This window comes from Crinia signifera, chromosome 11 (genome assembly GCF_055691185.1).
Source record: "Crinia signifera chromosome 11, ASM5569118v1, whole genome shotgun sequence".
Taxonomy (NCBI): domain Eukaryota; kingdom Metazoa; phylum Chordata; class Amphibia; order Anura; family Myobatrachidae; genus Crinia; species Crinia signifera.
Genome location: NC_139227.1, coordinates 52,084,405 through 52,205,257, shown reverse-complemented (window position 1 = coordinate 52,205,257; position 120,853 = coordinate 52,084,405). Strand labels below are relative to the sequence as shown.

The 120,853-nt window shown below is 48.3% G+C and overlaps 1 protein-coding gene across 2 annotated transcripts; it reads right to left on the bottom strand.

Annotated features, from left to right (window-relative positions):
- Nucleotides 1–9,381: 9,381 nt before the first annotated feature.
- TANGO6 (transport and golgi organization 6 homolog) lies at nucleotides 9,382–103,541 on the bottom strand. 2 transcript variants are annotated; one of them, XR_014465580.1, is made up of 19 exons: nucleotides 103,401–103,541; nucleotides 93,724–94,379; nucleotides 93,429–93,545; nucleotides 77,098–77,248; nucleotides 76,418–76,554; nucleotides 45,846–46,011; nucleotides 44,976–45,049; nucleotides 43,871–43,983; nucleotides 43,467–43,643; nucleotides 43,151–43,280; nucleotides 42,346–42,534; nucleotides 42,125–42,256; nucleotides 34,154–34,516; nucleotides 34,021–34,078; nucleotides 31,641–31,793; nucleotides 28,815–28,966; nucleotides 27,836–27,949; nucleotides 10,827–11,941; nucleotides 9,382–10,774 (listed from the first exon to the last, which is right to left on the bottom strand). XR_014465580.1 is itself a non-coding variant. In XM_083164788.1 (18 exons), the coding sequence occupies exons 1-18, from the start codon at nucleotides 103,462–103,464 to the stop codon at nucleotides 11,765–11,767; spliced, it is 3,123 nt and encodes a 1,040-aa protein (XP_083020914.1). In that variant the 5' UTR covers nucleotides 103,465–103,541; the 3' UTR covers nucleotides 9,382–11,764. The 2 variants fall into 2 exon arrangements, 1 of the variants encoding a protein (XP_083020914.1); XM_083164788.1 differs by having other exon boundaries at nucleotides 9,382–11,941.
- Between the last annotated feature and the right edge of the window lie 17,312 nt (nucleotides 103,542–120,853).

Genomic DNA, 120,853 nt, shown 5'->3' with positions numbered 1-120,853 from the left:
GCTGTCATGGCAGGAATGTGGCAGCAGGTGGGACATATGGGGGGGGGGGGGGGGCAGTTTAACATGAACTGTTTTGTCCTTAACAAAATGTTGAGATGCAGTAACGAAAATGGTCAAAAGGTTGACATGAAAAATGGAGATTTTCACTTTTTTTTATAAATGTTTTGACTTTTTCATACTTTACCAGCTTTGGTAAAGTGCGCCAAGCGTAGCGCCAGCGGAGTAATGCACCAGTCCCGAAGCAAGCGAAGGTCTACGCTACACTGAGTAGGGATCCATGCCAACGGATATCAATATTGGCACAAAAAACATAAAAAATACATGTTTTTCATGACAATGTTTTGACCATGTCGACTTTTTGTCAATGTCATCCAATTGCCGTTGATCTATTGACTATCTAACTAGACACGGTAACGTCCAATGCACATCCCCAAGTGTGGTGTTCCAGACCATGAGGGGAGGCTGGAATCTGCCCGATGACAGCTGTCTCAGACCACTAAAGACCGACACCTGAAACAACATGGCTAAGGTCGACAGGGTCAGAAAGTTGACACATGCATTAGGTCGACAATGGGAAGGGCAACAGTCAAAATTTCGACATGAGTTTTAAAAAAAATGTAGCCGACTTGTGCTGACAGGCGGTATTCATCCTAGGGCGTGGAGGATATAATATTGTGCTCAACGCAGCGAGCCATGCGAGGAAACGCGGTGCAACGATATAGTGTCCATGTCAACTTGCCGAAATTTGGGACAAAAAAACATGAAAAACTCATGTCAAACTTCTGTCAATTTTCCCATTGTCGACCTAATGCTTGTGTTGACTCTGTTGACCTTAGCCATGTCAACCTATTTAATGCCCTGTCGACCTTTAGTGGTCCATCTGATGTATGTCGAGCTTCATACAGTCGACCCATACCCATCAGAGACCTCTCAGAGGGGACGCCATGCCCCAGACAGGACACCCCCTCCCCCCAGATGGGACACCATACACCTGGGTGGGACATAGGGTTACCACCTAGTCCCTTTAATTCCGGACACATATTAATTACACAGGTTCTGTGGCTGGCTGACTTCAAGACTCCATTTCACCTGGTTTTAAACTTCCACAGAACCTGTGTAAATAGTATGTGTCCGGAATTAAAGGGGAAAGGTGGTAACCCTAGTGGGACACCACACCCCCTCCCCCCAGACGGGACGCCATACCCCCGGGACAGGACACCCCCTTCCCCTAGGACAGAATGGCACAGTTTGATGAATAAAGACCATCCGGTCCGTCGTCTCAGGGTCCGATCCGGTTTCCGACAGTAAGTGCCGGGGGCACTGAGGAGTTTTCTGCCCACATATAGTTTCCATATTGTCTACATTATGGGGCTGAATCTGAGGTGGACGCTGCAGATATATGTGCGCTGCGCAAGGGCTGTACACAGAAACTAGTGTTAGCACATGTGCCGGACTGGGCAGGCATTACCGTGGGAGGATAAAGGGGCCACACATGCGGAGTAGGCTCCCTGATAGGTGACTGCTGACACATACATGCTCACAGAGTGCTGGCCATGCCTCCACAGCAGCAAAACAGTGGTGTGGCTTCATGATTGCAGGCATTCCCGTGAGGAAGCAGCCCTTTTTCAGATCGTGCACATGGCGGGCGATGTGGGAGTCCCGAATCTGCACACCAGAAAGCTGGGAGGTATGCTGCCCAGATGCCAGGCTCCAGCATTGCTAGGGATCCAAGGTGGCACCATGGGAGGTGTGGGGATGGTCCTGAGACTAATTGTGATATCCGCCATTCCCATACAGTTCTGCCAATGCACCGCGCCCTCTGGTATTACAGACATAAATCTAAGGGCGACACCTATGAGCCTGAGGGGACGGCAAAAGATAAATGATTTACGATCCCTATGGCTGCCCACAGCGGGTGCATCTGCTGCTAATATACAGCGTCGCCTGTCTCTGCGCAAATCTCTCAAAGCTCCAGCCACTGAATGAGAGCAATAAGGAGTCACACACTCAATGCCACCGGGCACAATATCAGCACCTAAAATCCAGAGCCAGGGAGTAACAGAAGGGCGGAAGGGCCAAGCCCAAATCATGACAAAAGCCCCCTGTACCATCATCTCTACTCCGCCAGCCCCCTACCATCGTCTCTACTCCGCCATCCCCCCGTACAGTCATCCTTACATTCCGTCATCTCTACTCCACCAGCCCCCTTTACCATCGTCTCTACTCCGACAGCCCCCCATACAGTCATCACTCCATTCCATCATCTCTACTCTGCCAGCCCCCCATACCATCATCTGTACTCCGCCAGCCCCCTACCATCGTCTCTACTCCGCCAGCCCCCCGTACAGTCATCCTTTCGTTCCGTCATCTCTACTCCGCCAGCCCCCTGTACTATCATCCCTCCATTCCATCATCTCTACTCCGCCAGGCCCCCATACCATCATCTCTACTCCGCCAGACCCCTGTGCAGTCATCCCTCTGTACCATCATCTCTACTCCGCCAGCCCCCCGTAACATCATCTCTACTCCAACAGCCCCCGTACCATTATTTATTTATTTATTTCATTAAGTTTCTTATATAGCGCACACATATTCCACAGCGCTGTACAGACAATATTTGCAGTGTCACATTAGTCCCTGCCCCAGTGGAGCTTACTAACATGTGGCAGTGAATATAGATTGTAAGTAAGTTTGATTTATATAGCACACTTTCTCCAACAGGACTCAAGGCACTTTACAGACATAGATAATGCACATAATACAGAGGATATACATAGTACAGTCACAGACAAAAACAAAAAAAAAACCTTGAGCATTATGCAGGATTGGTGCAGCATTTTGGATAACAACTTCCATGGGTTGTGTACTCCACCCTGACAAGGTACCAGGTGTGGCAGCCATAGGTGCCGATTCTGTGGGTGCTCAAGGGCCCGAGCACCCATGGAAATTGATGAGCACCCACGGGCCCGAGTCCCTCTGCTGGGCCACCATATTAACTTGCTAATTTGCGGCTGCAGCACCCACATTGCCGGACCCGCCACCTGGGAAACAGTATGCCGGGAAGAGTGTATTCTGTCTGCGGAGTACCTGCACTGTGGCGGCATTTATGTATGTGGAACTCTGTTGCCATAATTTGAATATTGGAGACAACTGTGCTCCATAATATAAATTGGTATTATTTTGTGGCCAAACCCCCTTCCCCATGAAGCCACTCCTCTATATTTTTGGCATGAGCACCCACCAGCAAAAACATAAAATCGGCACCTATGGTGGCAGCCCTTTAGGCGCTCTGCATAGGATTACCCTGGGTGGAATAGTTTACCCCTAAAAGAAATTACCCAAAATGGGTGATTTAAGTGGATACTCAGGTCAATATATTTTTCATCCCAACTACAATTGCACCAGATGAGGCAGCCATGGTGGGCGCACTACGAAGGTTACACTGTAGGAGGCGAGCTATACAAGGACCCAATGCAGATATTGGAAAGCAAATACTTGTGTAGTAGTATGATAATCCCTGCACAAAAACATCCACGTGACCCACACCCTGCCCGCAGGGAAACCATCTAAGGCAACCAGCTTGGCGCACTGCATAGGTCAGCGCTGGCAGGCTGTGCAATCTGCGGAGGTACACAATACAGGAAAAGCACATGGTGGGGTAGATGTGTGCTGCAGGGAGGGGGGGGGGAGATAGAGAGAAGACATGAACACACCAGCCAACAGGGAAATATTAGGAATCATTTTCATAGAGTCATCAATGTCCTGGTCTCATGAGAGCAGTACAGGTGGTTATGAGAAAGTGGGGAGCACATAAAAGTATGGGGGAAGTGTTGCTGCATAGGCTGGGTCTGGTGCTTTCCCTCACAGCTCCATGCTCACCATGAGGGGTAGGCCTGGGGGGCAGTCCTGGTGTTCTCAGCCACAGGGGTGGTGGGCCTGGTCCAGGTTTTCTGATGGCAAAGGTGATTTGAGGCCACATGATGTTCCCGAGTTTTGTGGTATTAATGCCATCTTTCAGAAGTAATGTTGGTGTGTTGCATAGTTGCCTACCCTCCTGCATTCCGCAGGAGACTCCCTGAAATAGCAGCAATCTCCCTCTTTCCCTCATTAGTCTACCAATCGCCCTCATTTCACCTAGCCCACATTACACTGATACATTTTTTTGGGAAAAAAAACAATGAGACACAGATACATTTACTCTGAATTATAAGCACCATTTCCCAGCACTTTAGCAAGTATAATATCTCTTAAGATGCCCACACACTAGAAAGATCTGCGATCATAAGATGTGCGCATAAATTAGCCTTCAAATCTTTTGTCCGATCTGGACAAAAGATTTCAGGCAAGCGCACATCTTTACCAAAGATTTTTCTTAAGATCCCGTGTGCATTCCTATGGATCTTTTGTTAAATATTCTGATCTTTTGTGCAGCACGTAAGATAAGAAGATTTAGCAAAAGATCCACGGGAGCGAGCATCGTCCGATTATCGGTAAATATCGGCCCAAAAATCGTTCTAGTGTGTGGGCACCTTAACTAACTGCTTTGGGGCTCATCTACATTTGGATCTAAAGGTGCCCATACACTAGTAAGATTTATCTTCAGATCTGGCTGGTTGGACAAAAACATGGTTATGGATGCGTGACAGTTTGTCAGTTTTCCAGCATTTCCAAGCAAATGATCAACTGTCATTTGCTCTCATCCATAACCATTTTTTTGTTCCAACCAGCCAGATCTGAAGATAAATCTGCGTGTGTATGGCCACCTTAAGTCATTTAAAAAAATTCCTTTCAGATGTAGAAGTACACACCCACACTTCTAGGTGCCACATTCACAATCTCTTTTCACAATCTCTCCATATATGGAACTAGACACAACCCTTTGGGTGGAGCATGATATGCCCCTCAGTGGGGCACTGTGCAAATTTCGGTACTTGTTTCCTAGCACGGCCACAATCTTATGGATCGTGTACCTTTAAGTTAAGGTACACGATCCACACGATGGACCCGATTTCCTTTGAAATCAGGTCCATTTTGCCGGCTAAGACACAATATCGGGGGCATTGCGTCGGTCGGGACCATTAACATTGGTCCCGACGCGACCGACGCAATGCCCCCGATTTTTCCATAGGCTTCAATGTTAAAAAATATTTTAACATTGAAATCGTGCCGGGAAAGTTAAAATATCGGGGGCATCGCGTCGGTCGTGACCATTAACATTGGTCCCGACGCGATGCCCCCGATTTTTCCATAGGCTTCAATGTTAAAATATTTTTTAACATTGAAATCGTGAGAAAATGTGAAAAATGTGAAATGGGCCAATATGACCCATTTCACATTATAGATGTCCCCGTCGTCACCCCACGATAGACGCCAACCCGAAGCGTGGCGAGCGCAGCGAGACCGCGAGGGGCGGCGGTGCGCGTCCTCCAACCTTTTCATTCCCCTACTATCCACTAGGGCGTGGAGTGAGAATAGAATAGTGTGGCGAGCGCAGCGAGCCACCGAGCCCGAAGCGTGGCGAGCCCCGCGAGGGGCCGCGGATACCTTCACAGGTAAACGCGTCCCTTCGCGGGCTTCACAGGTATCCGCGTCCGCTCGCCACGCTTCGGGCTCGGTGGCTCGCTGCGCTCGCCACACTATTCTATTCTCACTCCACGCCCTAGTGGATAGTAGGGGAATGAAAAGGTCGGAGGACGCGCACCGCTGCGCTCGCCACGCTTCGGGTTGGCGTCTATCGTGGGGTTTACGTCATTAAATTTGGGGGTCTAGGGAATATTTTACATTGAATCCAATGTAAAATCGGGTCCCAGGGACCCGATTTACATTTCATTCAATCAAAAAATCGGGTCGAAAATCGGGTCGGTCGCGTCGATCGCATGCGATGCGATGGACCCGATTTTTCCGACCCGACCACCCCGATGTAAATCGGTGTGGCCGTGCTAGGAAACAAGTACCCAAATTTCTACTACCAACTATAATCTCCATGAAACTCTTTTTCAAAAGTAGGCAAGTATGGTGTGTTGTTTGCCTTCTGGTTTCCTTCGGTTTAACGCTGGTATAACATGGCTATTAATTTAAAACTGACCCTTTATAACTAGACCCTTCAGACACTAGGGGGTAGATTTATTAAGCTTGGTAAAGTGATAAAGTGTCTGGTTTTTATCACCAGCCAATCAGCTCCTACCTGTCATTTTTCAAAGCCTGTAACTTCACAGGTAGGAGATGATTGGCCGGTGATAAAAAAACAGACACTTTATCACTTCACAGAGCTTAATAAATCTGCCCCTAGATCCCTAACATCCTAAAGGACTGACTTCCCAAACTATCATGTCCACGCACACACACATTCTTGGGTTAATTTTGTTGGAAGCCAATTGACCTACCAGTATTTTTTGGATTATGGGAGGATCCAGGAGTACCCGAAGTAAACCCACGTAAGCACGGGGAGTATATACAAACTCTGCACAGTTAATGGAACCCATGCGCTCCACGCTCCAGGGGGGGCTGATCTGGTTATCGCTGCTGCGCTCCTTTCTTCCAGCTCTCCTCAGAGGGAGCTTTGCCGCTGCTTCTTCTGCTGCACAGTACCGCCCCTCCAGTGGCCAGCCATGCGGAAGCCCATTGTGAATCTGGTGGAATGGGACATGTTGGTGCGTTGGACATGGAAAGCCCAGGAGCAGAGCACTATGTACCTGGTGGAAGGGGACATTTTGGAGGGTGTGTACGTGGAAAGCCCAGGAGCGGAGTAATGTGTACCTGATGGAAGGGGACATGTTGGAGGGTGTGTACGTGGAAAGCCCAGGAGCGGAGTGATGTGTACCTGGTGGAAGGGGACATGTTGGAGAGTGTGTACGTGGGAAGCCAAGGAGTGGAGCATTGTGTACATGGTGGAAGGGGACATGTTGGAGAGTGTGTATGTGGAAAGCCCAGGAGCGGAGAGTTGTGTGGTGGAAGGAGACATGTTGGAGGGTGTGTACGTGGGAAGCCAAGGAGTGGATCATTGTGTGGTGGAAGGGGACATGTTGAGCACCTATAAGTAGAACTATAAGAATGAGACACCCACACTTTCTATTATCACCTGTGTATTATCTAGTTATAATGTAATAGAAAGAACATAATCACACAGGTAATACACAATCCCAGCTGCAGCCATTAGCATGGTGTATTATCCGTCATAAGACACAGTACTGGGAGCACCTCACAGATTACTACCAGAACAGAAGTAGATATAAATATGCCCTCATCCCGTTATACGGCAAAGGACTACATAAAACTGGCAACACTGCAGCGCAATAATACGGACACATAGTTACACACACCAGCGTATACTCTGTACCACACATACAGCAATCTGACACATCTCAGCCCTGGCAGCGTTGACGTGGCAGCAAATGACCACTGCCTGCAATCACACACCCAAGTGCCCATCAGATGCCCGGGCAAAGCCTCTGGTGTGTGTGCATTAAACAATGGAAAATGTTTCCAGCAGCTCCGTGGTAACAGCTCAACAATACCCACACAGATCAGGGTCCTCAGGCCAGACCTGCTGTGCATGCAGAGTGGGCAGGAGCTGGCACAGGGCAGAGCCCAACACTGGCAGGGTATGACCCCCCTCAGACACCTAGATGATGCTTCTCTATGTAACATCATCCTGTAGCCTCCTCCCAGCATAGAATCCAGTATAAACGTGGCTCTCCAGGTGGAGGGTGTACAGGCATGCTGGGTCTTGTAGTCCAACTGGAGGGCCACAGGTTGGCATTCAGTCGAGTGTCTCTGTGCACTACAAGTGACAGAAGAATGTTGTGACCACTTTTCGCACCCTGGGGACATTGAAACTATTATCCGCACATTGCACTGCCCAATACACAATAATACAGCAGGTAATCTGCGGGAGAGAGGTTTGTGAGTCTTACCTTGTGCGCGGAGCGTCCCCGGCTCCCTCTCCTCTCACCACTTTCCTACCATGTTATAAATAAAATTCTTCCTTTAAAAAAAAAAAAAAAAAAAGCACAAAAATCTCCTTGTTTGGAGCCTGAAACTGGATCCAGGAGAGGAGAGCGGAACAGGCGGCTCATTCTCTCATCATCCTGCAGCCGAAAACAGAAAACACCCTCATCCATAAACATCACCAGAACATACACTTAGAGGGTGGCACGACACAGCAGAGTGACATTACTGGGGCTGCAGGAGACACTGGTGCCCAACCAGGACATACAACTAGAGTGTGGCATGGCACAGCAGTGTTACATTACTGGGACTGCAGGAGTAATTGGTGCCCACCAGGACATACTTCTAGAGGGTGGCATGGCACAGCAGAGTTACATTACTGGGCTGGAGTCACTTGTGCCCACCAGGATATACAATTAGAGGGTGGCATGGCACAGCAGTGTTACATTACCGGGACTGCAGGAGTCATTGGTGCCCACCAGGACATACTTCTAGAGGGTGGCATGGCACAGCAGTTACATTACTGGGCTGGAGTCACTGGTGCCCACCAGGATATACAATTAGAGGGTGGCATGGCACAGCAGAGTTACATTACTGGGCTGGAGTCACTGGTGCCCACCAGGATGTACATCTACAGAGTGGCATGGCACAGCAGAGTGACATTACTGGGACAGCAGAAGACACTAGTGCCCACACCTACAGTATGGCATAGCACAGCAGTTACATTACTGGGACAGCAGAAGACACTGACGCCCACCAGGACGTACACCTAGAGAGTGGCATGGCACAGCAGAGTGACATTACTGGGGTTGCAGGAGTCACTAGTGAATCTACTAATCCCAGCATGCCCTGCCGCAAGGTTACTACTGTTTTACTGAGTTACGTTACTGGGCTGGAGTCACTGGTGCCCACCAGGATATACAATTAGAGGGTGGCATGGAACAGCAGAGTGACATTACTGGGGTTGCAGGAATCACTGGTGCCCACCAGAACGTACACCTAGAGGGTGACATGGCACAGCAGAGTTACATTACTGGGGCTGCAGGAGTCACTGGTGCCTACCATGCTATACACCTAGAGGGTGGCATGGCACAGCAGAGTTACATTACCGGGGCTGCAGGATTCACTGGTGCCCACCAGGATATACAACTAGAGGGTAGCATGGCACAGCCGTTCCATTGGTGCCCACCAGGATATAGAACTAAAGGGTGGCATGGCACAGCAGAGTTACATTACTATTCACATAGGGAATTTTTTTTAATATCTTTTATTTTTATTTTTTTATGGTAGTTAATAGAGTGTGATAGACCACTAAATTGTAAAGAGATGGGAGAAGGTATTAATCTGTACCCAAGCCCGGAGGATAGATCACAATAGTAAGATAGGCAAAGGGAGGGAGGGGGAGAGGGGGGAAGACAGGGAAAGAAAATCATATTAATTTAGTTATTTGTCTTTATTTATTCACTGTTTATTCATTAGCCCTTTCTATTTGTAATAATCGGGAATATAGCCCAGAACCAGGACTCGAGACCACATATATAATATTTCTTCGTCCAGCCCCTATAAATCTAAGACAATTGCTTGGATGGAAAAAGAAAGGGGAAGAAGGAAAAAAAAAAAAAAAAAAAAAAAGATACTGGAAAATTTGAGAGAGAAGTGTCGATCGAACCGAATCCGAACAGACTATGTAAGTAAGGAGTAATAAATATTCAGGAAAATATGAACTAATAATTAGAAAACTTCTCCACTCCGGGAGTTTAATACCTTGCCTCATGCCTAGCGGAAAAGATAATTAAGAGCAACAAGACCAGTTGCGTAATATGGGCCAAATGTATGTAAGTCTGTATGTTTTATGTGGGGGTGGGGGGATGATATCTTTTTGGTATATGTCTTTGTATAAGTCACAAAAATTGGGAAAAAATTAACAGCAATGTGTCATAAGTGTATGTTGAATTTTCTACTTGAATAAATAAAACTCAAATTAAAAAAAAGAGTTCCATTACTGGGGCTGCAGGAGTCACTGGTGCCCACCAGAACATACACCTAGAGGGTAGCATGGCACAGCAGAGTTACATCACTGGGGCTGTAGGAGTCACTGGTGCCCACCAGGACATACACCTAGAGGGTGACATGGCACAGCAGAGTTACATTACTGGGGCTGCAGGATTCATTGGTGCCCACCAGGATATACAACTAGAGGGTAGCATGGCACAGCAGTTACATTACTGGGGCTGCAGGAGTCCCTGGTGCCCACCAGGACATACACCTAGAGGGTGGCATGGCACAGCAGAATGACATTACTGAGACAGCAGAAGACACTGGCGCCCACCAGGACGCACACCTAGAGGGTGACATGGCACAGCAGAGTGACATTACTGGGGTTGCAGGAGTCACTGGTGCCCACCAGGATGTACACCTACAAAGTGGCATGGCACAGCAGAGTGACATCATTGGGACAGCAGAAGACACTGACGCCCACCAGGACGTACACCTAGAGAGTGGCATGGCACAGCAGAGTGACATTACTGGGGTTGGAGGAGTCACTAGTGGATCTACTAATCCCAGCATGCCCTGCCGCAAGGTTACTACTGTTTTATACACAAGTGCCAAAACATTGCCAAGCTATCATATTATTATACAGAAGTGCTGGGGGACTGGTCCAGTCTGGCCCACACCTCCTGCCCGTTATGGACTAAAACAGCTTTTAGCAACTTGCGCTTTCTGTGAACCAATAAGTATCCTATGGCACCATAATGAGAGAGTCTGCAGGTCAGCTGTCCCCACCAGTATCTGGTAATTGATAATGGGGCTCTGGTGATTTTTCTACCTACAAGGTTTCTGTGTTGTCTCCAGAGAGCGGAGAACAAATGAGCGCCTACCTACTCATAAGTGCAGAACAAAGGGGTACTGCAGGGCAGTAATCCAGTGGCCAGAGGAACCGGACACCACAAACTTTGGTTTGAGTTATTGGTGTTCCCCCTGCTCCTCTGAGTAAAAGACTTTGTATACACAAATAGTATAACTTTTACTAGAAATTACTGTGTTTAAAACGCAATAGATATTGAAGTAACATTATAAAATATTGTAAGACAATACAGATGTTGTAAATTTATTATTGCTGCTGTTGAGGGCACAGAGATCTCTAAGACAAGACACAAGCCTGTGGAGATGTCTACGTGACCTACTCTCTATGACACAACCCTACAGAGATGTCTAAAGACATCTCTGTAGGATTGTGTCATAGAGAGGAGGCCACTTAGACATCTCCGCAGGCTTGTGTCATGGAGAGAAGTGTCCTTCTCTCCATGACACAAGCCTGCTGAAATGTCCGAGTGTCCTTCTCACCTTGACACAAGCAGATAGAGTCAAAATCCCGGTGGTCGAAATACCGATGCCGGAATCCCGACCGCCGCAATGTGGGCAATTTCTCCCTCTATGGGTGTCCATGACACCCATAGGAGGGAGAATAAAATACTGTGCCGAGGGTAGCGAGGCACCGGGCCCGCAAGGGGGAGCGATCCATGGCCCCCCTTGTCGGGATTCCGGCGTCTGTATTTTGACCGCCGGATTTCGTACTGATTCCGACACAAGCGTGCATCGATGTCGAAGTGTCCTTTGCATGACACAAGCCTACAGAAATGTCCAAGTGTCCTTTGCATGACACAAGCCTGCAGAGATGTCCAAGTGTCCTTTGCATGACACAAGCCTGCAGAGATGTCCAAGTGTCCTTTGCATGACACAAGCCTGCAGAGATGTCCAAGTGTCCTTTCCATGACACAAGCCTGCGGAGAAGCTTCCAGCACAGGTGACCAATATCTTAAGGCAAAACAACAATCTTCTTCTCCAACTTCTGTGGGGGGAAGAGAAGAGCCCTCATGATGGTGTCCAGTTCCTCCAGTCCAATCTGCGCATGTAATACAGACACAGAGTCTGACTCGCACTGAACCACATATCTCAGCAAGCGGTACAAGTCTCGAAGCACATCCCGTAATACCTGGGGGAACACAGAGGAGAAGAGGGTCAGAGGAATGGAGAAACATACATAGTGGTATCACAGCAGATTCAAGAATTCGGCTTCCAGCACAGCACATAGTAAAGGTGTTTTCGTGGTAATATTTATTTAATTGCATAAATATATTTTATTCCACTAGGGGGGAGAGAGGGGGCTGAAGAAGGAAGCAGGGGCAGGCTGTAGGGTGGTATAAAGGGGTGTGTGTAGGAGATGGTTGGGCGAGTGCGGGGTCTGGCAGGAGGAGATATGAATACTAAGGATTTTCCCTTTGCAGTATATGGGCTGTGGGAAGGGTGGAATAGCTGGAACAGTCAAGGCAGCAACACGGGGTTAGAAGAACAGGTGACTGATACATGGGGATCCAGGGAGAATAACTACTCTAGCCCCTGGTCTGTCCTAAGACTCGGATTGTGGTGGACCAAGTCCCCAGTAGGAAAGCATAGGGGTGAGCCAGGCTAATGATAATACAGAAGGGACCGGGGTTCTTGATGGGATCACACCATGGATGGATGATAGATTGTTATATGCAGAGCTTGCATTGCACAAGGCACTGGAGAAGGAGCGCAGGTGCTGGAGGCTCGTGGACATGGCTGGAAGAACTTGGAAGAGTTGGATGGGAAATCTTGGGGTGGTACAAGAAGTGATAGAAGGAAGCAGGTATTGAACGAGGTTCAGGGTTGGGAAAGAGGACATCTGTAGACATAGAAACATAGAATTTGACGGCAGATAAGAACCACTTGGCCCATCTAGTCTGCCCCTTTTTAAAACATGTTACCTCAAACCATATTTGATCCTTATTTTTTTGTAAGGATATCAATATGCCTATCCCAAGCATGTTTAAATTGTACTACTGTATTTGCCTCTACCACCTCTGATGGGAGGCTATTCCACTTATCTACTACTCTTTCTGTGAAGTAATTCTTCCTCAAATTTCCCCTGAATCTTCATCCCTCTAGTTTCAGTGCATGTCCTCGTGTTCTGCTGCTCCTCTTCCTGTGAAGAATGTCTCCCACCTGTACCTTGTTAAAACCCTTGATATATTTGAAAGTTTCTATCATGTCCCCCCTTTCCCTTCTCTGCTCTAAAGTATACATATTAAGATCTTTTAGTCTTTCCTGGTACTTTTTGTGATGTAGGCCATGCACCATTTTAGTTGCCCTTCTTTGTACAGTCTCTAATGTATTTATATCCTTCTGGAGATATGGCCTCCAGAACTGAACACAATACTCTAGATGAGGTCGTACCAATGACCTATACAGTGGCATTATTACTTCTTTCTTTCTACTGCCGATACCTCTCCCTATGCAACCAAGCATCTGACTTGCCTTCTTCATTGCTTTGTTACATTGCCAACCTGCCTTTAAGTCCCCTGAAATAGTGACACCTAGATCCCTCTCTTCCTCAGTAGTTTCCATTATAGTGCCATTTATACTATATTTAGTCTTTGGATTTTTGCAACCCAAGTGCATGATTTTGCATTTTTTGGCATTAAACTGTAGTTGCCATGATCTTGACCATTCCTCTAATCTACCTAGATCATCAATCATTTGTTTTACCCCTCCTGGTGTGTCTACCCTGTTGCATACCTTTGTGTCATCTGCAAACAGGCACATTTTACCCTCAATTCCATTTGCAATATCACCAATAAAGATATTAAAAAGCACTGGTCCAAGTACAGATCCCTGGGGTACTCCACTTGTAACCTTTCCCTTCTTTGACTGTACTCCGTTTACTACAACTCTCTGTTTTCTGTCCTGCAACCATGCTCTTATCCATTCAACTATCTTAGAATCCAATCCCAAGAAGGAGTAGGACGAGGACAGGATTTGATTTGTGGGTGGAGAGAGGTGACAGATGATACAGGATGGAGAAACACAAGAGGCGATAGATAAAGGATGGAGAAACGAGAGACGTGTGATGAAACGGAGCAGATGGCGCAGGTAGAGGAGATGATGAAAGCTGCCCCTGCCACAGACACGTGGTCCAGGAAACTGACCATTGGGATCAGCAGGTCCAGTGGCCAAACAGAGATGGCAGCAACAGTGGCCTATGACCTACCATCTCACCCCATCAAGGAAGTTACACTGCTGTCAGCTACATAAATCTCAGAGCATACACATGTTGTCCCATCCAGGAAGATTATATGCATTGCCATGGAAACCATCTGAGAGTAAAAGCTTTGGCCTAGCTGTGACTACAGCCTGTTCAGCTACCATGACAACTGATCTAACTACGTATACTGGGACACACGTAAAGAACTGGGATCTCCAAATTCTCGCTAACAGCCGCACATCGGCCTTCCGGAATAATAAAGATTTTCTTCAACCTGTTGATCTAAACATGTTAATCTCTCGTATGCTGGAGAATGCCAATAGCATACATGAATAAGCGGTACTTGTGTATTATCTGGGAGCCCGATTTTTTCATCGGGCCGATAAAATCGCATCAATCGCATCGCATGCGATGGACACGATTTTTCCATAGGAATCAATGTTAAATGGTCCCAAATGGTCCTTGAGACCATTAGGGTCAATGTGAAATTCCCCCCAGGCCCCCCATTGTTTGTATGCCCCCTCATTGTTAACGCCACCCCACCATCAACGCCAACCCAAAGCGTGGTGAGCGCAGCGAGCCCGCGAGGGGCGGCGGTACATGTCCTCTGACCTTTTCATACCCCCGCTATCCACGTCGGTGTGGAGTTGACTTTATATAGTGTGGCGAGCACAGCGAGCCACCTAGCCCTGCGAGGGGACGCGCATTACTTCAGTGGTATTACGCGTCCCCTTGCGGGGCTCACCACACTATATAAAATCAACTCCATGCCGATGTGGATAGTGGGGGTATGAAAAGGTCGGAGGACGCGTACCACCGCCCCTCGCCACGCTTCGGGTTGGCGTTAACAATGAGGGGGCATACAAACAATGGGGGGGCCTTTCACATGGACCCTAATGGTCTCAAGGACCATTTGGGACCATTAAACATTGATTCCTATGGAAAATCACGTCAATCGCATCGCATGCGATGGATGAGATTTTCTTGCGGGAAATCGCGTTGATCGCATTGCATTGCATGCCTTAAGTTAAGGCATGCAATTAACAAAATCGGGCGCCCAGATAATACACATGTACCAAATAAGCCAATGACTCTGGGCCTCATTGCTTTCTTATGGAAAAGTCAAACCTAAAAACCTAGATGGAAAAATAAATAGTAGTGACACTAAAGGGCAGGGAGTCAGGCCCAAACATGGAGGCCGGTCCGGGTGGGTATAAGGTAAATGAGGAACTACATTAGCCTAAGGGTAGTACACGGACCAGGGCCTCCCTTACAATGCCGAGTGCTACTGACACCTCCATCTCCATTTACACCACACACGAGCAGTCTTTGTGAATGAGCAAGGACGCTGGGCAGATGTAGAAGCCATATATGGTAATAGGGCTAAGCACTGCATGGGTTGCATTGCAGAGGGATACGGCCTAGACCCAATTGCATAAGGGCCGAGCACTGAATTTTGCCCATCTTGGATATAGACTGTATGCGTACAATCCTGTAGGTAAGCACACGCGTGAGGCCGTCCTGCAGTAACATTTTGCTACTTTTATTTATTTTAAATCGTGTCCGGGAAAATGCAGGCGTGCCCAGTTGTTTTAGGGGAAAGTTATGTGACGTCAGCTCCGGCCTGATCATCCTGCTTCTATCGCAGCCACTGAGTTATGCTGGCCATACATCAGAAAGATCGATCTTAAGATCGATTGCGCTCATGATTGTGTCCAAATTCCCTTCAATCCCCCAGCAGTCCTTGGTGGTTTTTGGAAACACAATGTGCACACAATCTGCATACAATCCATCTTACAATCAATTGAGATTGTATGATTGGGTACAATATCTTTCTGATGTATGGCCACCTTAAGTCCCGGGCTACGAACAGACTGCACACACTGGGGAATCATTCCATGGTGAGCGGCTGTTATCTGGGAGTGTCAGGGAATATGCAGGCGTGGCCAGGTGTGTGAGGGGAAGTCATGTGATGTCAGCTCCACCCCCGATCAGCCTGATTCTTTCGCAGCCGCTGAGTATGTCCTGGGCTACGCAGAGGCTGCACACACAGGGACATCATTTTATGCGGAGCGGCTTGCGTATCGATTTGCAGCTAATCACTGATGCAGCTAATTTTTTCAGGCTTGCACAGGGTGGGATTTTACTGTGGCTGGGTGGTGATTACCTGATTGCTGGGATCTGCAATTTAGCAGCTGTGCAATCAGGTCTCAATAAACCCATAGAGTCAACAAAGGTCGTCTGCCTGCAGCTACACTGATGTGACTTATAATAACAAAAATATATATTATAATCACATTTTATATGCATAAAAATGATACTATTAAAGCATGAGCAGGCAAAGTGATGTCCTTCTACGCATGCCACATGCACAGTACACCTGGCACATGCACAGTACACCCATGTGTGCTCTATAGGGTTAACTCTATGCGTCTACTTGTGAATTGTCTTTTATTGACCTCTAGAGGAGTCAGGGATCCCTTTATAGATTGTGTCGAGTGTCACAGAAACTGCAGACGAGAGCAAAAGAAAAAAAAATCAATGCAGGTTACAGATACTGATGGGGGAGCGTCACAGGGCTGATATCTGACAGGGTTATATGTATGCACAAAAAAGCATGGCTTCATAGACAGGGGCATGGGTGGGAGCCAGGGAACAGACATTACTAAACTAAAGTAGTTTAACAAGGACTCAAGGGACAAACAATTATACAGAAAACGACAAAAGCCCCGAAGCTACGTCTACTGCTCTCCAGCGACCTTGGTGGCCATGACAGCAGTTACCTGCAGTACAAGCAGACAAACTCCTGATGTGGGCAGGCTATTGGACCCCCGGGGTGATGGAGGATGGCGTATCGCAGCATGGACAGAGGATTGAATAGTACATGTGACAGCAAGGCCACATGAATACTGTGTACTACCACCGTCACCACGTGGCCCTACGCCACATGTGGAACAGATAACACAAGCCATGAGTTGGCATATGGATTTCATAGCTCTCTATTCTAGGTCGTGCTGGCACTTGTAGTCTGCGACAGCTGGTCGGTCGCAGGTTAACGTGGTAAGCAATTACCATGGTACTGAAATAATAAATGTATGAGGTATTGAAATAATGAATGTATGAAATGATAAATATAGTGTAATATTTGTGTCGGTCTGAGGTGACACAGGATTGCCGGTATAAGGACGGCACCATCAGCCCCTGGAACGACACCTTGTGAGAACCAGTTCCTCTCCTATTAGAAGACATTTGTGCAGTGATCCTATAAATAGCAGCTGGGGAGCGTCTTCTTCCCCTCATCATCAGGAAGGAGAAGAGCTGCAGAAATTGGCAACATATCACATCGGGTAATTAAGAAATGGAGTTTGTGCATGCGAGGAGCTTAAAATACTCACAGAGCGCCATTAACCCTGACAGGACCGTACAAGGGCTCATCTCTAACAGTGCCTGTACGTGTGAGGGAATAATGCCAGGGAGATAGCAGCTGTAACACCATGAGTATACATACATTACATATACAGTATACACAGTATATAGACACAGGCTGCTTATATAACAGAGCGCCATGACACTGACAGGACTGTACAAGGGCTTATCTTTAACAGTGCCTGTACGTGTGAGGGAATAATGCCGGGGAGATAGTAGCTGTAAGAACATGAGTATACACACATACATACAGTATATATGCACACACAGGCTGTTTATACTACACAGAGCACCATTAACCCAGACAGCACTGTACAAGGGCTCATATCCAACAGTGCCTGTACGTGTGAGGGGGATAATGCCGGGGAAATAGTTGACAGGAATGTATGAGGGCTCATCTCTAACAGTGCCTGTACGTGTGAGGGGATAATACCAGGGAGATAATAGCTGTAACACCATACGCAGGGCTATTTTTCAGCAGGCTCCAGCAGGAACTGAGGCCCCTATTCTAGTTCACTCTGACAAAATATTTCTTAGATGGACAAAACCATGTGCACTGCAGGTGAGGCAGGTGTAAAACCCCATCCAAATCGTATTATCTCTGCACAAGTAACACCTGCCTCACCTGCAGTGCACATGGTTTTGTCCATCTAAGAAATATTTTGTCAGAAAGAGTGAACTAGAAATAAGTGCCTCAGTTCCTGCTGGAGCCTGCTGAAAAATAGCCCTGAGTATACATACATACAGTATATATACACACACAGGCTGTTTATACTACACCGAGCAGCATTAACCCAGACAGCACTGTACAAGGGCTCATATCCAACAGTGCCTGTACATGTCAAGGGATAATGCCAGTGAGAGAATAGCTGTAACACCATGAGTATACATACATACATACATACACACACACACTGACACACTGTTTATACTACACATAGCACCATTAACCCAGATAGCACTGTACAAGGGCTCATATCCAACAGTGCCTTTACATGTCAGGGGATAATGCCAGGGAGAGAATAGCTGTAACACCATGAGTATACATACATTACATATACATTATATACACATTATATATATATATATATATATATATATATATATATATATATATATACACACACACAGGCTGCTTATACTACACAGAGCCCCATTACCCTGACAGGACAATACGAGGGCTCATCTCCAACAGTGCCTGTACATGTGAGGGGATAATACCAGGGAGATGGTAGCTGTAACACCATAAGTATACATACATCATTCACAGTGTATATACAAACAGGCTGCTAATACTACACAGAGCACCATTACCCTGACAGGACTGTACGAGGGCTCATCTCTAACAGTGCCTGTACATGTAAAGGGATAATGCTGTGGAGATAAATGGATTTTTGTAAGAACTTACCGTTCAAATCCCTTTCTCTGATATGGTCCTGATGACACAGCTCAACATTGGGATGTAGGAGGGTCCGTAGGAGCCAGGCACCTATCCTAAAGCTTTGAGAGGGTAGGCTCCTCCCTCTGCATCCCAGACTCCTCAGTTCAATATTGCAAAGCCACTGGAATACATTAACTCAGTACAAACGCCTGCACATATTATATGCACAAATTCATAACTTTTCAACCATATATAACATGAAACATCATGAACACTGGCATACTTACTGAGCGTAAGGGAGGGATCGCTGTGTCACCAGGACCATATCAGAGAAAGGGATTAGAACGGTAAGTTCTTACAAAAATCCCCTTTTCTCTTTCAATGATCCTGGTGACACAGCTCAAAATTGGGACGTTCAAGAGCCGGTCCTTTGGGAGGGTACGCTCAGGTCTGCATCTCTCATCACTGCTCACCCGAATGATGCGTCCTACGACGTAAACTCATGGAACCTGTAGAATTTGGCAAAAGTGTGAACAGATGACCAAGTGGCGACCCTGCAAACCTGCTCAGCTGTAGCACCATGCCGAACCGCCCAAGAGGTGGGTACCTACCTGGTGGTATGCGCGTTGATCCTGGCCGGAACCAACCTTAGTATATGCAAAGGCAATGACAGAACGCAACCACCTAGCAATCGTCTGCTTAGAAGCAGGCCAACCAATCTTGTGCACATCATACAAGACTAGCAAGGTCTTGCGGACACCCTTCACCCTGTGCACATAAATGCGCAAGTCGCGCAAAACATCCAAATTCCGCAATTTGTCCCTTTTTCATGAACCCTCTGGGGGTTGAAACACAGGTAGAACTATCTCCTGGTTCAAATGAAAAGCAGAAACTACTTTTGGCAAAAATTGAGGAACTGTTCGAAGAACAGCCCTGTCATCATGAAAAATAAGGAAGGGAGACTTGCAGGACAATGCTCCCAACTCCGAAACCCTCTTTGCAGAGGCAACGGCCAATAAAAACACTAACTTCCATGTAAGGAACTTAAGGTCAGCCAACCTTAAAGGCTCAAAGGGCGCCTTTTGGAGACACTCCAGTACCAGTGATAAGTCCCAGGGAGCCCCTGGTTGCTTAAAGGGAGGCTTCAATCTGGAAACCCCTTGCAGGAAAGTCTGCACCTCCGGTAGAATCACTATCCTCTTCTGGAAATAGATTGACAGAGCCGAGATCTGTACCTTGAGTGACTGAAGGCTTAGACCAGAGGAGAAACCACCCTGCAAGAACTCAAGTAACTTTGAAAGTCGAAATCGAGATGTATGCGATTTCTGCCTCTCACACCATCTAATATAAGTCTTCCAAACCCTATAATAGTTAGCCGAAGACACCAACTTCCTGGCCTTTACCATGGTATTCACCACAGCCTCCGAGAAACCCTTGCTTTTTAAGATGGCGGTCACAATAGCCAAGCCGTCAAATTTAGCCGAGGTAAATCCAGGTGAAAGAACGGCCCTTGGCTTAACATATCTGACCTGTGAGGTAGACGCCACAAGTCCACAGACAGTCTATGAACACTCGAGTACCAGGACCTCCTTGGCCAAGCTGGGGCTATTAGAATCACCGGAATTCCTTGGGACTGGATTCTTTTCAGAACCCTCGCCAGCATTGGAAACGGTGGGAAAACCAAGTAGATTCCCCTCCCAGGGGATAGTCATTGCATCCACCGCATCGGCCAAAAGATCTCTTGTCCTGGCATAAAACCTGGGTACTTGATGATTGAACCTGGATGCCATAAAATCCACATCCGGAGTTCCCCACCTCACTGTAATCTGGTGGAATATCTGTGGGTTCAGACTCCATTCCCCTTCGAGCAGCTCCTCCGTGCTCAGGAAATCTGCCTCAACATTTTTCACTCCGGGGATGAATATTGCCGATAATGCTGGAATCTTCTGCTCCGCCCACAAGAAGATCCAGGAAACTTCCCACATGGCCAGTCTGCTGCGTGTGTCCCCCTGATGATTCAGGTACGCCACAGCCGTGGCTTTGTCCGACTGAATCCGCAAGGGGAGACCCTGCAATCTTTCTCCTGCCAGGGATATCACCATCCACACAGCCCGCAGTTCCAGGATGTTGATCGGTAAGGCTGACTCCTCCGTAGTCCACAAGCCCTGAAGCCGTAGGTCCAGAACTACTGCCCCCCAGCCCCTGAAACTGGCACCTGTAGTGACTACCAGACAGTCCCAGGACTGTAGAGACCGACCCCACTGAAGGGAATCCACCTCCATTCACCATTCCAGGGACCGGGTTTCTGGAGACAGGTCTATGCGCTCTGACTTCATGGTCTGAGTGTTCCCCGACCAGGACGTCAGAATGTTCCACTGAAATACCCGAGAGTAGAACCTGGCAAACTGTAGCGTCTCGAAAGTCGCCACCATTTTCCCCAGCAACTTGAGACACCTCCATACTGATGGACTCAGAGAACCCAGGATCTCCTAAACCAAGAGAGACATGTCCTTGGCTTTTTGTCTCTGGCAGAAATACCCGATGTAAATGGGTATCCAGGACCACCCCCAGGAACTGGATTCTCTGTGACGGCACAATCTGAGACTTTTGTAAATTTAAAAGTCAACCGTGAACCTGGAAAAACCTGATGGCTTCCTCCAAGTGTTTCTGCAGGGTCTCCGCCGACTCTGCTTTGAACAGCAGGTCATCCAGATAAGGAATCACAATGATACCCCTCAGTCGGAGGGCAGCCGCCATCACCGACATGATTTGGGTGAATACCCTTGGGGCTGTGGCCAGTCCAAAGGGCAACGCCTAGAATTGAAAATGCTGGTTTCCTATAGCAAACCTCAGAAGGACCTGATGTTCCGGGTGGATAGGAACATGAAGATAGGCGTCCTGGATATGCATGGACGCCAAAAATTCTCCCTGTTCCAGGCTTAGAAGCACAGGCCGCAGAGATTCCATCTTGAAATGGTCTACCCACAGATGGAGGTTCAAAGACTTAGATTTAAGATCGGTCTGAATGAACCGTCTGGTTTGGGCACCAAAAACAGTGGAATAAAAGCCTTTCTTCCACTCCACTCGAGGGACCGGAATCACCACTCCTTTTTCTAAAAGGGATTGAGTCGCCCCCAAAAGAGCGGAACGGAGCCGAGACTCCTTTGGCAGTGGTGTGGGCAGAAATCTTCTCGGAGGAAGACCTTTGAATGGAATCCTGTATCCCTGGGATACAATACCCAACACCCAAGGATCCCAGTCCAACAACGCCCAAGCGTCCCTGAACCATCGCAGACGTCCCCCCACCTTGACCACAGCTGGGAGACTCCCCAGGCAGTCATGCTGAGGGCTTCTCCTCACCCTTGGTGCTCGGCTTCTTGTGGAAAGAACCAAAATTTGACTTTGGGGCCTTACCCTTAGAGGACTGGAACTTTCCCCTGAACGATTGTCCTCGAAAGGATGCACCCCCTCTGGGGGAGGGCTGAAAGGAAGGCCGGAAAGCTGAAAACCTAGAGCAGGCATTCCCAACCACGGTCCTCAAGGCACATCAACAGTGCAGGTTTTAGTGATATCCAGGCTTCAGCACAGATGGTGTAATCAGAATCCCTCTTATACTAATTAAGTCACCTGTGCTCAAGCCTGGATATCTACAAAACCTGCACTGTTGGTGTGCCTTGAGGACCGTGGTTGGGAATGCCTGACCTAGAGGCTTGTTTAGCTGCAGGAGCCGGCAGGAAAGTACTTTTGCCTCCCGTGGCCTGCTTAATAATCTCTTCAAGCTCAGAACCAAACAACAACTTTCCTTTGAAAGCCAATGCCTCTAAGGCCTTTTTTGATTCATTATCCGCCTCCCAGGCCTGAAGCCAAAGGACTCTCCTGGCATTGGCGGACACCGTGGATACTCTGGAAGCTATCTTAAGCGCTTCCTCCTCAGCCTCAAGTACATACTCTGCAGCTGCTTTCAACTTCTCAGCTAGCAGTAATACACCTGGGTCAGCATGCAAAATAGTACACAAGTCGCTGGCCCAAACAATCATGGCCTTAGAGACCCAGGCTGATGCTATAAGGGGCCATAAAGTGAAACCCACCCCTTCAAATATTGCCTTGAGGTTACCCTCAAGCTTCTTGTCTACGGGGTCCTTAAAGGCTGCACCCCCCCTGGACAGGTAGCACAGTGGCTTTAGAAAGCCATGCCACAGAAGCATCCACCACCGGTACTTTCTCCCAGAGGCCTGCATGAGCCTCAGGCATTGGATATAGACTCAAATACCTCTTAGGCATCTGAAGCCTTTTATCGGGCATTTTCCAAACCCCTTCCAAAAGATCCTGTAAACCTTCACCAGCAGGGAAGGTAACAGTTTCCTTACGCTGCCATTTAAACACCCCTTTTGCAGGAGTCTTGTCCTCAACCGACAAATGTAAAGCCTGTTTAACTGCAGCAAACAAATCCTCTACCCCTGGGGCCGAGGTATCCTCAGACTCATCACCCTAATCCCAGGGGATGTCTGTGCACTCTCCCTCCTCTCCAGCAAGCAAAGGCACCGAATAAGACCTTTTAGGGGTCCCCACAGTATCACTATCAAATCTGTCCAGCAAATCATTAAATCTGCTGATCCCTTTTGCAGTATCCTGCATGACCTGTAAAAAACAGGATCTGCTTGGGTCAAAGGCAAGGAGCCAGAGGACTGCTGAGAGCATGACATAGGTCTAGGACAGTGTTTTTCAACCACTGTGCCGTGGCACACTAGTGTGCCTTGAGCTGTTCTCAAGTGTGCCCCCAGATCTAGAGATGCTCAAACCAGTTTACAGCCACCACCAGTTCAACTGTTATTTACTGGTCTCTTCTTTTCATGTAAAGGGTCAGTATATATTATTTTTGTTACCTGTGGGGACCAGTTTGATGGGTTTTATATGGGGGCCAATAGGTTTTTTTTCCTGTGGGGGCCAATGTATTTCGCCCTGTGGGGATCTCATGGTGTGCCTTGGCAATTTTTAAATCTTATTTAGTGTGCCGCAAGGTAAAAAGGTTGAAAATCTCTGGTCTAGGAGAAGATACCAACACATCACTCTGCCTGTCCAACAATTGCACTAAGGCATTAACAGACCTGCCCAGGGCACTGGCCCACGCAGGCTCCGATTGCTCTACCCTCTGGGGTTCACTGCCCATGGGTCTCACACCAGCGCAAGTAATACACAAACCCCCCTTGGCCATCTGTTCAGGGGCAAATTTTAGTGTACAAACACTACATGCGCACAATGCATTAAGGGATCCCTCCCCCATAGCCACAGACTGCTGCTCAGACATGATGTAAAAATCACAGTCACAGTGCAAAATGTACAGGCGTTATATACCAAGCCAATGCACAACAGTCACTTATCCGTCTGAAGCTTCTCCAAGGAGTGGGGAGATCGATGCCCAGGAAGTCCAAAACACTCTGTCAGGATCTGTAAGCCAGTTCAGCTCCGCTGCAAGCGTCCTCTGAAAGGCGCCAAATAGAGTGAGGGAAGAGACCAAGTCCCTGCTGCTGCGGGGTCCGTGACTTCTGGCGCCAACCACCCCTAGACAGCCACTCCCATTGTACGATTTCCAAGTTCCAGTGTCTCCCCCTCTGCTGGGGACCACTTGGAACGTGCCTGTAACACGCTGCTGTCCTCTCTCATAGGAGCTCAGCGTGTAAGCTCCGCATAAAATGGCCACCGCCATCACGGAGCGCCTGTCCCCCATGACCCCCACCTAGCGTGAAGCCGGCTTCAGTGCGCTCCGGAGCCAAGGCAGCTTCTGAATAGAAGCTGTAAGCGCCGCACAGGGAGACCAGACAGTGTCTCCCCTGTGCACAGTGAGCTGACAGGACACGCTTCTGTCAGCTCAATGAGAATCCTCACACTGTGCCTACCTAGCTAAGTGTAAAAGTTAATAAAATAAAAAACACCTAACTAACTCTAATCCTTCGGCTGCCCCTGCAGCCCTTTAGAATAGCACCCACTCCAGTGGGCACCTAACACGAACTGAAGAGTCTGGGATGGAGAGGGAGGAGCCTACCCTCTAAAAGCTTTAGGATAGGTGCCTGGCTCCTACGGACCCTCCTACATCCCAATGTTTAGCTGTGTCACCAGGACCATTGAAAGAGAAAGTAGCTGTAAGACCATGAGTATACATACAGTATACACATTATATATATATATATATATATATATATATATATATATATATATATATATATATATATATATATATATATATATATAGTATATACATACAGGCTGCGTATACTACACAGAGCACCATTACGCTGACAGGACTGTAAGAGGGCTCATCTCCAACAGTGCCTGTACGTGTGAGGGGATAATACCAGGGAGATAATAGCTGTAACACCATGAGTATACATACATACATACAGTATACCAGGGGTCCTCAAACTATTTTGCTCTGGGACCCCATCAGACAATAAAAATAATTACATAACTACGTGTAGTCAGCAGACAGAACATTAATGGCAGCATTGTGGAGGCATAAAATTATGGGAGGAGTCTAAAATAACAGACAATTCAACAGATTTTTCAGACTCCTTGAATCACTGACTGAGATCAGAAAGTCATCAGCCTAATGGTCAGCAACATGGAGTCACGACCCCATGCTGAATAGGTCAGGACCCATTTTGAGGTCAGGACCCACAGTTTGAGAACCACTGCAGTATACACATTATATATACATACAGTATAGACACACACAGGCTGCTTATACTACACAGAGCACCATTACCATGACAGGACTGTACGAGGGCTCATCTCCAACAGTGCCTGTACGTGTGAGGGGATAATGCTGGGGACATAGTTGCTGTAACACCATGAGTATACACACATACAGTATACAGTATATATATACACACACACACACACACACACACACACACACACACAGGCTGCTTATACTACACAGAGCACCATTACCCTGACAGGACTACACAAGGGCTCTCATCTCCAACAGTGCCTGTACATGTGAAGGTATAATGCCGGGGAGATAGTAGCTGTAACACCATGAGTATACATACATTATATACACCTAGTGGCCAAATTATTATGACCACTTGACATTTATACGCAGATTGGCTATAACTTCACGTCGTTTCCGCTAGAGGGCAAGATAGCTATAAAAAGGGAATGCAACACAAGTGAAGCATCAATTGCACTGTGTTGCTTGCAAAGAAATGGGCAAAAAACATGATTTAACTGAGTTTGGACGTGGGACGATTGTAGGCGCTCGAACCATCGGAACCAGTATCAGCAAATCGACTGCACTTGTGAAGTGTTCGAGAGCAGCTGTTATTAATGTTTACAGAGAGTGGACTACCAAGCAGAAAGCCGGGTCTCAACATCAGGCTTGTGGTCGTCACAGGCTACTGAATGCTCAATCTGAAAGGAGACTTGCCAGAGTTGTCCAGTCCAACAGAAGAGCATCAGTACATCAAATTGCGGGGAATCTTAATCAAGGAGCCACCGTGAAGGTCTCTGAATGAACTGTCTGCCGCACATTACACCGTATAGGCTATGGAAGCAGACAACCTGTTCGAAAGCCTCTACTGTCAAGGAGCACAAGGATTGGACAGTAGATTTCTGGAAAAGGGTCATGTGGTCCAATGAATCGCGTTTTCAATTACACCATGCAGATGGCAAGGTGTAATGACCACGTCTTGCTAATTATGTGGCACACACGGAAGATTGCAAAATCTGTACCTTCAGGCTTGGCAACAACACATTACTGGGCCGTCATACAACCACATGCACAGAAATGAGGTAATCGGCCAATCAGAATCACCATCTAATCAGATCTAATAGGGCTCTTATTCACACAGGGTCTCCAATATGTTACGTGCCTGCCCATATCAGTGATCCCTGAATAACCCCTATAGAATTGCACTGCTTCATTTTGTTTATGGTCACACCTAACAGATTTACTTTAAAAGGAATCATCTTGTCTTCACGGCGCTCAGGAACAGAAATGTGTTGCCGTGACTGGTAAGGGGTAAGATTAACCAGCAGAGGAGGCTTTGTATCTATAATCTGTGTAACGGAACAGGTGAGAGTAATACTTGGGCTAGCGGCATCTCCAGAGTGCAGTGCGGGAGGGCAGGATATATTATAATGCTTTAATACAATCAGATAATAACAAAATAAAAAATAAACGAGCAGAGTCTAATGGAGAATATGACGTAGTATTGTCTATCAGCAATTAGACAAAGTATTCTGCTTTCACCAAATGACTTCCCATCCAGCAATTAGTGAAACCTCGCAGTGTAATCCGCTACTTCTCCAGATGTAAGTCTTCTATACTCCAATGTACGTAGAAGGTTCCCAGCGATCACCCGGAGATGGACGCAGTATGTATGGTTATGGACGCAGCTGCTGTACGCAAATATGCTAATGTATGCAGGAGGCATCCAGTGTAGATAGCCGCCCCCGACATTTCTAGTGACCTGCTGTGCCAATCGAGGACGCAGTAGCGGATCACGTGGGGTGGGTTACTCAGGATGGCCACCTGCTCACAGAGACCCTGACTTTCATTATGACTACAGAACAGATGCGACACTCCCCCCACCCTCTGCCCAGAATGCGCAGTTCCACCAGCATCAGGTTAGCATGTACACAATCGGGGGTTAGGCAGTATCTGGATAAGATGTTAGAGAGTAACCAAGATGGAATCAGCATTCATCCATCCAGCGCATGTTACTGCGATGTCACCGCGGATAGATTTGGTGTAACCAGGATCTAACGGTAATATAGATCAGATATGCAGCACGGATCCACAGCTGCGGCACAGCCGCCACTAATAGTGTGATCCGTGGATCTGTTTCTGCATAATCCACTGACCAAAACTGGAGAAACACAGGCTTCCCAGACCGGCTAAGGGACAGCCCGGACCCAGCTTTGTACATAGCCGGTGACTGCATATACCCCCTCGGAACAAGGACAACCCTACAGAAAATGATTACCAGGACAGTGGTTATATCAGGCATATTTACCTCTGTGGCTCGCTCGTTCAGCCCTCTCAGTAGCAGGACCACCACGTGGATGGCCGCTCTCCGCACCTGGGCCTCCGGATCAGTACGGATCACAGCGGATAGACAGGAGCTCACCTGAAGGGGAAAGGTTACAGATATAAGATGCAGATAGCTGCTTCATCAGGGTATGGTCACGTGAAACGCGTCAATCATCCCCCCAGTAAGTCACAGGTTGCTAACGTGAAGACATGCTGGAAATCTACCTCTCAGGGAAGACATATGTATCAGCAATGCTATTCACCCTTTCTAGTATGGGCAGCACGGATGGTGTAATGGTTAGCATTACTGCCTCACAGCGCTGAGGTCATGGGTTTGATTCCCACTATGGCTCTTACTGTGTGGAGTTTGTATATTCTCCCTGTTTGCGTGGGTTTACTCCGGGCACTCCGGTTTCCTCCCACAATCCAAAAATATACAGTTAGGTTAATTGGCTTCCAACAAAATTAACCCTAGAATGTCTGTGTGTGCGTGTACATGTGGTAGGGAATATAGATTGTAAGCTCCACTGGAGCAGGGACTGATGTGAATGTTCAACTGTTCTCTGTAAAACGCAGAATATGTATGCGCTATATAAGAAATTGTCAATAAATAAATAAATAAATAAATAAATAATAGTATCAGTGTGGTATGGAAAACTTTTCCCCCAACCTGCGCATTTCGCCAACTTCCCAGTGGTTCCCAACCCTGGTCCTCAAGTACCCCCAACAGTGCTTGTTTTGCAGGTCTCCACACAGAATCACTAGTGCTATAATTAGCTCCACCTGACGATCTTTTCAAATGTGCTTGAATAATGAGTGCACCTGCCGGGTGACCTGGAAAACATGCACTGTTGGGGGTACTTGAGGACCAGGGTTGGGAACCACTGCTTTAGAACACTGAGATTCCACCGAGAACACCCTTATTGTGGTAAGTTGTACCTGAGACGACATCTGTGACCTACCTCATGGATGAGAGGTCCCAACGAGAACTGCAGCTGCTGGCAGAGCTCACCAAGGTTGGAAAGGCTGCTGGCTCTCAGCGAACTGTCCGGGTCACGGGAACCCCTCAGGAAGACATTGACCAGAGCATCCTTGTGCCGGAGAACCAGGTCCCCTGCAGGCGGAGGAATGGAACAAACAGGTGTTTTATAATCCACAGTACTGTCATTAACCTGCCGTTAGAGAGTACCTTATTATGGGGCCCATTTAGCACTCAATATCTGCGGCTAAATCCCCGTTTTGGGGGGTTAGCCGCAAATATTAAGTACCCCCCGAATGTATCAGGAGGGATCTCTGATCCCTGCTGCGTTCACTCCTGTACCGCCGCCGGATGCATCCCCCATAGGTTCTGATATGGCAATAGCCCACTGTAGCCTATGGGCTACAGATCGCACTGCCGCCAGGTCAGCGCCGACTACACATGTGCAGACCCCCCTGGCGTCCAGCTCAGCACATCGCAGGGATGGGCTCTTTTCAAAGCCCTGCCCCATGCGTGTCCAGGATGATACATCCGGCCGTTAGGATCACATTTTACAATGCGATCCTGGGCGGTAATATTCTGCCAAGATAGCCTTGTAGATGCTATCCATGATAAATGGGCCCCTATTAAAGAAAACCGATACGTATTCCTTACGTGTGCAACAGAACCACTACTGTTATATGTGCATCATCGAGGTCCAGGGACTAAGCACTTCCATACACAAAGTCAGACAATGCTCCTGGTTCATTATAATAGCTTCTAAAATAATCGGTGCTGCAATAAGGAACATACGAACGAAGTATGTGAGGGACATGTCACTGACACATATAGCCTAGATAACAAACGTGTAGAATGCTCCGACACTACAGCTACAGATGTGGATTACACATTCTAACAAGGACCCCTATTACAGAATATTACCATACCACGACAAAATCTAATGCAGCGTGCCATCACTTTATACATCCTGCAGAACAGATAGATGCAGGAATGTCACCACAAGTACTGTAACTATATCTAGGGATGTATGCAGCCAATGCCTGATAAGCATCTCCCAGGGTGCATCTAGTGCACATCAGTATGTATCTGCATTGTCCACTGTTTACTTGATGCCTGCCTGGCTGCCAGTGGCGCCGCTGATAGCTGCCTAGGCGCTGTGCAGCTCTGCGGGCACATGTTCCCTGTGTGATAACTGTACTGTCTCTGCTATATTGGTACTTGCCTGGCTGTTGCAACTACCAGTGGCGCCGCTGATGGCTGCCTAGGCGCTGTGCAGCTCGGCGGGCATGTGTCCCCCGCATGTAATGTCTTAATGCGCTCAATGTAATGTGTGTGATGCCTTAATGAAATGTATGTAATGCCTGTGCTCTTAATGCAATGTATGCAATGTCCCCCCCTCCTCTCTGCTTGATGCTGCACTGTAATCCACAAAAAATTCCTAGTGTGCGCAAGCATACATGGCCAATAAAGTTGATTCTGATTCTAATCTCAGAGAAATAAACAAAGCCAACGCATTAAAACCAATAATTGTACCTATATGTAAGCAGCCAACAGTGTTCTCACATAGGCCGCGTGACTCCCGCACCAGCTCAGACACAGAGACATAATTTATATATACACGCATAGTGTTCATTCTAGCACCCGCCAACTTTGAAAACCCATGCAGTTCCTCTTCCCTGCCTGGGGTGTCGCTCTCGGCTGTAGTGCTTCTAGCACAGTGTGGTCTGTATATCAGCACTGATATGCAAACCAGAGCTGTGCTAGAAACACCACAGCAGACAGCGACACCCCAGGCTGGGAAGTTGAACTGCATGGGTTTTCAAAGTTGGCGGGTGCTAGAATGAACACCACACACAGAGACATCCATGCTACATACTTAGATGTGCAGCACCCATGAGTGGGGACGTGCTGACCGGCTACAGGGGCTCTGGTGGAAGCACTAAGTAAATATTATATATATATATATATATATATATATATATATATATATATATATATATATATATATATATATATATATTACACTAGGGATATAAATAGCAGTTTTACTCCCCCTTGTGGGTAATGAGGGGTCACCATGAGGTAACGTAAGGTCTCACACACCCAGGATGCCACAGACCTGACAAGAAGCAATTTCCTTGGTCTTCTACAAAGATGACCTATACCAGACGTTACTAATGTCACATGTGCGGCACATTCTGCCTTCCGGTAACCAAGATGTGGGACGCTCAGTATGAGACATGTTCTGAAGGTCTTCCCAGTGATGGGTGAGGCCAAGATTAATACACATCAGAGTCTTTCTACAGCCACAGACATATAACAGCTCTGTAATTACTCACTGCCGCATAGTAACGTGCGTATAACACCAAGCAGATCACACAGGGTGACGCTTTACATAACGTTGTCATTAGTAATACAAAAAACACTTGGCTTCGGTCTATCATTCCTCCTACGTGTTCACCCCACATAGATAATGATGTCCTATGATGCACATAATCCATACAGCGCGCCATGTACTGCGTTACAGAGAACAACAGTATTGCATGGTAGCTGGGCACTGCCACAGGTGTACCCCCGGGTAAGGGCACTCACCCAGCATTCTGGTGCAGCTCATCAGCGCCATGTACTGGTTACTGAGGATAACAGTATTGTATGGTAGCCAGGAACTGCCACTCCTGTACGCCCGGTAAGGGCACTCACCCAGCATTCTGGTGCAACTCATCAGCGCCATTTACTGCGTTACAGAGAATAACAGTATTGTATGGTAGCCGGGAACCGCCACAAGTGTACCCCCGGTAAGGGCACTCACCCAGCATTCTGGTGCACCTCATCAGCGCCTCCCCCACCTTCATCCTGCTCTCTGGTGTTTGGGCCTTGGGATTGGATGAGGCTCTGGTTTCATATTGCGCCAGTAGGACCGGCAGGATGCGGTCTGGAATGTCCCCGGAGAGTACGGCGATGCCTGTTAGAGACAAGATAGCATTGTATTAATGTTGCTGGAAGTGATCTGTGCTTTTATTAGGCCGCTCTGGATAACGTCACACATATACACACTGCCACGCCTATAGTGATCACCAAGGTAAGTGTTCCCTTCTATCACACCGGGAGTACCACGCCTGGCACTGTATAGACCACTAAGGGTAAGTGTGTAATATCACCATGGTGTTCCCTTCTATCACACCGGGAGTATACTCCTTTCTCTGTACCACGCCTGGCACTGTATAGACCACTAAGGGTAAGTGTGTAATTTCACCATGGTGTTCCCTTCTATCACACCGGGAGTATACTCCTTTCTCTGTACCACGCCTGGCACTGTATAGACCACTAAGGGTAAGTGTGTAATTTCACCATGGTGTTCCCTTCTATCACACCGGGAGTATACTCCTTTCTCTGTACCACGCCTGCCATGGATTTTCCCTACTGCTTAGCTAAGGTGGCAGTGTTCGGACCCAGTATTTTGAACTGAAAGGGAATAAAGCAAGAAATAGGAAGCAGGGGACAATATTGTCTAGGCACAACGCCAGTACCTGGGTGACTGCCTTCTAGGTGCCTCTGCGGGTTCCTTTGAAGCTGGACCCCACCCTGCAGGTATGTTATTAATGTTTAGCAAGAGGCCTCTAAGGAGTTAGATGAAAGGCTGCCACCCCACCCCCCTCCCGGCAACTGCTTCCTTGTACCTTCTACCCCCCAAGCCTTGTTACCACAATCACTGGAGTGGAACGGAGTGTAAGGAACCGCACATAAAATAGCTGTTTCTGAGAACAATCACTGGAAGGAGCACTTAGTGTAAGTGTGTAATCAGCAATGAATAGTGAGGAACCAAACCGGGGTAAGACGCTGACACACAGGAGACGCTGGCTTGTCTGTGTAATTTCAGCGTCTACATATATGTGACATTATTTTCATTGCAAAATGGATTTTTCTGAACAGCGACAGCAAAACAGGGATGTAAATGGGGACAAAGGAGCATAAACCTAATATTTAGGACAATCATTTAAGAAGCATTTGTTTATCTGCACAATGCACAGGAACAGACTCCAGGCAGGATCACTAGCCTGATATTAGCTGCACAACGCACGGAAACATACTCCAGAGCTGGATTAGGATTCATAGTCAGATCCAGCTTTTCCTCAGTTCTACATTAATGGTGTTACATGCACCTGTGTGGTGGAAAAACTGGTCCAGGAGACGCTCCAGTGGTTTGTGGTTCTATCCCCGGCTTCAACGTAATGATAACAGGAAATTAATGAAACCGTTCATTGACGGTTCAAATAATGAAGTTTGTCAAGTGCATGAGTAAGATTATACACCTGACATCATCATATTATGCGTGACCTATGTGTAACATCATCTAATGCGTGACCTATGTGTGACATCATCTAACGCGTGACCTATGTGTGACACTTCCCTGCACATTACTTTCTAACCATGTCCAGATATAAGCCGATTACTGTAGGGCTACTGCAGAGACCGCCACCACTATGACAGTGCAGCGTTCCCCAGTGCTTCATTACGGATCCCGACTATTCTCCCTCGTGGGGTTCCTCCACGACCCCCATTGAGGGAGAATAGAATAGGTGGTGAGCGTAGTGAGCCACTGTGCCCGCAAGGGGCTTTGTTGCGCTCGCCATGCTGTCAGAGTCTGGCCGGTTGGGTTCCCGACGTCGGGCTAATGACTGGAACCCCTTCCTTACATGGGGCGTACCATAGAAGAGAGGACGGAGGAGGAGTCGGGACAGCACAGTACACACAGGTGTCGTTCTTCGCAAAAGCAACAACAAACCCTCTTCAGGACACCTATATAACACCCCGTTACCACCCAGTTCCGCCACCTGGCCACATGTCCTCTATGGAAGATGCCTATGTAACAATGCCCCGTTATCACCTAGTCCCGCCCATAGCCACACGCCCTCTATGGAAGACACCTATGTAACACCCCAGGTGGAGATGCAACTGAAATGCGCCCAATTTTGCGCTGCTTGTTCTGACGTACACTTGGTTTCGGAGAATACATAGCACAATAACTCGCAGGATACACATCCATCTCCACATCGGCCACATTATACGCCTGCAACTTGATTACATCTCTGGAGCACCAATGTTTAACTAATTCTGGCAATTATCTGCTAAGAACACAAACACACATTGCTACCTAGTTAGGTCATGGCGATAAGCCAGGGAGGGGTTACCTTGGATTGCTGACAGGTACACAAAGGGGTCCCCTTCCTCCAGGTTATCGAGAAACAGCTGAAACAAAGCGAGGGCGTTACTGGAATGTTCTGCCATAAGCATCACCTAATGGCCACCAAAGACACGACTTACCTGCAACACCTGTTCTCTGCGCTCCAACACCTCCGGGTGCCGCTGCTCCAGCAGACGCGTGAGTGTGCGCAGGGCCGCCGCCCGCGTGGGGACGTCAGAGTCTGCCGCGGAGCTCACCACCTCCTGGATGTCGCACAGGCCTGATGTTACTTGGTCCTTGCTTGGCCTATGCGGTTTTGCCTCCTTATTATCAGTGTTCTGGTCAGTAGGTGGCCGGTGTGTTAGTGGCACAGCACAATGTGTGGCAATGGTAACACGCAGGTCACTCGCCAGCTCCTGAATCACCGGCTCCGGGTGGCAGTGAGCGACTTCTTCCAACACTGGGAGGAGCCTCTTCAGGTGCCCAAAATCTGCTGAGGTCAGCTGTGGGGGAGAAAAGACGGTCAGGCCAGGCATTAGGGCCACATAAAATAAATAATGCTCACTTTGAGGCTAGAGGAGAGCTGAGGGCGGGCCGGTACTGTGGACGTATGACACAGCTTATTGCTTTGTAAGGAAGGAAGAGGTGATAAGCTGCTTGTAAGTGTATCTTTTGAAAGCTTTTCCGCACCATGTCCTGTAATTAGCTTCTCTGCCAGGAGGCTCCTGTGCGCCAACTTACTCAGGGCTGGGCAGGGAGTATTGCCATCCCCTGGTATCCTGCAGCCATTCAAGTATGGGATACGAGCCAGTCAGGAGTGTGTTCCATAACTAGGCGGCATCCCACACGTCGGTGCTGCCGTGCTGCATCTACAAAGGAGGAAATCTGCTCTATACAACTTCAGAACATCCTCACAGAAGAGCCACCTGGAAGAGATGTTGGGGATCTGTGACCATCTACGTCACTTCCAAAATTGCACCCCAGAATGCAGTTAGACCATAATTTTGGAGCACAAGCGCTGGAACTAGAAGGGCTAGGAGATGTATTTAGTTGGTAGTCCTCTACATTTGCCAAAAGGGTGTGAACAGCACTCAGTTCTCTAAGTTAGAAATATACTAAGTGATAAATTACAAAGTGATATTACTTTTAAAGAAGTTAAAAAAACAGTTGAAAAACATTGAACAACATCAAGCAAGGTAAAAACAACACACATTATTACTATACTTTCCAACTCCACTTAACCCTATCTCTAACATACACACAATCACAACATGCTCACCAAACTGCTACTTCTCATTTCATTACATGGAATTCTTACCAAACTTCACTCATCCTATAATCTCCCTGACACTCAGCACACATTGCCTCTTCTATTCTTCACTCCCCTCTTCTAAACACTCATGAGCTCTTTACTTCTCTACTTGTACTTTCACATCCACATCCCACCAACAATACAAAAAAACACAAACATCCACCTTTATCTATCTCTCCTTTCTAATCTTATTAGCTGGTGACATATCACCAAACCCAGGCCCAAACCACCTGTCCCACTCAGAGTTTACTGGTTGTATGCCTAGAAATTCGGCTAACCTCATAAATATCACATGCCTCCCACCACACTCCAAACAACTTAAATGTGTTTGCAATATATTAACCCCTTAACGCCGCAGCCTGTTTTTGCCTTCCTGACAGAGCCCTTTTTTTCAAATCTGACATGTATCACTTTATGTGGGGATAACTTTTTTTTGCTTTTACTTATCCCAGTGATTTTGAGATTGTTTTTTCGTGACACATTGTACTTCAAGTTAGTGGTAAATTTTGGTCGATACAGTCTGTGTTTTTTTTTGTGAAAAATACCAAAATGTCGTAAAAAAATTGAAAATTTAGCAATTTTCAAAATGTTAAATTTTCTGCTTGTGAGACAAATAATCATACCACTCAAAATAGTTAATAACTAACAAAGACCATATGTCTACTTTATGTTGCCATCATTATTTCAACCTCCTTTTAATTTTTTTGGACACTAGGAGGCTTAAAATATGAATAGCAAATTCTCAAATTTTCAAGAAAATTTCAAACACTGATTTTTTTAGGGACCAGTTCAGTTCTGATGTGACTTTGAGGGACTTGTATGTGAGACACCCCCATAAATGATGCCATTTCAAAAACTGCACCCCTCACAGTATTCAAAACAGCATTTTGGAAGTTTGTTAACCCTTTAGGTGTTTCACAGGAATTAAAACAAAGTGTAGGTGAAATTTCAAAATTTCATTTTTTTTGCAGATTTTCAATTTTAATACATTTTTCTAAGGAACACAGTAGATTTTACTAGAGAAATGTGACTAAAAATTGATTCCCCCAATTCTTTTGTGTTCATAAATATCCTATATGTGGCCCTAGTGTGCACGTTGACCAAACCACAGGCTTCATAATAGAAGGAGCACCTACTTGATTTTGGAGCCTCCTTTTTATGAGATTATTTTTTAGGCACCATGTAGGTTTCTAGGCACCATAAGATGCTAAAAGTTAGGAACCCCCCCACAAGTGACCCCATTTTGCAAACTACACCCCTCAGGGAATTCATCTAGGGCAGGGGTTCCCAATCTTTTTTGATTCACGGCACCCTAGAGTATCAAAAACATTTTCACGGCACCCCTAGGCCAAATTTTTATTTATTAGATTGGGTTTATATGTGATTCTTAGGGTCAGTTATGTGGTAACGGGCAGGAGTTGCTTCTGTTTATACACATTTTATAATTGGCAGCCACCAGCACTTGTTTTGCTCATAAATATTTAGCCTTTAATAATTTGAATTGGTCCTGGATCACCAACCCAGGGCACCCCTGCAAGTGTCCTGAGGCACCCCAGGGAGCCATGGCACACAGTTTGGGAACCACTGATCTAGGGGTATAGTGTACATTTCAAACCCCCAGGGGTTTCACCAATTTTGGTACAACTGGGCTGTGAAAATGAAAAATTACATTTTTTTACACAAAAATGCAGTTCTGGCTCAAAATTTTTCATTTTCACAAGGAATGAAGGAGACAAAGCACCCCAAAATCTGTGCCGCAATTTCTCCCGAGTACGGCAATGCCTCATATGTGACCAAAAAATACCATTTGGGTGCATGGCAGGACTCAGAAGGGAAGGAGTGATATTTGGATTTTGCAGCACACATTCTGGTGGAATGAATGGTGGGTGCTATGTCGCATTAGCAAGACCCCCGAAGCACCAATACAGTGGAACTCCCCCACAAGTGACCTCATTTTGCAAACTACACCCCTCAGGGAATTCATCTAGGGGTATAGTGTATATTTCAAACCCCCAGGGGTTTCACCAATTGTGGTACAACTGGGCTGTGAAAATGAAAAATTACATTTTTTTACACAAAAATGCAGTTCTGGCTCCAAATTTTTCATTTTCACAAGGAATGAAGGAGACAAAGCACCCCAAAATCTGTGCCGCAATTTCTCCCAAGTACGGTAATGCCTCATATGTGACCAAAAAATACCATTTGGGTGTATGGCAGGACTCAGAAGGGAAGGAGTGATATTTGGATTTTGCAGCACAGATTCTGGTGGAATGAATGGTGGGTGCTATGTCGCATTAGCAAGACCCCCGAAGCACGGTGAAATGATGAACCTAATAATCCATAGATGTGTGGTATATTTTAAAGCACTCCTTCATACATAGGCCGGGTTTGTCGGGGCAAGTTTCACAGTGGAAAATAGTTTGCTTTCTTATTCCCTTTTTATAGCAAACTTTGCACCTTTTTTGTGTCCTGCTCTTTTTTCCAGTGGAGGGGATTTCGTTAGGGAAATGCTGCCCTGATACAATACGGGGGGCCAGTACTAGAAGTACTGGGGCCAGTACTAGAAGTACTGGGGCCCTCTGCCTGCTGGTTCCCAAATATTAGGCCCTTTATGACTTCCTCTTGAAAGTGCATAAATGTCCCCGTCTGGCTGGTAGAACGGAATAGTACGTAAGCGTTATACAGTGCCATCTGGATGATATACACGGCCAGCTTCATATACCATATTTTTGTTTTCCGCAGGGCACTGTACGGCTTCAGTACCTGATCTGAAAGATCCACTCCGCCCATGTACTTATTGTAATTTAGGATACAAATAGGTTTTGAGGTGTGGGTACTGGTACCTCGTACAGGGACGGAGGTGGTACTGTCTCCGTGAATTGTTGTCAGTATAAGGACATCCCTCTTGTCCTTATATTTGACCAACAACATATTTTCGGTGGATTGTGCCCTGCTTTCACCCTCTCTCAGTAATTGGGCAACGTGCGTTTTTGGGAGGCCTCTTTGGTTCTTGCGCACAGTACCGCAAGCTGCTGTACCTCTTGAACCAAGGGCCTTAAACAGGGGGATGCTGGTGTAAAAGTTATCCACATAGAGGTGATAACCCTTATCCAGGAAGGGGTGCACTAAATCCCAGACAATCTTTCCACTAACACCTATGAGGGAGGGGGGGCATTCTGGCGGTTCAATTCTTGTGTCCTTCCCTTCATATACCCTAAACCTGTGGGTGTACCCTGAGGTACTTTCGCACAGCTTATACATTTTTATGCCATACCTTGCCCTCTTATTGGGAAGGTACTGGCGGAATTGAACCCTTCCTTTAAAATGTATAAGTGACTCGTCTACACAAATAAATTTTTCGGGGATGTACATCTCAGCAAATTTGGCGCTGAAATGATCAATGACCGGCCTGACTTTGAATAGCCGGTCAAAGGTGGGATCATCTCTGGGTGGGCACTGTGCATTATCGTTGTAATGCAAAAATGTAAGGATCGTCTCAAAACGAGTCCGGGTCATGGCCATACGATGAAGTGGGGTGCTGTACAGAACATCTGTACTCCAATATTGTCTAATTTCTGGCTTTTTAACTATGCCCATATGTAACACCAGACCCCAAAACGTCATCATCTCTACTGCATCTACTGGGGTCCACCTAGCAAATGATGACGTGGGGTTTTGAGCAATAAACTGCTGGGCATATAAATTACTTTGGTCCACCATTAAATTTATAAAATCATTAGAGAAAAAGACTTTGAAAAAGTCAATTTCTTTGAGGCCTGTAGTATCAAATTGGATTCCTGGGTTGGCCAAAAACTCAGGAACCTGGGGCTCAAAATTGTCTGGTGGTGGGGTCCATACGAGATCAATCATTGGGGGGGGGGGGTCTCAGCTGCTCTACGGGGGCGTCTTTGAGGGGGTCCCTCATCACTAGAGGTGTAAGAGGAGCTTAAGGCGAATGCAAATTCATCGCTTGCATTACTGGCTGTGTCAGTGTCAGAGGCAATAAGGGCATATGCCTCCTCCGCTGAAAACAGTCTTTGCGATGATTGGGACATTTTTATTATTTTTAAGTGTAGTGTTTCAACACGTGTATAGTGTAGGGGGGGGTACAAACTTTATTTCAACACGGGGGGTATGTAGTGTGTATGTAGTGCTTTAACACGTGTAAAAAAAAAAAAAGCTCCTGCGCCAAAAATTGAGCACAGATGTTGGTCAGTAACGTCCGTCACTGATCAGCGCTCAGCGGGCACAGGACACCCACAAAAGCACCGTGGGTGTAAAAAAAAATCAAAAAAAAAAAACCCCACAGCACCCTCCAAAAAAAATAAATAAAAAAAAACTGCTGATGAGTCAAACGCAACAGGAATTTGATCCAAAAAAAAAATTAGATCAACCCTGTGCCAAAAATGCTGATCAGTGATGTACGTCACTGATCAGCGCTCAGCGGCCACAGGACACCCACAAAATCACTGTGGGTGTAAAAAAAAATAAAAAATAAAAACCCCACAGCACCCTCCAAAAAAAAACAACTGCTGATCAGTGATGCAACACTGATTAGCAGTGAGGGGCAGCAGGCACACAACTTTTTGTGCAACCTGACAGGGTATATTTAAAAAAAAAAACCTGCACCCCAAAAAAACTTGCTGATCAGTTAATTTATACTGATCAGCACAAAAGGGGGGCAGCAGAGACAAAATTATATCACACAATATTATTCTCTGACACAATGACGCTGCAGCAGCAGCTCAAGCACCAGGAAGTAACAGCAACCAGGAAGCAGCAGCAGCAGCTGGCAGCACGGATGCCACCAACGCTGATCAGGTCAGTATAAGGGCACAGATGGGCACGGAGACCGCTCTGCACGCTGTTCCTGACCGGAATGGCGGCTGCAGGGCTGTCTCCGGTATTTTCTATGTGGTGTATTGGCTGTGATTGGTCCGTCGGTCCAACGGACCAATCACAGCCTTTGGGGGCAGGTGGGGTGACCACCAGTGACACCCTTACACCCGGTGGTGATTGGTGCTGTACTTAACAGCACCAATCACCACCGATCCCTGTGTCACCGAGCGACGTTATTCGCCGGTACACAGAAAACGCTGTAATTGGCTGTTCACATTTGAACAGCCAATCACAGCGATCGCCGATGGGGGGGGGGGGGGGCATCGATGCCCCCCTTGGGCAATGAGGGAAGATGTCTGCTGTCAGGGACAGCAGACATCGTCCCGCTGTCACTGCGTCTATAGACGCGGTGACAGTTTAATGGCATGACGTACATTTATGCCATGTGTCGGGAAGTACAACCCGACCATGACGTAAATGTACGTCAAATGTCGGGAAGGGGTTAACATCCATCCATGACCTCTTAATCTCTCACAACTTGATGGCCATTACAGAAACCTGGCTCACACAATCAGACACTGCCTCGCCTGCAGCACTGTCACATGGTGGTTTCCACTTTACTCACACCTCCAGGCCTGGTAACTGTAAAGGAGGTGGGGTTGGTATATTACTGTCACAAGCCTTCACATACTCAGCTCTACCACCAGTTCCTTCACTCACATTTACATCATTTGAAGTTCACTCTATTAGGGTTTTTTCCCCTTTCTCTCTGCATGTTGCTGCTATCTATCGCCCACCTGGGCTTCCCAAAACTCAATTTCTAGAAGATTTCTCTACCTGGCTCCCCCATTTCTTATCCTCCAACATCTCCACTGTCATCCTGGATGACTTCAATATTGCTATTGACAGTCCACCATCTTTGCATGCTTCAAAATTATTCTCTCTAACCTCCTCTCTCGCCCTCTCCCAGTGGTCTGATGCCTCTACTCAATATACTACTAAATCTCTTATCCATGCACTCATTATATCCTGCATTGATTATTGCAATAGTCTCCTAACTGGTCTTCCCAAGAACAGACTCTCACCACTGCAATCAATTTTAATTGCTGCTGCTAGGCTGATCTTCCTTGCAAGACGCTCATCGTTTGCTGATCCGCTCTGCCAGTCCCTCCATTGGTTGCCTGTATATTACCGTATTCAATATAAAACACTTCTACTTGCATATAAAGCTATTAACCATACTGCACCAGCATATATCTCTGCACTTATAACAAAATATCTCCCATCCCGACCACTACGCTCTACACAAGATCTGCGTCTCTCTTCTGTACGGATCACTAGCTCCCATTCACTATTACAGGACTTCTTCGGGCTGCTGCCATCCTATGGAATACCCTTCCACGCACATTAAGACTCTCCACCTGTCTCCAAACTTTCAAGCGTTCCCTGAAAACTCACCTCTTCAGGCAAGCCTATCATATTTAAGTTCTACATGCATAACCCTCCGAGGCATGTATGTATTGTAGCTTCCCTTCTGGACTTGTAACTTGGTGGGACTGTTATGCTATTACTGGTGCCTGTCCTTGTGTTTCCCCCCTATATCCCTATAGATTGTAAGCTTGCAGCAGGGCCCTCCTACCTCCAAGTTTGTCTGTTGTTACCCAGTTAGTCTTATCACTGTTTACTATTGTAAAGAGCAACGGAATCTGCTGCGCTATATAAGAAACTGTAAATAAATAAATAAATAACAGCAGCCGCCACAAAGCAACTCAGTATTATAAATAGCGCAATTACCGCACATGACGATCTGAAACGCCCACATTGGAGTAACCACACAGTTAATACGCCCCCTTTTACCGTGAATGAAAGTTCCCCGTCCGCCACCAATAATCAGCCAATAGATCATTTCAGCGGAGCACCAGGTGCAACAGCCTCCCACTCGCCGACTTCCCGTGCTCACCTCAATGACTCCCAGCATGGCGGCTATGAGTCCCATCGCCATACTCAGCGTCTGTGATGCCACAGTGCCTCCCTCGGAGACGGTAAGGCTGGCACAGGCTCGCTCCAGCGTCATCAGGACGAATTCCACCACCTGTGCACAAACAGCCAGCAGTTACATGGAGCATGCAGGGGGTACTCTGGGGTGAAGGGGACATCTCTGTGTAGTAGGCTGCTCCTCACCTGCTTGACATCTGTGAATATGGAGTCGGAGATCCTCTCGCACAGCACAGACAGAACTTGCAGGAGCTGGAGCTGTTTCTCATGAGTGTGATAATGGAGTATAAGCTTTTGTTCTACTTCCCAGAGGCCTTCACCTGGACTCATGCTGTGGTCTGCACCTTCCTTTCCTTCAGTGATGGGGGTCAGCTTCTACATGGGGCCAGAGAGGAGCCATCACGAAAGGCAATTGGGCACCTCGCCTGATTGCTCAGGCCGAACGGCTGGTCACCTAGTTACATGGTTCTGCATGTAATGATCAGGATGGCAGGATGGTGCATTCCTGGGTCTGTACAGGTAACCGCTCTGCACCATTAGCAATAGAACAGGGAAATGTGCGTCCAGCTACACCGCGATAATGTAAAGCACTCCACATAAAGGCCATGAGCAGTGATCTGTCCTATATACGGATGTACCACAGGCAGAGACTCTGGGACAGACACTACAGAAGTCCCAAAGGAAGCTCTATTGCTTATCTTAGCCTACGTCCCCCACTGTACACACTAACCCAATGTACAGCCCCTTCCCTGGGACATGCACTATCTGTCCTCCCCTCCACCCTACACACCCCATACCCACATCTAAGGTATATTATTTCTGACACCCTACGTAAAATCATTAAATTAGCTAAATAATGTAATGTGTAATCCAGAGCTCATAATAATAATCCCGTATTCCCCCGACTGTCCGAATGTATGTAATAACACAGAAATAATGACATTACAGACACACAGAGTACCCACAGCTGGCAGGTGCATTATACAGTTACCTGGAGACAGTAGAGGAAGAAGTCAGCAGCCAGACCAGTGCCAGGGTTCACAGACAGTAACTCCACCAGACACTGGATCCGCCACTGGTCCCAGGACACCTTGTCATACAGAGCGTCATCGTCATCGTCACTGGAAGAAGCAGTAAGAGGAGATGATCAGGACATAGGGCTGGTGCCCCCTGCCTCACTCACTGGTGTACTGCAGTATGCAAAGCATGCTAAGCGCACAGTATGAATTAGCAGAACTTTGGTTTTGCTGTACACAGCTTGGTGGGTTAGAGCGCCATCTTGTGGCGAGTATCAGCACTGACCATACCTCTGGTCTTCCCGTACAGTGATGATAGCTCCGCCCAAGCTCCCGGGCTTGATGTGACAGTAATGAGGAAGAGAGGGGATTGAGGACTCCATACTGGTCAGTCCTGCCAGCGCCGACACTGCCGAGTCTCTGTCTGACTTCTCTAGGTACCAAAGCAGAATGTCCTGGCACGGAGACCTGCGAGCAGTGGGCATAAAATGGGGCAAAGCATGAAGAAGACACAAACAATGGCAAAGTAACATTTTGGGTCACAGTACAATACCGCCCCACTGCCATGTGTATACGCTGGCAGATTCCCGCCAGTATCCAATATCGGACCAACAACTATAATCCCGCTTCTGGGTGCTACCTGGTATACAAGTGTAACTAACGATCCAATCCCAAGTGTTCTTGCTGCATCTTACCGTAAATAGGAGGCGTTCTGCCGAGTGAAGCAGTAGGTGGAGAAAACGACTGGGAGGACTTGTCTGGTGAAGTTCAGTATGGTGGATGTGGTGTCATTGCCGACTACAAATACCTGCAATTCATAGCGCCAGTCACAAAGAGCGCGTCACGTGATTATTCGCTAATAATCACCCACCTGATACTACCATGCTTTCCTTCATCCTCTTGCAATTTTGAGAAAATATATATTTACCCATTTTAGTAAAAGATTCTAGAATAATAATCTGTGTGGGTTCCTGCACGGATGCTGAAATATGATGAACACCAAAGCAGAAAAAGGGGCGGGGCTCAAGGGTGAGGAAGACGTCGTCAGTGACTGTGTTAATGCGCCATATTTTTGGAAAAGGAAGAACGCGAGGGACTATGCAGCGATGCCCTCATGGAATCTACTGATTAACCGGCAGCGTTCCCGGTACTTGTGAGTTATCTGGACGCCCGATTTTTTGATTGTATGCCTTAAGTTAAGGCATACAATCAGATGCGATGCGATGCGATATCGCATCGCATCGCATCGCATCGCATGCGATATCGGATGCGATGACCCGATTTTTCCATAGGAATCAATGTTAAAATGATTCCTATGGAAAAAGGGGTCCTTTTCATACCCCTACTATCCAAGTGGGCATGGAGTTGGATATAAACCTGTGGCGAGCGTAGCGAGCCACCGAGCCCGAAGCGTGGCGAGCGAAGCGAGCCCCGCGAGGGGACGGTATTCCGTGTCCCCTCGCGGGGCTCGCTACGCTCGCCACGCTTCGGGCTCGGTGGCTCGCTACGCTCGCCACAGGTTTATATCCAACTCCATGCCCACTTGGATAGTAGGGGTATGAAAAGGACCCCTTTTTCCCATTGAATTCCATGTTAAAATGGACTCAGTCCATTTTAACATTGATTCCTATGGAAAAATCGGGTCATCGCATCGCATCGCATCGCATCGCATCCGATGGTCGCATGCGATGCGATGCGATGTGCCCGATCCGACCCGATTTTCAAATCGGGCGTCCGGATAACTCACATGTACCGCGTTCCCTGTATATATCTTAGCTGAACTGCGGCCAACTTCCTCACCTTAACGACGTCCTCCACGCACTGAGCCAGCTCCACCTCCGATACCAGCGTCTCGCCCGGGGTGGCAGGCTTATCTAGGACAGAGAGACAGGAAAGGATGTGACCAGGGAAGAGAGTCAGGAAAGGATGTGACCAGTACAGTGCCAGAAAGACGACTCTGTGACCCGACGCTAACACTGCATCTGGCCTACCTGCTGCCTCGCCACCCGTAACAGCTCACTTATATTTCAGTCTGTAATAAGAATGTATTTCCTGCACGTGAGCACAGTACAAGGTATGATAGCGCACCTAGGCAGAATTCAGCAACAAGCGCCCCAGATTTACCCAGCTCCGGCCAGGCCCTCTCTGCCAATATGGGGAGATTCACCTACTGATATCAGACTGTTTCCTATTAGTTATTTTCACGCCTATTGGAACGCTGATCTGCGTCTATTCCTCACAGCGGCTCTGATAATAGTGTCAGGTCTATGGTGAGAGAACACATTCAGCTGCCTTGTCTGCTCCGCTACTTCCAGCAATGTCTCAGGAGATAAATCACTTGCGCCATATTTATGAATGCTGTAAAGAGTGCGCCTGGCTTTATGTGAGCCAAAATTAAAAACTGTGGGGAGAAAAGATCAGCAGAGTAGTATGTTCAGTATGGGGAAATGTCAGCGTGTAACATGCAGACATTATGCAGCAGAGGGTGAGGGCTAGGCACTAGGGGGGGGGTTATGGTCAGCCCGGGGGGGGGTCCTCATCAGCTAACCACCAGACCCAGAAGACACCGCTGGAGCCCCACTCCATGTCATGCTATCGTGTCACTATTTCCTCAGCAGACAGGAAGAGGCTCCTAAGTGTCCTTCCAGCATTTCCAGCTCAGCCGCTCACCTGCCTGCACCATGGCACAGCGCAATATGGGCTCCAGCATTGGTAGAATAAGATATTTCTCCGCCAGCTGGGTGTGATCCCGCACCATCTTCAGGAAAGCTTCTGTGGCGACTCTCTGGAACTGGCGCGCCGTCATCATGTTCTGGATGTGAAGCAAGTCCAGGATCTGGAAACTCCAAAAAAATGACAAATGGCAGCACAGTCTGTAAGCAGCTGAATTACTTATGCCAATACTGGCAACACCAGCCACTCACATGGGTGTGGTATAATTCACCGACAGTCATTACTCAGACAGCGGAATCCCGACTGCACAGTGGGGGGAGCGCAATGAAGCCCCTTGCTGGCTCGCTACGCTCGCCACGCTGTGGGCACGGTGGCGAGCTGCGCTCGCCACCTATTTTATTCTCCCTCTATGGGGGTCGTGGACCCCCATGAGGGAGCAGTCGGGATTCCGACGTCGGAGTAAAGACTGTTGGAATCCCGACTGTCTGGGAGCCGTCCGGCACCCACTCACATGGGGTCACGGGAGTTAGTCAGTCTGAAATACTTTGCACTGATTGGTTCCTCTAGCCCAGTTTATCTGCTGCCCTAATGAATGAATGTAATATGGGCACTGGCACCAGTCACACCAATTCCTCAGATGTCTGAGAAATGACTGTGTACAGAGGAGGAGTCTTTTGCAAGATCAACTACAAGTGGCAAATTTCTAAATTCCCTACAGGGAGCATCTCAAGCAATTGGTGAGGGAACCTACTCGCAAAGACTCAATATTAGATTTACTAGTCACAAATGGTGACAGGATATCAGACATATATGTGAGTGAAAACCTAGGATCCAGTGACCATCAAGCAGTATGGTTTAGTATCAAGGCAGGGTCCAACTCCAGTCACACACAAACTAAGGTGTTGCATTTTAGGAAGGCTGACTTTGCAAAAATGGGGAGATGTTTAAGCGATTCATTAGCGGATTGGCAGAACTTGAAAGGAGTGCAGGAGAGGTGGAAAAAAATTAAAAAGTGCAATACTAAAGGCAAGGGTTAAGAAAAGCACCAGGAAAAGGAAGCCAGTGTGGGTTACAAAAGAGGTATCAACTAGTGTAAAAGCAAAAAAGATGGCCTTTAGGACATACAAGCAAACTTAAAATAATAACGACAAAGGTGTATCTTGCCCAACGCAAGGAGGCTAAGAAAGTGATCTCCTCAGCTTGTGCAAAGGCACAAGCTGAGGAGAAAATGGCTCAGTCAGTAGATAAAAGGGGATTTTGTACTTACTGTTAAATCCTTTTCTCAGACTCCATAGGTGACACTGGAGAGTTACAGTGGGGAATAGAAGGGCCACCACAGGGAGCTTGGGCACTTTAGAATAAATTAACAGTGACTAACTCCTCCCCTTCTACTTCCTCTCCTAGGCAGTCTAGGTATGTGCCCAGAGGGAGCTGGAAGAAAGAAAAACACACTTCCAAGAGGAGGTTAAACATAACATAACAAGTCACACACACTCACATAGAGTGAAAACATAGTTTGAGAAACATCACTCATAACAGAATGAACACACCCATAATTGCGGGGAAACTTAGAATGAAGGCTAAGTACAAAAGTCTCATAACCTCTGGTAACTGATCAAACCTGAAACAGCAATAAACGAGACAGCGTCGGGTGGGCGTCCAGTGTCACCTATGGAGTCACTGTTAAATCCTTTTCTCAAAGTACAAAATCCCCTTTTCCCTTTCCTCCACTAGGTGACACTGGAGAGTTACAGTGGGGACATCCCAGAGCTCCCAACACGGGTGGGATGATGCTGAGAGCCCCTTAACACAGAACGGCCAAACCGCAAAGCAGTTGCCGCAAATGTGTCAAATTTATAATATCGGACAAAGGTCCTGCGGCCAGACCAAGTAGCCGCTCTACAGAGATCTTGAATAGAAACTCCACGGGCAGCCGCCCAGGGAGGTACCCACCGACCGTGTTGAATGGGCGGAGATAGAAGACGGTGGCACTCTAGAGGAAGCCACATAAGCCTGACGAATTGTCAGCCTGATCCTCCTGGCCAAGGCCTGCTTGGAGGAGCGCCATTGAGGACGCAGGGAGTCATATAGGACAAAAAGAGCATCTGACTTACGCACAGACTCCGTTCTGGCAACGTATATGCGCAAGGCCCGGACCACGTCCAGCGCTCTAGACTCATCCGATTCCTCCCGAAAGGCTGGCACCACAATAGGTTGGTTAATGTGGAATGCCGAGACCACCTTTGGGAGAAAACCACTAGAGGTGCGCAGCTCCGCTCTATCCTCGTGGAAACGCAAGAAGGGTGCCTTACAAGAGAGAGCACTCAGCTCAGACACCCTTCTGGCCGTGGCCAAGGCCAGCAATAAGACTGTCTCCATGGGTTCAAAAGGGGAGGACTGGAGGAAGGTCAAGACCAGGTCCAAGTCCCACGGTGCTGTGGGTGGCTTGAAGGGAGGTTGCAGCCGCAACACCCCTTGGAAGAAAGGCTGAACCTGAGGAAGAAGCGCCAGCTTTCTCTGGAAAAAAATAGAGAGAGCGGATACCTGTACCTTCAAGGACCACAGCCGGAGTCCTGAGGAAAGGCCCTTCTGTAAAAATAAAAGCAAACGGGACAATTTGAAATTCACAGGAGAGACCCTCCTGGTCTTGCACCAGGCCACATAGGCCCTCCATATGCGATGGTAATGCACAGAGGTAACCTGTTTTCTGGCTCCTATCATGGTAGGGATCACTGCCTGCGGAATCCCTGCTTTTCTCAGAATGGACCTTTCAACAGCCATGCCGTCAAATGTAGATGTTGTAAGTTTGGACAGGTGAACGGACCCTGTGTTAGCAGGTTGTCGCAGAGTGGAAGAGGCCACGGGCTCGTCTACTAACAGGCCTGTTAGAACCGCGTACCACGACCGGCGAGGCCAGTCCGGAGCAATTAACAGCACTGTTACCGATTCCCTGCGGATTCTCTGTAGAATCCGAGGAATGAGAAGCAATGGAGGGAAGATGTGGAGGTACTGATCCGTCCAAAGGTCGGTGAGAGCGTCCACTGCCTGAGGATCTCTTGTCCTAGCGCAGTACCGGGGCAACTGATGGTTGTGTCTGGAGGCCATCATGTCTATCTGAGGACATCCCCACCGACGAATCAAGGTCTGGAAGACCCGGGGGTTCATGGTATGAAAATGGCAGACACGGACCGCGCGTGCTCCTGCACCCAGAGCAGAATCCTCTTCACTTCTCTCATCGCTGCACGGCTGCGAGTGCCTTCCTGTTTGTTTATGTAGGCCACAGCCGTGGCGTTGTCTGACTGCACTCTGATGTCCTTGTTCCGGAGAATGACTTCCGCTTGAAGGAGGGCGTAGTACACCGCTCGGAGTTCCAGCACATTGATGGACATCTGTGCTTCCACAGTCCCTGGAAGTGGAGACCCAGCGTGACCGCTCCCCAGCCCCTGAGGCTGGCGTCTGTGGTGAGGAACGTCCAGTTTGTATGGCGAACCTCCGTCCCTCCTGCAGGTTGCTGGAGTCGAGCCACGTCCGTACTGCACCGCCTCGAACGTGGCAACCATCTTTCCCAACAGCCTTGTGCAGAGTAGGACTGATACCTTCCAGTGCTGCAGCACCAGGCGAACCGATTCCTGCAAGGACAATATCTTGTCCCCTGGGAGGAAAACCCTTCTTTGGACAGTGTCCAAGGTCATCTCCCCAGGAACAAAATCCTCTGCAAGGGGGTCAGTTGCGACATCTGGATATTAAGCATCCAGCCATGGGACTCCAGAGTCTGACGTGTCAGCTGGATGTTGTGCAGCAGGATCTCCTTGGACGGAGCCTTCAACAGAAGGTCGTCCAAGTAAGGGAAAATGGTAACTCCCTGAGCATTTCCATCATGACTGCCATGACCTTGGTAAATACCCGGGGCGCATATGAGAGGCCGAAGGGAAGGGCTCTGAACTGTAGGTGACAGCTCTGAACGGCAAACCGAAGGTAGGCCTGGTGAGGAGGCCAGATGGGGATGTGCAGGTATGCATCTTTTATATCAATGGATACGAGAAACTCCCCCGCCTCCAGGCCTGTAATGACTGACTGCAGAGACTCCATCTTGAAACAGGTGAACCGCAGAAACGTATTGAGCTGCTTCAAATTCAAGATGGGCCTCACCGAGCCGTCCGGTTTGGGAACCAGAAACAGGCTGGAATAGAAACCCCTTGACCTCTCGGAGTCTGGGACTGGGATAACAACCTCCATGTCCCTGAGTTTGTGAATGGAAGCCTGTAGTGCTCTGCTTTTCTCGGGAGAAGCTGGCAATGTGGGGGAAAAAAAAACGTAGAGGAGGAGGCAACAAGAAGTCTATCTTGTAGCCTACTGCCACCAGGTCCTTTACCCATGCGTCCTGGCAGGACATGGACCAACGTGCTGGTAAAACAACAGACGGCCTCCCACTCTGCGCTCCGGGCAGGGACTGGGAGAGTCATGCAGAGGGCTTGGAGGTAACCTTTGCATCCAGGATGGGTGCGCTGGCCGAACTTCTGCCTAGGGAATCCTCTAGAACTGGAAGCAGTTCCACGTGACCTGCCCCTGAATCTGGGGGTGGGTCGGAAGGAACGAAAGGACTGCCCTCCTGCAGTTAAGAAGGACCTGCGTGGGGGAGGGGCTGCTGTAGGCAGAAAATGGTATTTATATCTTACCTGTTAAATATCTTTCTTCGAGGACGTCAGGGGCCACAGGGATAACATTGGGGTCTAGGAGTGACATCACGACCAATCCTGCACCAGAAAGGTTAAAAACTTCTGGCTGCTCAGAGACAGCCCCTGGGCTCTCACCTCCTATACCCGCCTCCCAGGCTAGTCAGTTTTTTTCCCAAGCCAGGCAGGAGACAAGATAGTAGGAAGAGAAACCCGTACAGAAACACATTCAACAAATATATGTGTGTGTGTGTGTGTGGTTGTTCAATAGAGAAACCATAACTGTAACAACAGAGGAAATTTTAACTAAGTTGACTCAACGGAGTAACTCTGAATGTTAATATCTTGAAGCAGGCGCGCCAGGGAGGGATCCCTGTGGCCCCTGACGTCCTCGAAGAAAGATATTTAACAGGTAAGACATAAATATCATTTTCTTCTGTGGTAGACGTCAGGGGCCCCAGGGATAACATTGGGATGTCCTAAAGCAGCCACCTATGGGTGGGGGCACGCCTGGGCCTCAGCCCATACACTCCGGCCAAATGCCGAGTCTTGTGAGGTAAACGTATCAAACGCATAGAAGCGTAAGAAAGTATGAGGGGACGACCAAGTCGAGGCCTTGCAGAGTTGCTCTGCTGTCGCATCACCCCTAACAGCTCAAGACGCACCCACAGATCTCGTGGAATGAGCCCAGACCCCCGTCGGAACCGGAAGGGCGGCACCCAAGTAAGCTTGTTTGATGACAGACCTTAGCCACCGGGCAATGGTCTGCTTCGTAGCAGGCCAACCTCTTTTCTGAAATCCAAAGAGAGAGTTAGATTTCCTAAGTGCTTTAGTACGGCGGACATAGATACGTAACGCCCGCACTACATCTAGGAATCGCTGTTAAGGAGAAGCCTCCGGCCCACGAAAGGCTGGGACCACTATCTCCTGATTAACGTGAAATTTGGACAACACCTTGGGAAGGTGTGAAGGGACTGTTCGAAGGACCGCCCTGTCAGGGTGGAAAACCAGGAGAGGAGACTGACAGGACAGAGCCGATAAATCTGAAACCCTCCTGGTCGAAGCAATGGCCAGCAGAAAAACAGTTTTCCATGTAAGTCTAGGTAGATCCACTGATCGCAATGTTTCAAAAGGGGGGCCCTGTAGAGCCTTAGGAACCAGAGAAAGATCCCATGGAGCAACGGGTGGACAAACGGAGGTTGGATTCGCAAAACCGCCTGCAAGAAAGTGCGGACGTCCTGCAACAACGCCAGCCTCCTTCGAAATAGAATAGACAAGGCCGACACCTGTACCTTTAGTGAGGACAGTCGAAGGCCGACCTCTAAACCCTTTTGCAGAAAGGACAGAATTCGAGACAAACGATAGGTTTTTGGATTAAACTGGCGGGAGCTACACCAGGAAAAGTAAGCCCGCCAGATGCGATGATAAGTACCGGCCGAAGAAGGCCTACGAGCTCTGAGCATAGTCGAAATCACCCGTGAATTAAAGCCTTTAGCTTTTAACAAGAACCAGATCCTCCGAGGCCAATGAGGGGCCACCAAGATCAACGTGCCCCCTTCTGCCTTCAATTTGCGAAGAACTCGGAGAAGGAGCGAAAATGGGGTAAAGGCATACATGAGAGCGAACGGACACTGGGCTGACAGAGCATCTACCTGGCGGAGAGCTAGTAAGACAGCCCTCAGTTCGAGAATGTTGATTGATAGCAAGGATTCCTGTGGAGTCCAAAGCCCCTGAAAGGATTTCTGACATGTGACTGCTCCCCAACCACGAAGACTGGCATCTGTGGTGAGGAGAGTCCACCTTTGAATCCAAAAAGGCCTCCCTTCTGATCTAGAAGCCACCATGATAGGGAACTCCGAGCTGCCGGTGATAAGACAATCAGGTGTGACCGTATGTTGGAGTATGACCCCGGCCATTTCCTTAGAATTTCCCGCTGTAATGGGCGAGCGTGGAACTGTGCGTACTCTGCCATGTCGAAGGTAGAGACCATGGAGCCCAGCACCCTCATGCAGGCATGGATTGAGACACACCTGAGCGAGAGAAGATGTTGAACCCGGGACTGTAGGGCCTTGCGGCGAATCTCCGGCAAGTAAATCCGCTGATTTACTGTGTCCAACAGGGCCCCTAGGTGAATCATGGATTGAGTAGGGACTATGGATGACTTTGGCCAATTGATTATCCAGCCGTGACTTTGGTCAAGTGTGCCTGGAGAACCTGAGGCGACTGAGCCAGGATCAACAGATCGTCCAGGTATGGGAGAATCCGAACACCCTGGTGGCGAAGAGCACTGCACATCACTGCCATGACCTTCGTAAACACCCGGGGAGCTGTAGCCAGGCCGAAAGGTAGTGCCTCAAATTGAAAATGACGGTCCTGCAGCGCAAACCTGAGGAACCGCCAGTGTTCTTGTTTGATGGGTACATGCAGATACGCATCTTGTATGTCGAGGGATGCCATGTAGTCCCCTGGTTGCAACGCCAGCACAATGGACCGCAAGGTCTCCATCTTGAACTTCGGGACCCGGAGGAATTTGTTTAGCCTCTTTAGATTTAAAATGGGACGGAAGGTCCCATTGGGCTTCCGCACCAAGAAAAGACTGGCGTAGAAACCTGTGCCTTGTTGCGACACTGGAACGGGGGCAATGACACCTGCTGACAGTAGTTTTTGTATGGCCTGTTCCAGGGCTACGCGCTTTTCCAAGTCCTTGGGAGAACTTGTTGAAAAGAACGAGCTTGGTGGTCGACGGCGAAAGGTTATAGAATAGGTTATAGAATAGCCTTTGGAGACTACATCGAACCCAAGCATCTGTCGTGGATTCCAGCCACATGTCCGAAAACTGAAGCAGGCGACCCCCCACCCTGGGATCCCCCAGGTGGAGCGCCGGCCCATCATGCCGAGGGCTTATACTAGGGTTTATGTTCAGCACGTCTAGTGGGCCAGGGACGTTTTCCCCTGGCCCTAGAGGGCTTTGAGGGTTGGGCCTGAGTCTTTGTGAACGACTGTCCCCTACCCCTGCCCTGGAAACGAAAGGACTGGAACGCCGGTCGAGGACGTGGAGCAGGAGTGGATTGCAGGAAAGCCGCCTTTGAGGCAGCCACCGTGGCCACGATTTTGTCCAGCTCTGATCCAAACAATGGAGAACCCGCAAAGGGTAATGCCTCTAGAGTTTGTTTGGACTCAGTATCCACTTTCCAAGAGCGAAGCCACAGGGATCGTCGTGCCGCCACTGTCGAGGCAGATGCTCTTGAAGTAAGAGTGGCTGCATCTAATGCAGCCTCTCCCAAATATAGTGCAGCCTGATGCATGATGTCAAGAATAGGAAACATGTCATCTACACTATCTCCCTCAGTAATACTATTAGTGAGGAGAGAAATCCATTTTACCATGGCCTTCGCCACCCAGGCAGATGCCAGGGTAGGCCGTGCAACCGCCCCAGTTGTTGTAAAAATTAGCTTAAGAAAGTTCTCCAACTTTCTGTCAGCTGCATCTTTAAGAGAGGCGGTTGGAATGGGTAAAGTACTGGAACGCACAATCTTAGCGATATGTGCATCCACTTTGGGAGAAGTCTCCCAGCGAACTCTATCCTCTGGAGGGAGAGGGTACAAGGAATTAAACTGCTTAGGGAGCGGAAACTTCCTATTTGGTAACACCCAGGCCTCCCCAAGGACATCCTCTAGCTCAGAAGAGTTAGGGAACACTGACCGCGTCTGCTTGTGACGCTTAAAAGATGGGCCCACAGACTGTGCGGGTTCAGAGACCTCCTGTAAATTTAACACGTCTCTAACCACAATTACCAGGGCCCCTACATCGACTTTTGCTGTTATGTCCCCTCTAGAGGTGTCATCAGCATCTGCGTAGACTGTGTCGTGAACCAGCTGATCCTCCTCCTCATCAGTATCATCTGCATCAGTATCCTGATGGGTGAGGGTAGAAGGAATCTCCCCACCCCGGGGCTTACGGGTTTTACCCTTTAAAGAGGCACGGATGCCCTGAACTGAGTCTGCCAAAGCACCCGCCCATGCAGGCTCCTCGGGGGGGGGGGCGCACATGGCCGAGACACGGATGGTCCCGGCTGCAGGGATGGTGCAGAAGAGAGCTCGTCTATTAACTGCGACATGACCTGGGTAAGCTGGGCCCAAGCAGGTTCCCGCGAGGAAGCTGCCACAGGGAGCTGTGCATGCGTCTTTATACATTGTAAGCATAACCCCTCTACAAGCTGGGGTACACCCGCTCTGCAACGTGTGCAGGACACCAATATAGGGGCCCATGTGTCGTCACCGCTCTCCTCCGACATTGTACAAGAGGCAGCTGACTGTAACATTTAACACAATATACTTTCTGACAGGCAGTGATAGTGTCAAGACAATATGAGACACAGCACACGGACGGGGTATACAATGCAAAATAAAAAACCTGGCACTGGGCTCCGCAAAGCACAAAGGCCGGCAGGAGCATAAATTACTGTAACCTGGTGTCCTTGAAGGAGAGGTACAGGGGGGATTTGCCCAGATGGCCCGGCCGTGAAGAGATGGAACTCCAGACTGGCAGAGAGCTCTCTGTGTCCTTCCAACACGTGCAGCAAACAGGCAGGAAGAGATCAGGGCTGGAAACCCCGTGGGTACATCCTAGCTCCTGTCTCCGGGGGAGGGGCTGTGTGAGGAGAGGCTCCCTCCCCCTACTAGCAAATGGCAGCCGGGATTTTATGACTCATGTGGCGCCGGTAAAATGGCGGGGATCCGGCGCTTGCCGGGCGGCCCCGCGTACCGACGCCACTGCCCACACTCAAAAGTCTCCCTGGTGGTCCAGCGGGACAGAGTGCACAACACTACAAGAGGCGGTGGTTCTGCCGCTTGCTAGTGCAGCCCGGCGATCCCCATTCGCCGAACTGCTCAGCCGCCATTAGAAATGCGCGGGGGAGCGCGTTACCTGTAAGCGGTGCTCACCGCTGACGTCCCGGTCCCCGTCGCGACTGTGCTCTTCAGTGCTTCAGAGCCAGCTGAACACCCCCGCTGTGGGAGCCACGTGGGTGGTGTGCGGCTGCCGGGTCCTGGGTGATGGAGCACAGTGCGGGGGTCTATAAGACCCCCGGCGCTGCTGCTCTGTCACTGACTCCGGTCAGTGTAAAAATCAGAATAAAAAAAAAAGTTAAAAAAGTTTTATGCTGCTATTATAGCAGCACCTTTTAAATGCGTGTTGGCTCCTGCCAGCACGATAAAAACTGACTAGCCTGGGAGGCGGGGTATAGGAGGTGAGAGCCCAGGGGCTGTCTCTGAGCAGCCAGAAGTTTTTAACCTTTCTGGTGCTGGATTGGTCGTGACGTCACTCCTAGACCCCAATGTTATCCCTGGGGCCCCTGACGTCTACCGCAGAAGAAATTGCGACTTACCCCCCATAGCCTGTGAGATCATCTTGTCCAACTCTGGACCGAAGAGCGCCTCACCAGCAAAGGGTAATGCTTCCACCGCCTTTGTGGAGTCGGTGGCCGCATTCCCCTGTCTCAACCAAAGAGTGCTGCGAGCTGAAACTGAAAGGGCAGAGACACGAGCTGCCAGCATACAGACGTCTGAAGAGGCTTCAACTAAGTATCCTGCAGCCTCACGTATGTACTCAACTAGAAGAAACATATGGCCTGCACCTGGGTCTAGAGAGGAGGCAACCTGGGATGCCCAGACCTCCATGGCCCTATTGACCCAACAGCCCACCTGGGCCGGCCTTTATAAAAGACCTGCGGCTGAATAAATATTCTTCAGGGTGCTCTCTAACCGTCTGTCAGAGACATCCTTGAGGGTAGAGGCTCCTGGTATGGGCAGTACTGTCTTTTTAGACAAGCGTGATACCGAAGAGTCTACAGCAGGGGGCATTTCACAGGACTTCCTAGCATCTTTAAAAAAGGGATAGGAAGTGAAAAACCTTTGGGACACCTGAAACTTTTTGTCAGGGTGTAACCAAGCTTTTTGCAGGTGATCATCCAGCTTTTCTGAGGCTGGGAAGCATGCAGTCTGTTTCTGCTTTTTAGCAAAAACTGAGGGACGCGCAGCAGGCCTCTCCTCCTCAGAGACATTGAGGGTTAAACGGACTGCTTGTATTAAGTCCTCTAAACACTGAGAGGGGAAATCAGTGTCCTGTATAACTGGAGCCTCAGGCTCATTAAATTCACCCTCCTCCAGATCTAGCATGTCATCATCTGTATCATCTAACAGAGGGACCTGAGGAAAAATCCTATTAGCAGGAGCCAGTCTAGGGGGAGGGGGTACTGGGGTGTCTGCATGTAATGCTCTAGACAGACCCTCAACAGCAGAGGTTAACTCTGCCTGTTGATCCCTGGCTGTATCCCTGTCTTGTCTGGCTGCCGATAACTCAGAAGCTAGCTGAGAAATCACTGTGGACAATTGGGAAGCCCATACAGGAGTATCCTGCCCCGCTGCAGCAGGCGGGGGGACTGGGGCTGCAGCACATGGGGGACATAAAATGGCGCCCTCAGCCTGTGGGGTGAACTTGGTGCTGCACTTTTTGCAAGCAATCTTTTTAGGAGCCCCACCAGCCATCATACACTCATCAATCATCCAACAGAGAGGAGAGAGAGAGGTTAAGCACCGGACAGGAGAGTATTTAAGGCAGAGTCTGCCACAAGCCAGAGACGCGCACTGTATATAAATATAACCTGCGCCGGCTAAGGGACCTTTTTGGACACCATCCAAGCCGCCCTGACCTCCTATGTCCCGCTGTGACTCACTGTACCAGGGTCACCTGCACTTTTCAGCCGCCTGGAGGGAGCCGCGGATCACGCTGCTGCTCAATGGCTGCCGCTCCTTAAAGAAGGAGGACGTGGAAGTGCCCAGCATGCCGCACGCCTATGCTCCGCTCCTCGCTTACGGCGCTGTATTTAAAAGTGCATTGCCACGTCTCTTTCGCTGAATCTCCCGCTAGCAGGGGATCAGCGTTATAATTACCCCTGCCATAGCTGTCGGGTGCGGCGTGCTGACAGGTCCTCCAGGCGCGCTGCGTGCAGCGGCGACGGGACCTCAGGATCTGTGGATCCTGCAGCCGGGTACCGGAGGCGAGCTGCGTGCAGCTGCGACCGGACCGGCCGACAGCGCCCTCGTCGCAGGCAGGTAGGGACAGGGGGCTACCTGCCTGTCCTCCTGCTGATTGCAGATCATCTAAAATTAAAAAAGCCCAGGACTGAGCAATGAATGCACCCAGCTCCCGTAGGGCACATGCTAAGACTGCCTAGGAGAGGAAGTAGAAGGGGAGGAGTTAGTCACTGTTAATTTATTCTAAAGTGGGTACTTGTTTCCTATCTGGGCGCCCACTAAGTAAATTGAGCACCATGCTATTCTCCGTAGTGAAATCTGATCGCATCGCATCGTACACATACACGATATTGAACGATGCGATGCGATGCGATGCGATCCGATTCGATTTCCCATAGGAAACAATGTTAAATGGCTCAATTTAGCCAAATTATCATAGGAACAATAGTAAATGGGCCAAAAACACCCCTGAACATTGAAATGTCCCCCCAAAAGTAGTTGACGCCACCCCACCATCAACGTGAACCCGAAGCGTGGCGAGCGCAGCGAGCCCGCGAGGGGCGGCGGTACGCGTCCTCCGACCTTTTCATGCCCTACTATCCACTAGGGCGTGGAGTGAGAATAGAATAGTGTGGCGAGCGCAGCGAGCCACCGAGCCCGAAGCGTGGCGAGCGCAGCGAGCCCCGCGAGGGGACGCGGATACCTTCACAGGTAAACGCGTCCCTTTGCGGGCTTCCCAGGTGTCCGCGTCGCCATGGACACCTGGGAAGCCCGCGAGGGGACGCGTATAACTGTGAAGGTATCCGCGTCCCCTCGCGGGGCTCGCTGCGCTCGCCACGCTTCGGGCTCGGTGGCTCGCTGCGCTCGCCACACTATTCTATTCTCACTCCACGCCCTAGTGGATAGTAGGGCATGAAAAGGTCGGAGGACGCGTACCGCCGCCCCTCGCGGGCTCGCTGCGCTCGCCACGCTTCGGGTTCACGTTGATGGCGGGGTGGCGTCAACTACTTTTGGGGGGACATTTCAATGTTCAGGGGTGTTTTTGGCCCATTTACTATTGTTCCTATGATAATTTGGCTAAATTGAGCCATTTAACATTGTTTCCTATGGGAAATCGCATCGCATCGCATCGCATCGTTCAATATCGTGTATGTGTACGATGCGATGCGATCCGATTTCAGTACGGTGCCGTACGTAGAAAACCTGGGCGCCCAGATAGGAAACAAGTACCCTAAAGTGCCCAAGCTCCCTGTTGTCGCCCTTCTATTCCCCACTGTAACTCTCCAGTGTCACCTAGTGGAGGAAAGAGAAAGGAAGCAAAACTATTTTTAAGTATATAAGTGAAAGGAAAAATTCAAATGGAGGAATAAGACTACTTCGGACAGACACTGAGAATTTGGTGGAGGGAGACAAGGCAATTGCAGATCTAAATAATTATTTTGGTACTTGTGTAGTTTCACGGCAGCAGCTACGTAGTTAGCTTAGCGTCCCTGTCAGAATCGGGGTAGTGTTCCCACGACTAGTGTAATCATCATAGTTAGTCAGAAGTAGCGTCTCTGTCAGAAACAGCGGCTGGTGTGACTGTGTTCCCGAAACACCCCCATCAACCACGCCAGCCCAAAGCGTGGCAAGCACAGCGAGCCCCGCGAGGGGATGCATTACGCTTTCTCCCGACCTTTCCATACCCCCACTATCCTCGTCGACGTGGAGTTAATTTTATAAAGTGTGGCGAGCCCGAAGCGTGGCGAGCCCCACGAGGGGACGCGGAATACATGCGAAGTAATCCGCTGCACTCGCCACACTTTATGAAATCAACTCCACGCCGACGTGGATAGTGGGGGCATGAAAAGGTTGGGAGGACGCTAGGGCGTCTAACATTAGATGCACCCTTTGTTAGCATCTAAATTAAGACGCTTACAGCGTCAAAATTTTGACGACCCTGTACTTTTAGTGTTTGTTAGCGGTTTGCAGGGGTGTCTACTTTAGACGTCCCCTTTGTTAGCGGTGTGCCGGAGTGTCTACTTTAGACGCCCCCTTTGTTAGCGGTGTGCTGGGCTGCTATTTTTCTATGGAACTAGGCGCTCTGCTGAACGCCTCTGGAGGAAATCTCACTCTCTGGCAGACTTCCTCCATTTCAAGTTTATTCTCTACTCCTACAGCGCTGCTCTCTCCTCTGCCAAACAATCTTTCTTCAAATCTCTCATCTTTTCCCATTCCTCCAATCCCCAACGTCTCTTTGAAACTTTTACTCTACTTCGCCCTGCACCACCCTTCATCCCTCACTGCCACTGACTTTGCCTCCTTCTTCCTCTCTAAATTGAGATAATCCGACATGATATCTCCTCCCATACCCCCCTGCTGCCCACCAGTGGCGTAACTTGTGCAAGGCAGCCCCCGCCACTGCTTGGAGGAGCGGGGGCTGCGTGGGCGCTGGCTCCCGCCCGGCACACTGAGTGCCAAAGTGAGCTGCTGCTTTTGCGAGTATGTGTTGCTGACGGCCGCTGCACGGCCGCAGCCAAGACAGTCTGACAGACTCACTGTCAGACTGTCACATTGCCCTTACTTGATGGGTGGGCGGCTGTCCAGTGGGAGGATGGGTGTGCCAGCGGCTGTCGAATGAGAGGGCGGGGGGCGGGCAGGTGCGCGGCCTGGAACGCTGACAGAGGAAGCAGCAGTGACTGCTGGTCCCTGCCTCAGCTTCTCCTATGCGTGTGACGTCATCACGTCACACGCTGGAGAGGGCAAACAGAGCAGAGGAGCCGGGAAGATTCAAGCTGAGCATGGAGGGAGCCTCAGGGAGCAGAGAAAACAGTGTCCCAATCCACCCAGTCCTAGTCCCGGGAGCGCAGGAAGTCTCTTTCTCTAACCTGCATATCTGAGGTGAGGTCCGTCCTGTCTCTCCCCCCCCTTCCTCCCAGCAGCAGCAGCAGCAGCAGCACACTGGTAGGAAGTTCAGAACTGTTTCTGTGCACACTCGCAACCTCCGTCTGTCCGCGCAGGCTGGGCAGCTGCAGCATCGTCCCTCTCCCTGCTTTCTGTTCCTGACCATCCTGCGTCCTGCTCCAGCGGCTGCCTTCTCTTCCCCTGCACTCTGCACTCCGGTTACAGAGCCCTCCCCTTCTACAGGCTTCAGCACAGGAGCTGAACACAACAATAAAGTTAACCCTTTCAAACCCTGGTTTTCTACAGTGGAATGCAAAACAGTCAGTGTCTGTGTCATCACATGTCAGCATATTTGTGTCTGGGTGTCTGTGTTATGTCTCTAGATGTCCGCGTCTGTCAGGATCAGTGTCTCTATGTGCAGTCCGTGTGTCAGCGTATCCCTGTGTATAGGCATCTGTCAGTGTCCATGTGTGTCTGTGTCAGCATCCATGTATCTGCTTGTCAGCGCCAGTGTTTTAGGATCTGTCCATTTTTCAGCATATGTCTGTTTGTCGGCATCTGCGTGTCCAAGCGTTAACATATGTCAGCATAAAGTACTTCCCATCTGTACCGATTTTCATGCGACAGGGATTTTTTGTCTGTCCCATGACATTTTGCGCCTACACAGAGCATCTATTCACGGAAGACAGAGGGGCTGGGGGCATGCCAGAAGCTCACAGAGCGCTTAGCATGCCTCCATAGTGATGAAAACGGGAGGCATGGCTTGTGGGAGCATTATTCCCAATAATCCTTGCCCCCTCTCAGTGCAGTCATGCACTTTTTCTGGCGGCGGTGCGGCTTCGTCGCACAGAAGTCTTAATTATAGAGTAAGAAGCATAAGGATGTGTGACATACAGTATAGGGTGTAATTAAATGCCGCCTGAGTTCAGTGCAGTGCAAGATGTCTGCTGAATTATGACGTTTTTTAAAGGGGCATTAACTTACAAGGCAAAACCATGCCTGTTAAGTTAATTCCCCTTTAAAAAAACGTCAGAATTCAGCAGACATCTCGCACTGCACTGAACTCAGGCGGCATTAAATTCCGGCCATAGTGACTTAGGTGTGTGGAGTATAGTGTAAGGTTAATGACAGCATGTGGCATACAGTGCAAGGGGCATTATGATGTGTGATGTAATGTTTAAGGGGGGGGGGGGGGGGGCAGAAACTTTTTTGGCTGGGGGGAGCAAAATTTATAGTTACGCCACTGCTGCCCACCCACCCCAATCATCCTCCCCTCCCAACTACCCTGCTCTGTCATCCTTCTGCCCTAATACAGCTGAGGAAGTCCGCTCCCTCATCTCATCCTCTCCCCCCTCTACCTGTCCCTTGGACCCTCTCCCCTCCCGTCTCCTCAGTTCCCTCTCCCCCACTGGCTGCTCCCACCTTGCTCACCTCTTTAACCTATCTCTTTCTACTGGCATATTTCCCTCACTCAAACATGCTCTGGTCTCGCCTATTCTTAAAAAAACAAACCTGGACCCTTTATCTCCCACAAGCTACCGCCCTATCTCTCTTCTCCCATTTGCCTCCAAAATACTAGAACGGCTGGTTTACAGGCGCCTCACCAGCTACTTGTCTGACCACTCCATCCTTGATCCCCTTCAATCTGGCTTTCGCCCACTTCATTCCACTGAGACTGCCCTAGTGAAAGTCACCAATGACCTGCTGTCAGCCAAATCCAAGGGTCACTTCTCCCTGCTTATCCTTTTGGACCTATCTGCTGCCTTTGACACTGTGGATCACCATCTCCTCCTCCACACACTCCAAAACATTGTCCTCTCTGGCACAGTCTTCAAATGGTTTTCCTCTAACCTCTTCAACCGTTCCTTCTCAGTCTCTGCCTCTAGCTCCACCTCACCACCTTCTATCCTTCCTGTCAGGGTCCCTCAGGGTTCCGTCCTTGGCCCCCTTCTGTTCTCTCTGTACACTTCCTCTCTGGGTGCACTCATTAACTCCTTTGGCTTCCAATATCACCTCTATGCGGATGACACCCAAATCTACCTCTCCTCTCCTGAGCTGTCCCCCACTCTTTTCTCTCAAGTTTCCAACTGCCTCTCTGCCATCTCCACCTGGATGTCTGAGCGATTTCTGAAACTGAATATGGACAAAACCGAACTTATTATTTTTCCCCCACCCAGAGCTATGCCCCCTACTAATATCTCTATCACTGTTAACAACACCATCATCTGCCCCGTTCCCCAACTCCGCTGCCTGGGTGTCACTTGACTCCTCCCTCTCCTTTGCACCCCACATCCAAGCCCTGGCCCATTCTTGCCGGTTCCAGTTACGCAACTTTGCTCGCATCAGGCCCTTTCTCTCACAGAGTGCAACTAAGCTGATCATCCATTCATTGGTCATCTCACGGCTCGACTACTGCAATGTTCTCCTCGCCGGCCTCGCTCAATCCCAACTGGCTCCTCTAAAATCTGTCCTCAATGCTGCAGCCAGGCTCATCTTCCTCTCCCGCCGCTCTAATTCTGCCACTCCCCTTCAACAAAATCTGCACTGGCTTCCATTCCCCTACAGAATCCTCTTCAAACACCTCACACTCACATACAGGGCCATCTCTAATTCCATTGCTCCATATATCTCTAACCTCATCTCCATTCATACACCCTCCAGCCCACTATGGTCGGCTTACGACTGTCGTCTCTCCTCCACCCTGATCACTGCTTCCCATGCTAGAGTACAGGACTTTGTCCGTGCTGCACCCCTTCAGTGGAACGCACTCCCTCGCTCCATTAGACTCTCCCCGACCTTGCAAAGCTTCAAACGGGCACTAAAAACTCACCTATTCATCAGAGCATACCCATCCATTGCATAAAACAGCTGGTTCTCTGACCCCTTGCCTGTTTACATCCTGCTATCCAACCACCACCCACTTGCTTGCACCTCTTGTAATCTGTCTGTCTCCCCTTCCTACTAGATTGTAAGCTCCTCCGAGTAGGGCCCTCTTCCCTCCTGTTGTCAAAGCCCACTTCTCTTCACATTTCACTCACAGCTCTCCTATACTCCAACACTCAGTGACCATCTTTGTCCGCATACTCATCTCCATCATTGGCATCAAGCCTCTAGTTGTATGTTGATTGAGTCCTCACTACTTACATTTAAGCTGTAATGTGTATTGAACTGTGGCGCTCTTTATTTGTACTGTATTTTTGTTATTTATTCAATGTTATGCCAAGCTTTGTCTCCCTGTACTGTTCCTTTGTACGGCGCTGCGAAACACTTGTGGCGCCTTATAAATAAAATTATAATAATAATAATAATAACTACAAGTGCCACAATGACCTGTCACCGCAGGGCTGCCGCGGAGTCACTACGCTGACAACGTAGTTCAAGCTGCCGCCATTAAACTACACAAGTAAGGCAGCCTTGAGCTACACTGATAACGTAGCTTCAATTTAACTACAGAAGTAAGGTTGGACTACGCTGATAACGTAGCTTCAAACAAACTTAGCGTAGCGCTGCTGCCAGGGCTATGTTGATAACGTTGGATTCAAACAGCGTAGAGCTGACGCCGTGAAACTACACAAGTACCATTATTTTTGCTCCATATTCACTATAGAAGGAGAAGGCACAGTTAAGTTGCAAGGACATTCATAAAAATAAGGTAGATGGAAGTAGATTTACTAAGGAGAAAGTCCTAACAGAACTCTCAAGACTGAAAGTGGATAAATCAATGGGGCCAGACATAATACATCCAAGGATACTAAAAGAACTTAAAGATGTGCTGGTAGCGCCATTAACAGATTTATTCAACCAGTCACTAGATACAGGTGCAGTTCCAGAGGACTGGAAAAGAGCAAATGTAGTTCCACTGCACAAAAGCAGAAGCAAAGAAGAAGCAAGTAACGACAGGCCAGGGAGCCTTACATCAGTAGTAGGGAAATTAATGGAAACACTATTAAAAGAAAGAATAGTGGAATATCTTAAATTAAACAATTTACAGGATCCAAAACAGCATGGTTTTACTGCAGGGAGATCATGCCAAACAAACCTTATTGACTTTTTTGACTCGTGACCAAAATAATAGATGAAGGGGGGAGGGGGGCTGTAGATGTTGCATATCTAGACTTTAGTAAGGCATTTGACACTGTCCCACATCGCAGACTGCTAAATAAACTTGAAAGAGTAGAATTGGATTATAAAACAATTAAATGGATAAGAACCTGGTTGCATTATAGGAAACAGACAGTTGTAGTAAATTGAGTGCATTCTATGGAGGGACATGTTACCAGAGGAGTACCCTAGGGATCTGTATTTGGACCAGTGCTCTTTAATATCTTTGTTAGTGACATTGCAAATGGTAATGAAGGAAAAGTATGCCTTTTTGTAGAGGACACAAAGATATGCAGAGTAGACATATAGGTACTTGTTTCCTATCTGGGCGCCCGTCGCGGGCATCGCGGGTACATTTATGTATGGCCGCGACGCGACCGACGCGATGCCCGCGATTTCCCATTGAAACCAATGTTAAACTTGGAAATCGTGTCGGTCGCGTCGCGGCCGGCCATAAATGTACCCGCGATGCCCGCGATGCGATGCTCACGATTTCCCATAGGAATCAATGTTAAAAGCCGCGATGGACCCGATTTTACTGTTAAATGCCTCAATCCACCCGATTTGGCCATAGGAATCAATGTTAAATGGGCCACAGAGCCCATTAACCCTTAAATGTCCCCCCCAATTTTTGACGCCACCCCACGATCGACGCCAACCCGAAGCGTGGCGAGCGCAGCGAGCCCGCGAGGGGCGGCGGTACGCGTCCTCCGACCTTTTCATGCCCTACTATCCACTAGGGCGTGGTGTGAGAATATAATAGTGTGGCGAGCGCAGCGAGCCACCGAGCCCGAAGCGTGGCGAGCGCAGCGAGCCCCGCGAGGGGACGCGGATACCTTCAAAGTTATGGGCGTCCCCTCGCGGCCTTCACAGTGAAGGTATCCGCGTCCCCTCGCGGGGCTCGCTGCGCTCGCCACACTATTATATTCTCACACCACGCCCTAGTGGATAGTAGGGCATGAAAAGGTCGGAGGACGCGTACCGCCGCCCCTCGCGGGCTCGCTGCGCTCGCCACGCTTCGGGTTGGCGTCGATCGTGGGGTGGCGTCAAAAATTGGGGGGGACATTTAAGGGTTAATTTGCCCTATTTGGACCCAAATCTGGTCCATTGAGGCATTTAACAGTAAAATCGCGGTCAATCAGGATTTTTAACATTGTTCCCTATGGGAAAATCGCGGTAATCGCGGGCATCGCGGCCATCCCAATTTACCCGCGATGCCCGCGATTTTTACCCCCGATGACCGCGATTTTGATCGTGGGCGCCCAGATAGGAAACAAGTACCGACATATAACAGAGTAGACACACCAGGAGGGGTAAATCAAATGACTGATGATCTAGGTAAACTAGAGAATTGATCAAGAGCATGGCAACTACAGTTTAATGCTAAAAAATGCAAAATTATGCACTTGGGACTCAAAAACCCAAAGGCTCAATATAGTATTAAGGGTACTATAATGGAACTAATGAGGAGGAAAGGGATCTAGGAGTTACTATTTCAAGTGACTTAAAGGCAGGAAAGCAATGTAGCAAAGCAATGAGGAAGGCTAGTCAAATGCTTGCATAGGGTGAGGAATCAGTAGCAGAAAAACAGAAGTGATAATGCCACTTTATAGGTCATTGGTACGGCCTCATCTGGAATACTGTGGTAAAAAAGGGGCAGACTAGATGGGCCAAATGGTTTTTATCTGCCGTCAAATTCTAGGTTTCTATGAGGTTCTCCCCACCATCATAGTGGATCCTGATCCATATGCAAGAGTGGATAGATCTCATGGCTTTACCAAAGAGATAGGCGATTGCTCCGGATGTGACATACACGCACTGACATCCAGTGCAAATAGGCTGAGCTGTCAGTACAGAGACCGCAATGTGCGGTAATGTCACAGGAGTGTTGTGAGCTTGTCAGCCGGCTTCAGTACCCCCATGAAGCATGCAAGCAGTGAGCATCTGTTCTGCAGTGACTGTATGTCCATATTGTTTTTTTAATTATTCTTTATTAAAGTTTTGTTACTTTTCCTTACAATCATAAAAACAAAATAAGACAAGACTAACAATTCACATACATAACATACAAACGCGTACAGTTTTGTGCATAATATCTCAGTAGACATAGTAATATAAATATTGCATACATAAAGTACATAATGACAGTTACGAAGTCGATCGGGGGAAGATAAACAGAGAGAGAAAGAAAGGAAAAAAAAAAAAAAAAAACAGGAAGACTCTAGAAAGAAAAAGAGATGCAGACAATACAGAAAGCCAGCATTATGCGTGGTGGCGCACATAATCAGAGTGCTATAGCATGTCTATTCTCCAGGAAATCAACCTAACAACTCCAGTCGCTAATTGTGAGCCATTTAAAAAAAATAAAATCTCCTTTTTCCCAGGATAATATATTATCATCCAAATATTCTCTAGTACCTACTTATGTCAGTGAATAAACTGTGGAGTGCCACAGCTAGAGTGCCTAGTGAACCGTTTAGTTATTATTTTTTTTTTTTTTTTTTTTTTCCTTTTCCCCTTAAATTTATACTCCACTACTTCTCAACCATTATTAGTGCTCTACAATTCGCCCTTATTGAGATTTATTATTTTATAACCTTTTACCCCAAGTCCCACCCGTCCCGCCCTCCAATACTAATCCCTAACTACCCCCCCAAGTACCTTTACTTTACCGTTTCTATTAAATTGTGACGTACCAAGCTGCCTCGGTGAGTGGTGGCAGTAGAAGAAAAATTACGTGTATTATTTTAAGTGTAAGTATTTACTGTGCGTCAATATGAGGAATTAAGGATTCCTAATATTAAAGTGAGAGAAAGGAGAGAAAAAGGAGAGAGAAAAAAAAAAAAAAAAAAAAAAAAAAAAAAGAGAAAAGGAAAAAGGCTCACTCATGGTTATTATCGCTATACTCTGAATAATACCACATCGCCCACATATCATAAAATTTATCGATTGAGTTCCTGGAAAGATACACATACTTCTCATGCGCCATAGTATAGTTAACTGCCACGATCCAATCTTGCACATTAGGCCCGTTTTTTGCCATCCAGCACCGGGCGATAACAACTTTAGCAATTGCACATAAATTTATCAAAAGTGATTTAACTCCAGACTGGGTACCACTAGGCCATACCCCAAGGAGTGCCGATAGAGGAGATAGATTTGGACCCGCAAGCCCTATAGCCACTAATACATCACCTACTCCTTCCCAATATGACTGCAGCACTTTACATGACCATACAAGGTGCCAGAAGTCAGAATCGAGCGATAAACACTTTGGGCACTGGAAATTACCGCTACGTGAGAATTTTTTCATCTTGTTCGGTGTTAAATATGCATGATATAGTATATTGAGTTGAATCTGCTGAATTCTTAGAGAACTAGTCGCTAAACTTGGAACAGCAAGCGCCACTTTCCAGCTGTCGTTAGTCAATTCCGGCACCTTTGCTAGCCAGTTCTGTGCATACATGTCAAAATCGTCTTTCTGGGTAATGGCCGTGAGATATTTATAACACTTTGACAATTTCTTATTTTTGCCCACTGTGCTCAGAAACTTCTTCACGGGAGATTCTACCACAATAATAGAGTGCCGCCTATGGAGTTGTAACACTGCAGTTCTCAACTGCAGATACCTATAAAACATATTCTTTGCTAAGGCATATTCAGTCTGCAGTTGGGAATATTGTCTCAATTCCCCGTCGTTGAAGACCTGACCAATAGAGTTAATTCCATAGTGTCCCCAAGCTCTCCCCCCCTGGCTAAGATTTAAACTAGCGAGCCCGGGCATAGAAAAAAGGTATGTATCCGGGTCCAACCCGCAATACTCCAGCCTTCTATGAACCCATTTCCATATGAACCTCATTTGCTTTATATATGGAGGCAAGCCACGGTAGCCCTTTTGCTTCAATAGCACCTGCAGGGGAGAATGGCGGGGGTAGACAGCACCAACAAAATCCTCTAACTCCAGATAATATTCATTATCCTTAAGCCAGTTTGAAAGCTGGGCTAGCTGGGCTGCATAATAATACATTTTTACGTTGGGCATGGCGTAACCCCCACATTTCCTTTCTTTACATAGTACAGATTGCTTTACTCGCGGTACCTTATTCTTCCACACAAAGGAGAATAATATTTGGTTAATTTTGCAAATAACATTTTCATTAATAAGGATAGGGGAGTTCATAAAAACATACAACATTTTAGGCAGGAGTATCATTTTTACCAAATTGATACGCCCCAACATGGTTAGCGGGAGCCTCTGCCAATTTTTACACCTCTGCCTAGTGGATTCAATAATTGGATCTAAGTTATGGGCAACAAATTCCACTGGGTTCGCGGTTACAATTATACCCAAATACTTAAATTGTTTAATCACTGGGAGACAGAAGTTGTCATTCAAACTAACGTTGCAGTTATCTACGGTGTTAGAAAGTAGGAGTTGTGACTTGTTGTAATTAATTGTCAAGCCAGAAATTTCCCCAAATTCCTTCATATTGTTGATTACTATAGGTAAGTGGCTAGCTTGATCCGTCAGCCCCACCAATAGATCATCGGCATATAGTGAAACAATGTTTTTGAGCATCCCCTGTCGTCTGGCATCTGTCGCCAGAGTCAATCGGAGTTTACACGCGATTGGCTCCATGGCAAGTGCAAATAGTAACGGCGACAGGGGACACCCCTGCCGCGTACCACGGAACAGTGGGATTGAATCTGATAGATAGCTGTTAACTAAAACCCTTGCTGACGGAGTTTGGTATAGCAGAAAGACCCAGTTAGCGAACCTTGGACCTATCCCGAAGGCCCTGAGCACTTGCCTTAAATACGGCCACTCCACTGAATCAAATGCCTTGTTGGCATCAAATGAGGCTACCGCAGCACTAGTGTGTCCTAGATCCGCAGTCTGCAAAAACATATATAGCCTCCGTAGATTGATACTAGTAGATTTCCCGCTCATAAATCCCGTTTGATCCGGGTGTATGAGCTTGTCGATCACCGTATTCAATCTGCTGACCAATATTTTCGCAAAGATTTTGGCGTCCGTTGTAATCAAAGAAATCGGCCGATAAGAATCCGCGCTACATGGGTCTTTCCCCTCTTTCAATATAACTGTTATAATAGCCTCAGTCATTGAACTGGAGAAACAGCCCTCCTTGTCCATCTCTTGAAAAAATTGCAACAGCTGTGGGGCCAGAACATCAGCAAATTTTTTATACAGCTCGCTAGGGAGACCATCTACCCCGGGGGCTTTCCCAGTAGGGAGGGATTTTATTGCCGCGGTCACCTCTTCAAGCGTGATTGGTGCCTCCGTGACTTCCCTATCCTCATCAGTCAGTGTAGGGAGGTCAATGGTATTTAAATACTCCTCGATATGCCTATCACCACTAGTGATTTTTGTACTATACACTTGAATAAAGTGTTCCCGAAACCCAGCCGCGATATCAGAGGCAGATGTCACCATATCTCCTGAACTTAGACGTAGTTTCGAAACAATAGTTGCAGGTTTATCTAATTTGGACAAGAAGGCCAGATACTTGCCCGCCTTATCGATGTTCATATAGAATCTATGTGAATCAGTTAAAACTTTATGGGCCATCATTTTCTGCAAATGTTCAACCCAGACTCGCTGGGAGTCCAGCCAGGCTTTTTTAGTGCTTTCTGTACAATCAGTCAGGAATTCCTGCTCCTTAAGTGTCATATGATTCTCTAACCCCACAGCTGTTTCACGGAGTTTCCGTCTGGCGTATGCAATCTTTTTAACGCAAAACCCACGGATATAGGCCTTTGAGGCCTCCCAAACTATAGATGGTTTGGCAAACTCGACGTTCACACTAAAGAAGCCGTCGACAAGTGATCTCATCTCCTCTTCATCCCCTAGCTGAGGGAGCCATGATGGATGAAGCCTCCATAATTTTATGCCGGTATTACCAACTGGGTCTATCTGCATCCAGACTGGTGAGTGGTCTGATATTCCCCGGGGCATATATTCTATCTTTAACACTTTGGGGAGTAGGTTTTGAGAGACAAATATGTTGTCGATTCGAGAGAATGAGTTATGTGGGGGCGAGTAGAATGAAAATTGTTTTATATTCGGATTTCGCTCGCGCCAAACATCCCACCAGCCATAGTCAGAAATAAACTGGGCCAGCTTTGTTTTTTTATCCAAGCAAGCACCTCTACTACTCCACCTATCTATGGAGGTATTCATTACAGCATTAAAGTCGCCTAGGCAAACTGTATGGCAGTCCGGGCGAGCTGCAGCAAAATTGGCTGCCTTCCTTAGTACCTCCAAAGTAAAAGGAGGAGGAATATAGACAGCCAAGATACAATAACGAGTAGATTCTATCAGCCCGTCCAAAAAGACATACCTTCCGCCCCGGTCGACTTCAGACGCTAATAACTCAAAATGAGTGTTTTTCTTAATTATAATGGTGACTCCACGGGCTGAAGATGAAAACTGCGAATGAACCATCCTCCCAATCCAAGGACGCTGTAGGGATGATATTTTGTCACCGAATAGATGCGTCTCTAAGAGACAAATAACATCGGCAGGTACTGACCGACAGTGTTTAAGTACTATGTATGTCCATATTGTAATGACTAAGTTAGGACTGAATTCACACAGCAGCAATCTATCAATTATCGAATGACTGCGCGTTCCCCCCCACTGACTAGTACCAGGCTCACGTTCCTGATCACTGACCAGTACCCAGCTCACATTCCCCAACTGACCAGCACCACGCTCACGTTTCCCCCCCCCAATGACCAGTACCGGGCTCACGTGTCCCCCCCCCCCCAATGACCAGTACCGGGCTCACGTTCCCCCCCCAATGACCAGTACCGGGCTCACGTTCCCCCCCAATGACCAGTACCGGGCTCACGTTCCCCCCCAATGACCAGTACCGGGCTCACGTTCCCCCCCAATGACCAGTACCGGGCTCACGTTCCCCCCCAATGACCAGTACCGGGCTCACGTCCCCCCCCAATGACCAGTACCGGGCTCACGTTCCCCCCCAATGACCAGTACCGGGCTCACGTCCCCCCCCCCCAATGACCAGTACCAGGCTCACGTTCCCCCCCAATTACCAGTACCAGGCTCACGTCCCCGTCCCCCCCCAATGACCATTACCAGGCTCACGTCCCCCTCCAATGACCAGTACCAGGCTCACGTCCCCCCCCCAATGACCAGTACCAGGCTCACGTCCCCCCCCAATGACCAATACCAGGCTCACGTCCCCCCCCCCCCCAATGACCAGTACCAGGCTCACGTCCCCCCCCCCCAATGACCAGTACCAGGCTCACGTCCCCCCCAATGACCAGTACCAGGCTCACGTCCCCCCCCAATGACCAGTACCAGGCACACGTGTCCCCCCCCCAATGACCAGTACCAGGCTCACGTCCCCCCCAATGACCAGTACCAGGCTCACGTCCCCCCCCCCAATGACCAGTACCAGGCTCACGCCCCCCCCCCAATGACCAGTACCAGGCTCACGCCCCCCCCCCCCATGACAAGTACCAGGCTCACGCCCCCCCCCCCCCCCCAATGACAAGTACCAGGCTCACGGTCCCCCCCCAATGACAGGTACCAGGCTCACGCATCCCCCCCAATGACAGGTACCAGGCTCACGCATCCCCCCCAATGACAGGTACCAGGCTCACGCATCCCCCCCAATGACAGGTACCAGGCTCACGCATCCCCCCAACGACCAGTACCAGGCTCCCGTACCAGGCTCACGGTCCCCCCCCAATGACCAGTACCAGGCTCACGTTCCCCCCCCAATGACCAGTACCAGGCTCACGTTCCCCCCCAATGACCAGTACCAGGCTCATGTCCCCCCCCAATGACCAGTACCAGGCTCACGTTCCACCCCCCCCCCCCCCCAATGACAAGTACCAGGCTCACGTTCCCCCCCCCCAATGACAAGTACCAGGCTAACGTTCCCCCCCAATGACCAGTACCAGGCTCACGTTCCCCCCCAATGACCAGTACCAGGCTCACGTCCCCCCCCCCCCCCCAATGACCAGTGCCAGGCTCACGTTCCCCCCCCCCAATGACCAGTGCCAGGCTCACGTTCCCCCCCCAATGACCAGTACCAGGCTCACGTCCCCCTCCAATGACCAGTACCAGGCTCACGTCCCCCCCCCCCCCAATGACCAGTAACAGGCTCACGTTCCCCCCCCAATGACTAGTACCAGGCTCACGTTCCCCCCCCCCCCCAATGACCAGTACCAGGCTCATGGTCCCCCCCCAATGGCCAGTACAAGGCTTACGGTCCCCCCCCCCCCAATGACCAGATGACCAGTACCAGGCTCACGGTCCCCCCCCCCCCCCCAATGACAAGTACCAGGCTCACATTGCCCCCAATGACAGGTACCAGGCTCACGCATCCCCCCCAATGACCAGTACCAGGCTCACATTGCCCCCCCAAGACCAGTACCAATGCTCACATTTTACCCCCCAACCAGTACCACGTTACCCTCCACTGACCAGTACCAGGCTCCCACCCCCACCCCCCACTGACCAGAACCACGCCCACGTTCCCCCCACTGACCAGAACCATGCCCACATTCCCCGCACAGACCAGTATCACGCTCACACTCCCCACTGACCACTGACCGGTACCACGCTCACTGCCTCCCCCCCACTGACCGGTACCACACTCACGACCCCCCCCCCCCCCCGATCAGTATCATACTCACGCTTCCCCCCCGACCAGCACCAAGCTCACGTTCCGCCCCCCTCTGACCAGCACCACGCTCACATTCCGCCCCCCCCCTGACCAGCACCACGCTCACATTCCGCCCCCCCCTGACCAGCACCACGCTCACGTCCCCCCCCAATGACCAGTACCAGGCACACGTCCCCCCCCAATGACCAGTACCAGGCACACGTCCCCCCCCAATGACCAGTACCAGGCACACGTCCCCCCCCCAATGACCAGTACCAGGCTCACGTCCCCCCCCCCAATGACCAGTACCAGGCTCACGTCCCCCCCCCAATGACCAGTACCAGGCTCACGTCCCCCCCCAATGACCAGTACCAGGCTCACGTCCCCCCCCCCCCAATGACCAGTACCAGGCTCACGTCCCCCCCCCCCCAATGACCAGTACCAGGCTCACGTCCCCCCCCCCCCAATGACCAGTACCAGGCTCACGTCCCCCCCCCAATGACCAGTACCAGGCTCACGTCCCCCCCCCCATGACAAGTACCAGGCTCACGTCCCCCCCCCCAATGACAAGTACCAGGCTCACGTCCCCCCCCCAATGACAAGTACCAGGCTCACGTTCCCCCCCAATGACCAGTACCAGGCTCACTTTCCCCCCCAATGACCAGTACCAGGCTCATGTCCCCCCCCAATGACCAGTACCAGGCTCACGTTCCACCCCCCCCCCCCCCACAATGACAAGTACCAGGCTCATGTTCCCCCCCCAATGACAAGTACCAGGCTCACGTTCCCCCCCAATGACCAGTACCAGGCTCACGTCCCCCCCCAATGACCAGTACCAGGCTCACGTTCCCCCCCAATGACCAATACCAGGCTCACATCCCCGTCCCCCCCAATGACCAGTACCAGGCTCACGTCCCCCTCCAATGACCAGTACCAGGCTCACGTCCCCCCCCCAATGACCAGGCTCACGTTCCCCCCCCCCCCCAATGACTAGTACCAGGCTCACGTCCCGTCCCCCCCAATGACCAGTACCAGGCTCACGTCCCCCCCAATGACCAGTACCAGGCTCACGGTCCCCCCCCAATGACAAGTACCAGGCTCACATTCCCCCCAATGACAGGTACCAGGCTCACGCATCCACCCCAATGACCAGTACCAGGCTCACATTGCCCCCCCAAGACCAGTACCAATGCTCACATTTTACCCCCCAACCAGTACCACGTTACCCTCCACTGACCAGTACCAGGCTCCCACCCCCCACTGACCAGAACCACGCCCACGTTCCCCCCACTGACCAGAACCATGCCCACATACCCCCCACTGACCAGTATCACGCTCACACTCCCCACTGACCGGTACCACGCTCACTGCCTCCCCCCCACTGACCGGTACCACACTTACGACCACCCCCCCCCCGATCAGTATCATGCTCACGCTTCCCCCCCCGACCAGCACCAGGCTCACGTTCCGCCCCCCTCTGACCAGCACCACGCTCACATTCCGCCCCCCCCTGACCAGCACCACGCTCACGTTCCGCCCCCCCCCTGACCAGCACCACGCTCACGTTCCGCCCCCCCCTGACCAGCACCACGCTCACGCTCCGCCCCCCCTGACCAGCACCACGCTCCGCCCCCCTGACCAGCACCACGCTCACGTTCCGCCCCCCCCCGACCAGCACCACGCTCACGTTCCGCCCCCCCCCCCCGACCAGCACCACGCTCACGTTCCGCCCTCCCGACCAGAACCACGCTCATGTACAGCCCCCCACCCCCGACTAGCATCACGCTCACGTTCCGCCCCCCCCCGACCAGCATCACGTTCCGCGCCCCCCCCCCCGACCAGCACCACGCTCACGTTCCGCGCTCCCCCCGAACCAGCACCACGCTCCGCTCTCCCCCCGAACCAGCACCACGCTCACGTTCCGCCCCCCCTGACCAGCACCACGCTCACGTTACGCCCCCCTGACCAGCACCATGCTCATGGTCCGCCCCCCCCCCTGACCAGCACCACGCTCATGTTCCCCCCCCAGACCAGCACCACGCTCATGTTCCACCCCCCCTGACCAGCACCACGCTCACGTTCCGCCCCCCCCCCCCCGCACCACGCTCATGTTCCTCCACACAGACCAAAACCACGCTCACGTTACTCCCCCACTGACCAGTACCACGCGCACGTTTCTCCCCCACTGACCAGTACCACGCTCACGCCCCCACCCCCACTGACCAGTACCACGCTCACGCCCCCACCGACCAGTATCAGACTCACGTTTTGCCCCCCCAACGACCAGTACCATGCTCACGTCCCCCCCCACTGACCAGTACTAAGCTCACCCCCCACTGACTAGTACCACGCTCACGTTCTGCCCGATCAGTACCACGCTCACGTTTCTTCCCCATTGACCAGCACCACACTCACGTTTCGTCCCCACTGAGCAGTACCACGCTCACGTTTCTCCCCCACTAACCAGTACCACGCTCACGTTTCTCCCCCACTGACCAGTACCACTCACGTTTCTCCCCCACTGACCAGTACTATGCTTAAGTTTCACCCCCCCCACTGACCAGTACCACGCTCCCCACAACTGACCAGTACCAGGCTCATGTTCCCCCCAACTGACCAGTAACAGGAGCACGTTCCCCCCAACTGACCAGTACCAGGCTCCTGTCCCCCCCCCCCCCCCAACCACCAGTACCAGGCTCACATTGCCCCCCAACCACCAGTACCAGGATTACATTGCCCCCCAACGATCAGTACCAGGCTCACGTTGCCCCCCAACGACCAGTACCAGTATCACGCTCGTGTCCCCCCCACTGACCAGTACCGCGCTTGCGTTTCACACCCACCCACACTGACCAGTACCACGCTCGAGTTTTTCCACACTGACCACTACCAAACTCAAATTTTGCCCCCACTGACCAGTACCATGAAGTTCCCCCGACCAGTACCACGCCCCCCCCAACTGACCAGTACCACGCTCACGTTCCCAACTGGCCAGTACCACGCTCACTTCCCTCCCCCCCCAACTGACCAGTACCAGGCTCACGTTCTTCCCCAACTGACCAGTACCAGGCTCACGTTCTTCCCCAACTGACCAGTACCAGGCTCACGTTCTTCCCCAACTGACCAGTACCAGGCTCACGTTCTTCCCCACTGACAAGTACCAGGAAGACGTTCCCCACAGCCCGTCTGCATGACTGAATTCAGTGTATTGTTACCTGTGGGCAAACGTTCCGGTAATATTCCTCCACGGTCAGTGACTGCTGCGGACATGATGCCAGGATCTTGGCTACGGCATCACACTTCTTCCAGTTGCTGGCAGCTGCTTCGGCATCCCGTCCCCCAGCTGCCCCCGCTGTAATATAAGAGACGGCACCTTATCCTGTGCTAGTGGTATGGACGCTGACTGCATGCAGCACATATAGCAGTAACCATTGCTACTACAGGGTCTCATTCCCTTACACCTCACACTCAGCCCTTCACCTAACACGCAGAACAATGACCACCAAGCATGCAGAGCACTGATCACCGAGAATGCAAAGCGCAGAGCCCATAGAAGGCAGAGCAATGACCACCTATCACGCAGAGCAATAACCACCTAGTACACAGAGTGCTGATCACCGAGCACACAAAGCGCAGAGCCCCTAGCACGCAGTGCAATGATATGAGAGAGCGTATAGGTGCCCAGAGGAGCTCACAAAGAGGTGGAGGGTACACCTGATAAATAACATAGTGGAACAAAACCTGTAGCTTCTTCTAGGTAAACATGATAATGATTGAAGGCGCTGGCTCTATACTACTGGGGACTGGAGGCGCTGTGCCGCACCCTGGCTCTGTACTACTGGGGACTGCAGGCGCTGTGCCGCACCCTGGATATAAGCAAACACATTAGACCAACCTCCTGCTCCTTCCAGGATCCCGCGTACCACAGACTGGACACCGTGCGGCCTCATCAGTCGCTCAGACAGCAGCTGTCCACAGAGACGGCGCAGCCAGGCTGGTGCTGGGGCACGCTGTACTGTACCTGCTACACCAGAAAGACGGGGGCCCTGGAAATAAGGTAGGGAACAGTGTCTGCAGTCATATCGTATAAAACGAATGCGCTCTTTTACCAAATCCAATAAACAATCCTTGACAAATGAAAGAGATAACGAGATTTATGTTTTACCTGGTAAATCTCTTTGAGGACGTCAGGGGCCACAGGCATTACAGTGGGTAGTGGAGTGGGAGAGAGCTTCCAGCACCCTAGACCAGTGGTTCCCAAACTTGCAGGGGTGCCTTTGGTTGGTGGACCAGGATCAATTCATATTATTTATGATCAATGTAACAGGCAAAACCAGTGCTTGTGGCTGCCAATCATAATATATGTGGACAAACAGAAGCAAATCCTGTCCCTCACCAGATAACTGACATATAACCACAATGTACTTAATTTAATATATTTTTTTTCTGAATTTCTCGATAAGAAGCATTTGGCCTAGGGGTGCCATGAAAATATTTTGATGCTCTAGGGCGCCATGATTCAAAAAAAAGTTTGGGAACCCCTGCCCTAGAGGTTAAACTTCCCTTCCTCCCAGGCAGACAGGCTCCTCCCCTCCAGGCTAAGGGACTCCGTTTTTTAACTGAGTCCCTTGGCAGGAGCCAAGGCAGGAGACAAGAGAGAAGGAAGAGAAGCACCACAAACACCACATTCTGAACACAGGTTAGTACCCTCAACAGGGGAACAATATAACATAACAATAGTTACATAGTAGGGTACTTGTGTAATATCTGGGCACCCGATTTTTTGATTGTATGCCTTAACTTAAGGCATACAATCAGATGCGATGGACCCGGTTTTTTGGGAAAAATCATGTCCATTGCATCGCATGCGACCAAAGCGCATGCGATGCAATGGACCAGATTTTTACATTGGATCCAATGTTAAAATGGTCCCCGAGACCCCATTTTTTAATTGTGTACCCACCCTGTTCATACCCCCACTATCCATGTGGGCATGGAGTTAATTTTATATAGTGTGGCGAGAGCAGCGCGCCACCGAGCCCCGCGGAATACGAGCCCGAATCGTGGCGAGCGGCCGCGGAATACATGTTAAGTATTCCGCGTGTGCTTTCCACGCTTCCTGCTCGCCACACTATATAAAATCAACTCCATGCCCACATGGATAGTGGGGGTATGAACAGGGTGGGTATACAATACAAAATGGGGTCTGGGGGGCATTTAACATTGGACCCAATGTAAAATCGGGTCTCAGGGACCATTTAACATTGGATCCAATGTAAAAATCAGGTCCATCGCATGCGATTTGCTCACATGCGATCAACCCGATTTTTCCGACCCGATTAAAAAATCGGGCGCCCAGATATTACACAAGTACCCATAGTAGATAAGGTTGACTAAAGACTTGCAGTTCAACCTAGGTTTTTAATAACTTATCCCTTGTTATATAGTATATTCTGATATTTTTACTTAACCGTAACTAAAGCAAAGCAGGCGCGGCAGGGAGGGATCCCTGTGGCCCCTGACGCCCTTGAAAAAAAAGATTTAGCAGGTAAATCATGGGGACATGTCAAGGGCCACAGGCTTTACATTGGGATGTCCTAAAGCAGCCACCTAAGGGTGAGGAAGCGCCTGTGCCGCAGCCAACACACTCTGGCCGAAGGCCGAGTCCTGGGAGGCAAACATGTCAAAAGTGTAATAGTGCAAGAAAGTATTGGCAGACGACCAAGTCGCCGCCTTGCAAATTTGCTTAGCTGCAGCATCGCCCCTAACAGACCTAGACGCCCCACAGACCTAGTGGAATGAGCCCGTATCCCCACCGGAACCGGGAGGGAGGCACCCAAGTAAGCCTGCCAGATGACATAGCAAATCCAGCGGGCAATAGTCTGCTTAGTAGCAGGCCACCGTCTCTTATGAAACCCATATAGTACAAAGATAGAGTCTGAATTGCGGAGATAGATGCACAATGCCCGGACAACATCCAAGGAGGATAGAAGTATCCGACTGTCAAAAGGCCGGAAAGACAATGTTCTGGTTGACATTAAAGCTGGACACCACTCCGTGATAAAACGGCTGTCCCAACCACAGATTTTTTTAGATACTTGCAAATTCGACACTTCCACTCTAAAACGATAGCCACCCCTCACTGCTAGGCCCCTAACTTCCTTTGAATATATTGGCTGGAAACGATCATCTACTAGAGGACTGATATCTCTCATTTACTCACTCCTAGGAGGGGATAAGAGTACTAATCATGACCTGCACGAGCTAGCATGGGAACGAGATTTAGGACATTCTATAGATTCCAAAGAATGGGCTGGGATAATGCTGCCTCTAGCTCGATGTGTGAGGATTAGGAAAAATGTATACAAACTGCTATATCGTTGTTATTACGTGCCCTCTCGTTTAAAACTAGTGTTCCCAGATGCTTCAGATAGGTGTTGGAGAGGTTGCGCAGCGGAGGGTACATTTATACATATCTGGTGGTCCTGTCCGAAACTTGCCAATACTTGGAGAAGTTGTCGCCCTCCTTCTCCAGTCTATTTGATGTTATTGTCCCCACTGATCCCAAATACTTTCTGCTTTCCTTAACTCTACCCTCGCTCACTCATCATCAGAATAAACTATTCTCTCATATAATATCTGCTATGACATGTCAAATTGCCCTTGACTGGAAAAAGCCCTCCCCATAGGGATGCAAACGATTATGTCCCGTATTTGGTATGTTTATAAAATGGGGAATGGGGTGCAAACAGCACCCACATCCCAGGGTGGGGTACGGTGGCCTGTGACCACACACTCTAGTAAATACAAACACAGGGGGCCCAGCACTCACTATAACAAACTAACTCACAGTAACATTCAAATAATCAATAAATAAATAATGGGGTTTTAGTTCATGAATTGATCAATGCATTTAAGCTTGCAGCCCATCGCCAAGGGACCCCATTTCACTGCAAGTCCTACACTAGCAACTGGTTTTCTTAGAAACCTGGCACCTGCTTACACATCATAGCTAAAATGAACATGTGTTTTTTTCCTGGGTTAATGCTCAACTGCCAAGTAACTTATGGCTTTTAAAAAGGTGAGAATCCCAAAACACAGCACCTGAATTAGTATTAAAGGGCAGCTGTCACAGGTTTCAGGTAAATGAGCTTATCTAGGGTGCATGAGAAAGCTATGATCACAGTAACAAAGTGAGCATTGAGTATGTTTCATTGTCTTGTTTGTTTCTCCTGACGACGCGGTTAAACTCCGCGAAACGTTGAGAAAATAAAGTCCATTTTTTTTACAAAGACCTACCAGTGCCGTGTTTGGAGTCCTGCATTGCTGGGATCACCTATCTGTCTACATTGATTTAACAAAGGCACAGAGGCTATTGTGTACAGAGGAGAGAGTGCCAGTCCGACTCGTGGATATGTATGTATGTATGTATGTATGTATGTATGTATGTATGTATGTATGTATGTATGTATGTATGTATGTATGTGTATATATATATATATATATATATATATATATATATATATATATATATATATATATATATATATATATATATATATTTTACAGATGAGGAGTGCCAGATTCATTTGGATTCTATATATATATATATTTATTTAGAGAGACAATTTTTTTTTCCCCCTCCTCCATCATTCGCTTTCTGTTCCTATACTCGCCTCGCTGAAATGTCTTTCCGGGCGGTCTGCCACCCTGCCGCGAGGTTCTCTTTGTAAAAATTTTGAATCACTTTAACGTAAGCCAACTCAATGCTGTCTTGTAAATGTCAAGGTACTTGGTTACACCTGTCAATTGAATGTGATTCACTCAATAAAATGGGTCTAAAAAAAAAAAAAAAAAAAAAAAAAAAAAAGCTGGACACCACTTTTGGTAGGTGAGAAGGGACAATACGAGAGGAACTGCCCTGTCAGAATGGAAGACCAGGAAAGGGGAAGACCAGGAAAGGGGACTTACTGGACAGAGCTGACAAGTCAGAGACTCTCCTGGCCGAAGCTATTGCCAACAAGAAAGCAGTCTTCCAGGTGAGCCAACATACAGTAGGTCCACCGACCACAAGGGCTCAAACGGTGGGCCCTGAAAAGCAGACAGGACTAGGGAGAGGTCCCACGGGGCAACCAGTGGCACAAAGGGAGGCTGGATATGCAAGACACCCTGCAGGAATGTGCAGACATCCGGCGACAGCGCCAACCGTCGACGGAACAAGATGGACAAGGCCGAAACTTGAACCTTCAAGGAAGATAAGCACAACCCAGCCTCCAGGCCCTTCTGCAAGAAGGGCAGAACCCTAGAAAGGTGGTAAGTCCTGGGATTGAAGCGGTGAATTTGACACCAGGTAAAGTAAGCTCTCCAAATGCGATAAGCTCCCGCCGAGGAAGGTTTCCTCACCTTGAGCATGGTGGAGATCACTCTTGAGTTAAAAGCCCCTTGCTCTTAACAGGGAGGTCTCAACAGCCACCATGCCAAAGCCAGACTCCTAAAATCCAGGTGTAGACACGGACCCTGAGAGAGCAGGTCTGGGCGCAGGGGTAGTCGAATCTGAGGGGCCACTGATAGGACCTGCAGATCCGAGAACCAGATCCGTCTGGGCCAATGTGGAGCCAACTAGAATCAACGCGCCGCCCTCTGCCACGGGGCGGACAGGGCGCTCACCAGGCAAGCCCATGGGTCGCGAGACATGGACCCATACAGGGTGAGTTTGAGGTTTTGGTGAGATGCAATCAAGTTCACCTTGGGTAGGCCCCACCATCGTATCAGCACCTGGAACACCTCCGGATGGAGGGCCCATTCACCGGCATCCAGGATCTGACAGCTGAGGAAGTCCGCTTCCCAATTCAGGACTACCGGGATATAGATCGCTAAGAGAGCAGAGACCTTCTCCTCCGCCCGCTGAAAGATGCGGGATGCTTGCGCCATGGCGGGCCGATTGTTAGTGCCACCATGGTGCTTGATATAAGCCACAGTTGCATTGTCCAACTGGACTTGTACCGGGTAACCCTTCAGTCAGGGTTCCGCCAGACAGAGGACCCGAAAGACAGCCCTCAGTTCAAGGACATTGATGGAGAGCTGGGCTTCCAGACCGGTCCAGATACCCCGGAACGCCCAGAGGCTGGCATTCGTGGTGAGAAAAGTCCAGAAAGGCCTCCCCAGAGTGAGGTTCTGTTCCAGGAGCCACCAACCAAGGGAGAGACGTACCATTGGAGACAAAGCTAACGTCTGGGCCCGGATTTGTGGTAGGATCCTGACCACTTGGAGAGAATCTCCCGCTGTAGCGGGCGGAAGTGGAACTGAGCATATTCTGCCATGTCGAAGGCCGATACCATCGTACCCAGGACGCGCATGCAGGCATGCACAGACACCTGCCGGGGAAAGAGGAGACGCCGGATCCTGGTCTGCAGAGCCAGGTGGCATTCGGGAGGAACGCCGCCTGACTGAGCCGGAAGCAAGGAAGACTTGGGACAATTGATGACCCAGCCGTGATGCACTGATATGGCCAGGTGGTCCTGGAGAACATCTGCAGATCACTATAAAATTAACAGGTTGTCCAGATACGGGAGTATTCGGACAACCTGGTTGCGCAGCCTGCTGCCCATCACGGTCATGACCTTTGTGAACGGCCCAGGGGCGGTAGACAGGCCAAATGGCAGGGCCCGGAACTGAAAATGACGGTCCTGGAGGGAAAACTTTGATGTTTCAGCCGGATGAGGATATGCATCCTATATATCCAGTGAGGCCAAGAAGGTCCAAGACTATGGAGCACATGGTTTACATCCTGAACTTTGGGAACTTGTTGAGCCGTTTCAAGTTGAGGATGGGCCGGAAGGTCTGTTGGGCTTTTTGACAAGAAAAAGGCTGTCATAGAATCAGGAACCCATTTGAGCTAAGGGAATGGGTACAATGACTCCTGAGAGGAGCAGCCTTTGAACAGACTGTTCCAAAGCCCTGCACTTTTCCAGGTCCGATGGGAGGCTCGTGGAGAAGAATGAGTTCGGTGGGCTTCGCCAAAAAGTTAAGGAGTAGCCTCGAGGGACCACACCCAGAACCCACGTCTGTCGTGGATTCTAGCCAGATGGCCGAGAACTCCAACAGACGTCCGCCCACCTGGGGATCCCCCAGGTGGGGTCCCACCCAGTCATGTAGAGCATGGGTCCTCAAACTGCGGCCTTCCAGATGTTGTGCAACTACAAATCCCAGCATGCCTTGCCACAGTTTTAACACTCCCTTATAGCAAAACTGTGGCAAGGCATGCTGGGATTTGTAGTTTCACAACATCTGGAGGGCCGCAGTTTGAGGACCCATGATGTAGAGGGTTTGTCCGCTGCCTTAGGAATGGGGATGTCCGGTGGCCCAGGGTCACTTACCCATGGGTTTGGCTGATCTGGCAATCTGGGGAGATCTAGAGAAGGCCTGTCCCCTGCCCCGGCCCTGAAAGGGAAAGGACTGGAAGGGAACCCAGGGCCATGGGGTAGGGGCAGGCAGCAGGAAAGCAGCCTTAGAAGCTGCTACCGTAGCTACCATTTAATCCAGCTCCTGTCCAAATAAGAGGGAATAGCTTCTAAAGTGTTTTTTAGAGTCCGGGTTCACCTTCCAAGAGCGCAGCCATAGAGATCTGCATGCCGCCACAGCTGAAGCTGACACTCTGGAGGAGAGAGTGGCAGAATCCAGAGCCGCCTCTCCCATATAAAGTGCAGCCTGGTGCACCAAATCAAAAGTAGGCAGCAGGGTTTCTGCAGGCACACCTACGACAGCCTCCGCCGCAAGAGTAGTTTTCCACTCAACTAAAGCCTTAGCCACCCAGGCAGATGCTAGGGCAAGCCGACCCGCTGTACCGGAAGTGGTATAAATGAGTTTCAGGAAGTCCTCCAACTTCCGATCAGCTGGGTCCTTAAGGAACGCAGTAGGAATGGGCAGTGTAGGAGGATTTTACTAACTTTGCCACATGTGCGTCTACTTTTGGGACAGTTTCTCAGGGGACTCTGTCCTCCTGGGGGAGGGGGTAGAGGGAGGAAAACCACTTAGGCAAGCTAAACTTCCTGTTAGGTACCTCCCAAGTCTACCTGATGACCTTAGTCAAGTTCTCTTATTTAGGGAATAAAATCAGATTACGATGTTTGAATATAGGGCCCCTTTCCCAAAATGCTGGGATTTTTGTCGGAGGCGGATATCAACAGAAAAGGATCGTTGTGCAGTATTCGGATAATAAAGACAAATTAATATGTGCAAAAAAACCTCACAATGATAATTAAAAACCAGCATATAATCACATATCCAAGGCATGGACTGCTACAACAACATCCAAACGGTCCCAGACTTGGTTGGAAGATGAGGCTCCAGATACCGGTCTTTGAAGTCCTCTGAGTCCAGGAATAGTATGGATTATCCAGCCAGGGGAAAAAAAACAATGGTGCACACCACACTTAATGCATTTCGGGCTAGATGTCCTTCCTCAGAAGTGTGGCGTGTACTAAATCCAGAGTTCCTTTTATCCCCATGGATACCCTATACACACAGACCGTTTGGATGTTGTGGTAGCAGTCCATGCCTTGGATATGTGATTATATGCTTGTTTTTAATTATCATTGTGAGTTTTTTGCACACATTAAATTGTCTTTATTATCCGAATACTGCACAATGATCCTTTTCTGTTGATATCCCCCTCCGAAAAAAATCCCAGCATTTTGGGAAAGGGGTATCTCTTTTGTATCATTCTAGGTGAACCATTTATCTGTCAACCAAATCATCAGGCAGTCACTTATTCAAAGTTATGTATAACCTTATGTATTGGTAAACATGCGAGGGTAGCGCTGTGTGGTTTCACAAATCCTTTTACTTTCACATTTGAGTGTTGATTTGACAGAACACTTGGCGATTCCCACTAGCTGCTGTACCTCGTTGCCATGTGCTGTTTGTCAAGACCTTTTTTCTTTTTGAATATAGGGCCCGAAGGTGCAGGCGGTTCAGCAGGGTCATCTAACTTAAGGAACTTTCACAGCTGTGACCAAGGCCGGCACATCAAGACAAGATGGGGGATCCTCTCTATCGCAGGCCTCCCCTTCGTGAATACCGTTGTCGACGGCTTCCGCCAAACAATCCTCATCCTTGGCATCCTCATTCTCTGTGTCAGTGTCATGCTGACGGAGGAGCCTGGATGACAGGGGGTTCCTGACTAAAGTCCTGCATCTGTCTGCAGGCACTGTCTGCTGCCGGAGGGGCTACACCCACCATGGATGAGGACGGCATCACAGGCTGCTGGGGCAGCGCAGCTGAGACTATCAACTAGCTGTGAGAGTGATGTGGCCCAAGCAGGCTCCTGTGAGGAGGCCGTGGGCATGGGCAGCATCTACTCATTGTAGCAAGCTCGTGCATAAGCCATCCTGTACATAGTCATGGGGGGGGGGGGGGGGGGGGAAGGCCACATCATTACAGGCTGTGCATGACAGCAATGCTGGGGCCTCAGCCATCTTGGACTTAGCTCTGTTGGACATAATCAAGGAAAAACAGGAGGGCTATATGGTACAGTTTAACACAAAAGAAACAGGTTGGGATCATTTGGTCTACAGCAAGTTGGTCGACAAGCATTAGGTCAACATGCGTCTAGGTCAATAGATCGACAGGTCGACACAAGCATTAGGTCGACAGGCAAAAGGTCGACATGGGGTTTTTCACAGGTTTTTTTACCCGAATATCGACACAGTGGACATGGACACAGTTTCCCATGCACCACTAGCTATGCTTCCGGCACGGTGCATCGCTGTGCTCGGAACACCATTTTATTCTCCCACCATGCCCTAGTGGATGGCAGGGCATGAAATACTGCTTGTCGGCACATGTCTGATCAAACAAGAGTGAAAAAACCCATGACGACCTTTTGACTGTTGACCTAGACCCATGTCGACCCAATGACCGTATCCCAAAGAAACTGGCAGGCAGCTAAAGTGTTAATATGGCGCGCACACACACACACACACACACACACACACACACACACACACACACAAAACAGGCAAGCATACAAACGCATACAATGCAAGAAATAATGGCACTGAGCATCGTGTATCATGCTCCAGCTAGCTATGGCTGGCTGGAGCACGATACTGTACCCTGTGTCCCGTAGGAGAGGTACAGGGGTGACTTGCATAAGCGTCCTGGCAGTGAAGGCGTGGAACCCCGGGTGGCTGAGAGCTTCTCCTTGTCCCTCCTCACATGCAGCAGGCAGACAGGAAGGGATGTCAGTGGCGGGAACTCTCTGTGCAGAGCACAGTTCCCTGCCTACTGTCCCTGGGGGAGGGGCTGATGTGGAGGGAGCCTCCTCCCCTGCTAACAAATAACCCCCCTGGGAAGTGTCCACATGCAGCACCGGTAAAAAATGGCGGGGATCCGGCACGCACCGGGTGGCCTTGCTTACTGGCGCTGATGCCCACAAACTGTAACCCTGGTGATCCAGCGGGAGGGGGTGGCTGACCAGCCATCTGCTTGTTAGCGCAGCCGGCGGTCCCCCCACGGAGCTGCAATAGCCGCATGTGCCTCACTAGCGGGGAGCATCCGGAGGCAGCTGTGGCTCCCCAGTGCCCGGGGCCAGCTGCTGTCCCCACCCACAAGTGGCGCTGCAGCTCTGGACCCGGGTGATGGAGCAGCAGTGCAGGTGTCTGCTAGGCCCCCAGCGCTGCTGCATTGTCATTGACAGAGTTAGTGTAAAAGAAAAAAAAAAGTAAGAAAAGTGAAAGAAAAGCTACGGATTATGCTTACGATAATTCCTTTTCTTCGGAATACTTCATGGCAGCCGGACAATGGGTTCATCCCTCTCTCCCCTCTTATTCAGACAGGTAGTTTTTCCCTAGGACACTTCCCCTTCTCCACCTGTACATTAGCCAGCACCTTCCCCCATGCCTTCAGTCTTTTGACACGCAACCGATCCTAGGGAAAAACACAAACATGGGGGGTAATAATATAGGCTGCCATGAAGTATTCCGAAGAAAAGGAATTATCGTAAGTATAATCTGTAGCTTTCTTCTTCATACTTCATGGCAGCCGGACAATGGGATATACCAAAGCAGTAGGGTGGGCTACAATACCTTAGATCAAGGCCTGATGTAGAACTCTGCTCCCAAAAGATTCTCCAGATACATCCAATGCATAATGTTTCGCAAAGGTATGTATGGACGACCATGTTGCAGCCTGGCATATGTCTTTGACCGAGACATTAGTATCTCTTGCCCAGGAAGTTGCCATTGCTCTAGCCGAGTGTGCTTATACCTTCTGGAACTTGCCGGCCAACTTTCCTGTACGTGAAACAAATTACTTCTTTGAGCCACCTGGAGATAGTTTGTTTCGAAGGAGCGAATCCTTTCTTCGCCCCTTGCGGAATCACAAACAATGACTTCGTTTTCCTGAAGCTTGCTGTTCGGTCCAAATAAATTTTTATTGTCCTAACCATGTCCAACGTATGAAGATCTTCCTCTCTTCTACTGGTTGGGTTTGGGAAAAAACAAGGCAAAACAATATCTTGACTCATATGAAACGAAGAAACAACCTTCGGCAAAAATGAAGGTTTGGTTCTCAGGACTACTTTGTCCGGAAATAACTTAAGATAGGGTTCGAAGCATAACAAAGCATGTAGCTCACCCACTCGTCTTGCTGACGTGATGGCCACCAGGAACACCACTTTCCATGTGAGAAATTTCAGTTTAGACCTCTCACATGGTTCAAATGGAGTTGACATGAGACCATTTAATACTAGATTGAGATCCCACTGAGGGACTATCGGTCTAACTTTCGGCCGGATTCTCTTCATTGCTTGACAAAACCTCTTTATTAGAGCGTTGTCGGCCAACTTCCTATCCAGTAGCGCGCTGAGTGCCGAAATTTGCACCTTCAGAGTTGCTATTGAGAGCCCTTTGTTGAAACCTTCACAGAGGAACTGTAAAATATGTGACATGTTTGCATTGGGGAATGGGAACTTATCTTTTGACCATCCAGCGAAGATCCTCCAGATTCTATAATATATGTTTGACGACACCCTTTTTCTTGCTTGCAGAAGTATGTCGATTACAACTGGTGACAAACCCTTGTCCGCTAACTGCTTCCTTTTAAACTCCACGCCGCTAAACGTAACTTCTGTGGGTCTTGACATACTACTGGTCCCTGCGCCAGTAGATCGTGCGACACTGGAAGAAACCATGGCTCTGCCACCGCCATGCTTTCCACCATCGGGAACCAGGACCTCCTGGGCCAATATGGAAGAATGGCTATCGCCTGAACTCTCTCCGACCTGATTTTCCACAGAACCTTGTGAATGAGTGGGAAAGGTGGAGATATGTACACTAGAGTAAACTCCCCCCTTTGAGACAGAGCGTCCACACCTTCTGACCCTTGCGCCGGGAATCTGGAAAAAAACCGAGGAGCCTTCGAATTTTCTGGAGTCGCCATGAGGTCTATTTGGGGTTGTCCGAATCAGCAAACTATTTGCTGGAAAACAGAGTCCTTCAGCTCCCATTCCCCTGGTAATACCCGATTTCAGCTCAGGAAGTCTGCCAGCTGATTTTCTTCTCCTGGCACGTGTAGTGCCGAAATGGACAAGAGCTGCTCTTCTGCCCAGACCATGACCGACCGAATTTCTTCCAACAGTGGGTGACTTCTTGTCCCCCCTTGTTTGCTGATATACGCGACTGTGGCTATATTGTCTGAAAAGACTCGCAGATGGGACCTCGCTATCTCGGTGCTGAAAGCTCTTATGGCCATATATACTGCTCGGGGTTCTCTGATTTGACGACAGATCTGACTCTTGAATGGACCAAATACCTTGGGTAGTTTTGCCTAAACAATGTGCTCCCCACCCGGTGGCACTTGCGTCCGTTGTCAATACTACGTACTGTGGACTTGATAGGGACATTGTTCTGGATGCCAGATACCTGCTTTGCCACCAAAGCAGGGATAGAACCACTGGACGGGGTAACATGATGTAGCCAGTCCAACGAGACCTGATTTTTGGTATAACGGAGAAGGTGCCACTGTAACGTTCTCATATGCCATCTGGCCCACGGAACTACCTCCACTGTCGACGCCATCATCCCTAGAAGACTTATTGCCAGCCTTAAAGGAACCTTCTGACTTATTTGAATAGCAGTCACAAGATCTTGGATTTTGCTGCACCTCTGACTGGTCAGAGTGACTTCGAATTCTACTGTGTTTATGACGATGCCCAGGTACTGAATAGTTTGCGTAGGGGACAGGTGACTCTTGCTCCAGTTGATCAACCACCCGTGATCCTGTAAAAAATGGACGACTGTTTCTGCGTCTCGAATGGCTTCTGCCTCTGACCTTGCTGAGATGAGTAGATCGTCCAGGTAAGCCCATATTGCTATATTTCTCTTTCTTAGGCATTCTATCATGACAACTAGCACTTTTGTAAATACCCTCGGTGAGGACGTAAGGCCAAAGGGAAGGCAGGTAAACTGAAAATGGTTTCCTTTGACGCAGAACCTGAGAAATTTTCTGTCTGGTGTACATATAGGGACATGAAAATAAGTGTCCTTTAGGTCTATTGAGACAAGGTAGTCGTCTCTCCTTAGTCCCAGCAGTATAGACCTGGTTGTCTCCATATGAAACTTGCGTTTCCAGATTCTGGCGTTTAAGTCCCTTAAATCTAAGATTGTTCTGAATCCTCCAGAATTTTTTGTCACTACAAATAGGCGAGAGTAAAACCCTAGGCCTTCCTCCGCCTCTGGAACAGTCTCTACCGCTCCTGACTCCACCAGATCCTTTATGCTTGAGACCAAAGCCTCTTGCTCCACACCTGAAACTGGGAGTTGTGAAACTAAAAATTTTCCCCGTCTGGGTTTTGAAAGGAATTCTAACAGATATCCCGTGGACACTAGTACCCAAGTGTCTTGAACCGTTTGCTCCCACACGTGGGCAAACTGAAGCAGTCTTCCGGCAACCTGGATACTCTCCACGGGACATGGTTTGTCACTGTTTTTTATCGCCTCTTAACCGTCTGTCGGAAGAATGCCCTGGAGATCCCCGAGGTATATCTCTCCCGAAATGGCCTACCAGGCCTATAGGACCTGGCCTGCCTGAAATTTTGCCTGGGGAAATAGTTAGATCCCCTTCCCCTCTTATCCTGGGGAAGTCTAAGGCTGGTTTCACACACTCCAGCTCCTGACGGACGGCGAAAACCCACACGGCCAGGGAGCCGTGCCGCACTCAGCAGATTACAATGGTGGGGATGGCCACAGCCCGGCAGCCGTCCCTTCCAGTGATGGGATCCGGCTGCAGACGTGCGGCTGGGCCGTGGCCGTCCCGTGTGAATGGACACAATAGTGTCCATTCACAACTAATGTGTGCGGCACGGCTCCCTGGCCGTGCGGGATTTCACCATCCGGCAGGAGCCGGAGTGTGTGAAACCGGCCTAACCGACTTCCCCTGACATCCTCTGTATCATTTGGTCTAGTTTACTGCCAAAGAGGAACTCACCCTCGAACGGCAGAGTAGACAGTTTGTTTTTAGAGTGGGAGTCTGCAACCCAGGACTTAAGCCACAGGGCCCTCCTCGCCACTACTCCAGATGTCAAAGCTTTAGCTGAATAATCCAGCACATCTAATGATGCCTCACAGATGTAGTCGACGGCAAGCAGAATCTGGGCCAGACTACTAATAATCTGCTCTCTGGCGACACGCTCCTGCAGATCCTCCTGTAAGGATGCACACCAGATTCTGAGAGCTCTAGCTGATGAGGCTATGGCCACACCTGATTTAATGGAGGTTGAACTGGAGATATGAAGCCTTTTCAATGCACTCTCCATGCGTTTGTCCATAGCATCTTTAAGAGAGGCACCGTCCTCCAGAGGAAATGTTGTCCTAGTGGTGACCTTGGATACTGCTGCATCTATTTTGGGAATATTGCACCATTTTAGGAACTCCACATCCTCTATAGGGTACATTCTTTCTGCCCTCTTAACGGAACCAATATGTTTATCTGTATTGGCCCATTCTTTAGTGAGTATCTCTTTAACAACCTTATGAACGGGAAAACACCTTCCCTTTCTGGATCTGTCCTCGAATAACGCGTCGTATTCAGTTTTGACCGGCTGCTTATAGTTTAGTTTAATGTCTTATAGAAGTCTTTAAGGACAATTTCCACAAGCTCCAAATTGAATGAGCGCTCCTCCTCGACTAGCTCGCCGGACTCAGCACCAGAGGCTCCAGACCCCTTATCATCATCAGTGTCTGCAGCAGCAGGTATCATGTCACATTCCTGGTCCAAACTGGTCTGAGACCTGGACCTTTTACCTTGGTATTCTTTTTTGGAAACAAAATTCTCCTTCATCCAAGCCATTAACTCACTAATTTGGGATACAGTACCAATGCTAGCAGCAGCATCCCTTGAACAGCCCTGACACATGGATTTTTCACCAGTGAAGACTTTATCACATCCAATGCAGGTTTTACTAATATGCTTCTTCTTAGTCACCACAGGCACACTAAAATTGAACAGATAATAATCACTAACTAAGCTACATAAAACCTAAGATAAGATAACCAGTCCTAAAAGAGGACTTACCTGGGCAGCAATGCAGAAACTTTCTGAGAGGCTTCCTCTGCGTCCATGTTTAACACAAGGTGCTGCAGCACAACCTTGATCTCAGCACAACTTAGGAAGCGCCTATTACACCGACCAGGCGCATTATAAAGGCTACTTCCGCCCCCTTAGCATTCTGGGCCGGCGCCAGGCAACGTGCGCGTCATCTGCCGACGCTGGAACGCACGCCGGCCTAACTTCCGGGCAGGTGAGCCGCATACGCTGGGCGCCAGTCAATTGCGCGTCATCCAAAGGGGACGCGCTGGAACGCACGCTGGCTAGTGCCCCCGGCCAGGCTCCGGCCTAGTACGCGTCACCCACGCTGGAGCGCACGCCGCTGACCTGCACGGACTTCCGCCGGATGTACAGCGTGATCCCTCAGGCGGACACACGCTGCCACCGGGAGCCCCCGCCAGGAATGCTGACCCCGGGAACCGGCTAAAGGTTCCCGCCGCTCACAAGGGGTATAGTGCCTAGGAGTTCACGCCACCGGCCAGGACATTTTCAGGGAACCGGCACCGCCATCCCTATGCTGCCCAGGACTGGCAGCATAACGCCTACCAGTTAGTAAAAAACAATAAACCTACACTACCCTGTCTAGCTTCTTAGGAGACAGGAAAAAGACTGAAGGCATGGGGGAAGGTGCTGGCTAATGTACAGGTGGAGAAGGAGGAGTGTCCTAGGGAAAAACTACCTGTCTGAATAAGAGGGGAGAGAGGGATGAACCCATTGTCCGGCTGCCATGAAGTAAGAAGAAGAAAGTGAAGTAGGGCTGCATAAAGCAGCCCCTCTATTAGGTGCATCTGGCTCCTGCCAGCACCTTAAAAAACGGAGTTCCTTGGCCTGGAGGCGGGGAGGAGCCTGGCTGTCTGGGGGCAGTGAAGTTTAAACTCTAGGGTGCTGGAAGCTCTCTCCCACTCCACTACCCACTGTAAAGCCTGTGGCCCCTGACGTGTCCTGATGAATAAACAGAAAATAATCCTGAAACCTGCACCTATATGGATATGACGAGAATCTATAAAGTGCTGCAGATTTCTGTACAATGCTGGCTAGTCAGGCAGTCCCTCAGATGTACCTGGTCCTGCTAGCTCTGTGTTTGTGGGACCAGTTTACTAGTGGGAGGCGCATGGTACAGGGGGGACAAGCTAGCGGGGGGGTATTTAAGTCTACAATCGGGTGTGGTAGATTTTTATCAACATTCACCATGATAAAATGAGAATGTCAACAAGGTTAAATGCCGACATTTATCATGTTAATACTGATGAAATGTCAACATGAATAGAATGTCCCTGGAGGTCTAGAGCCAACTGGTGGATCCAGATGTGTCTTCTGAGTCCGGCGGTGACATTAGGATATGGCATACTACTGACTTATCCTAAGAACCAAACCCACCCCCATATTGCCTATCCGAAACCCTCTCTCCCCTTATTACTGCAGGAATATCTGTACATACATGTACCCACAGGGAATCAGTAACAAATTTGCAGGATGAATACACACAGAATACATACACACTATATAAAATAACAAACGCAAAAAAAAAAGTTATGAAAGGATATTTAGATGCACTTTGATAACTGGACGCAGCCTAGTGACAGAGATCACTGTATAAGGTAAGTAGTGTAGAGGACATACCTGTCGGGGTCCCCCCTGCAAGACCAGCAATTCTCGGATGACCAGCGGCTGGTATAACTGATCCAGGAGCCCCCGCAATGCCGCCCTGCATTGGCTCCGCTCTCTCTCCGTCAGATTCTAAAAAATAAAAATATTTTATTTAAATTGGGACTGATGGAAACTTCAAATATAAGTGTTTAATCATTTGTGTATTGCATGGCAGTGCTGCAGGTGACCCCAGGGAACAGGTTACGTACAACACAAAGTTACCGTGTACACGGCCCCTGCTCATGGCGGCTCTAGCGAGGTATTCTACCTTCAGTCTCCCCTCAGTGCTCGGATCGCCATTGGCTTTGGACGGACAGTATCCCAGCTGACAAAGCCCAGCCATCAGGTCTCCGAGATGCTGAGTGAAGATCAGAGTCCCTAACGACGAATGGCTGGACACCTCCAATAAGGCCGTGCAGGTGATGTACAGCCTGCGGGTACGACCTTGGGGCAGGTCGCATGATGCCACTGAACAGACAAGAGCTCCAAACGTCGAGCGATGTTTCAAGGGAAGGCCAATCCCGGGCAGCAGGTATGGACAGATCCCCATAGACACCACAAACTGCAGAACAGACTGGACAGTCTTCTGCTGAGCAATGCTCAGTGTGTCTGGGCTGAGTGCTGGGGCGGCCTCAGGAGTCCTGAGATTGGGTTTAGGGGGCTGGAAAGAAGCAGACAACTGATTCATACACTCCTTGAGGGACAAGAGTAACAGCAAAGCTTCTGACGTGAACATCCATGAGGGATCTACAGGGGTTTCCGAGCTTCCATCCAGCCATGCGGCCGCCCCAGAGACGGTGGCCCGCAGGATCCGCAGTTCCTCCCACTTAGCAGCACTCTGGAGTTCCTCCTGTAGGCAGGATACATTGAGCTGTAGTGTATGGAGCAAGGCAGCTTGTTCATCAGTGCCATGTGAGCCAGAATCTGTAATAAATACAAACAGATCAAAATACACCAGCACTTGCTCCTCTGTGCATATTTCTGGATATATGATGGAGGGGCCGCTAGCCTTATGGTTTTGTGGGGGAGGGAGCCTGACATGACTTTTGCTCCGCACTCATGTGTTCATGGCTTATTATAGGCTTTTTTTTTTTTTTTACTGGACTACTAGACTTTTCCTGAATATTTCTTGCTCCAGGGTTATAATACTCCCTACATATTATGTGTACATTACATCAGGGCTTGACAAATCCTGGTTGCCAGGTCTGAAGCAGAATCTGGTCGTGGGCCAGCATTGCCTGACCCCTCTAAACCCCCTCCTAACAGAGCTGAGCAGTGGGGGCAGCATTGCCTGACCTCCCCCCCCCCCCTCTTCTCCCCCTTCTAACAGAGCTGAGCAGCAGTGGGCAGCGTTGCTCTATCCCCCCTCTAACAGAGCTGAGCAGCGGCGGGCAGCGTTGCCCGAACCCCCAGAGCTGAGCAGCGACGGCCAGCGTTGCCCTCTCCCCCCGAGCTGAGCAGCGGCGGCCAGCGTTGCCCAAACCCCCTGTCCCCCAGAGCTGAGCAGCGTTGCCCCGACCTCCACCCCTCCTAACAACTGAGGAGAAGCAGCCAGCAACCGCGCCTCTTCCTCAATGCAGCCGCCCACAGCACACTCTCCACCTCCCACCCCGTCAGGACACAGAAGCTATGTGTCCAGCACACTGCAACCCTCACTCAGCAGACTATCAGAGGCAGTGATTAAGCACACAGCATGGGCAACTACAGTACAAGGAGCCTTGAATTGGCCGGCATCTGGCAAAGCACCAATGGGATGGACCATTTATTTATGGACCAATGGAATTAATTTAATGGCCAGGTTTGTTTAAAGCACCAGTTAATGGGAAGGTTAGGGTACACACACACACACACACACACACACACACACAGTGTGGGCAACACCGTTTCTCCCCTAATTTTTTTAGTGGGTGAGAGTGCCCATACAGGGTACGTTTTGTACCGTGCAAGGGAATGCGCTCTCTGAGCATTGCATGGTACAAAAAGTATTGCATCTAGTTTAAAACACATGATGTTGTAGCTCATCGCATGCATTTAAAACTAAATGTGATGCGATTTTAAATAAAAATGTTTGGTGCACATCGCACCATGTATGGGCACCCTTAAAAACTTGTCTGGCTCCTAAAATTTTCTCCTGGCTCCTAGATTTAAAAAAAAAAATTGTCAAGAACTGAATTACATCCTAATGATGATGGAAGACCCTGCTGGCTCCAGCTAAGGGGTATAGCGTGTTGTGCCAGCCCATTAAAGTGGTTCCTGTGTAGTCTTTGGGAAGCTCCACTCACGGTCCGTTTGCTTGGCGTCTTACCGCATTTGGACGGTGTGAGCAATCCGTACGGTAGGCAGGGCTAAGAACACTCGGTTCCTGTCCGAAGTACGCATCCGTCCGAATCAACTAGAATAAGGGTCCATAAGTGAAAGGTAATATAAAATGTCACCAACAACAAGTCCAGATAATTAAACCAGTTCTTGAATCAGGCAGTCAGAGGAATTTCTCTTCCATTCAAAGATATGTGGAGAATACAAAAACAACCAATAGTGCATAACGTTAAAAGTATGACACTTTAATTAAGATTTGCACTTACAGTAAGTGATGGTTAAAAAGCATATAGAACAATATCCAAGGCACAAGCAGGAACAGTGTCCATAGAGGTCCCAGCGGTGTAGAGATGCCAGCTCCGGAACTGGTAATCAGAGCCCACAAGGTTCACGTCCTGGATGTAGTCCTTGAATAACAAATAAGCAAGACACGCTAAACACATTTCGGATACGCTTATCCTTCGTTAGTAGCGTGTCTTGCTGCTGTGGGAATGAAAATTTATAGCACGCTTTGTGGCGCATAATTGTTATTCACTTCCGGTTACCTAGGAAAAAAGTATGGCCATGCGTTTCAGAGCCCTTATCAATTGCGGTCCACTGGTACAAAACTTCCTGTTAAAACAGGAAGCTGGATGTCCGTGGGTGACGAGCAGCCTAATGCTAATTATACAAATTCACCTGCTTCCTGTATGTTCAGGGAGCAGTATGGCCGCGCGTTCCACACGGTTTTAACTTGCGTTCCATCGTAAGGACGGAACGATGTCCTAGTACATAAAGCATAATAGCGATATGGCCGTGCATTCCACACGGTTTTACATGCGTTCCAAAAAAAACTAAACAATGTATTAATAAATGCAGCATAATTATAAATATTGCAATGATCACGCCAATAATGATTAAAAAATGCAAGTATATACAAATATGAATAAACAACAATAAGGTCATGAAAAAACGAGTATAAAAAAGCTAGTATAATAAATTAGCAGGTAAAAAAAATAATCAGTGAGAATAATTAGTGGAATATAGGAATAAAAATTGAAAAGGGGGATACTGGCTTTAGAATTAATTTAAGAAATGCTTTAGCTCAAATTCACCATTAAGTCCCTCGGGAACGAGGGTATTTAAATTATATATCCTGCGCATTTCTGTTAGGGCCTATCTTTTATCCACATCTCCTGTTTGCCATTTAGGTCAAATCAACTGAATGCCCCAGAAGTTTATAATAAAGCATTCATTAGACTAGTGATGAGACTTAAAATGTTCAGACACCGTATAGGTTAAAAGTCCCTTACGTATATTATATAAGTGCTCTGCCAGTCGAGTTTTTAATCGCCGCGTAGTTTTACCTACATAAAATAAATGACATGTACATTCTAAAAGATAAATTACATTTTTCGAATGGCATGTAATAAAATAATTAATTTTATAATTCTTGCCTTTTACCATAAATTCCACATTTTTTCTGTCTGATGATTTAACCGTCTTGCACATAAGGCAACTACCACAGCGATGAAATACCTTATTTCTTATGCTTTGTCGTACTGGATTATCTACCGTGCTGCTTACCAGGTGGTTTCTGATTGATTTAGATTTTCTATAATTGAAAGACTGTTTAGGGTGTATCACTTTTCCCAAAATCGGATCCTTTGTAAGTAGATTCCAATTCTTCGTAAAAATCTTTTCAATTTTAAAATGAGAATCATTGAACTGAGAAATAAAAGACCATTGATGTCTGGTATCTACTTCATTTTTGGGGTCCTTCTCTTTCAACATTTCACTTCTATCGATACCATCGATTCTTATTGTTGCTTTCTCAAACACTTTTTCTGAATACCCGTTGGCTTGTAGTCGTCCTGCCACCTCATTGATTTGGGTATTGCATACACTTATCACTACAGTTCCTTTTAATATGGGTAAATTGACCGAAAGGAATGCCGTTCAGCCAATTATTATGATGTTGTCTCAATATACCCATTAGAATTGGTCGGTTTCCTAAAGGTTTTAGTATTTCATACACCATTTGATATATAAATATTAAGGTCGGTACTAATATGTTAATTGGGTGCAAACTAAGCTATTTGCTTAGTTTTCCGCGTCCGCTCGCCACGCTTCAGGCTCGGTGGCTCGCCACAATATAAAATCAACTCCACGCCGACATGAATAGTGGGGGTATGAACGTACTACCTATAGTGGGTGCCCAACTAACATATAAGTACCTTAAAGTCTAAAAAGGATACGTCTTTAAAACTTTGAGTAAAAGTTAGATTAATAGCAAATTAATAACATTTTTCTAAAGATGCTTGTCCATTTCTCCAGACTAAAAAGATGTAGTCGTGAAACGGTACCAGAGCACCAGACCCGCCCCTAGAACGCCATCCTGCCAAATGTTAAAGATGTTCCCAGTAAGACATAAAAAGATTGGCGTAACTAGTGGCGAATCTGGTGCCCATCGCACCAGATTGCCAAAAAAGGCAATTTTTATTTACAATGTGTAGGTACTGCGATGGGCACCAGATTCGCCCCTAGTTACACCAATCTTTTTATGTCATACTGGGAACATATTTACATTTGGCAGGATGGCGTTCTAGGGGTGGGTCTGGTGCTCTGGTATCGTTTCATCTACAACATCTTTTTTCTCTGGAGAAATGGACAAGCATCTTTAGAAAAATTTTGTCAGGCTCTTAACATTAACGACTTTGCTATTAATCTAACTTTTACTCAAAGTTTTAAAGACGTATCCTTTTTAGACCTTAATATTTATATAGAAAACGGTGTATTAAATACTAAAACCTTTAGGAAACCGACCGATACTAACGGGTATATTGAGACGAGTCAACATCATTATAATTGGCTGAACGGCATTCCTTTTGGTCAATTTACCAGTATAAAAGGTAACTGTAGTGATAAAAGTGTATGCAATACCCAAATCAATGAGGTGGCAGGACGACTTCAAGCCAACGGGTATTCAGAAAAAGTGTTCGAGAAAGCAAAAATAAGAATCGATGGTATCGATAGAAGTGAAATGTTGAAAGAGAAGGACCCCAAAAATGAAGTAGATACCAGACATCAATGGTCTTTTATTTCTCAGTTCAAAGATTCTCATTTTAAAATTGAAAATATTTTTAGGAAAAATTGGAATCTACTTACACAGGATCTGATTTTGTGAAAAGTGATACCCCTTAAACAGTCTTTCATTTATAGAAAATCTAAATCAATCAGAAACCACCTGGTAAGCAGCACGGTAGATAATCCAGTACGACAAATCATAAGAACTAAGGGATTTCATCGCTGTGGTAGTTGCCTTATGTGCAAGACGGTTAAATCATCAGACAGAAAAATTGTGGAATTTATGGTAAAAGAAAAGAATTATAAAATTATGTAATTACATGCCATTCGAAAAATGTAATTTATCTTTTAGAATGTTCATGTAATTTATTTAATGTAGGTAAAACTATGCGGCAATTAAAAACTCGACTGGCAGAGAACGTATATAATATACGTAAGGGACTTTTAACCCATACGGTGTCTGAACATTTTAAGTCTCATCACTAGTCTAATGAATGCTTTATTATAAACTTCTGGGGCATTCAGTTGATTTGACCTAAATGGCAAACCGGAGATGTGGATAAAAGATTGGCCCTAACAGAAATGCGCAGGATATATAATTTAAAGCCCTCGTTCCCGAGGGACTTAATGGTGAATACGAGCTAAAGCATTTCTTAAATTAATTCTAATGCCAGTATCCCCCCTTTTCAATTTTTATTCCTATATTACACTATTTATTCTCACTGATTTTTTTACCTGCTAATTTATTATACTAGCTTTTTTATACTCGTTTTTACATTACCTTATTGTTGTTTATTCATATTTGTAAATACTTGCATTTTTTAATCATTATTGGCGTGATCATTGCAATATTTATAATGATGCTGCATTTATTAATACATCGTTTAGTTTTTTTGGAACGCATGTAAAACCGTGTGGAACGCATGGCCGTATCGCTATTATGCTTTATGTACTAAGACATCGTTCCGTCCTTACGATGGAACGCAAGTTAAAACCGCGTGGAACGCACGGCCATACTGCTCCCTGAACATACAGGAAGCAGGTGACTTTGTATAATTAGCTTTAGGCTGCTCATCACCCACGGACATCCAGCTTCCTGTTTTAACAGGAAGTTTTGTACCAGTGGACCGCAATTGATAAGGGCTGTGAAAAGCATGGCCATACTCTTTTCCTAGGTAACCGGAAGTTAATAGCAATTATGCGCCACCCAGCGTGCTATAAATTTTCATTCCCACAGCAGCAAGACACGCTACTAATGAAGGATAAGAGTATCCGAAACGCGTTTAGCGTGTCTTGCTTATTTGTTATTCAAGGACTACATCCAGGACGTGAACCTTGTGGGCTCTGATTACCAGTTCCGGAGCTGGTATCTCTGCACCGCTGGGACCTCTATGGACACTGTTCCTGCTTGTGCCTTGGATATTGTTCTATATGCTTTTTAACCATCACTTACTGTAAGTGCAAATCTTTATTAAAAAGGGTCATACTTTTAACGTTATGCACTATTGGTTGCTTTTGTATTCTCTCCACATATCTTTGAATGGAAGAGAAATACCTCTGACTGCCTGATTAAAGAATTAGTTGAATTATCTGGACTTTTTTTTTGTAATATTTTATATTACCTTTCAATTATGGTGATAACTTCACTCTTTGGTAACTTTGGAAGCGTTGGACATTGTGCTTATTGCTTTTTTGTATGAAAAATCACTGAATTAAAAAAAATAAAAATAAAATACACCAGCAATTAGTACAGTAGCCTATATCTGATACACAAAAGCCGCAATTCTTTTCTTAGGGATATCTGTGATAATGACAGCAAAAGCAACGTCACCAATATTCTGTGCACTGCTATAAGCCGACAAGCCAAACCTGTAGCTGCAAGTTGTGAGACAATGGTCCAGGTAACTCTCAACTACTGCTAACAAGTGCTAAAGAAATGAAGGCAATTGGGGGTTTGTGTTAGGGAAGGAAGGGAGTGTTAGAGGGGGGCAGGGAGAAGGTACATATAATTACACCAGCGGTTCTCAAACTGTGGGTCCTGACTAGGGTTGCCACCTCATCCCTTTAAAACTGGAGACATTAATTACACAGGTTCTGTGGCTGGCTTACTTCAAGACTCAATTTCAACTGTTTTTTTTATTTATTTATTTTTTAAACCGCCATCAGACTTCATTCCAACTGTATTTTTTTAATCAGCCACAGAACCTGTGTAAATAATATGTCTCCAGTTTTAAAAGGATGAGATGGCAACCCTAGTCCTGACCCCAAAGTGGGTCCCGACTCCATGTTGCTGGCCATCAGACTAATGTGTTTATTTATAACTCATTAAGTAAACATCCACTGCTTCCCTCTTCTATCCCCCTTTTCCATCCCCTCATTACCCACTGCCTCCCTGTCACAATAGCAGCCACTTCACTTCACTGACCACACATGTGGCGGCCATTCTGTGGTAACTTGCTGGGGTCCTGTAATAATAATAATAATAATAATAATAATATTTATTGTCTGACGTGGTCCCAGAGCAAATAATTTGAGAACCTCTGAATTACACCATACCTCCCAACATGACCCATTCCAGGAGGGACACAGGGGTAGATTTACGAAGTGGCGTTGATGTGTAAATGCGCTATCCCCGTGCGCTGAAGCAGGGGATAGTGCATTGCCTTATCTATCACACCCGCCGAGCGTTTACTCTAACGCTGGCGGTGTGGGGCAGGAGGCATAGCGCAGGGGCGCCCCTGCCTCCTGCCAGATTTATGAACGGTCAGCATCGCTGACCGTTCCGCCGCCTGCAGCTGTCGACTTCGCCAGCTGCAGGCGGCGATGCCCTATACCTACAGCAGGGACAGCGCTGTCCCTGCTGCTGGAGCTGAGCTGGGATCTCGCGAGACTAGCGAGATCCCGCGCATGCGCAGTGAGCCGGCCGGGGGGAAAGGAGACGGCGCATCAGTATTAACTGATGCGCTGTCTCCAGGAGGGACATCGACGGAGGGGGGAGTTAGCGCTCCCCCACTCCGGCGGCAAGATCTTAATAGATCTTGTCGGTGTCCCCTCCTGCTTCGCCTCGCTAATGAGGCGAAGCAGGAACTGTTATAGCGCCGCTATAATAAATCTACCCCACAATGCTTCGTTTCTGGACTTCCCTCTTAATTTATGATTACCATCATTTGTGCGAGACACCTTTTTTTTTTATCAATAAACCCGTTTTAAACAAGTGATGCCAATCATACATTAAGAGCTAAGTCCAGAAAAAGAGCAATGTGTCCCTCCCAGAGAGGGTCATGTTGGGAATATGCCATCAGGATGTCAGTGCCAGTATTTTGACCACTGGCATTCTGTCCACCAGTCACCCACATGAAGTCTTCAATATGAAGGACATCTGGAACCTCCTCTGCGCAAAATCAGCATTGTTTAGGACAGTGGTCAGGGAACTCGGTCCTCACTACCCCACGCAGTGCATGTTTTGCAGGTCTCCTCACAGAATCACAAGTGAAATAATTAACTCCACCTGCGGACCTTATAAAATGTGTCTGAGTAATTAGCACACCTTTGCACCTGCTGGGTTACCAGCAAAACATGCACTGTGTAGGGTAATGTGGACCGAGTTCCCTGACCACTGGTTTAGGACCATGTGAGGCCTTTAAAACGGTGGAAACCAAGCACCCCCTCTGCACAGTCTCAGAGCTATCTAGGCCCACATGATGTCAACAATACAGGGGACACCCGGCACCCCCTCTGTACAATCTCAGTGCTGTCTAGGCCTACATGATATGTATAATACAGAGGGCACCCCTCTGCACAATCTCAGCATTGTCTCTGCCAACGTTGCGTCTACAAAACAGAGGGCACCCTGCACCCCACTGCACAATCCATAGCTTTATCCTGCTAATGTCTAGCACTGGTCATATACAGGACCAGGAAAAATCACTGCACACAGACATTACAAGGACACACATGAGTACTTATAAAGGGGGTTACACTACAGAGGGCCCGGGCACATATCGCGGGTATGGGTAAAATCCGGAATCGGATAAGACACCGGAATGCCGGACTGGACATCAAACTCTGCATTCCGGAGCTTGTAGTATCCGGTCCGGGGGTGTCCTGTCCGGGGGTGCTCCATCTGATGAGGCTGCTCTCGCACCTGTCACCTGGGAGAGGAGAGGGGGGAGAATACAGCCTCACCGCATGGTCCGGGGGTGTAATAAAAACTGGAATGTTCCAGACCACACGGGGAGGCTGTAATCTCCCCTTCCCCATGTCCCTGGTGTGAGCAATCACAGGCATCCCCCCGGACAAGACACCCCCCGCATGGGACACCCCTCGGACCAGACACTATAAGCTCCGGAATGCAGAGTTTGATGTCTGGTCCGGCGTTCCGGTGTCTTATCCGGGTCCGGTTTTTACTTAGTCCCCATATCGCCAATGTCAAGCACACACATTATCTCTGCAACATACAGGCTGCTGTGTACATGACAAACAGCAGCACTACAAGCCCCAGCATGACCTGGCGCCAGCAGCATTCTGAGAGGTGTAGTCCACCCTAACTCGGCCATCACTCACCTTTAGGAGTAATCAACACTTTCAGCGCCTCAACCACCGTCCCCACTTCCAGGCTAGCAGCCATCTTCCTACACCCAGCGCGGGCGCCGGCGTCTGACGTCACGGCGCACGTCACCGGCCGGGCAGGCAGCCATATTGTGCGTGGCAAGGGGTGGCACACTGACGTTTGGGAAATCAACCACCAGCTAACCAGTATCTGTGCAGGAGTAGGACACAGATGGCAGAAATGTGGTATAATAGCTGGCACATATCTCCATGCCACTATATATCTATCTATCTCACCGCTATAATGTGTCTGCATAAATCATGTAGTACCCACTGCAGGTAGCCATTGGTATCCTATACCAGTCTCGGGATAACTATCACCTTCAGGTGTGCCAGGGTGACATACCATCTCCTCATGAGGCCAGGCTCCAGTCCAGCTGCTGATAGGCAGGCCATACGGGGCAATGAGGGCCCGGGTGATGGGGGTAAACATGGGGATGTACTCACTGGGTTTTTCACGTTTTCTTTGAGCCGACAGGTGGTATTTCATGCCCTACCATCCACTAGGGTGAGTAGGGAGGATAAAATAGTACGCTTGGCACTGTGCCCGAAGCATGGGGAGCGCAGGGATGGGACACACTACACCGATAGGTGACCAGAAAAAGTGATAAACCCATGTCAACCTTTTGTCCACCTTACTAGTAATGTTGACCTAAGGCTTGTGTCAACCCAGCGGCGTAACTATAGCACCGCAGCCCCCGCCACCGCGGGGGGGCGCTGTGCATGTGGGGGCGCCGGGGGCTGCGGTGCTATAGTTAAACCCCTCCAATCCCCCGCAGACTTACCTATCGCGCTGGTCCCGGCGGCTCCGTTCTTCTGCTGAGGACCACCACAAAATGGCCGCCCCCATATAGCACACAGTTCTCTGAAACTGTCTGCTGTATGGTGGCGGCCCTAATGCATATAAACCTTTTCAATGTCAACCTATTGCTCCACACCCGTGCTGATGCAGTCAACATCTCCACTGCCAGCTATGCCATGTGCAGCTGTGAGCCCCGTGGTACAGTTAGGGTTACGCATGCGCACTAAGGGTTTCTGGCACATTCATGCGTGCGGAATAGCAAAACACAATTGCTGAACTGAGTACATTTCAGTATATCGGCCACTTCTGAATCAGGCCCATTGTCAATGGTAGATCTCCACTGTTTACATAAACTAATAGTAGATCCCGGGTCACAAAAGTCCGGCCACCCCTGATGTAGACAGACTCAGTCACATGCACAATCCTCAGGAGCAAATGGCGAGTTCCACATTCACCGAACCATTTGCTTCATAGTGGGAGGAATGGGGGAAGGCGGGAGCAGGGAAACACCCAGCTTTCTATGTACGTGCCAATAAAAACGGTCAGCGTACCCCTACACGTGCCAGCGCCCACCCCAAATTCAGCCATCTCTAGCCAGGATACAAGTCAGCAAAGGAGAAAAAAAGACATCATTCAATGGTCAGTGACCCCCAAGTGCGGCGCATGCAAGTGGGTGTGTAACCGTAAATGCAGATATTCACGTGGCTGCGAACATAAGCAGCCTAGCGAACAGAACTGAATCAGACCCATTGTTTCATGCACACAATTACTAAACATAGGCCCTTATTCAGATCTGATCGCAGTACAAATTTGTTCTCAAATTGGGCAAAACCATGTGCACTGCAGGTGGGGCAGATGTAACATGTGCAGAGAGAGTTGAATTTGGGTGGGGTGTGTTGAAACTGAAATCTAACTTGCAGTGTAAAAATAATGCAGCCAGTTTACCCTGCACAGAAACAAAATAACTCACACAAATCTAATACCTATCTAGTGGCGTAACAATAGCCCCGCAGCCCCCGCAGAGGCGGGGAGGCGCTGAGTAAAGTGTGGGCGCCGGGGGTCTGCGGGGCTATCGTTCTGCTCCTGCCTGCCTGTTCCACTGCTGCCCCCACCCAGAGAAAAGGTAACCCCCGCCTGCCTTACCCGCTGCCACTTGCCGTCGCATCACTGCCTATGTAACTGGGACACGCATATCTACTCTGCGGTCCCGGCGCTCCTCCTCGCTCGGCTTGGCTCCTGCTATTATAAAACATCTCCTACACAAAATGTCTGCCCCGTTATAGCAGACAGTTTTTTTAGGATGCTAGAGGAGGCCGCGGCCTCCTCTAGCACCCAAAAAAATGGTCTGCTGTAAGGTGGCAGACATTTTGTGTAGGAGATTTTTTTTACAATAGCAGGAGCCAAGCCGAGCGAGGAGGAACGCCGGGACCGTAGAGTAGATATGCGTGTCCCGGTTACATAGGCAGCGATGCGACGGCAGGCGGCAGCGGGTAAGGCAGGCGGGGGTTTAACTTTTCCAAGGGGGTGCGGCTTTTAAGGACCCCGTGGACAAGGAACTTGAAGGAAACCTCAAAGCCATATTTGAGGGGGTGGGTTTACACTCAGGCCCCTTATAGCGTCAGCCTGGGTTTCAAAAGCTATGATTGTTTGGGCTGGCAGTTTGTGCACTATATTGCACGATGACCCAAGTGTATTGCTGCTGGCTGAAAAGTTAAAGGCAGCAACTGAATATGTGCTTGAGGCAGAGGAGGAAGCTCTCAAGATGGCTTCAAAGCAGGGGCGGGCTGGGCCGGGGGGTAGAGTGCCATGTGCCCCCAGGGGCCGCTCAATCGATGTGTATGCGGGCCGCCACGTTCCGAGGCTGCTGCTGCAGCTACGGCAGATCAATCTCTGAATGACTGGTCTCCAGAAACATGGCCGCCGGCCTCCTGCACTGAGGACATGTCTAGTGCAGGAGGCCGCTAGAGCAGTGCCAGATTAAGCCTTCGAGGGGCCAGGGGCACTTGTCATTACTGGCCACAAACTGCATGGGGGAATATTACACTGTCAAGACACAGAGTAAAGGCAGTATAAAAGTATAAACTTGGTCAATGGGTATTTTCAGGGGATATATATATATATATATATATACACATACATACTGTACATACATACCACATGAAAAGCCTGTGTTTGTCCCTCTGCACCTTACTCTGTAGGAGACCTCACAGTCCCAGTGCTGCCTCTGATTAAATACCCTCCCATGACTAGGCTGCTGCTGCTGTTATCCATGGGCCTGAGAAGCATGTAATGAGCTCCACCAATCAGAGTTCAGCACAAACGTCTCAGCCTCTGCCCTCTGGTGCAAAGTGTCATGGGACTTAGTCAACTCCCAGTAATGCACTGCACACTTGGCTCCCGATGCTCAGCACCATTAATCATTGTCACATTGGCAGATAGGTGAAGCTGCAGCTCTACCCCACTCCCATGCACAAAACCTTTAGCTAAAAAAAATAATATATATTATTTTTTTTTAAATACATGCCAACCACAGGGGGCCCTAGCTAGAGGGGGGCCCAGGGGCACTGACCCCTTGTGCCCCCATTATAATCCGGCCCTGCGCTAGAGAGAGTGAGATTGTGCACTTTCTGTGTGCGTTCCAACTAATTCCACCTACTAAGTTCCCTGTGCTGCAGCCTCACACAGTCAAGATCAGGTAAGAAAAAAGGCTGATTAAGTCTTTTTGGGGCACTCTTCTATTGTTAATTAGTGTAAATGTGTCAAAATTAAGATTTAACTTTTATTTAGGTATGCCTTAAAATACAATGTGCCCTGTCAACTAAGACAGATAGTGGTCTTAATGACAGAAAGGGTACACGTTTACCCAGTTTATTACTGAGTCATTACATTCTCGATGTGGAATCACTATATACCAGCATTCGTTATGATCTTGGGATACAAGCCACCAGATACTTTTTGGGGATGAAACATCTAGGGGATTTTGAGGAATTCCTAATCAGCCTTTTGGGAATTGTACTCCGCAAAAACTATTTCACATTTGATAACCACTTTTACACCCAGGTAAGAGGGACTGCGATGGGGGCGGCTTGTGCCCCCACATACGCTAACCTCTTCCTGGGTTGGTGGGAAAGTGAGATCGTCTTTCACGAAAAACGAGAAACTCTGAATGAACACGTGATCTTTTGGACACGTTACATTGATGGGGATGCTGTTACCATCCCGCCGGTCGGGATCCCAGCGTTCAGAATCCCGACGCCGGATCCTGACCGCCGAAATGCCGACACATTCTCCCTCCGGGGGTGTCCACGACACCCCCGGAGGGAGAATAAATTAGTGTGCCGAGCGTAGCGAGGCACCGGGCCCGCTGCGTGGCGAGCGCAGCGGCTGTCGGGATTCCGGCGTCGGGATTCTGAACGCCGGGATCCCGACCGCCGGAATTCAATACTGAATCCACATTGATGATATCCTGATCATCTGGGAGGGTACTCAGGGTGAACTGGATGAATATATCAAAGACCTGAACACCAATGACATCAATTTGAAGTTCACCTATGAAAGCAGCCCAACCAGTATTTCATTTCTGGATCTTAGGATTTACAAGACAGACAACAATTCTCTTGCCACCGAAATTTTCAGAAAATCAACTGCAACCAATAGCCTTCTACATCATAGCAGCTCTCATTTCCCACCGACCAAAACCAACATCCCAAAAGGGGAATTTCTTCGACTGAGAAGAAACTGCTCAGATGATCAGGTATACGCATCAAGGAGTAAAGAACTAACCCTCAGACTTAAGGAAAGAGGCTACAGCTCTAGGTGCATCAAGAGAGCAAAGAAATCCATATCTACTATTAAAAGAAATGACTTGATTTTTCAAAACAACAAAAAAACGGCTGATACAGAAACCAAAACAGTACGTTTTATCGGGAGCTTCTGTGACCAGTGGAGAGAGATCAAACAGATATTGCAAAAACACTGGCCAATAATTCTGTCAGACCCAGATCTCAATACGCTCCTCAATTCAAATGTGGAAATGAGCTGGAGACAAGCACAAAATTTAAAAGATAAATTGGTACATAGCCATTTTACTAACAGCAACCCAAAAGAACCAATAATCACAGGAAGCTTTCCCTGTGGCAACTGCAAAATCTGTAGTCACATTGCACCAATAAAAGAACTAAAGGACAAATATGGAACAACCATTAAAATAAAAAATTACTTCAACTGCAAAACTACCAATGTTGTATACTGCATTATCTGCCCATGTGACATGAAGTACATTTGCATGACCACACGAATGTTAAAAGTTCGTACTTTGGAGCATATGGGGAACATCCGAAATGCCAAAACAGATAAACAAAAAAATGTGACAGCTTACCACAGTGGCAAAGCACTTCCTTGAAAAACACTCCAGCTCTACTGCTGGTCTCCAAATCATGGGACTAGAAAAAGTCACTCTGGGGATAAGAGGAGGGGACATGACCAGGACCCTGCTCAAGAAAGAAAGCGAGTGGACCTACAAATTAGGGACACTTCACCCGTCCGGCCTGAACGAATACATTAATTATGGTGTCTTCATCTAAATATTCCCAGGAAAACCTCAGATTAGTATCACCCTAATATCCACACTCACAGCTCTTGTGATACAGTCTATAGAACAACTACAATGGATAGTTAGGGATCCTCACCAAGAATCTGAAATCAAAAATAATCGTCATTTTTTGCATATATTAGTAACTACTCAGTATCACTAATATTTATCCTAGTCTCAATTTCCCATAGAGAAAAACATATGTAATCATCTCCCGTTCCTCTCCCATTTTTCATACTGTGCAGTCGGTATAAATTGTATTATGTACTCAGTCTCAAGACTCTATCTCACTTTATCTCTCCCCCATTTTTACATATACTCTTTCTCCTTCCCTCGATCGTGAGATTACCCCCTTACAAAACTTTATATATGGTTATTTTATGTCAGTTATAATTAGGTACATTCACCTAACACATCGTCTCAAACTTATGTGTAAAAATCCTTCTTCTCACATAATGATAATAATGACATTTATAATTAAAAAGAAATTAGCTTAATAGAGAGCAATTCTTCTCCTAGATAAATCACACTATCAGTCTCACTTTACAGAATAAATAAACAATCAGCTACATATTTACTACTAAACACACTTATAGAACAATTAAGTAATTTGTTTAATAAGATGTGACAAAAAGAATAAAGAGCATTCCGCAAGCAGCACCATATGAATCATTAATAAAGGAGGCAATCAAACAATCATTCAATGAATTCTGCCGCCCATAAAACACGCCAAGCTCAGGAGAGACACACCAATCCCAGTGTGACCAAGCTCCCAGAGCGAAACGCGCGTCACTTCCGGTCCTGGCGCCCACCTGAGAGGTGAGCCACGGACCACACTGCTCTCCCCAACACGCTGTTTTCTAGCCGCAGTGACAGGACCAAACAGCCGGTTTGTGAGTATACGGCAGTACCGCACATTGTACCGCTATCAGAGATCTGCGTGGAGGCTGCTGCTGTGACACTATTTTCTTTGTCTGGATCTAACAGTGGTTCCCATTTGCAGGTTTTGATAATTATGTACACTTAACCAGCATATGTATTCGACCCCTTTGGGTCTGAATACTAAAGGTGATTTTTAAGCACTAATTGAAAATCAAGGCATTTAAAGTAGTATTGTGATTGTCGGATATGGCGGCAGCAATTTATGAACAGATTAAAAACTAAATTGCATGTTTTACTATAACAACTCCGTTCCAGGGTCACATGCCCGAGCTCTGCATAGATTTAAGAACACTTTTATGTTAGAAAGTCGACACTTATTGCATGTCGACCATTATGTCTAAATGATTGTGATTTTGATGTACAGACATACAACCATTCAGGCTACTCCAGTCACTACAGGCTTTAGGAAACACCAACCTAATATTGTAAAAACAAAAACTACATAGCCTAAAGCAGGGGTGGGGAACCTTTTTTCTACCGAGGGCCATTTGGAAAATTTGAAAACCCTTTGGGGGCCATATACAAATGATCAATTATCGGCATATACGCGTGGGCATTATACACAGGGCAGCGGCATATACATGTGGGCATTATACACAGGGCAGCGGCATATACATGTGGGCTTATACACACTGGCAGCGGCATATACATGTGGGCATTATACACAGGGCAGCGGCATATACATGTGGGCTTATACACACTGGCAGCGGCATATACATGTGGGCATTATACACAGGGCAGCGGCATATACATGTGGGCATTATACACACTGGCAGCAGCATATACATGTGGGCATAATACACAAGGGCAGCGGCATATACATGTGGGCATTATACACAGGGCACCGGCATATACATGTGGGCATTATACACAGGGCAGCGGCATATACATGTGGGCATAATACACAAGGGCAGTGGCATATACATGTGGGCATAATACACAAGGGCAGTGGCATATACATGTGGGCATAATACACAAGGGCAGTGGCATATACATGTGGGCATTATACACACTGGCAGCGGCATATACATGTGGGCATTATACACACGGGCAGTGGCATATACATGTGGGCAGAGACACCATAAAAAGTGACAGTGTGGAGGAAGGGGGGGTGTCACCCCCAAGCAGGTTAATGTGATTATGTCTGATTATGAGAATATGACAACCCCTGGATGTGTCAGTCACTGGGGAAGGGAGGGTGAGAGAAGCAGCATTGGCGGGCGCACATCTTCCCCGCCACCCGCCCGGCTATATTACTGATTAATCAGCTGCCCGCCCGCCTATATAACTGATGTATTATCAGCCGCCCGCCCCTATATTACTGATGTATTATCATCCGCCCGCCCTCCCTCCTATATTACATACCAGGCGCCGGGGATGGCTGCTGCTGCTGCCGCCGGGGAGATGTGTAGAAGACGCGCCCGCCAATCACAGTGGCTGTGGAGGGGATGCGCCGGCAGTGATTGGCTGGCGCGTCTTATGCACATCTCCCCGGCGGCAGCAGCAGCAGCCATCCCCGGCGGCTGGTATGAAATATAGGCGGCCGGGCGGATGATACTTCTTTAATATAGGCGGGCGGGCGGGCGCGACTGTAATATAGGCAGGCGGGCGGGCCGGACATACTGGGTGCGGGGGCCGTATCCGGCCCGCGGGCCGGAGGTTCCCCACCCCTGGCCTAAAGCATACTCCGTTGTCAGAATAGTCGATATCTTCTAAATATGTTGACAACTGTGTCTAAATGATTACAATTCTATCTTATGACAACCACTAAGCTTTCTCCAATCAGTAGTCTCTCTCATTCTGACAGGTGCCTGTGCATGCCCTGCAAATGCAGCAGCATCAGGACTAGCATTGGCACATTTTGTCGGAACAGCAGAAGACTGCTACCTATGTTTTTCTGTCTGGGTGACACCTACCATTATCTCTCATCTGCCATTCTATGTTCCAAAAAACAGATGCCAGACAGCAGAATAAGGGTTTGTGTGAATATCCCAAACTTCCTATTTCTTTAAGAGATGCGCCCGCATCTTTGAATCAGCCGATTGGACTCCCTGAGCTGTATAAATTGCAACAGAGACAATCTGAGCAGAAATATTTTGGCCTAAAGGGAATTAAAACACTACTTTATATCTATACCCTAGTGCACATAGGACGAAGGGATCCAACTCTCACCCAGTATCTGATGTATTTTTACATGATACTGGAAAGCAGAATGGACCCAGCATAAGAGATAGTGCACCACTCTTTCTATATATCAGCAAAATTGAAACATTGTGTTGAAAGTACAGAGGTTGATTTAAATGGCAACAGAGTCACAATTGCTTAGAACAGTGGTTCCCAAACTGTGTGCCGTGGCTCCCTGGGGTGCCTCGGGACACATGCAGGGGTGCCGCGGCTTGGTGGTCCAGGACCAACTCAAACTATTAATGGTTAATTATTTAGGAGCAAAGCCAGTGCTGGTGGCTGCCAATCATAGAATGTGTACAAACAGAAGCAAATCCTGCCCTTTACCACATAACTGCCTCTAAGAATCGCATATAAACCCAATCTAATTAATTTTTTTTGGACCTAGGGGTGCCGTGAAAAAAAAATTCTGATTCTCTAGGGTGCCGTGAATCAAAAAAGATTGGGAACCTCTGGCTTAGAATACTCAAATAATAACTTCTTTGTGAATAACAGTGTTGTGACACAAGCCCCAGACTCTGTATATTAATTCTGTGTATTCAACAAAAAATATACATATACGTTTTTTCAAGAGTCGGACAAGGGGAGTGTCTGTTTGGGAGAAAGCAGTAATAACCCTGAATATTTGTACAGGGTATCACATAGTTTTGTGAAATTGTTTTATTTAACTGTGATTGACTTAAAACCCCAATTTCCCTAAATTGGTAACCACTCAAGGATTAAATATTGAGTACAGATCTGCTTTGTTTGACTGAAACCTAATTTGGCAATTAGGCAAACATAAATGATCAAAGAATCTGATACAGATCTGAATGTAATGACTCAGTAATAAACTGGGTAAACGTGTACCCTTTCTGTCAATAAGACCACTATCTGTCTTAGTTGACAGGGCACATTGTATTTTAAGGCATACCTAAATAAACGTTAAATTTTAATTTTGACACATTTACACTAATTAACAATAGAAGAGTGCCCCAAAAAGACTTAATCAGCCTTTTTTCTTGCATTTCTTTTGCAAGGACCCCAAATACCCCATAATCGAGTTTTTTCTGAACTTATACTGGGAGCACCACCAACCCTGCTAATAGGCATTGATAGCCCCGATGAGCCTATACAGGGGGAGAGCAGCCTGTGGGGTCCTGTTATACAAGGGGGGGGGGGGGAGAAGCATCCTGTGGGATCCTGTTATACAGGGGGGAGCAGCCTGTGGGGTCCTGTTATATGGGGGGAGCAGCCTGTGGGGTCCTGTTATACAGGGGGGAGGAGCAGCCTGTGGGGTCCTGTTATACAGGGGGGAGGAGCCTGTGGGGTCCTGATATACAGGGGGAAGCAGCCTGTGGGGTCCCGCTATACAGGGGGGAGCAGCCTGTGGGGTCCCGCTATACAGGGGGGAGGAGCAGCCTGTGGGGTCCTGCTATACAGGGGGGAGGAGCAGCCTGTGGGGTCCTGCTATACAGGGGGGAGGAGCAGCCTGTGGGGTCCTGCTATACAGGGGGAAGCAGCAGCCTGTGGGGTCCTGCTATACAGGGGGAAGCAGCCTGTGGGGTCCTGCTATACAGGGGGGAAGCAGCCTGTGGGGTCCTGCTATACAGGGGGGAGCAGCCTGTGGGGTCCTGCTATACAGGGGGGAGCAGCCTGTGGGGTCCTGCTATACAGGGGGAGCAGCTGTGGGGTCCTCTTATGCAGAGGGAGCAGCCTTTGCCGTCCTATTATTATTATACAGGGGGGAGCAACCTGTTGTGTGGTGCTGTTATTATAAAAGGGAGCAACCTGTGGGGTCAAGCTATTATTGTTGTACAGTGGGAAGCAGCCTGTGGGGTCCTGATATGCAGAGGGGAGCAGCCTGTGGGGTCCTGCTATACAGGGGGGAGCAGCCCGTGGGGTCCTGCTATACAGGGGGAGCAAAATACAATGGAAAATAAGGAAAAGCGCCCACAGTTAGGCAATGGTGCTTACTATGTCCCAGTCTCTGGTTTATGTTTGAGGGAGTCTGTTATTTTCTTCCTCGATGGAGCATGTGGAAGGAAATGGGAAAAGAAAACAGAAAAACAATGTGTAGTCCAATTTTTCAAATGGGGTAAAGTTATTTGTAGGTTTCTTGGACCACTAGAAATTTTCTTTCCCAATGTGAGTATATCTCTAGAGGTTCACCACGTGTCTTCTGATTATTCCGAGGGTGACGTACATGTATGCTTACACTAAAAAGGTGTTTGTAAAGCACATCAAGGTATCTTTAATTTTCTCACATGTATGCTTACTTGCTTGTGTATGGGGGTCCTCTCATCAAAAATACAAACGGCCTGTATACAAGTTTTAGTGGATTGCTTGTGGCCTATGCCTGGGAGCAACAGATGTTAAATGCCCGGGAACGCTCACCAACAGCAAAAGGTCTCTTAGCAAATGACATAAACTCAGTATACCTTAAAAACTTTAGCAACACCGCACCCTGCTGTTGCTCCCAGGCATAGGCCACAAGCAATCCACTAAAACTTGTATACAGGCCGTTTGTATTTTTGTCGAAAATTTTACTAATAAAAACGTTTGGATATTCACTTTGGGAGCACGTCCCTTACTGAAAGATACCTTGATGAGAGGACCCCCATACACAAGCAAGTAAGCATACATGTGAGAAAATGAAAGATACCTTGATGTGCTTTACAAACACCTTTTTAGTGTAAGCATACATGTACGTCACCCTCGGAATAATCAGAAGACACGTGGTGAACCTCTAGAGATATACTCACATTGGGAAAGAAAATTTCTAGTGGTCCAAGAAACCTACAAATAACTTTACCCCATTTGAAAAATTGGACTACACATTGTTTTTCCGTTTTCTTTTCCCATTTCCTACCACATGCTCCATCGAGGAAGAAAATAACAGACTCCCTCAAACATAAACCAGAGACTGGGACATAGTAAGCACCATTGCCTAACTGTGGGCGCTTTTCCTTATTTTCCATTGTATTTTGTATTTGTTTACCAGGAAGGTAACTCCTGGCTAGGAAAGTGCTGCCCTTTTTAGCGCCATTTTTTGTATTTTGTTGTATTATACAGGGGGAGCAGCCTGTGGGGTCCTGTTATGCAGGGAGAGCAGCCTTTGCCGTCCTATTATTATACAGGGGGGAGCAACCTGTTGTGTGGTGCTGTTATTATAAAAAGGGAGCAACCTGTGGGGTCAAGTTATTATTATTATACAGGGGGAGCAGCCTGTGGGATGCTATTATACAGGGGAGCAGCCTGTGGTGTCCTGTTATTATTATAAGACAGGGGGAGTAGCCTGTGGTGTACTGATATTATAGCTTCAATATGGGAAAGGGTAAATTGGGGAAAAGAACCTGTGCACCAGTACCACGTTTTATATTAGATGTATATATTATATATTTATATGAAAAAATCCACTATTTTGTAGTGTCAAAATGCTTGTGCATTAATGGGTGATGTGGAGGTGCTCCCCTGAGAGTAAAAATTGATACAATTTTTTTCTTTCTTATTATATTTTTTTCTTTCTTGTTATTTATTCATTTTTTTCTTATACTTTTGCAAATATAAGTGATTAATCTTATGCGTGAAAAATGAAAGTTTGATATACAGGTGTATACTATAACACTGTGATTATAGGACCAATTTTGTGATCCTCTTGACATCAAATAATTCACATATCACAACCTCTACCTGTTATCTTGCTTTATTTACTTTCTAACCTTTTCTATACAACTGGGAATTTTCCAAATTGTCCTTAAAAGGTGGGGTTCACCGCTCATCGCCCACCAATACTGCAAAGCAAGTGGGAGAAAGCAGCGTGCACGTACACCTTACAAGGCAACAACCTTGTCTTTTGATACTAGACACTTTCTGGGCTTAGAATCTCACTGATTGAGGGTGGACTTCCCTGCAAGGGCTTAGCTAACCAGGGAGTCGCCCACTCTAACAGATAGAGAATCTATAGCCCAACTAGTTAGCACCCTCATCTGCAACTGTCACACGGTAAGACCCGCTCAATTGCACAGTCTGGTTTAGCCAGGCAGATAGAGCAATCAGCAGCAGTCACCGTGATTACAAACAAACTGCAGGGGTGCACTGACACTTAACTTGTTTTTCTCTTACTTCTCATCTTTTCCTCTCTTTCCCTCTATTTATCCCTACCTTTCCCTGGTAACTTCTGCCTCCTCCCCCCCCCTCCCCCTTTTTTCTCCATTCTTTCTCCCCCTTTCCTTCTTCCTCTCTTTTTTTCCCTTTCTCTCGTCTCCCCTATCATCACATATCAATCAAGGGTCACTAACATAGCATAATTTCTAGTAGAATTTTTCCTGTGAATAGAAAATTAGACTGGCCTGTAAAACTAAGAATCATTGGTGTAAAATAAGGTATATTACCATAATAACCAAATATTCGCGGTCCACTCCATATATTGTGGTACCTCAAAAATTGTGTGAGAAAGGTAGTTCCGAACCATCATTGGTTTCAGATTGACGGATTTTCTATCTATACTTACTCATTAGCAATTAACAGAGAACTCCTTAAAAATTGGAGTCTCAGGAATCTGTACATGTTTTGTGTATGTCTGTCTTGCTATGTCTAAATTAATTTTAATGAATCAATAAATAAACGTTAAGTTTTAAATTCAAAAGTGTACTGATATTATACAGGGGGAACAGTATATGTGGGGTCCTATTATTATACAGGGGAGCAGCCTGTGGTGTCCTACTTATGGGCCAGTGCTCTGGACTTGCCCCCCAGGCTAAAAGTTGCCAGCCAGCCCCTGCTTCAAAAGGTATCCACTGTCTCCGTTAATGACAGGAGAGTCCTGTGGCTTAAGGCCTGGGAGGCGGATAATGAATCCAAAAAGGCCTTAGAGGCGTTGGCCTTTAAGGGTAAACTGCTGTTTGGATCTGAGCTGGAGGAGATTATTAAGCAGGCCATGGGGGGCAAAAGTACTTTTCTGCCTGCCCCCTCAGCGAAGCAATCTTCTAAGTTTTACGTCTTTCAGCTGTCCTTTCGGCCCTCCCCTAGAGGGGGTGCGTCCTTTCGAGGACAGTCATTCAGGGGAAAATTCCAGTCAACTAAGGGAAAGGCCCCAAAATCTAGATTTGGTTCTTTCCACAAGAAGCCGAACACCAAAGGTGAGGATAAACCCTCGGCATGACTGCCTGGGGAGCCCCCCATCAGTTGTCAAAGTGGGAGGTTGTCTGTTATGTTCTGGGAAGCTTGGGCATTGTTGGATCGGGATCCGTGGGTGTTGGACATTGTATCACAGGGATACAAAATCCCTTTCAAAGGTCTTCCTCCAAGAATATTCTTACTCACACCACTCCAAAAGGAGTCACGACTGCTCTTTTGGGGGCGGCTCAGTCCCTTTTAGAAAAAGGAGTGGTGATCCCGGTGCCACAGGAGGAATGGAAAAAAAGTTTTTTATTCCATTCTGTTTTTAGTGCCCAAGCCGGACGGTACTTTCAGACCGATCTTAAATTTAAAATCTTTAAATCTCCACCTGTGGGTGGACCACTTCAAGATGGAGTCTCTGCGGTCTGTGCTTCTCAGCCTGGACCAGGGAGAATTTTTGGCATCCATGGATATCCAGGACGCATACTTGCATGTCCCAATTCACCTGGAGCACCAAACACTCCTGAGATTTGCAATAGGGGACCGGCATTTCAATTCCACGCGTTGCAACTTTAGACTGGCCACAGCTCCAAGGGTATTCACCAAGATCATGTCGGTGATGGCGGCCATTCTCCGATTGAGGGGTATCATTGTGATACCTTATCTGGACGATCTTCTGTTCAAAGCAGATTCAGCAGAAGCCTTGCAGAAACATTTGGCAGAGGCTATTCAGTTTTTGCAAGTTCACAGTTGACTTTCAAACTTACAAAAGTCTCAACTGGTCCCATCGCAGAGGATCCAATTCTTGGGGGTTATCCTGGATACTCATTTACATCGAGTATTCCTGCCGGAGACGAAAGCCAAGGACATGTCCCTCCTGGTAAGGTCAATTCTGGAAGCACCGGATCCCTCGGTCTGGAAGTGCTTAAAGTTGCTGGGCAAAATGGTGGCGACTTTTGAGACGCTACAGTTTGCCAGGTTCCATTCTCGGACCTTCCAATGGAACATTCTGACATCTTGGTCAGGGAACACACAGACCATGAAGTCGGAGAGGATGAAGCTGACGTTAGAAACCAGGTCTTCCCTACAATGTTGGACAGATGTGGATTCCCTTCAGTGGGGTCAGTCTCTTCAGTCTTGGGACTGGCTGGTAGTCACTACTGACGCCAGTCTCAGGGGCTGGGGGGCAGTGGTCCTGGACTTGAGGCTTCAGGGCCTGTGTACTACAGTGGAGTCAGCACTGTCGATAAATATCCTGGAGCTTCGGGCTGTTTGGAAAGCATTATCCCTAGCAGAAGACAGGCTGAGGGGTCTCCCCATAAAGATCCAGTCAGACAACACCACGGCGGTGGCATACCTGAATCATCAGGGAGGCACACGCAGCAAACTGGCCATGTGGGAGGTATCTCCGATTTTCTTATGGGCGGAGCAGAATGTTCCGGCCTTATCGGCGATATTCATCCCCGGGGTGAAGAATGTCAAGGCTGATTTCTTGAGCAGGGAGGAGCTGCTCGAAGGGGAATGGATGTTGAATCCACAGATATTTCATCAGATTGCATCTCGATGGGGGACCCCGGAGGTGGATCTAATGGCGTCCAGGTTCAACCGTCAGGTTCCCAAATTCTTCTCCAGGACGAGGGATCCATTGGCATCTGCTGTGGATGCAATGACCGTTCCCTGGACAGGGAATCTTTTCCCGCCGTTTCCAATGATTGCAAGGGTTCTGAAGAGAATCAGGTCCCAAGGAATTCCGGTAATACTAATAGCTCCGGATTGGCCAAGGAGGTCTTCGTACTCGAGTGTTCGGAAACTGTCAGTGGAATCGTGGCGCCTACCACAAAGGCCAGACTTACTAAGCCAAGGACCATTCTTCCATCTGGATTTAGCTCGGCTAACTTTGACGGCTTGGCTAATGAAAATTTTGAAGACAAAGGTTTTTCCGAGGCGGTGGTGAATACCATGATTAAGGCCAGGAAGTCGGTGTCTTCGGCTTACTACTGTCACGTTCTGTGAATCTGGTGAAGGGCCAGCTGAAGTGTAGCGGAAGCTGGGTGCTTTAATATAGGGTTGTTGCATGGACAACAGATCAGGAGGAAACCAGCTATTAAACGTAGACTTTTAATGGAAAAGAGTTTAGCACACAATAATGATGATGGGGAAACAATGATGATACAAATGAAGGAACTGAAGATGATGAAGCCAATAAAGATGAAGGCATTTGCTGAATGAGGTCGTGGCTGCAGGGAACCAGGGATACTGGGCCACGGAGAATAACCGTCGGGACGTGATGAGATTGGATCACACCTTTGGGGTGTTAACCTTAATGCCCACTCTGATCCCTATAGGCGGCAATGGAGAGTCCATGGTAGTACTTGGAATATTGCAGTGAACGACCAGCAGATGTAGCGAGTTAGAGTAGGATTCACACAGAGAATTGAGAGTCAGGCTGTAGCTGGGAATAGCTGCAGAATTGTCTGGAGATGTGCATGGAGCTGCTATCTGTAGGACAACATTGTACTGACTGCCGGTCTGAGCCAGCTTGCCAGAACTTATACACGGAGCTTTGCAATGATTGGCCGGGTGGATGACATCATGGCTTTTGCAGCGGGGAATAGGTTCCAGACACCAACAAGATGGCCGCCACCTACAGGGCGACACTAGAACTACGCGGAGGCGCTGCAGCCAGCGCTTCCCAACCTGAGGCCTAGGAGGACGCGATGCCATCTGGAAGCCAGGACACCGCAAGCCAGAACCAGCACTCAGAGAAGGAACAGGTGCCATCGTGGAGGACAGAGCGCCAGAGCACTGCAGGCTGGGACCGGAACCAGGGGCGGAGGTGAGTGCCAAGGTGGAGGACATAGCGCCAGGGCACTGCGGGTCAGGAACAGCACTGGGAGCGAGGGTGAATGCCATGGTGGTTGTGACAGCACCCCCTCCTTTACAAGTGGCCCCAGGACTCTCTATGGGCTTAGATGGAAACTTTTTATGGAAATACCGGATCATTCTTGGGGCATGTACTTCGGAGGCATTGGTCAAAGACCTTTCTTCAGGACCATAGCCCTTCCAATCAATTAAATACTGTAGACGCTTATATCTAATGCGAGAGTCCAGAATCTGAGCTACTTCATATTCAATGCCTCTATGCGTAAAAACTTTAGGAGATTTAGGAAGTGAAGCGTGAAACTTATTCAGGATCAATGGTTTCAGCAAAGAAATGTGAAAGGAATTTGGAATCCTTAAATAATATGGGCATTCTTTAAGTATAGTAAGTTTTTATGATCAGTGATGACGTTTATAACGTGTACTGCCCCCTCAAGTAAATAACACCACTCTTCCTGAGCCATCTTGATCGCCAACAGCTCCTGATCTCCGATGGTGTAATTTTGTTCAGCTGGGGAAAATCTTTTGGAAAAGAACCCGCATGGATGTGGGTGTACGTCGGAGCTCATCTGGGAGAGGACTGCCCCTACACCGATGGTGGAGGCGTCAACTTCCAAAGTGAAGGGCAGACTGACGTTAGGTTGAGCTAAGATTGGTGCTGAAGTGAATCTCTTCTTGAGGAGCTGAAAGGCTTCGATGGCCTCTGGAGGCCAATTAGAGGGTTTGGCACCCTTGCGGGTGAGAGCAGTCATGGGCGCCACAATAGCGGAGAATTCCTTGATGAATTTTCTATAGTAGTTAGCGAATCCGAGAAATCTTTGGGCCCCTCGGAGAGTGTGTGGAAGAGGCCATGTCTGGATTGCTTCAACTTTGGCTGGATATATCTCAAGGCCAGAGCCTGATACGATA

What these genes read in the sequence shown, in the direction of transcription:
- TANGO6 (XM_083164788.1), bottom strand. Translation starts at nt 103,464, where the DNA reads ATGGCTGCTAGCCTGGAAGTGGGGACGGTGGTTGAGGCGCTGAAAGTG. An exon ending in GATCCTGGAAGGAGCAGGAG is followed by an intron (nt 76,555 to 77,097) that starts GTTGGTCTAATG and finishes CTTATATTACAG; the next exon opens with CGGGGGCAGCTGGGGGACGG. An exon ending in ACTGTACGGGAAGACCAGAG is followed by an intron (nt 43,281 to 43,466) that starts GTATGGTCAGTG and finishes TGCTTCTTCCAG; the next exon opens with TGACGATGACGATGACGCTC.